The sequence below is a fragment of the Chiloscyllium plagiosum genome, unplaced genomic scaffold (genome assembly GCF_037043375.1).
Source record: "Chiloscyllium plagiosum isolate Xiang-an unplaced genomic scaffold, Cpla_swu_hap1 HiC_scaffold_2, whole genome shotgun sequence".
Classification (NCBI taxonomy): Eukaryota; Metazoa; Chordata; class Chondrichthyes; order Orectolobiformes; family Hemiscylliidae; genus Chiloscyllium; species Chiloscyllium plagiosum.
The window spans coordinates 151,306,295-151,415,616 of record NW_028270140.1 but is presented as its reverse complement, the minus strand read 5'-3'; the positions used below and the strand labels follow the sequence as shown (position 1 = coordinate 151,415,616).

The 109,322-nt window shown below is 48.0% G+C and overlaps 1 protein-coding gene across 2 annotated transcripts; it reads left to right on the top strand.

The window, feature by feature from the left end:
• The first annotated feature begins 34,547 nt into the window (after positions 1-34,547).
• hmgcs1 (3-hydroxy-3-methylglutaryl-CoA synthase 1 (soluble)) lies at positions 34,548-108,191 on the top strand. Of its 2 annotated transcripts, none has more exons than XM_087974778.1 (9): positions 34,548-34,723; positions 95,812-96,269; positions 97,048-97,173; positions 100,350-100,514; positions 102,410-102,578; positions 102,868-103,038; positions 103,150-103,382; positions 105,769-105,935; positions 107,482-108,191. In XM_087974778.1, exons 2-9 carry the CDS (start codon positions 95,822-95,824, stop codon positions 107,569-107,571), a joined length of 1,569 nt encoding a protein of 522 aa, XP_087830904.1. In that variant the 5' UTR covers positions 34,548-34,723; positions 95,812-95,821; the 3' UTR covers positions 107,572-108,191. The 2 variants fall into 2 exon arrangements, with proteins under 2 accessions (XP_087830904.1, XP_043560271.2); XM_043704336.2 differs by lacking the exon at positions 34,548-34,723 and adding an exon at positions 80,221-80,429.
• The last annotated feature ends 1,131 nt before the right edge of the window (positions 108,192-109,322 follow it).

The window sequence follows — 109,322 nt, the reverse complement described above, 5'->3', positions numbered from 1 at the left end:
TCCAGGTGCTCCAGTTTTCTCTCTCAGTTAAAAGTTGTGCAGGTTAGGTGAATGAGCCATGGGAAATGCAGGGTAGCAGGAATAGGATTGGGGAGGTGAGTTGTTCTTTGGAGGGTCAGTGTGGACTCAATGGGCCAAATGGCCTGCTTCCACACTGGAGGGATTCTATGAATTGACATACTGATCCATCCAGTGTCAAAAAGTGTGGTACTGGAAAAGCACATATCATTGCTGATGAAGAGCTTATGCTGGACCCTAAAAAATTAGATTACAGCTATACATAGTATAACCCTAAAAATAGTATAACCATGTGTCATAAAAACAAGAAGATAAACATCACAGTCTCTCTCCAACGGCTCTCAGCAGCAGACCAAAACAGGGGGTCTCCATGTGGTCTGACTGATGGTGACCACCAAGCACTGCCCTGGGCTGCTGGTCGCTGGTGTCCTCTCTCCGGAGGACTGGGCTGGGTGTCCAAGGCTGAGAGAAGGGAAGAAAACAGGGAGAAAAGAATGAATGGTCAGAGCAGATAAGCTCTGGCTGGTGCATCTTGCTCCACTGCCATCTTACCAGGTATTTTCATTATATGAGCATTAATTTTATTGATTATTACAGTATCTTTGTCACACCATTGATTCTTGATTTATACTTTGTCCTACAGTGTTGCAGTTGTCCTACAATTTACTCCCACAAATGCCTTGATATTTCTGATCTCCACACAAAGTGATTAAATACTTTGATTTTTCCAGTCTTATATCAATTTGACCCCACCTCCATTTCCTTTCTCCCTGCCCTTCCAAAATACCAAATACAGGGAGACAGTGTGGTCTGGAGATCAGAGTTGAGTGTGTGTTGCTGGAAAATCACAGCAGGTCAGGCAGCATCCAAGGAGCAGGAAAATTGACATTCCAGGCTGGACCCCTTCATCAGGAATATAGTTGACTATTCTTTTCCCAGACCTGATCACTTTACAATCACGCCTCTGTATTGGCTATCTGTTAATTCATCTATTTTGTTGATGTCGCACAGATTCAGGGCACGAGGAAAAAGAGTGGAAACAGTGTGAGAGTAAGAAAACTGGCACCAACATGAAAGGTCGGATGGCCTCTACCTGTACTACAACATTTCTAAAGCTTGTTTGATTATCGTTCTGTCTTTATTATTTTTCCTGACTGATTTTTCTAGGACTTTCTTAACTTTGTATGATCTGTCACTTTCTGTCAGACACTCGTCATTGTTAGCTGCATTGTTACGCTGCAGCAATGCAAGGTGGCTGAGCAGAGGCTGATTGCCAAGTTTGGTACCCATGCGGATGGCCTCAACCAGGACCTTGGGTTCATATCACACTGTAGGTGACCCCACTGAACTACACTTTCTCTCTCTCACACACACACTCCTACACACCCATACACTCACACAGACCCTGTCTCCTACACAAGCTATCTCATATGCTCACCCATACACCCCTCACACGCACACCCTCTCACAGACTTATACCCCTTTACACTCATGCACATACACACCCCCCCATGCACACACAAGTTTGTGAGATGAACTTGTACTTGCAGAATTACATTTTGTTTTGCTCAAAAACTGCATGAATCTGTGTAAAATTCTGTAAATCTTTTTTTTAGAAATAGAATCAGTCTGAACTTGGGAGACAGACAGACAGACTTTAACCTTACACATTCAGTGCATTATCTGAGCTGACATGGCACCTATTGTGAAAGTTCACTTGAAAATGTAACTTTAAAACAATTTCTGGGATTTACATATGAAAGAACTGAAACCAACATGGTCATTCTAAAAGATAAGAGACTTAACAGACAGTCCAGGTCTTTTTCAATATATAATTTCAGTTGCATCACACTAAACTTTTTTCTATAAATTCTTTGTCTTACGATCTTATATCCCACAACCACCTGATAAAGGAACAGTGCTCCGAAAGCTAGTGCTTCCAAATTAATCTGTTGGATTATAAAACCATAAAACATAGGAGTGGAAGTAAGGCCATTCGGCCCATCGAGTCCACTCCGCCATTCAATCATGGCTGATGGGTATTTCAACTCCACTTACCCACATTCTCCCCGTAGCCCTTAATTCCTTGTGACATCAAGAATTTATCAATCTCTGCCTTGAAGACATTTAGCGTCCCAGCATCCACTGCTCTCTGCGGCAATGAATTCCACAGGCCCACCACTCTCTGGCTGAAGAAATGTCTCCACATTTCTGTTCTGAACTTACCCCCTTTAATTCTAAGGCTCTGTCCACGGGTCCTAGTCTTCTCGCCTCACGGAAACAATTTCCTAGCATCCACCCTTTCCAAGCCGTGTATAATCTGGTGTTGTGTGATTTATAACTTTGTATATCCCAGTCCAACACCGGCACTTCCAAATCATGCCTATAACCCTGCATTCTGCATTCACATTCGACCTTCCACAGTGAATGACTTCACACTTTTCCAGGTTGAACTCCATCTGCCACTTATCAGCCCAGTTCTGCATCCTGTCAGTGTCGCACTGCAACTTACAACAGCCCTCCTCACTATCCACCACTCCACCAACCTTCATGTCATCAGCAAACTTACACTTCCTCATTCACGTCATTTATAAAAGTCACAAAGAACAGAGTTCCCAGAACCGATCCCTGCGGAACACTACTGGTCACCACGCTCCAGGCTGAATACTTTCCATTGAATACCACCCGCTGTCTCCTATGGGCCAGCCATGGGGAACCCTTTCAAATGACTTGGTAAAATCCATGGACACCATATCCACTGTTCTACCTTCACCAATGTGTTTTGTCAAAGAATTCAATAAGGTTTGTGACACATGACCTGCCCCCTCAAAGCCATGCTGGCTCTCTCTAATCAAGCTATTGTTTTCCAAGTAATCATAAATCCTGTCTCTCAAAATCGTCTCCAATAGTTTGTCCATCACAGCTATAAGACTAACTAATCTGTAATTCCCAGGATTATCCCTATTCTCTTTCTTGAACCATGGAATAACATTTGCCACCCTCCAATCATCTGGCACTACTCCAGTGGACAGTGAGGATACAAATATCATCGTCAAAGGCACAGCAATCTCTTCCATCACTTCCTGCAGTAACCTTGGGTATATCCCATCTGGCCCAGGGGACTTATCTATCCTTATGTTTTTCAAAATTTTCAGCACATTCTCCTTAACATCAACCTGTTCGAGTATATCAGTCTGTTTCAAGCTGTCTTTACAAATGTCAAGGTCCCTCTCAGTAGTGAATACTGACATAAAGTATTCATTCAGAACCTCCCCACCTTTTCCAATTCCAGGCACAAGTTCCTCCACTTTTCCTGATCAATCCTACCCTCACTCTGGCTATCCTCTTCATATCCATGGCATCAAAGCCACATTTGATGAGTGTGGTATCGAGGCAATGGGCCAAAGGGTGTTTTCTCTTGCTGTAAAAACTCTGATTCTTAAAGAGCTGTAATAATATTGGAGCTAATGGGAATCAGGGTAAAACTCTCCATTGCTTTTAGTGTAATTGGAACAGAGCAACATGATTGTGGTTGTTGGAGGTCAGCCGTCTCAGCTGCAGGACATCTTTGCAGGAGTTCCTCATGGGAGTGTCCTGGCCGAATCAGCTTTATCGATGACATCCCTACCACCGTAAGTTGAGAAGTGGAGATTTTCATTGATGATTGTCCAATATTCACTACCGTTCGTGACTCATCAGATACTGAAGCTATCCATGTTCAAATGCAGCAAGGCCTGGACAATTCTTGTCGCATAATTGCCAAACAATGACCATCTCCAATAAGAGAGAATCTAATCAGTGCCACCTGACATTGAGTGGCATTGCCATCATTGAATTTCCCCTACAATGCTACGGGTTACCATCGAACAGAAACTGACTACAAGAACAGGTCAGAAGTTAGGAATCCTGCAAAGAGTAACTGATCTGCTTACTCCCCAAAGTCTGTACACTGTCTTCAAGGCACAAGTCAGAAGTGTGATGAAATACTCTCCTTCCCAGGATATGTGCAGCTACAACAACACTTATAAAGCTTGACACCAGCCATGACAAAGCAGCCCACTTGATTGGCACAACATCCACAAACATTGATTCCTTTCACCACTGATACTCATTAGCAGCAGTATACTTAGGTACTTTCGGACCTAAGATGGTGCACTGAAGGGTGATTATAAACTTTCCACTGTGCTCATTTGAGTACATGCGATAGTAAAGCTGATTCAATTCAATTCACTTCCTGTGACTAAATAAAAAATAAACAACCTTTTGAATTCTAAATTTTAAAATAATGTTATTTTAAGATTCTTGGATTGGCATCATGAACAACTAGTTGTTACCTATTCTGAATTGTCCTTTGAAATGTGTGGCATGCAAGGCCATTTCTGCGGGCTGTTCAGAGTGAACCACACTGCTCTAGGCCTGAAGTCACATGTAACCAAGCCAGGAAGGGATGGTAGATTTCCCTCCCTAAAGGACACATGAAGATATCAGTTGGGAGAAAGAGGCCATTTGACCCACTGAGCCTCCTTTACCATTTAATAAGGTCATAACTAATCTGATTGCAACCTCAACTTCATGTTACAATATAACCCTGATAACCTTTCACCCCTCCACTATCATGTATCTATCCTCTTCAACCTCAAATATATTTAAAGACCCTGTTTCCACTCCTCTGAGGGAAGAGAATTTCAAAGACCCTTTGAGAGAAAAAATCTCTTCATCGTCTTGACCTTTTTAAATGTAAAAAGATGTTTTGACCAGCTCTACATAAAAAACAGAGAAAGTGAGAACTGCGGATGCTGGAGATCAGAGTGGAGAGTATGGTGCTGGAAAAGCGTAGCAGGTCAGGCAGCATCCGAGGAGCAGAAGAATCAATATTTCGGGCATAAGCCCTTTATCAGGAACATAAAACAAGGGTTTGGCCTCAACTGAAGTATTGAGGCCAATTCTGGACATCATATTATACTCTAGAAAGGAGAAAAGACTTTGTAAGGTTTAGGATTGAATAAACTGGTCCCATTTGTCTTTGAGAAGAGAATTAAGGTGAGAGGAGATTTAATTGAGGTGTTGCTAATCATGAGGAATCAGGACCGAGTAGATAAAGGAGAGACTATTCCCATTGATGGAAGGATTTGGAACCAAAGGACACAGATTTAAGATGATCGTCAAAAGAGTCAACAAAGACATGAACAAAAACTTTTCCATGCAGGCACGTGTTTCGGAACTGGAATCTGCTGCCTGAGTGGACAGTCAAGGCAGGTTTAATCAAGGCTTTCAAAAGGGAGTGGGATTATTATCCAAAAAGAATTGGGAGAAAAAAAAACTTCTTGTCACAATGAGTAGTTAGGGAATGGAATGCCCTGCCTCTTGTGGAAGCAAGTTCAATGAGACATTGGATTATTATTTGATGAGAAATAATGTGCAAGGTTAGGGGGATAAAGCAGATTGGCTCAAGGTAATGACATTTATTTGAAGAGCCAAATGGTCTCCCTCTCCACTGTAACAATTCTATGATTCTATGAAAATTTCAGCACAAAGGCTTGTGGTGGGGGCTATACATTTTTCAATCTGTTTATTATGCATTTATTGATGTATATTTATGGATGTATTACATGTAGCATTTTGAGGATATAATCTGCTCTTTAATTCAAGATCGCTAAATTTTAAACATCATGAATCCATTCATTTCTTTGCTTAAACGTATGTTTAAATTACTGGGTGTTTGCTGTACTTCTTTGGTATGAGTTAATCCACTGTAGCTGGCCAAAAGTACACCGTGTATATCACTGCAATTTTTCACAGGTGTGATGCAGGCACATTAAGTGAATTCATATTTTTCTAACGCGAATGCTATGATTGTTAATGTAAGTGTTTGGAGAATCTGGTTGCACCAGGGAATTCCATATTCCCATGCTGAATAATTCCACTGTCCTCTGCAAAGGATATCAAATCCCAGCTGGGGTCTGAGCTCCATGTTGTCTGCTAATCCATGCTCTTGCACAAATCCTGGTACTCATAATGGTACTTTGTGTGCTAGCCTGAGCATATGTCAATGTCTTATGGCAGAACCCAATCCTAATTACCTATAGTTATTGGATATTACCAATTTTAGGAAGCATATTATATGCCACTAATTTCTCCCTAAACCATCAGCACCCCACAAACGAGTTTAGACCCACTCTGTGGTGGAGATGATGATCTCTTTTATTCAGTGAAACTTAGAAAATAGAAGGATTAGGCCATTTGGCCCTCCAAGCCTGTTGTGGTGTTCAACATGATCATGGATGATCACCTAATACAGTTAATGTTTCACAACCAGAGTCTAGTCTCAAACTACTGGACTCAAAACGTTAAGTCTGTTTTCTCACAACAGATGCTGATTTTCTCCAGCAATTTCTGTTTTTGTGTCCAATGCAGTACCTGGTTTCCACTTTTACCCCATACCCTTTGAACCCTTTAGCCATAAGAAATATATCCGTCTCAGCAAGTGGCCATGACTTGAAACTCACAGCCCCCAAGGGGGATAGAATTGAGAACTATAAATAATTGTTTTCAAAACAAATGGATACATTCTTGAGGAAAATGAACCTACAGAGGGCCAGCCTTAATTTGAGGGACCAAATGGCTTCCTTCTGTACCATAATGACTCTGACAATAACAAACTATCAGGGGTGGTTCATAACTGCAGCCTTTAATAGTGTCAAGCTTAAATAACCTTTTGAAAAAAAAAGCATCCCTCTACCAGTGACCCAGCTCACTTCACACACACACAGGAACTGGAGGTGGAACTGTGAGATAATTGAGGTATGCATCATGCTGCTAATTCCTGACTCTACTTGGGAACCTTCATCAGAGAATATTCACCATTGATAGGTGTGAATCAGTTTCTGAAATCATCACACCAAAACTACTTTTTTTAAATTCACTTTTAATTTTAATTGTGGAACATAGGCAAGACTGGCTGGATCAGCATTTATTATCTGTTCCCTAGTTGCCCTTGAGAAGGTGGTGGTGAGCTGCCTTCTTAAACTGCTGCAGTTGATGGGCTGTGGGTAGACCCACAATACTATTAGGGAGGGATCCTCAGGCATTTGACCCAGTGACACTGAAGGAACGGTGAAATATTTCCAAATCAGGATGGTGAGTGATTTTGAGGGGAACCTGCAGGTGGTGTTGTTTCCATGTAACTGTTGCCTTTGACCTTCTAAATGGCAGGGGAGGTGAGGCCGAGTGGTGTTATCACTTGACTACTAATCTAGAACATTGTGGGGACTGGATTCAAATCCAGCCATGGTGGAATATGAAATTAATATAAAAGGAAAATTTGGGTTTAAAAGTCTATTGGGAATATGACACAAGTGCTGATTGTTGAGATCATTAATGTCCTTTAGGGATGGAAATTTGGTCTGCATGTGACTCTGGACTCCCTGCAATATGGTTGTTTTTTATATAAATATTTTTATTGAATAAAAAGATTTTAAGTTTTTTCCAAAATTACAAAACTAGTACAAAATAGTATGACCACTGTCCACATAATAGCAATAATAAAACAAAAAAAAAATGAACTACTAATCTACTCCACAAACTATCAAACACAAAAAGAATGAAAAAAGTCTATAAAAACTAAAGTTCAGTAAATAACCAATAAGAAAGAAGAAAAAATAAATAAACAGACAAAATAAAATTGTACCAAGTTATAACAAGATAGCTTAAGTCACATTCAATTAAATTACTACACTCAGTGCCCTCTTATCACAGCCCTCCAACACTGGGTGCAATAGTGAGTGGACGCATATTTATACGGGATTCTTCCTCCCAGGGGTCCCCGAACTGACAGGCACAGTCCTCACGGCTAGACAAAGTCCTTGGATAATATAGCCGATGCATCTACATCAATATAATTCAAAAAGGGCCACCATGTTCTATAGAACAATTCAGTTTTCTGGTGCACCATACTCGTAAGGAAGTCCAGGGGGATGTGTTCTATAACTATCCTATGCCAGCTCGAGAGTCCTGGGAGATTTTTCAATACCCACCTCAACGTTCTTCCTCGCACAGAAAGCAAGAATGGTAAATAGTTTCTTCCCATGTACATTCAGGGAGGGACGATTTGGAAAACCCATAAGGAGGGACATCAGATCCAACCCAATCTCAGTTCCCAAAACCTTTGCCAAAGCACTCGTTACATCATCCCAATACCTGCAGATCTTGTGGCATGTCCGTAAACAATAGGTAAGAGTACTAACCTCTATTTTACACTTGGGGCACATTGGGGAAGGTCCATCTTAAACTTCACAAGTCGTTTTGGTGCCAGGTGGGCCCTATGGGGTACTTTCAGTTGAATAGCCTGAGACCTATTACAAATAGAGATCTTCCTAACATTTTCCCAAATGTCCTCCCACATGTCTGAGGAGATTTCCACCCCTAATTCTTGAGTCCAAGTTTTATATAGTCGTTCCATGTCCTTCGACACGTTACTACCTGGTAAATGATAGAGAGCGCTAACCGAGGGGGTGCCCGCTGACCAGAGCACCCTCTTCTCCATGTCCGATTTATAAAGATTGACCATCAATGTGGTCTTTCTTTGTACGAAGTCTCTAACTTGGAAAGATTGAAAGAGATCCTTACTAGGTAGCCCGAACTTCTGACCCAGTTGTTTGAAGGACATCATGACCTCCCCATCGAATAGGTCTCCCAAACAGGAGATTTCTCTGGACTCCCAAAGCTTAAAGCCAGAGTCATAGAGAAACACAGAAACAGACCCTTCGGTCCAACCTGTCCATGCTGACCAGATATCCCAACCCAATCTAGTTCCACCTGCCAGCACCCAGCCATATCCCTCCAAACCCTTCCTATTCATATACCATCCAAATGCCGTTTAAATGTTGCAATTGTACCAGTCTCCATCACTTCTTCTGGCAGCTCATTCCATACAAGCATCACCCTCTGCGTGAAAAGGTTGCCCCTTAGGTCTCTTTTATATCTTTCCCCTCTCACCCTAAACCTATGCCCTTTAGTTCTGGACTCCCCCACCCCAGGGAAAAGACTTTGTCTATTTATCCTATCCATGCCCCTCATAATTTTGTAAACCTCTATAAGGTCACTTCTCAGCCTCCGACACTCCGGGGAAAACAGCCCCAGCCTGTTCAGCCTCTCCCTGTAGCTCAGATCCTCCAACCCTGGCAACATCCTTGTAAATCTTTTCTGAACCCTTTCAAGTTTCACAACATCTTTCTGATAGGAAGGAGACCAGAATTGCACGCAATATTCCAACAGAGGCTGGAATCCTAATATTCCAAACATAGGAGTGAAAGGGGAGGTTTTTTGTAAATTGCCCTCACCCTGCCACATCATCCTCCAAGCTTTGACTGCGTTTAAGACAATTGGACTTTTACACTGATCCGTAACAATTCTCATCTTGTCCATAAACATCAGGTTAATAAGGGGGCATTTTGCCTTGATATCCAACCAGATTGATCGCGGACCACGAGAGGCCTAATCAGCCACAAAGGATAACAAGGAACTCAGTTGATACTTCCCAAAGTCTGGAAAATCTAGACCATCGGGATCATTACATTGGGATCCGTCTGAATGGCTTCCGCCAATGACTCGATCACCAGTGTAAAAGGGGGCACCCTTGACAACAGCCTCTGCCAATGCTAAAACTATCTGATCTTATACCATTAGTGAGCACCGCTGCTTTCGGGCCACTATACAGCACTGCCACCCATTTGGTAAAAACCTCTCCAAGACCAAACCGTTCCATGGCATAAAAGAGTATGGCCATTCCACTCGATCACTCGCAGCTTTCTGTGTCTAGGGAATCTACCAAACCCAATATCACTCTTTGCTGACATACATGAACCATATTTAATACTCTTCTAATATTATTGGCAGACCTACGACCCTTAATTAAACCTGTCTGGTCCTCCTTTACAATAAACGGCAATACCCTCTCCAGCCTTAATGCCAGCATTTTCAACAGGATTTTGAAATCCACATTCCTTAACGATATAGGCCTGTACAAAGTGCAATCTTCTGGGGCTTTCCCTTTCTTAAGGATGAGACAGATATTTGCTTATCTCAAAGAGGATGGGAGGCTACCCTGACTGAATGAATAGTTGTACATATCCAAGAATGGATTAGTGGTGCTGGAAGAGCACAGCAGTTCAGGCAGCATCCAGGGAGCTTTGAGATCGACGTTTTGGGCAAAAGCCCTTCATCAGGAATAAAGGCAGTGAGCCTGAAGCGTGAAGAGATAAGCTAGAGGAGGGTGGGGGTGGGGAGAAAGTAGAATAGAGTACAATGGGTGAGTGGGGAAGGAGATGAAGGTGATAGGTCAGGGAGGAGAGGGTGGAGTGGATAGGTGGAAAAGGAGCTAGGCAGGTCGGACAAGTCCGGACAAGTCATGGGGACAGTGCTGAGCTGGAAGTTTGAAACTAAGATGAGGTGGGGGAAGGTGAAATGAGGAAGCTGTTGAGGTCCACATTGATGCCCTGGGGTTGAAGTGTTCCGAGGCAGAAGATGAGGCGTTCTTCCTCCAGTGTCTGGTGGTGAGGGAGCGGCGGTGAAGGAGGCCCAGGACCTCCATGTCCTTGGCAGAGTGGGAGGGGGAGTTGAAATGTTGGGCCACGGGGCGGTGTGGTTGATTGGTGCGGGTGTCCCGGAGATGTTCCCTAAAGCGCTCTGCTAGGAGGTGCCCAGTCTCCCCAATGTAGAGGAGACTGCATCGGGAGCAACGTATACAATAAATGATATTAGTGGATGTGCAAGTAAAACTTTGATGGATATGGAAGGCTCCTTTAGGGCCTTGGATAGAGGTGAGGGAGGAGGTGTGGGCGCAGGTTTTACAGTTCCTGCGGTGGCAGGGGAAAGTGCCAGGATGGGAGGGTGCGTTGTAGGGGGGCGTGGACCTGACCAGGTAGTCACAGAGGGAACGGTCTTTGCGGAAGGCGGAAAGGGGTGGGGAGGGAAATATATCCCTGGTGGTGGGGTCTGTTTGGAGGTGGTGGAAATGTCGGCGGATGATTTGGTTTATGCGAAACTTCGATTTCAAAGCTCCTTGGATGCTGCCTGAACTGCTGTGCTCTTCCAGCACCATTAATCCAGAATCTGGTTTCCAGCATCTGCAGTCATTGTTTTTACCATATCCAAGAATGGCCCGGCCAGTTCGACTGTAAAATCCTTATAGAACTCACTTTGAAATCCATCTGGCCCGGGCGCATTACCCCTCTGGAGCAGCCTCACCACCTCCTGCACTTCCTGAATTGTCAAGGGTGCACTCAAAAAGGACACCTGCTCTGAGGTTACACCCGAAAGGTCCATATTCTTAAAAAAGGACTCCATCTTCCTCATTCTATCCTCACAGCCCTCTGACTGATACAGCTCAAAATAGAACTTTCTAAATGCTGCATTAGTCTTTTTGGCATCACAAGTCAAAGTCCCAGCACTCTCTCTGATAGATGCTATAGATTGGGGAGCATTCTTCTTTCTGGCCAAATACATTAAATACCTACCCAGTTTATCACCGTACTCAAATAGTCTCTGTTTCATAAATAAGATTTCCGTCCTTGCTGTTTGGGTAAGTGCAGCATTCAAAGTAGTCCTGAGGGCTGTAATCCGCTGTAATTTAATTATGGATGGCCTGTCAAAATATGCTAACTCAGCTGCCTTCAAACGAGCCTCGAACAGACATCACTGTTCTCCCCTCTGTTGTTTCCGGGTCACAGAGTAAGAAATAATCAAACCCCACGCATAGGCCTTGGCAGTCTCCCACATCACCGATGGGTTGCTGGCCTTACCTGAATTGATATCCCAAAAAAGTTTAAACTCCTGCGAAAAGTATTCTACAAACTTACTATCTTTCAGGAGGAAAGGGTCCATACGCCAGTACTGGGAATCCATCTCACCAACTCCGACCTTAACCTCTATATACACTGCCGCATGGTCAGAAACAGCTATATTCCCAACTTTACAGGACAATACCAATTTCAAAAAGGTTGATGGGATAAACAACATGTCAGTTCTGGTGTGGCACTTATGTGGGTTAGAATAAAAGGTAAAATCTCTATCCTGGGGGTGAAGACATCTCCATACATCCACCAATCCCAACTCCCTGTTCAAGTCCACCAGTTGCCTAGATTGCAGAGACATACCCACAGGACCCCTAGGCATCCTGTCCACCTCAGGGTCAATAATGCGGTTGAAATCGCCCCCTATAATTGTATGCCACACCCCAAGGGCCATCAATCTGGAGAGCGCATCCATTACCAATTTAAAGGGATGTGCCGGGGGGCGGTATATATTCAGAATCCCATACTCCTCTCCATGTATTAAAGCTTTAAGTATTGTGAACCTCCCAGACTCATCCTTTATTTGGTCTAGCATTTGAAACGTGAGGTTCTTCCAGATAAGAATGGCCACTCTTCTACTTTTCAAGTTAAAAGATGAGAAAAACACCTGGCTGAATCCTCCCTGTTGCAGCTTCAAATGCTCCTTTTCAATCAAGTGTGTTTCCTGTAATAAGGCTACATCGACCTTCTCTTTTCTAAGACTTGACAATGTCTTTTTCCTTTTAATTGGTGAGTGACTCTCTTTAACATTCCAGGTGCACCATTTAAATGAATGACTAGCCATGATCATCCGAGACAGTCCGAGACCCGCCCAGAAGGAAGAACCCCACTCATAGCACACCAAGTAAAGGCCATATACAGTTCACATAGATTTAAAAACATAACTTTTAAAATACTAAATCAAAACGACTAACAACTACTTCTACACTTCTACAATAACAACACAAAACGTAAGTAAAAGGATTTGGAGATGCCGGTGTTGGACTGGGGTGTACAAAGTTAAAAATCACACAACACCAGGTTATAGTCCAACAGATTTAATTGGAAGCACACTAGCTTTCGGATGAAGGAGCGGCGCTCTGAAAGCTAGTGCTTCCAATTAAACCTATTGGACCATAACCTGGTGTTGTGTGATTTGTAACTAACTAAAAGGAGACTTTCCCCCTTGTCCATGGGGGTTGGGGGGGGGCACCCCTACCGCCTGATAATCCCACCATGACTCCTTCCAGCTGGAGCATACCCCGGCCAGATAACACAAAGTAAGAAAAACAGATACCAATATCTTATGACAAGAAAGTTAAAAGTGGGGACCCAACCCATCCCTTCCATACTGTAACCCTAGGCACTCTGGCAGAACAACAACATAACAAAAAATTATATAAAATTATAATCCTGACAAATATTGAAAGGAAAACCAATATCATCCCCCAGTAACCAGGTAAACCATGCAAATTACAGACAAAAACAAAAAGAAGAAAAAAAAGAGGGAAAGGGGCAGAATAAAATAATTGTCGATATAATTCAGGGCAATCAGTCTATTTTAAAGCATCCAAGAAGTCCTTTGCCTTTTCCGGTGAACCAAAGTTATCACAGACCCTCCGTGGCTGAAACACAGTATCATAGAACACAGAATATAGAAGAATACAGCGCAGTACAGGCCCTTCGGCCCTCGATGTTGCGCCGATCCAAGCCCACCTAACCTCACTAGCCCACTATCCTCCATATGCCTATCCAATGCCCGCTTAAATGCCCATAATGAGGGAGAGTCCACCACTGCTACTGGCAGGGCATTCCATGAACTCACGACTCGCTGAGTAAAGAACCTACCCCTAACATCTGTCCTATACCTACCCCCCCTTAATTTAAAGCTATGCCCCCTTGTAATAGCTGACTCCATATCGCTGGGTATCTCATAGAATACTGAATATTCAGGTCCCTCAGAGACTTCTTTACCTCATCAAAGGCCTTCCTCTTGCGAATCACGGCTGGGGAAAAGTCGTGAAAAAGCATAGTTCTTGATCCCTTGAACGCCATAGCTTGGAGATCCTTCCCCAGTGCTCTAGAGGCTTCCAGCATCATTTGTTTGTCTCTATAATGTTGGAGTCACACTAGGACCGGGCGGGAGCACTGGTCCAATCCAGGCCTGCGCACTGCGACCTGGTGGGCCCGCTCGACCCGGCCCACCTCAGCTTCCAGCCTTAGAAACTGTGGGAGCCATTCCTCCAAAAAGCTGACAAGCTGGCCATCTTCTGCCTGTTCGGGAAGCCCCAGCAACCGGATATTCTTTGAGGTCGTCGACCTGCTCTTCCTAGGCCCGCTCTCGGCATTCCAGAGCCTGGACCAGACTTGCTGAGGATTCAGCCGCAGTCTCAGAAGCCTGCGGCCCGTTGCTTCGCCCCTCCAACTCGCTGTCCAAGACTCTGAATCTCCAGGTCATGACTCTGCAACATGACCAATATCAATTCCCACCTGGCCCAGTTCTCCTCCACTGATGCATTGATCCTCTCTTGGAGTTTTATGAACTCCGAGACCAAGCTCTTCTCTGCAAGTAAGTCCCCCAGGAAGGCCACGGAGGCCGATGCCTTGGCCGCAATTGCATACGTTACTGCGGGGAGGGTGGCCCCTGCCTGCTGCAAACTCTGTGCTCCTTTTCCTTTAATCATGTTAAAATGCACCACACTGCTCAAAGTGCAAAGTAATTCTAGTAGCCAGGAAAAAAAAACAATCAGTTTAAGAGGTGAAGGGAGGGTAAGTGCCCCACTTTGTCTGGGTTCTGGGCAGAGCTCAGCAAACACAGACCTACTGGGTCGCCGCCATCTTGAATCCCCCATGGTTGTCTCTTAACCGCCTTCTGTGCAATCAGGGATGGGCAATACTGGCCTGACCAGTTATGCCCACAACTCATGAATGAAGTTCAAAAAGGTTTGTGGGTTGAAAGGTGCTGTTTTAGGAGCCTTGGTGGATTCCTGCAGTGCACCTTGCAAATGAACATTGTCCAGGTCTTGCACTTGGCAAGATCTTTAATAATTTTCATATACAATTCCAACAAGTATAGCATGTGCGTTTTACTTCATAAATATCTGCAGCTGTTCATAGTTTAGAAGGAAACTATTCTCCTCATTTAATTGTGGCAGCTCTTTGAAAAAGCAGTCCAATTCGTGCTACTCCCTAGTGCCCCTACTTCCGTTTCCCTTTCCTTTTCCAGGATTTATCCAATTTGTTTGGAAAGTTAGTTTTGAATTTACAACTCCTGCACTTCTAGGTGGCACGTTCATGACAGAAATGTTGAATTGATCGGACACCAAAAATCACGAGGGGATATCAATTGTTTATCACAAAGCGTGTTGTTTCTATCCTCTCATTCCCTCCTCTTCCTCCCCCAAGCACCTAACTGTGCCTATTTCCCGCTTTGTGAAATAACCAGCACCATCTAGTTCTTTTTCCCAAAAAATGAACCAGTTTGGTTATTCAGGGACTGGCCAATGGAAGCAAAAGCTGGGAACTTTCCCAGAGCAAATTGCAAAATTGTCTCACTGGCCAAGATCAATGAGGCGAGTGAAGGTGACAGTGATTTAGTTGCGATGTCACAGGACCAATGTGAGGAATGGTATATAACTTACATTGAAGGCGATTGGGTGTCGCTTATTTCTCTGGAAAGTTTCCTTTAAATAATACAAAACCGCAGCAGATCCAACATTGTCAGAAAGCAGGTGATTGTATTCCCCTAGGGAGTTCATGGAAATTTGCCTTCAGTCAAAGAACTTGTTGGCTTTACAACAAATAGGTAAACATGTTAGGCCATTAGCTTGATCTAGGAAAAAGTGAGGACCGCAGATGCTGGAGATCAGAGTCAAAGAGTGTGGTACTGGAAAAGCACAGCCGGTCAGGCAGCATCTGAGGAGCTGGAGAGTCGACGTTTCAAGTATAAACTTTTCATCAGGAATGAGGGGGTGGGCCAAGGAGGCTGAGAGATAAAGGGGGGGGTGGGGGGGGTGGTGGGGTAGGGATCTGGGGCTGGGGCTGGGGCATAGATACCTGGAAATGCGATAGGTAGATGAAGGTGGGAATGAAGGTTGGAGAGGAGGTTAGAGTGGATAGATGGGAAGGAAGATGGACAGGTAGGATAGTTCGAGAGGGCAGTGCCGACTTGGAAGGTCGGATCTGGGATAAGGTGGGGGAGGGGAAATGAGGAAATTGGTGAAATCCATTTTGATCCTGTGCAGTTGGAGGGCCCAAGGCGGAGGATGAAGTGTTCTTCCTCCAGGCATTGGGTGGCTAGAGTATGGCAGTGGAGAAGGCCCAGGACTTACATGTCCCTGGCAGAGTGGGAGGAGGAGTTAAAGTGTTTGGCCACAGGGTGGTGGGGTTGCCTAGCTTGATCTGAAGGACAAGACAGGAACAAGTTTAGTTTCTCTCCTAGAAGGTGTTTTTCAGGGCAGTTCAAGGAACCAGTTACCTCAGTAGAGAGGTTTCATTTTGAAGCTTCTAAGCCAGGAGAGTTTATTTGGCTTTTTTTGTTGTTTATTCACTGTAGGCATCACTGACTGGGTAGGCATTTATTGCATGTACCTAGTTGCCCTTGAGAAAGTGGTGGTGAGCTGCCTCCTTGAACCGCTGTAGTCCATGTACAAAGCCTGCAGGTTAATAGAAATGAGGAAAGTTTAAGCTCACAGAATGGTGAAAATGTCATGCCAACAGATGAGGAATGGACTCACTGAATTGTCTGTATCGTCCACAACAAATAAACTATGAGGCATCAGTAGGCACCTGAAGAGTTGAGATTGGGTATAATTTCTCTGGACTTGAGAGTCTATGGTAGATGGTGCTGGCCAAAAGATTGAGACATCATTTTGTAGTGTGCTTTAGATCTTTCATAAAGTCTTCTATATTTGGGCAGCTTGTTTTATTTTTTTAATTTCTTCTTTTGTGTTACAAACTTGAGTTTTGTTGTTGAAAGAAGATCTGCAGCTTTGTGTGAATGTTTCAGTGACTGACTATCACGTTAACTAACTTCAAAAGTTACATGTAAGATCTATCATGCTAGATTTCGTACTGGCGTCTGACTTGTCCAGTTGTACCATCAGCTAGGATCATAACACCAGTAACCTAGAGGCCCAGGCTAATGCTCTTGAGATGTAAGTTCAAACGCTACCACTGCAGCCTAAGGGGCAACTTTTTTCACGCAGAGAGCTGCCAGAGGCTGGTACAATGACAGCATTTAAAAGGCATCTGGATGGGTATATGAATAGCAAGGGTTTGGAGGGATATAGGCCAAGTGTTGGCAAATGGGACTAGATTCGGTTAGGATATCTGGTCGGCATGGACGAGTTGGACCAAAGGTTCTGTTTCCGTGCTGTACATCTCAATAACTATGACTCTCTGACCCTATTGTCAGAAATGATGAACAAGCAACTCAATTCAAGGCATGCTGTCCACATTCCATGATTTTTAAAAAAAATGTTCTTCTTAATGCTGTAATTGAACAAGCTTTGCTCTCTATAATTCCATTTTGTCTGTTGTGCTGCTGTTGCTCGGTGTTAGATTAAACCAGAAAAACATCAGTTTCTGAATGTTATGAGGTCCTGAGGGATCTAGACCTGAATTCAAACTAAAGCTTGGAGCAAGGAGCTTGCTTGTGAATATATAAAACCCATTTAAAGTGGGAATAACTACTCTGTTTTCCAAAAGAAAAATGAAGCATTTAGTGCTGGAGGACACTCTTAGCAGCTTTTGAACATTTGAATATAAACCATTTGAGCTGGAGTAAGCCATTTACAGCCTGTCCTACACTTTAGTAAAATTATGGTTGATCTTTTGTCAAACCCATCTTGCCAGCCTTTTCCCATAACTGAGGATAGGAGGGAAGAATGAACAGAGGACAATAATGTTCAATGCAGATGAAAAAAGTTGAAGAAGCTCAAATAGGTCGTAAATATCAGTGTGGACTGGTTAGGTTGAACCGTCGGTGGTTGGGGCCAAATGGCCTGTTAATGTGCCATCTATTTTATACAATTACCTTCAGATTCCTTTGTACGTGAATATCTGTTGATACTCAATTACTGAGCATCCATTGGCTGCTAAGTTATAGAATTTCAGAGGATCCAGAATTTTTTTGCATTTGTTTATTATTCATTTAGAGGATGTTGGCATCACTGTCTAGGCCAGCATTTATAGCCCATCCCTAACTGCCCAGGGGATAGTTAAGAGTCAACTGTTGGCCTGGAGTCACATGTAAACTAGAACAGTTTCCTTCCCTGAAGGATATTGATGAACCAGATGGGTTTTTCCAACAATCAACAATGGTGTTATTGTGATTATTAGACTCTTAAAGCAGGTTTCTCCTCATCTTAGTTCTAAATGATTATCCTGAGACTTTACTCCACATTTCTAGACATTTTAGGTGTGTGTGTGGTGTGTGCGTTTTTGTGTTTGGGGGGTTGCTGTTGTGGGGTGGAGAGGGTGAGCAGGTGGAAAGCCAGCATCATGCAGTTGAGCCCCTCACAAATGTTATACACTTCAATGAATTTTACTTTGTACACCAAAACCCCTTTTGCCAGCTTGGCATTGGGCTCGATGTCATAAAGGAGGAGAAAGTGAGAGCTGCAGATGCTGGAGATCAGAGCTGAAAATGTGTTGCTGGAAAAGCGCAGCAGGTCAGGCAGCAGCCAAGGAACAGGAGAATCGACGTTTCGGGCATAATTTCTGAAGAAGGGTTTATGCCCGAAACGTCGATTCTCCTGTTCCTTGGATGCTGCCTGACCTGCTGCGCTTTTCCAGCAACACATTTTCAGCTCGATGTCATAAAGGTGATCATCCTGATCCTTCAGAGGCAGAAGTTGACTCATTGTTTTGAAGAAGAGAGTTGTCTCATGTGGTGGTGAGTGAGTATTATTGTCTTTGTCTTACTGGACCTGCCAGTTCCAATTCCACCAGTGACCATTGAAATCATCAGAGTTGAGATTATCCATGGCAGGGGTAGACAGATTGTTGGGAATCTAAGTGATGTAAGGGATGTGGAGATAATGAAGGAAGGTGACATTGATTTAGATCATCAGCTGTCATTTTGTTGAACAGTGGAATAGTTTCAAAGGGACAAATAGCCAACTCCAGCTCATATCTCTTATGTTTTCATGCTGACTGTCTGCTGGTCTATTTCCTGGCTGCTGTGGGACAGCAGAATCTGGTGTAAAATTAAATAGTGAATTAGAGGACAACATTTTAATCCAGAAAATTAGTAACTGGCTAAGGATGGAATTAAAGGTCATTAAGAAAAGTACAGACCTAGGTAGAGTCATACAGCACAGAAACAGACCTCTGTGTCCAACCAGTCCATGATGGACATAATCCCAAACTAAACTAGTTCCACCTGCCTTCTCCTGGCCCACATCCCTTTAAACTTGACCTATTCACCTTATCTAAATGTTTTTTGAATGAGTTGTAATTGTGCCCATATCCACCATTCATTCCACATGTGAGCCACACTCTGTGTAAAACATCTGCCCCTCATGTCCTTTTCTTACCTTAAAGATGTGCCCCCTAGTTTTGAAATCCCCCATCCTTGGGAAACACTTACCATTACCTCTGTCTATGAACATATATACCTTGTAGTTGATGGAACCAATCATGTTTCAGCAGTGATCTTCAGCTTTTCTTAGGCTTGCCCATACAATTTATTAGCTGAAAATGTGTTGCTGGAAAAGCGCAGCAGGTCAGGCAGCATCCAGGGAACAGGAGAATCGACGTTTCGGGCATAAACCCTTCTTCCGGCTTATGCCCGAAACGTCGATTCTCCTGTTCCCTGAATGCTGCCTGACCTGCTGCGCTTTTCCAGCAACACATTTTCAGCTCTGATCTCCAGCATCTGCAGTCCTCACTTTCTCCTCATACAATTTATTAACACAGTACAACACAAAACATCAGTTGCAAAAACTGTTTGTGCATTTTAAGTTATTAAACATGATTAATTGGCAGTGTCCAGCACTTATTGTATCAAACACACTGTCAATCTCCTCCCAAAGTCTCATATCAGAGGGGTTCTGAATGAGTTAAGAATGAGCTGAGCAAGCCAGGGCAACTATGTGTCTGACTGAAATAAAACACTCTAGTTCTGGGGGATGGAGTGGGGAAGTGGAGGGTTTGGGGTGAGGTGGGTCAAAATTTGGCCTCCTGCCATTCTTCACAATCAGTGGAGATGAGCTCAAAGATTAAAGGTACGCAGCTATCATGTAGAACATAGAATACAGAACAATACAGCACAGAACAGGCCCTTCGGCCCTCGATGTTGCGCCAACCTGTGAACTAATCTAAGCCCATCCCCCAACACTATCCCATCATCATCCATGTGCCTATCCAACGATTAGTTAAATCTCCCTAATGTGGCTGAGTTAACTACATTGGCAGGCAGGGCATTTGAGTAAAGAATCTGCCTCTGACATCTGTCTTAAATCTATCACTCCTCAATTTGTAGCTATGCCCCCTTGTACAAGCTGACACCACCATCCTAGGAAAAAGACTTTCACTGTCTACCCTATCCAATCCTCTGATGATCTTCGATATCTCTATCAAATCCCCTCTTAGCCTTCTTCTTTCCAATGAGAACAGACCCAAGTCTCTCAGCCTTTCCTCACTTTGACCTCGTCTGCATTGATTGTGAAGAATAGCAGGAGGCCAAATTTTGACCCACCTCACCCCAAACCCTCCACTTCCCCACTCCATCCCCCAGAACTAGAGTGTTTTATTTCAGTCAGACACATAGTTGCCCTGGCTTGCTCAGCTCATTCTTAACTCATTCAGAACCCCTCTGATATGAGACTTTGGGAGGAGATTGACTGTGTGTTTGATACAATAAGTGCAGGTTCATAGCTCCTTGAAAGTGGATTCGCAGTTAGATAGGATAGTGAAGAAGGTGTTTGGTATATTTTCCTTTATTGGTCAGAGTATTGAGTACAGGACATTGGTTAGGCCACTGTTGGAAAATGCGTGCAATTCTGGTCTCCTTCCTATTGGAAAGATGTTGTGATACTTGAAAGGGTTCAGAAAGGATTTACAAGGATGTTGCCAGGGTTGGAGGATCTAAGCTACAGAGAGAGGTTGAATAGGCTAGGGCTGTTTTCCCTGGAGCATCGGAGGCTGAGGGGTGACCTTATAGAGGTTTACAAAATCATGAGGGGCATGGATAGGATAAACAGACAAAGTCTTTTCCCTGGTGTGGGGGAGTCCAAAACGAGAGGGCATAGGTTTAGGGTGAAAGGGAAAGATATAAAAGAGACCTAAGGAGCAACGTTTTCACGCAGAGGATGGTACGTATATGGAATGAGCCGCCAGAGGAAGTGGTGGAGGTTAGCACAATTGCAACATTTAAAAGGCATCTGGATGGGTATATGAATAGGAAGGGTTTGGAAGGATGTGGGCCAGGTGCTGGCAGGTGGGATTAGATTGGGTTGGAATATCTGGTTGGCATGTACGAGTTGGACCGAAGGTTATGTTTCTATGCTGTATGACCCTTTGACCTTCCCTCCAGACCAGGCAATAGCCTGGTAAATCTCTGCACCTTTTCCAATACTTCCACATCCTTCCTATAATGAGGCGACCAGAACTGTACACAATATTCCAAGTGAGGCCGCACTAGCGTTTTGTATAGTTGCAGCATGACATTATAGCTCCAGAACTCAATCCCTCTACCAATAAAACCTAACACACCGTATACCTTCTTAGCAGCACTATCAACCTGGATGGCAACTTTCAGGGATCTATGCACATGGACTCCAAGATCCCTCTGCACATCCACACTACCAAGAATCTTTCCCATTGATGCAGTATTCTGCCTTCCTGTTATTTTTCCAAAGTAAATCACCTAACATTTAGCTGCATTAAACTCCATTTGTCACCTGTCAGCCCAATTCTGTAGTTTATCCAAGTCCCCCTGCAACCTGTAACATTCTTCCACACTGTCCACTACTCCACCGACTTCAGTGTCATCTGCAAACTTACTAACTCATCCACCTATGCCTGTATCTAAGTCATTCATAAAAATGACAAACAGCAGTGGTCCCAAAACAGATCCTTGTGGCACACCACCAGTAACTGGACTCCGGGCTGAATATTTTCCATCAATCACCACTCACTGCCTTCTTTCAGAAAGCCAGTTTCTAATCCAAACTGCTAAATCACCCTCAATCCCATGCCTCTGCATTTTCTCAACAGCCTACCATGTGGAACCTTATCAAAGGCTTTACTGAAGTCCACATATACCACATCAACTGCCCTACCCTCATTCACATGCTTGGTCACCTTCTCAAAAAACTCAATGAGGCTGTGAGACATGATCTGCCCTTGACGAAACTATGTTGACTATCTGCAATCAAATTGTTGCTTGCTTGCTGGACGATTATAAATCCTATCTCTTATTATCCTTTCCAAAACTTTTCCTATAACAGACGTAAGGTCTCACTGGTCTATAATTACCTGGGTCATCTCTCCTGCCTTTCTTGATCAAGGGCACAACATTTGCAATCCTCCAGTCCTGTGGTACTGAACCTGTGGAAAATGACGACTCAAAGATCAAAACCAAAGGCTCCAACACCTCCTCCCTAGTTTCCCAGAGAATCCTCGGATAAATCCCATCGGCCCTGTCTACTTTCACTCCTTCTAGAATTGACAATACCTCTTCCTACTAACCTCAATCCTTTCTAGTCTAACATCTCATATCTCATTCTTCTCCTCTACAATACTCTCCTGTTCCTGAGTGAAAACCGATGAGAAATATTCATTTAGTACCTTTCCAATCTCCACAGGGTCCACACTCAACTTCCCATTTCTGTCTTTGACTGCCGTATTCCTGCCCTAGTCATCCTTTTATTCCTCATATACCTATAGACAGCTTTAGAGTTCTCCTTTATTCCATTTGCTAAAAACTGCTCATATCCTCTCTTTGCTCTTCTTAACTCTCTCTTTAAATCCTTCCTAGCTAATCTGTAACTCTCTATCACCTCATCTGAACCATTACGTCACATTGTCACATACCTTCTTCTTCCGCATAACAAGAGATGCAATTTCTGTAGTAAACCATGGTTCCCTTACCTTCTCACTTCCTCCCTGCCTGGGGAGGCTTCTCGAACATGTTGGATGCCCATGTTGTCGGAGTTCATTAAGACTAAGATGCAGGCAGTTGTGTTATACCTTGCCTTCACTGGTGAATCTGTCAGCAGATACTTGCCAAGACTGGCACCTTGTTCATCTCCCTCTCTCACTACCTGCTGCAGCACAATGACCATCTGAACTGTGGTTCTAGTCTCTGAGTCAGAGGATGTGTGTTTGAGCTGCACTCCAAAAACTTCATCATGTTCCCTGGGCCAAAACTCCATTTGTGCTCATGTACTGCTGGAAGTGTCGCCTTTTGGATAACAACCACCTGTCCAAGCAGATAGAACATATCTCAGGGCACATTGTCCCGAGTGTCCTGATCAATACTACATTTGTCAGCATCAGAGGCAGGTGACTTGGTAATTTATTACACAGTTGCATGTGGGATCTTACTGTGTACTTCTGCACTGACCTAGAGTCCTGAACTTTGATGTACTACAGTGTAGTGTGCTATGGGTTCTCAGGCACTCGGAGGTTGTGGTGAGGTTGCAGAAGGTCCTATCTAAAAGCACTGAGATAATTTTTTTTATCAAGAGTCACACATGCAGCTTGAGAGATGTCCTGTGGAATGCTGGAGTGTATAACCATATTGTCGGGTAGATGCCAGTGTTGTAACTGTATTGGAACAGCTTGGCAAGGGGAGTGGCAAGTTCTGGAGCATAAATCGTCAGTACTAATGTCGGAATGCTGTCTGGGCCGGTAGCTTTTGCAGTGTCCAGAGCCTCCAGCTTTTTCTTGATATCACATGCAGTGAATTGAATTGGCTGAAGACTGGTATCTGTAATACTGGGGACCACTGGAGAAGGATCATCCATTTAGCACTTCTAGCTGAAGATTGCTGGGCTCTTCCATCATTGAGGATGGGGATATTTGTGGAGCCTCTTCCTCCAGTGAGTTGCTTAATTGCCCACGATCATTTATGGCTGGATGTGGCAGGACTGCAGAGCTTAGATCTGATCTGTTGGTTGTGGAATTGCTTAGCTCTATCTATCAGTTGTTGCTTATGCTGTTCTTCTATGTTGCAGCTTCAATCCTGGCTTGTTTCTCATATTAAACGTGAGGTCATCCAGAATTCTGCTATCGGTCCCTTAACCTGATTCCCTGATTCCGCCTGTGCTTACTGGGTTCTGGGGAACTGCTTCAAATTAGAATGAGGAAGAATAGCATGTGGCATTGAGAGAAATGTTTATTTCTTTGCACCTTCAGTTTTTCATATGAATGCCTCAGCACGCAGACGTTCCTGAAGAGCACACATTTCGTTAGTGCTCGCCTTTTGTTACAGTCCCACTGGCACTTGCTCTTTCCCACTCGAATATTTTGCCTTTTCCTTTGTGAAATGTGACATTTACTGGTAAGAACAACACTTATTGCCCATTCCTAATTGTGCAGAAGGCATTAAAAGTCAAAACATTGCAGCGGGCCTGGAGTCACATATAGGCCAGACTAAGTCAGGATGGCAGATTTCTTTCCCTAAAGAGCATTAGAGAACCAGAAAGATTTTTACATCAATTTCATGGTCACCATCTTCATGAGTAATTTTCAATTCCAGATTTTTGACTTAAGTTGAAATTCCACCAGCTGCCTTGGTGAGATTTAAACCTAGGTCCCAGACCACTACTCTTAACCTTTGGGCTACTAGCCCAGTGATGTCACTACTGCACCATCACCTTCCCTGAGCCTGCTACTTCCCCTGATCTCTGCACCTCCCACCAGAAATTCATTATTGAATTGCCTTCTGCCTTCCTTTCAGGCAGCACATAATAACACGACTTTAAACATATCAGCTGTGGAGGAGCGGGGGGAGCTGTCTGTCTGGCAGAGTGGGTGAGAGGAAGGAAATCATGTGGTGAAGCCTCCGACCAGATGTGGAGATCCGTTCCTGAAAGAAAGAAGGTGGATAAAAGGGGAAATTCCAGCTTACTCATTTGTCAGTCTTTGCCAAGAAAGATGACCTCACATTTTCCTTGATTTGTGTTTTAAAAACATTGCTGGTGGAAGCTTCTGGAAAATGTGCTTTAGTTCTGTCTCCAAGAGGCTTGATTTCTGTTTGGCAATGGTTTGTTCTGGCTTTGTTTTCTGCCCTGATAAACTAACATCAAGTTGAATGTCGAATGTTGTTCAGGCTAACATGAAGTGGTCATGTTAATACAGCTCTGAGTTCCTGTAGTGTCCCTGCAATCGCTTACCAATATGAATTTGGTCATTGGTGAAATTTTTACCATCGTAGAAATTGACAGGTTCAAATAACCCAAACTAAAGTTGAATTTGACCAAGAAATGGTGAGAATGTGGAAGTTGTTATTGCAGTGACTAGTTTTTCTTTTATTGTTCAAAGGACTGGGGCATCGCTGGCTGGGCGAACATTTATTGCCTGTCCCTTGTTGCCCTTGAGAAGGTCGGGGTGAGCTGCCTTCTTGAACCACTGCAGTCCACATGCTGTAGGTAGACCCACAATTCCCTTAAGGAGGGAATTCAAAGATTTTGACCTTGTGACACTGAAGGAACGGAGATACATTTCCAAGTGTGGGAGGAAGTGGCATGGTGGTAATGTCGCTGGATTGGTAATTCTAGGAGAACAACATCTCATTTTCTGTCTTCAGGACTCAATATAGAGTTCAATAATTTTAGAATTTGAACACCTTCCATATCCTTTCTCCATCCCCACATCCAGGCCCTGTCAAGCACAGCCAACCCATTTACACCTGCTTATAGTTCCCATTTCTCCTTACCTGGCATATAATTGTCCATTGCTTTGCCTAATTGTCTTTCTCTCTCTGGGCTCCATCTCCACCTATCCTCTCATTCACATACCAATCCCTCTCCATACCCCCTGTCTACAGCAACTATACCACATTTTTCCAGCTACTACTAGGTTCTGATGAAGAGTCACTGGATTTGAAACATTGACTCTGCTTTCTCTGCACAGATGCTGCCAGACATACTGAGTTTCTCCAGCAATTTCTGTTTTTGTTGTAGTAATTCTGAGACTTTGGGATCAAATCCCCCACAGCAGCCGGTGTAACTTCAATTTGACAAACACATCTGGCATTGAGGACTCGTCTCTGTGATAGTTTCATGGCGCGTTGTTGTGAAAACACATCTGGCTCAACGATGTCCCTTTCAGGGAAGGAAATCTGTCATCCTTAGCTTGTCTGGCCTACGTGTGACACCGGTCCCACAGTCTGACTGCAGAAAAAGAATTTTTTTTAATTGTCAGGATGCAGGGTTCCCACGGTGGTGATGTTTCCATGTTGCCCTTATCCTTCTGGTTGGTGCCAGGAAAATCAAAGAAGAATGTGGGCATTGATCTGCAAGGATGTTGCCAGGGTTGGGGGATTTGAGCTATAGGGAGAAGTTGAATAGGCTGGTGTTGTTTTCCCTGGAGCATTGGAGGCTGAGAGGTGACCTTATAAAGGTTTATAAAATCATGAGGGGTATGGATAGGATAAACAGACAAAATCTTTTCCCTGGGGTGGGGGAGACCAAAACTAGAGGGCCTGGGTTTACAGTGAGAGGGGAAAGATACAAAAGAGACATAAGGGGCAACGTTTTCACTCAGAGGGTGGTGTGTGTATGGAATGAGCTGCCAGAGGAAGTGGTGGAGGCTGGTACAATTGCAACATTTAAAAGGCACCTGGGTGGGTATATGAATAGGAATAGTTTGGAGGGATATGGGCCGGGTGCTGGCAGGTGGGACTAGATTGGGTTGGGGTTGCTGGTCGGCATGGAGGAGTTGGACTGAAGGGTCTGTTTCCGTGCTGTACATCTCTCTGACTCTATGGTGCCATTAGATGGTGCTGTTGGGGGAGTTGGCAATTTGCTTCATTATGGATGAATTTAAAATGGGCGAGAGGGCTGGGGTGAGACAAGCAGCTGAGGAAGGAGAGAATAAAGAATATCTTTGAAAGGTTTCCATGAGGAAGGGAGTTCTGGATGGATATGAATACTTGCATGGTCTGGTTGAACAGAGTGGTCTCCTACTGTGTCATACACTCCGCATAAATGTTAAGCTTACTTTGCCCAATTATAATGAGCAGGACAAACAGTCATTGAGGTCTTGAACCTACTCCCCCCAGTTTCAGGCCAACCTGTATCCCAGATCCATTTACCCGACATTGCTCAAATCACATCATCTGTTTTCTCCAAGAATTTTCATCTATCAACTTAGGTGAGCACTTTGGGGACAGTGACCACAATTCGGTGACTTTTACTCTAGTGATGGAGAGGGATAAGTGTGCACTACAGGGCAAGAGTTATAGCTGGGGGCAGGGAAATTATGATGCGGTGAGGCATGACTTAGGATGTGTGGCTTGGAAAAGTAAGCTTCAAGGCAAGGGCGTAATTGATATGTGGAGCTTGTTCAAGGAGCAACTATTGAGTGTCCTTGATAAGTATGTACCCGTCAGGCAGGGAGGAAAGGGTTGTGTGAGGGAGCCGTGGTTTAATAAGGAATTGGAATCCCTTGTTAAATGGAAGAGGGCGGCCTATGTAAAGATGAGGCGTGAAGGTTCAATTGGGGCGATTGAGAGTTATAAGGTAGCCAGGAAGGACCTGAAGAGAGAGCTAAGAGCAGCAAGGAGGGGACATGAAAGGTCCTTAGTTGGTAGGATTAGGGAAACCCTAAGGCTTTCTATAGGTATGTCAGGAATAAAAGAATGACTAGGGTAGGAATAGGTCCAGTCAAGGATAGTAGTGGGAAGTTGCGTGTGGAGGCTGAAGAGATTGGGGAGACACTGCATGAATACTTTTCGTCAGTATTCAATCAGGAACAGGACATTGTTGTCAATGTGAATACTGAGTCACAATTAAGTAGAATGGATGGCTTTGAGGTATGTAGAGAAGAGGTGTTGGAAATTCTGGAAAGAGTGAAAATAGATAAGTCCCCTGGGCCTGATGGCATTTATCCTAGGATTCTCTGGGAAGCAAGGGAGGAGATTGCAGAGCCATTGGCCTTGATTTTTATGTCCTCGTTGTCTACAGGAATAGTGCCAGAAGATTGGAGGCTAGCAAATGTGGTTCCCTTGTTCAAGAAGGGGAGTAGGGATAACCCTAGTAACTATAGGCCGGTGAGTTTCACTTCTGTTTTGGGCAAAATCTTAGAGAGAATTGTAAGGGATAGGATTTATGAACATCTGGATAGGAATAATGTGATCAAGGATAGTCAGCATGGTTTTGTGAAGGGCAGGTCATGCCTCACAAACCTTATTGAATTCTTTGAGAAGGTGACTAAGGAGGTGGACGAGGGGAAAGCGGTAGATGTGGTGTATATGGATTTTAGTAAGGCGTTTGATAAGGTTCCCCATGGTAGACTACTGCAAAAAATACGGAGGTATGGCATTGAGGGTGAGTTGGAGGTTTGGATTAGGAGTTGACTGGCTGGAAGAAGACAGAGGGTAGTAGTTGATGGCAAAGTTTCATCTTGGAGTGCCGTCACTAGCGGTGTTCCGCAAGGATCTGTTTTGGGACCATTGCTGTTTGTCATTTTTATAAATGACCTGGAGGAGGGGTTAGAAGGTTGGGTGAGCAAGTTTGCGGATGATACGAAAGTCGGAGGAGTTGTAGACAGTGAGGAAGGATGTGGCAGGTTACAGCGGGATATAGATAAGCTGCAGAACTGGGCAGAAAGGTGGTAAATGGAGTTCAATGTAGCTAAGTGTGAGGTGATTCACTTTGGTAAGAGTAATAAAAAGATGGGGTACTGGGCTAATGGTCGGATACTTGGTAGTGTGGATGAGCAGAGAGATCTTGGTGTCCATGTACACAGATCTTTGAAAGTTGCCACCCAGGTAAATAGTGCGGTGAAGAAGGCATATGGCGTACTGGCTTTTATTGGTAGAGGAATTGAGTTCCGGAGTACTGAGGTCATGTTGCAGTTGTATAAGACTCTGGTGCGGCCGCATCTGGAGTATTGTGTGCAGTTTTGGTCGCCATACTATAGGAAGGATGTGGAGGCACTGGAACGGGTGCAGAGGAGGTTTACCAGGATGTTGCCTGGTATGGTAGAAAGATCGTATGAGGAAAGGCTGAGGCACTTGGGGTTGTTTTCATTGGAGAAAAGAAGGTTTAGGGGTGACTTGATAGAGGTGTACAAGATGATTAGGGGTTTAGATAGGGTCGACAGTGAGAATCTTTTTCCACGTGTGGAGTCAGCTATTACAAGGGGGCATAGCTTTAAATTAAGTGGGGGGGTAGGTATAGGACAGATGTTAGGGGTAGGTTCTTTACTCAGCGAGTCGTGAGTTCATGGAATGCCCTGCCAGTAGCAGTGGTGGACTCTCCCTCATTATGGGCATTTAAGCGGGCATTGGATAGGCATATGGAGGATAGTGGGCTAGTGCTGGTTAGGTGGGCTTGGATCGGCGCAACATCGAGGGCCGAAGGGCCTGTACTGCGCTGTATTCTTCTATGTTCTATGTAACTTCCTTAGGAAAGTTTAACAGTCTCCAACCTACTACTCCCCACCACCTCACTGTGTCCTCCAGCATTCATGACCATTATTGGGAGTAGAGGGTTCCAAATCTTCATGACTTTTTATATGAAGAAGTACATCTGGAAATTTAACATGTTTATATCCTGCAGTCATGAGGTTGAATCCCACCCAAAACTGATTGGGAGATTTGAATTCAATAAAAATTTATCATTAAAAAGCTATCCTAATGGTGACCATATAACCATTGTCAAAGCGTGTGGTGCTGGAAAAGCACAGCCAGTCAGGCAGCATCCAAGGAGCAGGAGAATCGAAATTTCAGGCATGAGGCCTCATTCCTGATGAAGAGCTTATGCCCAAAATATCAATTTTCCTGCTCCTCAGATGCTGCCTGACCAGCTGTGCACCACACTCTTTGACTCTGATCTCCAGCATCTGCAGTCCTGACTTTCTCCCACCATGTAACCATTGTCGATCATCGCAAAAACCCACCCGGTTCACTAATATCCTTGCAGGGCGGGAATTCACTGTCCTTTTACTGTCCTGGTGTGTCCTACATGTGACTGTAGACCCACAGCAATGTGGTTAGCTCTCAACTGCGGTCTGAAGTGTGTAATTCACCTCCTGAGTTCCTAAAGCCTGTCCAACATCCACAAGGCACAAGTTAGGAGTGCACCAATAACATAGAAGAAGCTCGACACCATCCAGGACGAAGCACCACATTCACAAACATTCATCGCCACTAATGTTCAGCAGTATGTACTCTTTACTCAGTGCACCACAGAAATCCATCAAAAGTCCTTTGATAGCACTGTCCAAACCCATGACCACTTCCATCTAGAAGGACAAGGGCAGCAGATATATGGGAACAGCACCTCCTGAAATTTCCCCTCCAAGCTGCTCATGCTTTTAACTTGGAAATTTATCACGGTCCCTTCAATGTGACATGGACAAAATCCTGGAATTCCCTCCCTAATGGCATTGTGGGTCAACCTACATCACATGGACTGCAGCGGTTTGAGGAGGCAGCTCATCACTACCTTCTCAAGGGCAACAAGGGATGGGCAATAAATGCTGGCTGAGTCAGTGATGCACATGTCCCACAAGTGAATAAAAAGTATTATGGCCTGGTGAGTAAATGACAATTCAAAATGGGCACCATTGCCTCGTCATTTTTGAGCATGTTTAAAATGATCCAGAAATGATTTCGCTGCAGAGGCAAATTCCAGAGATTGGACCATGCATGTTCGTGCAAACATTGCTGTAATAATTTTTGGCAAGGCGTACTAAACAAAAGAGCAATCACAAATGTCTATCCATTTTGACCTCTATACTCTGCAGTATCATGGCTCTCTGCCCATCTTGGAGCTGGTCTGGGACTTGGACTACACATTAAATACATGAAAAGAGAAGTTTAAAACCAAAATGTTATAAAAATAAATGGGTGAATGTTGTGCAACAGTCACTGGGAAAGTCCCAAGCACTTTCCTGGAAACTGCCTTCAAATCACAAGATCTTAATGTTATTCATCCATCCCTGTTTCCCTCATTTTCCAATACACATCCAATCCCTCTCTGAAAGTTATGATCGAATCTACTTCCAATGCCCTTTTGGGCAGTATGTTGCAGACCAAAGCAGATTATTGCACAAAAATATCATCATTCCCCTTCTGATTGTTTTTGCTGATTGTCTTAAAGGTGGTTACCACTACTTGTCCAAACAGGTTCTCTGCTTTGATCTTCCCACATCTCTCAGCATGGCTCCTTTTGTTCAGAGGCAGGAAAGTGTGTACATTTTGATTGAGAATCGTTAGTCCTGCCTGCCAGCTTGTTTATTAAGATATTTTCAAACTAACCTTCTCAGGAATGTTATGACACACCTCTGGAGCTGGTAGGATTTCAAACCAGGCCTCCTGGCTCAGAGATAGGGACACTATCTCGGTGCCATAAAAAACCTCTGATTATTTGCCAGCACTGCACATCTGCAAGTGTAGTGTTAGAATTGCAAACTGCCTCCCGACCTGTCACACTGTGACTACCATTACTCACTGAGCTGCTCTGCAGTGTTGCCATGTCCTTTCACTTTCACTTTATAAATCTATCCTCACATGATCCCTCTACCACCATCTCCCCATTGTTCTAGCCCTCTCTGTGACTTTGTTCATTATGATTTACCTACTCTCTAAGGAGCTTTGGTAAGTTGCTGCAGTGCCTCTTAGAGATAGTACACATTGCTGCTATCTGAGGACTTGTGAATGGTGCTGGACATTGTGCAATGATCAGCAAACATCTCCGCTTCTGACCTTATGATGGAGGGAAGGTCATTGATGAAGCAGTTGAAGGTGGTTGGGCCTAGGACACTACCCGAGGAAATCCCTGCAGCGAAGTTCTGGAGCTGAGATGACTGACTTCCAACAGCCACAAGCATATTCCCATGTGTCAGGTATGACTCCAAACACCAAAGACTTTGCCCCCTGATTCCCATTGATTCCAGTTTTGTTTGGATGTAGGTGTCACTGAGAAGCCATTGATTATCCAGCTGAAGCTTTTCTTCAGAATTGTTCAGCAGGAACCAGTCAATGGATTGTTTGGATGTAATCATTAATTGATGTGTGGGGATTTTGAATAATTCAGAAGGACATTCTTATCTGTTCGACAATGTCTAAACTGCAGAGAGAAGAAAACAGTCCAGTAAATGATCTATTGGTTTGGCAAAGAATGAACTTAAACTGAAAGGTTGTGGTCCCAACACTGACCCTTGCAGAACACCACTTGTCACCAGCTGCCATCCTGAGAAGGATGCATTTATTCCCACTCTCTGCTTTCTGCCAGACAGCTAAGCTTCTATTCATGCTAGCAGCTGGCCTCTAACACCATGGGCCCTGATCTTACTCAGTAGCCTCCTGTGCAGCACCTTGCCAAAGGCTTCTGGAAGTCCAAGTAATAACATCCCTTGGCTCTCCTTGGTCTAACCTGCATGTTATCTCGTCAAAGAATTCTAGCAGATTTGTCAGGCATGACCTCCCCTTGATGAAACCATGCTGAACTTTGCTCTATTTTACCATGCACTTCCAAGTATTCAGAAATCTCATCCTTCACAAAGGACTCCAATACTTACCAATGACAGAACAAGCAAATCAGCCTATAATTTCCCACCTTTTGCCTTACTCTCTTCTTAAACAGGGGATTATATTCACGATTTTCCAGTCCTCTGGGGCCCTCTCTGACTCTACTGATTCCTGGAAGATCTTCGTTACTGCCTCCATTATCTCTTCAGCTATCTCCTTCAAAGCTCTGGGGTGTAGTCCATCTGGTCCAGGTGATTTATCGACTTTCAGCCCTTTTAGTTTTTCTAGCAACTTCTCTTTGGTGATGGCTACTATACTCACCTCTGCCTCCGACTCTTGAATTTTTGGGACACTCATGTGTTCCACCATGAAGACTGACACAAAGCACTTGTTCACATTTTTCACCATAGGGTAGGGTGTATGAAATAACTCCATGAAGGCACGTATACCGCCATTAAGTCACCCTTTATTACACGTGCAATGTACATGACGCTAACCTAGCTAGCTCAGTGCCGGCTCCTAGAGTCAGTAGAAACCCTGTCACTCCTGTTTCTATCTGTCAGCCAGGATTCTCTGATAGAACCAGACTAACAGCCCCACTCAGGGAACTCATGTTCTATGAGATCCACCTGGCTGACCTCATTCGAATTGCTACAGGGTGGGTCGAGGTGACTTGCTGTTTGAAGAGTCAGTGTGGACTCAGTGGCCTGCTTCCACACTGTAGGGACTCTATGACAAATTAATTTATCTTGATTCATACTGAGTGCATTTAAGTACAACACACCCCAGTCCTGTATTGACTGCTTCCCTTCTCATAGTTGTCCCCTCATGTGCTTTACTTGAAATTAGTTTCTTGCCCCTTTCCATACTCTCTTTTATGGATTATTACTTTTTTGGTTCTATTTTCTAATTTCGCCCTTAACTGCTCATATTCCCTTGTCAAAGGCCTTCTGGACGTCCAAGTAATAACATCCCTTGGCTCTCCTTGGTCTAACCTGCTTGTTACCTCATCAAAGAATTCTAACAGATTTGTCAGGCATGACCTTACCTTGATGAAACCATGCTGAACTTTGCTCTATTTTACCATGCACTTCCAAGTATTCAGAAATGTCATCCTTCACAATGGGCTCCAATACTTACCAATCTCTATGACTCAATGACTCTATGACTGAGGCCAAGCAAATCGGCCTGTAATTTCCCATCTTTTGCCTTACTCCCTTCTTAGATGGGGGGTTATGTTAACAATTTTCCAGTCCTTTGGGTCCCTCTTTGACTATGGTGATTCCTGAAAGATCTTTGCTAATGTCTACTATCTGTTCAGCTATCTCCTTCAGAGTTCTGAGGTATAGTCCATCGAGTGATTTATCCATTTTCAGACCTTTCAGTTTTTCTAGCAACTTCTCCATGGTGATGGCATAATACTCACCTCTGCCTCGGACTCTTGCCTCTTTCCACCTATATGCTGGCAGTTTATTTTAACATTTTTTGCTAACTTTTGGTATTGTACACAATGTCTTCAATATATTTTTGCTAATTTGGGCTATTCTGCTGATTTTTGGTAATTTTTTTGCAATTTTGCTGTTTAATTTTGTAACTTCTTCCAGCTTTTTGATCTTTCTTGTTTATGGTTGCAGTTTGTTGGTAGTTATTTCCAGCTATTTTGGTGAGTTTTTATTGTAATTTATTTATTTATTGGCAATTTCTGTCATAATATTCACTGCAGCTTAATTTTGGTCAATTATGCTGTTTTTTTTAACCATTGTCTTTTTTTTAAACTGGTTCGGCTTTAGATTTTGTTGCATTTGGTAATTTTGTTCCTGAATTTGGTGCGTTTTCCTTACTTTTACTGATTTGTTGTTGATTTGGGGCTGATTTTGGTACTTTTGCGGATTTTTAGTGATTTTTCCTGGCTGCTTTTGATGATTTTTTGAAGGTTTTTTGCTGATTTTGCTAATTTTACAGATGCTGGTGATCCCTATTGCAGCGCGTGCGCAGTGCGGCTTCCTGCTGCTGTCCAAGATGGCGGCGCCCATCGCCCGCTGCCGGAGGTCGCGAGGGGAATAGAGACGCCTTTAGGTTATCATCGCCCTCAGCAATAACAACAAAAAACACAACCGCGAATCTTCAATACAGTCACCACCATCTTCATCTACCGAGAGCAGCGGCCTGAGGTTCCTCAGGAGAGGGGGAGGCTCCCGGGGAGAGGCGGCGGCCAGGCCAGGTAACCAGGGGCAACGCGGCCCCACACCCGGGGAGGGGGGGAGAGAGAAGGGGGAGTGAGGAGGGGGAGTGAGGAGGGAGAGGAGGGGGAGTGAGGAGGGGGAGTGAGGAGGGGGAGTGAGGAGGGGGAGTGAGGAGGGGGCACAGGTGGGAGGGAGAGAGAGAGAGAGAAGGGGGAGTGAGGAGGGGGCACGGGTGGGAGGGAGAAGGAGGAGTGAGGAGGGGGAGTAGGTGGGAGGGAGAGAGAGAGAGAGAAGGGGGAGTGAGGAGGGGGCACAGGAGGGAGGGAGAGAGAGAGAAGGGGGAGTGAGGAGGGAGAGGAGGGGGAGGGAGAGGAGGGGGAGTGAGGAGGGAGAGGAGGGGGAGGGAGAGGAGGGGGAGTGAGGAGGGAGAGGGAGAGGAGGGGGAGGGAGAGGAGGGGGAGTGAGGAGGGAGAGGAGGGGGAGGGAGAGGAGGGGGAGTGAGGAGGGAGAGGAGGGGGAGTGAGGAGGGAGAGGGAGAGGAGGGGGAGTGAGGAGGGGGCACAGGAGGGAGGGAGGGAGAGAGAGAGGAGGGGGAGTAGGTGGGAGGGAGGGAGAGAGAGAAGGGGGAGTGAGGAGGGGGAGTAGGTGGGAGGGAGGGAGAGAGAGAAGGGGGAGTGAGGAGGGGGAGTAGGTGGGAGGGAGGGAGAGAGAGAGAAGGGGGAGTGAGGAGGGGGAGTAGGTGGGAGGGAGGGAGAGAGAGAGAAGGGGGAGTGAGGAGGGGGAGTAGGTGGGAGGGAGGGAGAGAGAGAGAAGGGGGAGTGAGGAGGGGGAGTAGGTGGGAGGGAGGGAGAGAGAGAGAAGGGGGAGTGAGGAGGGGGCACAGGAGGGAGGGAGAGAGAGAGAAGGGGGAGTGAGGAGGGGGCACAGGAGGGAGGGAGAGAGAGAGAAGGGGGAGTGAGGAGGGGGCACAGGAGGGAGGGAGAGAGAGAGAAGGGGGAGTGAGGAGGGGGAGTAGGTGGGAGGGAGGGAGAGAGAGAGAAGGGGGAGTGAGGAGAGGGCACGGGAGGGAGGGAGAGAGAGAAGGAGGAGTGAGGAGGGGGCACAGGAGGGAGGGAGAGAGAGAGAAGGGGGAGTGAGGAGGGGGCACAGGAGGGAGGGAGAGAGAGAGAAGGGGGAGTGAGGAGGGGGAGTAGGTGGGAGGGAGGGAGAGAGAGAGAAGGGGGAGTGAGGAGGGGGCACAGGTGGGAGGGAGGGAGAGAGAGAGGAGGGGGAGTAGGTGGGAGGGAGGGAGAGAGAGAGAAGGGGGAGTGAGGAGGGGGAGTAGGTGGGAGGGAGGGAGAGAGAGAAGGGGGAGTGAGGAGGTGGAGTAGGTGGGAGGGAGGGGGAGTAGGTGGGAGGGAGGGAGAGAGAGAGAAGGGGGAGTGAGGAGGGGGAGTAGGTGGGAGGGAGGGAGAGAGAGAGAAGGGGGAGTGAGGAGGGGGAGTAGGTGGGAGGGAGGGAGAGAGAGAGAAGGGGGAGTGAGGAGGGGGCACAGGAGGGAGGGAGAGAGAGAGAAGGGGGAGTGAGGAGGGGGCACAGGAGGGAGGGAGAGAGAGAGAAGGGGGAGTGAGGAGGGGGAGTAGGTGGGAGGGAGGGAGAGAGAGAGAAGGGGGAGTGAGGAGAGGGCACGGGAGGGAGGGAGAGAGAGAAGGAGGAGTGAGGAGGGGGCACAGGAGGGAGGGAGAGAGAGAGAAGGGGGAGTGAGGAGGGGGCACAGGAGGGAGGGAGAGAGAGAGAAGGGGGAGTGAGGAGGGGGAGTAGGTGGGAGGGAGGGAGAGAGAGAGAAGGGGGAGTGAGAAGGGGGAGTGAGGAGGGGGCACAGGTGGGAGGGAGAGAGAGAGAAGGGGGAGTGAGGAGGGGGCACAGGTGGGAGGGAGAGAGAGAAGGGGGAGTGAGGAGGGGGCACAGGTGGGAGAGAGAGAAGGGGGAGTGAGGAGGGGGCACAGGAGGGAGAGAGAGAGAAGGGGGAGTGAGGAGGGGGCACAGGAGGGAGAGAGAGAGAGAAGGGGGAATGAGGAGGGGGCACAGGTGGGAGGGAGAGAGAAGGGGGAATGAGGAGGGGGCACAGGTGGGAGGGAGAGAGAAGGGGGAGTGAGGAGGGGGCACGGGAGGGAGAGGGAGAGAAGGGGGAGTGAGGAGGGGGCACAGGTGGGTGGGAGGGAGAGAGAAGGGGGAGTGAGGAAGGGGCACAGGTGGGAGGGAGAGAAGGGGGAGTGAGGAAGGGGCACAGGTGGGAGGGAGAGAAGGGGGAGTGAGGAAGGGGCACAGGTGGGAGGGAGAGAAGGGGGAGTGAGGAGGGGGCACAGGTGGGAGGGAGAGAAAGAAGGGGGAGTGAGGAGGGGGCACAGGAGGGAGAGAGAGAGAGAAGGGGGAGTGAGGAGGGGGCACAGGTGGGAGGGAGAGAGAGAAGGGGGAGTGAGGAGGGGGCACAGGTGGGAGGGAGAGAGAGAAGGGGGAGTGAGGAGGGGGCACAGGAGGGAGAGAGAGAGAAGGGGAAGTGAGGAGGGGGCACGGGTGGGAGGGAGGGAGAGAGAGAGGAGGGGGAGTAGGTGGGAGGGAGGGAGAGAGAGAGAAGGGGGAGTAGGTGGGAGGGAGGGAGAGAGAGAGAAGGGGGAGTGAGGAGGGGGAGTAGGTGGGAGGGAGAGAGAGAGAGAGAGAAGGGGGAGTGAGGAGGGGGAGTAGGTGGGAGGGAGGGAGAGAGAGAGAAGGGGGAGTGAGAAGGGGGAGTGAGGAGGGGGCACAGGTGGGAGGGAGAGAGAGAAGGGGGAGTGAGGAGGGGGCACAGGTGGGAGGGAGAGAGAGAAGGGGGAGTGAGGAGGGGGCACAGGTGGGAGAGAGAGAAGGGGGAGTGAGGAGGGGGCACAGGAGGGAGAGAGAGAGAAGGGGGAGTGAGGAGGGGGCACAGGAGGGAGAGAGAGAGAGAAGGGGGAATGAGGAGGGGGCACAGGTGGGAGGGAGAGAGAAGGGGGAATGAGGAGGGGGCACAGGTGGGAGGGAGAGAGAAGGGGGAGTGAGGAGGGGGCACGGGAGGGAGAGGGAGAGAAGGGGGAGTGAGGAGGGGGCACAGGTGGGTGGGAGGGAGAGAGAAGGGGGAGTGAGGAAGGGGCACAGGTGGGAGGGAGAGAAGGGGGAGTGAGGAAGGGGCACAGGTGGGAGGGAGAGAAGGGGGAGTGAGGAAGGGGCACAGGTGGGAGGGAGAGAAGGGGGAGTGAGGAGGGGGCACAGGTGGGAGGGAGAGAAAGAAGGGGGAGTGAGGAGGGGGCACAGGAGGGAGAGAGAGAGAGAAGGGGGAGTGAGGAGGGGGCACAGGTGGGAGGGAGAGAGAGAAGGGGGAGTGAGGAGGGGGCACAGGTGGGAGGGAGAGAGAGAAGGGGGAGTGAGGAGGGGGCACAGGAGGGAGAGAGAGAGAAGGGGGAGTGAGGAGGGGGCACGGGTGGGAGGGAGGGAGAGAGAGAGGAGGGGGAGTAGGTGGGAGGGAGGGAGAGAGAGAGAAGGGGGAGTAGGTGGGAGGGAGGGAGAGAGAGAGAAGGGGGAGTGAGGAGGGGGAGTAGGTGGGAGGGAGAGAGAGAGAGAGAGAAGGGGGAGTGAGGAGGGGGAGTAGGTGGGAGGGAGGGAGAGAGAGAGAAGGGGGAGTGAGGAGGGGGAGTAGGTGGGAGGGAGGGAGAGAGAGAGAAGGGGGAGTGAGGAGGGGGAGTAGGTGGGAGGGAGGGAGAGAGAGAGAAGGGGGAGTGAGGAGGGGGAGTAGGTGGGAGGGAGGGAGAGAGAGAGAAGGGGGAGTAGGTGGGAGGGAGGGAGAGAGAGAGAAGGGGGAGTGAGGAGGGGGCACAGGAGGGAGGGAGAGAGAGAGAAGGGGGAGTGAGGAGGGGGCACAGGAGGGAGGGAGAGAGAGAGAAGGGGGAGTGAGGAGGGGGAGTAGGTGGGAGGGAGGGAGAGAGAGAGAAGGGGGAGTGAGGAGAGGGCACGGGAGGGAGGGAGAGAGAGAAGGAGGAGTGAGGAGGGGGCACAGGAGGGAGGGAGAGAGAGAGAAGGGGGAGTGAGGAGGGGGCACAGGAGGGAGGGAGAGAGAGAGAAGGGGGAGTGAGGAGGGGGAGTAGGTGGGAGGGAGGGAGAGAGAGAGAAGGGGGAGTGAGGAGGGGGCACAGGTGGGAGGGAGAGAGAGAGAAGGGGGAGTGAGGAGGGGGCACAGGTGGGAGGGAGTGAGGAGGGGGCACAGGTGGGAGAGAGAGAAGGGGGAGTGAGGAGGGGGCACAGGAGGGAGAGAGAGAGAAGGGGGAGTGAGGAGGGGGCACAGGAGGGAGAGAGAGAGAGAAGGGGGAATGAGGAGGGGGCACAGGTGGGAGGGAGAGAGAAGGGGGAATGAGGAGGGGGCACAGGTGGGAGGGAGAGAGAAGGGGGAGTGAGGAGGGGGCACGGGAGGGAGAGGGAGAGAAGGGGGAGTGAGGAGGGGGCACAGGTGGGTGGGAGGGAGAGAGAAGGGGGAGTGAGGAAGGGGCACAGGTGGGAGGGAGAGAAGGGGGAGTGAGGAAGGGGCACAGGTGGGAGGGAGAGAAGGGGGAGTGAGGAAGGGGCACAGGTGGGAGGGAGAGAAGGGGGAGTGAGGAAGGGGCACAGGTGGGAGGGAGAGAAGGGGGAGTGAGGAGGGGGCACAGGTGGGAGGGAGAGAAAGAAGGGGGAGTGAGGAGGGGGCACAGGAGGGAGAGAGAGAGAGAAGGGGGAGTGAGGAGGGGGCACAGGAGGGAGAGAGAGAGAGAAGGGGGAGTGAGGAGGGGGCACAGGTGGGAGGGAGAGAGAGAAGGGGGAGTGAGGAGGGGGCACAGGTGGGAGGGAGAGAGAGAGAGAGAGAGAGAGAGAGAAGGGGGAGTGAGGAGGGGGCACAGGTGGGAGGGAGAGAGAGAGAAAGAGAGAGAAGGGGGAGTGAGGAGGGGGCACAGGTGGGAGGGAGAGAGAGAGAGAGAGAGAAGGGGGAGTGAGGAGGGGGCACAGGTGGGAGGGAGAGAGAGAAGGGGGAGTGAGGAGGGGGCACAGGTGGGAGGGAGAGAGAGAAGGGGGAGTGAGGAGGGGGCACAGGTGGGAGGGAGAGAGAGAAGGGGGAGTGAGGAGGGGGCACAGGTGGGAGGGAGAGAGAGAAGGGGGAGTGAGGAGGGGGCACAGGTGGGAGAGAGAGAAGGGGGAGTGAGGAAGGGGCACAGGTGGGAGGGAGAGAAGGGGGAGTGAGGAAGGGGCACAGGTGGGAGGGAGAGAAGGGGGAGTGAGGAAGGGGCACAGGTGGGAGGGAGAGAAGGGGGAGTGAGGAGGTGGCACAGGTGGGAGGGAGAGAAAGAAGGGGGAGTGAGGAGGGGGCACAGGAGGGAGAGAGAGAGAGAAGGGGGAGTGAGGAGGGGGCACAGGAGGGAGGGAGAGAGAGAGAAGGGGGAGTGAGGAGGGGGCACAGGAGGGAGGGAGAGAGAGAGAAGGGGGAGTGAGGAGGGGGAGTAGGTGGGAGGGAGGGAGAGAGAGAGAAGGGGGAGTGAGGAGAGGGCACGGGAGGGAGGGAGAGAGAGAAGGAGGAGTGAGGAGGGGGCACAGGAGGGAGGGAGAGAGAGAGAAGGGGGAGTGAGGAGGGGGCACAGGAGGGAGGGAGAGAGAGAGAAGGGGGAGTGAGGAGGGGGAGTAGGTGGGAGGGAGAGAGAGAGAAGGGGGAGTGAGGAGGGGGCACAGGTGGGAGGGAGAGAGAGAAGGGGGAGTGAGGAGGGGGCACAGGAGGGAGAGAGAGAGAAGGGGGAGTGAGGAGGGGGCACAGGAGGGAGAGAGAGAGAGAAGGGGGAATGAGGAGGGGGCACAGGTGGGAGGGAGAGAGAAGGGGGAATGAGGAGGGGGCACAGGTGGGAGGGAGAGAGAAGGGGGAGTGAGGAGGGGGCACGGGAGGGAGAGGGAGAGAAGGGGGAGTGAGGAGGGGGCACAGGTGGGTGGGAGGGAGAGAGAAGGGGGAGTGTGGAAGGGGCACAGGTGGGAGGGAGAGAAGGGGGAGTGAGGAAGGGGCACAGGTGGGAGGGAGAGAAGGGGGAGTGAGGAAGGGGCACAGGTGGGAGGGAGAGAAGGGGGAGTGAGGAAGGGGCACAGGTGGGAGGGAGAGAAGGGGGAGTGAGGAGGGGGCACAGGTGGGAGGGAGAGAAAGAAGGGGGAGTGAGGAGGGGGCACAGGAGGGAGAGAGAGAGAGAAGGGGGAGTGAGGAGGGGGCACAGGAGGGAGAGAGAGAGAGAAGGGGGAGTGAGGAGGGGGCACAGGTGGGAGGGAGAGAGAGAAGGGGGAGTGAGGAGGGGGCACAGGTGGGAGGGAGAGAGAGAGAGAGAGAGAGAGAAGGGGGAGTGAGGAGGGGGCACAGGTGGGAGGGAGAGAGAGAGAGAGAGAGAGAAGGGGGAGTGAGGAGGGGGCACAGGTGGGAGGGAGAGAGAGAGAGAGAGAGAAGGGGGAGTGAGGAGGGGGCACAGGTGGGAGGGAGAGAGAGAAGGGGGAGTGAGGAGGGGGCACAGGTGGGAGGGAGAGAGAGAAGGGGGAGTGAGGAGGGGGCACAGGTGGGAGGGAGAGAGAGAAGGGGGAGTGAGGAGGGGGCACAGGTGGGAGGGAGAGAGAGAAGGGGGAGTGAGGAGGGGGCACAGGTGGGAGAGAGAGAAGGGGGAGTGAGGAGGGGGCACAGGTGGGAGAGAGAGAAGGGGGAGTGAGGAGGGGGCACAGGAGGGAGAGAGAGAGAAGGGGGAATGAGGAGGGGGCACAGGTGGGAGGGAGAGAGAAGGGGGAGTGAGGAGGGGGCACAGAAGGGAGAGAGAGAGAGAAGGGGGAATGTGGAGGGGGCACAGGTGGGAGGGAGAGAGAAGGGGGAGTGAGGAGGGGGCACGGGAGGGAGAGAGAGAAAGAAGGGGGAGTGAGGAGGGGGCACGGGAGGGAGAGAGAGAAAGAAGGGAGAGTGAGGAGGTGGCATGGGAGGGAGAGAGAGAAGGGGGAGTGAGGAGGGGGCACAGGTGGGAATGAGAGAGAAGGGGGAATGAGGAGGGGGCACAGGTGGGAATGAGAGAGAAGGGGGAGTGAGGAGGGGGCACAGGTGGGAATGAGAGAGAAGGGGGAGTGAGGAGGGGGCACAGGAGGGAGAGAGAGAGAGAAGGGGGAGTGAGGAGGGGGCACAGAAGGGAGAGAGAGAGAGAGAAGGGGGAGTGAGGAGGGGGCACAGGAGGGAGAGAGAGAGAGAAGGGGGAGTGAGGAGGGGGCACAGGTGGGAGGGAGAGAGAGAGAGAGAGAAGGGGGAGTGAGGAGGGGGCACAGGTGGGAGAGAGAGAAGGGGGAGTGAGGAGGGGGCACAGGAGGGAGAGAGAGAGAGAGAAGGGGGAGTGAGGAGGGGGCACAGGTGGGAGGGAGAGAGAGAAGGGGGAGTGAGGAGGTGGCATGGGAGGGAGAGAGAGAGAGAAGGGGGAGTGAGGAGGGGGCACAGGTGGGAGGGAGAGAGAGAGAAGGGGGAGTGAGGAGGGGGCACAGGTGGGAGGGGGAGTGAGGAGGGGGCACAGGTGGGAGAGAGAGAAGGGGGAGTGAGGAGGGGGCACAGGAGGGAGAGAGAGAGAGAAGGGGGAATGAGGAGGGGGCACAGGTGGGAGGGAGAGAGAAGGGGGAGTGAGGAGGGGGCACAGGAGGGAGAGAGAGAGAGGGAAGGGGGAATGAGGAGGGGGCACAGGTGGGAGGGAGAGAGAAGGGGGAATGAGGAGGGGGCACAGGTGGGAGGGAGAGAGAATGGGGAGTGAGGAGGGGGCACGGGAGGGAGAGGGAGAGAAGGGGGAGTGAGGAGGGGGCACGGGAGGGAGAGGGAGAGAAGGGGGAGTGAGGAGGGGGCACAGGTGGGAGGGAGAGAGAGAAGGGGGAGTGAGGAGGGGGCACAGGAGGGAGAGAGAGAGAGAAGGGGGAGTGAGGAGGGGGCACAGGTGGGAGGGAGAGAGAGAAGGGGGAGTGAGGAGGTGGCATGGGAGGGAGAGAGAGAGAAGGGGGAGTGAGGAGGGGGCACAGGTGGGAGGGAGAGAGAGAGAGAGAGAAGGGGGAGTGAGGAGGGGGCACAGGTGGGAGGGAGAGAGAGAAGTGGGAGTGAGGAGGGGGCACAGGTGGGAGAGAGAGAAGGGGGAGTGAGGAGGGGGCACAGGAGGGAGAGAGAGAGAGAAGGGGGAATGAGGAGGGGGCACAGGTGGGAGGGAGAGAGAAGGGGGAGTGAGGAGGGGGCACAGAAGGGAGAGAGAGAGAGAAGGGGGAATGAGGAGGGGGCACAGGTGGGAGGGAGAGAGAAGGGGGAGTGAGGAGGGGGCACAGGAGGGAGAGAGAGAAAGAAGGGGGAGTGAGGAGGGGGCACGGGAGGGAGAGAGAGAAAGAAGGGGGAGTGAGGAGGTGGCATGGGAGGGAGAGAGAGAAGGGGGAGTGAGGAGGGGGCACGGGAGGGAGGGAGAGAGAGAGAGAAGGGGGAGTGAGGAACGGGCACAGGAGGGAGAGAGAGAGAAGGGGGAATGAGGAGGGGGCACAGGTGGGAATGAGAGAGAAGGGGGAATGAGGAGGGGGCACAGGTGGGAATGAGAGAGAAGGGGGAGTGAGGAGGGGGCACAGGTGGGAATGAGAGAGAAGGGGGAGTGAGGAGGTGGCACAGGAGGGAGAGAGAGAGAGAAGGGGGAGTGAGGAGGGGGCACAGAAGGGAGAGAGAGAGAGAAGGGGGAGTGAGGAGGGGGCACAGAAGGGAGAGAGAGAGAGAAGGGGGAGTGAGGAGGGGGCACAGGAGGGAGAGAGAGAGAGAAGGGGGAATGAGGAGGGGGCACAGGTGGGAGGGAGAGAGAAGGGGGAGTGAGGAGGGGGCACAGAAGGGAGAGGGAGAGGGAAGGGGGAATGAGGAGGGGGCACAGGTGGGAGGGAGAGAGAAGGGGGAGTGAGGAGGGGGCACAGGTGGGAGAGAGAGAGAGAAGGGGGAATGAGGAGGGGGCACAGGTGGGAGGGAGAGAGAAGGGGGAGTGAGGAGGGGGCACAGGAGGGAGAGAGAGAAAGAAGGGGGAGTGAGGAGGGGGCACGGGAGGGAGAGAGAGAAAGAAGGGGGAGTGAGGAGGTGGCATGGGAGGGAGAGAGAGAAGGGGGAGTGAGGAGGGGGCACGGGAGGGAGGGAGAGAGAGAGAGAAGGGGGAGTGAGGAACGGGCACAGGAGGGAGAGAGAGAGAAGGGGGAATGAGGAGGGGGCACAGGTGGGAATGAGAGAGAAGGGGGAATGAGGAGGGGGCACAGGTGGGAATGAGAGAGAAGGGGGAGTGAGGAGGGGGCACAGGTGGGAATGAGAGAGAAGGGGGAGTGAGGAGGTGGCACAGGAGGGAGAGAGAGAGAGAAGGGGGAGTGAGGAGGGGGCACAGAAGGGAGAGAGAGAGAGAAGGGGGAGTGAGGAGGGGGCACAGAAGGGAGAGAGAGAGAGAAGGGGGAGTGAGGAGGGGGCAGAGGAGGGAGAGAGAGAGAGAAGGGGGAATGAGGAGGGGGCACAGGTGGGAGGGAGAGAGAAGGGGGAGTGAGGAGGGGGCACAGAAGGGAGAGGGAGAGGGAAGGGGGAATGAGGAGGGGGCACAGGTGGGAGGGAGAGAGAAGGGGGAGTGAGGAGGGGGCACGGGAGGGAGAGAGAGAAAGAAGGGGGAGTGAGGAGGGGGCACGGGAGGGAGAGAGAGAAAGAAGGGGGAGTGTGGAGGTGGCATGGGAGGGAGAGAGAGAAGGGGGAGTGAGGAGGGGGCACGGGAGGGAGGGAGAGAGAGAGAGAGAAGGGGGAGTGAGGAACGGGCACAGGAGGGAGAGAGAGAGAAGGGGGAATGAGGAGGGGGCACAGGTGGGAATGAGAGAGAAGGGGGAATGAGGAGGGGGCACAGGTGGGAATGAGAGAGAAGGGGGAGTGAGGAGGGGGCACAGGTGGGAATGAGAGAGAAGGGGGAGTGAGGAGGGGGCACAGGAGGGAGAGAGAGAGAGAGAAGGGGGAGTGAGGAGGGGGCACAGAAGGGAGAGAGAGAGAGAGAAGGGGGAGTGAGGAGGGGGCACAGGAGGGAGAGAGAGAGAGAAGGGGGAGTGAGGAGGGGGCACAGGTGGGAGGGAGAGAGAGAGAGAGAAGGGGGAGTGAGGAGGGGGCACAGGTGGGAGAGAGAGAAGTGGGAATGAGGAGGGGGCACAGGAGGGAGAGAGAGAGAGAAGGGGGAGTGAGGAGGGGGCACAGGTGGGAGGGAGAGAGAGAAGGGGGAGTGAGGAGGTGGCATGGGAGGGAGAGAGAGAGAGAGAAGGGGGAGTGAGGAGGGGGCACAGGTGGGAGGGAGAGAGAGAGAGAGAAGGAGTGAGGAGGGGGCACAGGTGGGAGGGAGAGAGAAGGGGGAGTGAGGAGGGGGCACAGGTGGGAGGGAGAGAGAAGGGGGAGTGAGGAGGGGGCACAGGAGGGAGAGAGAGAGAGAAGGGGGAGTGAGGAGGGGGCACAGGAGGGAGAGAGAGAGAGAAGGGGAAATGAGGAGGGGGCACAGGTGGGAGGGAGAGAGAAGGGGAAATGAGGAGGGGGCACAGGTGGGAGGGAGAGAGAAGGGGGAATGAGGAGGGGGCACGGTGGGAGGGAGAGAGAAGGGGGAGTGAGGAGGGGGCACGGGAGGGAGAGGGAGAGAAAGGGGAGTGAAGAGGGGGTGCAGGTGGGTGGGAGGGAGAGAGAAGGGGGAGTGAGGAAGGGGCACAGGTGGGAGGGAGAGAAGGGGGCGTGAGGAGGGGGCACAGGTGGGAGGGAGAGAGAAGGGGGAGTGCGGAGGGGGCACAGGTGGGAGGGAGAGAGAGAGAGAGAGAGAAGGGGGAGTGTGGAGGGGGCGCAGGAGGGAGAGAGAGAGAGAAGGGGGAGTGAGGAGGGGGCACAGGTGGGAGGGAGAGAGAGAAGGGGGAGTGAGGAGGTGGCATGGGAGGGAGAGAGAGAGAAGGGGGAGTGAGGAGGGGGCACAGGTGGGAGGGAGAGCGAGAGAGAGAGAAGGGGGAGTGAGGAGGGGGCACAGGTGGGAGGGAGAGAGAGAAGGGGGAGTGAGGAGGGGGCACAGGTGGGAGGGAGAGAGAGAAGGGGGAGTGAGGAGGGGGCACAGGTGGGAGAGAGAGAAGGGGGAGTGAGGAGGGGGCACAGGTGGGAGAGAGAGAGAAGGGGGAATGAGGAGGGGGCAAAGGTGGGAGGGAGAGAGAAGGGGGAGTGAGGAGGGGGCACAGAAGGGAGAGAGAGAGAGAGAAGGGGGAATGAGGAGGGGGCACAGGTGGGAGGGAGAGAGAAGGGGGAGTGAGGAGGGGGCACAGGAGGGAGAGAGAGAAAGAAGGGGGAGTGAGGAGGTGGCATGGGAGGGAGAGAGAGAGAAGGGGGAGTGAGGAGGGGGCACGGGAGGGAGGGAGAGAGAGAGACAAGGGGGAGTGAGGAACGGGCACAGGAGGGAGAGAGAGAGAAGGGGGAATGAGGAGGGGGCACAGGTGGGAATGAGAGAGAAGGGGGAATGAGGAGGGGGCACAGGTGGGAATGAGAGAGAAGGGGGAGTGAGGAGGGGGCACAGGAGCGAGAGAGAGAGAAGGGGGAGTGAGGAGGGGACACAGGAGGGAGAGAGAGAGAGAAGGGGGAGTGAGGAGGGGGCACAGGAGTGAGAGAGAGAGAAGGGGGAGTGAGGAGGGGGCACAGGTGGGAGGGAGAGAGAGAGAGAGAAGGGGGAGTGAGGAGGGGGCACAGGTGGGAGAGAGAAGGGGGAGTGAGGACAGGGCACGGGAGGGAGCGAGAGAGAGAAGGAGGAGTGAGGACGGGGCACGGGAGGGAGGGAGAGAGGGAAAGGGGGAGTGAGGAGGGGTCACAGGAGGGAGGGAGAGAGAAGGGGGAGTGAGGAGGGGGCACAGGTGGGAGAGAGAGAGAGAAGGGGGAGTGAGGAGGGGGCACAGGTGGGAGGGAGAGAGAGAGAAGGGGGAGTGAGGAGGGGGCACAGGTGGGAGGGAGAGAGAGAGAGAGAGAGAAGGGGGAGTGAGGAGGGGGCACAGGTGGGAGGGAGAGAGAGAAGGGGGAGTGAGGAGGGGGCACAGGTGGGAGGGAGAGAGAGAAGGGGGAGTGAGGAGGGGGCACAGGTGGGAGGGAGAGAGAGAAGGGGGAGTGAGGAGGGGGCACAGGTGGGAGAGAGAGAAGGGGGAGTGAGGAGGGGGCACAGGTGGGAGAGAGAGAAGGGGGAGTGAGGAGGGGGCACAGGAGGGAGAGAGAGAGAAGGGGGAATGAGGAGGGGGCACAGGTGGGAGGGAGAGAGAAGGGGGAGTGAGGAGGGGGCACAGAAGGGAGAGAGAGAGAGAAGGGGGAATGTGGAGGGGGCACAGGTGGGAGGGAGAGAGAAGGGGGAGTGAGGAGGGGGCACGGGAGGGAGAGAGAGAAAGAAGGGGGAGTGAGGAGGGGGCACGGGAGGGAGAGAGAGAAAGAAGGGAGAGTGAGGAGGTGGCATGGGAGGGAGAGAGAGAAGGGGGAGTGAGGAGGGGGCACAGGTGGGAATGAGAGAGAAGGGGGAATGAGGAGGGGGCACAGGTGGGAATGAGAGAGAAGGGGGAGTGAGGAGGGGGCACAGGTGGGAATGAGAGAGAAGGGGGAGTGAGGAGGGGGCACAGGAGGGAGAGAGAGAGAGAAGGGGGAGTGAGGAGGGGGCACAGAAGGGAGAGAGAGAGAGAGAAGGGGGAGTGAGGAGGGGGCACAGGAGGGAGAGAGAGAGAGAAGGGGGAGTGAGGAGGGGGCACAGGTGGGAGGGAGAGAGAGAGAGAGAGAAGGGGGAGTGAGGAGGGGGCACAGGTGGGAGAGAGAGAAGGGGGAGTGAGGAGGGGGCACAGGAGGGAGAGAGAGAGAGAGAAGGGGGAGTGAGGAGGGGGCACAGGTGGGAGGGAGAGAGAGAAGGGGGAGTGAGGAGGTGGCATGGGAGGGAGAGAGAGAGAGAAGGGGGAGTGAGGAGGGGGCACAGGTGGGAGGGAGAGAGAGAGAAGGGGGAGTGAGGAGGGGGCACAGGTGGGAGGGGGAGTGAGGAGGGGGCACAGGTGGGAGAGAGAGAAGGGGGAGTGAGGAGGGGGCACAGGAGGGAGAGAGAGAGAGAAGGGGGAATGAGGAGGGGGCACAGGTGGGAGGGAGAGAGAAGGGGGAGTGAGGAGGGGGCACAGGAGGGAGAGAGAGAGAGGGAAGGGGGAATGAGGAGGGGGCACAGGTGGGAGGGAGAGAGAAGGGGGAATGAGGAGGGGGCACAGGTGGGAGGGAGAGAGAAGGGGGAGTGAGGAGGGGGCACGGGAGGGAGAGGGAGAGAAGGGGGAGTGAGGAGGGGGCACGGGAGGGAGAGGGAGAGAAGGGGGAGTGAGGAGGGGGCACAGGTGGGAGGGAGAGAGAGAAGGGGGAGTGAGGAGGGGGCACAGGAGGGAGAGAGAGAGAGAAGGGGGAGTGAGGAGGGGGCACAGGTGGGAGGGAGAGAGAGAAGGGGGAGTGAGGAGGTGGCATGGGAGGGAGAGAGAGAGAAGGGGGAGTGAGGAGGGGGCACAGGTGGGAGGGAGAGAGAGAGAGAGAGAAGGGGGAGTGAGGAGGGGGCACAGGTGGGAGGGAGAGAGAGAAGTGGGAGTGAGGAGGGGGCACAGGTGGGAGAGAGAGAAGGGGGAGTGAGGAGGGGGCACAGGAGGGAGAGAGAGAGAGAAGGGGGAATGAGGAGGGGGCACAGGTGGGAGGGAGAGAGAAGGGGGAGTGAGGAGGGGGCACAGAAGGGAGAGAGAGAGAGAAGGGGGAATGAGGAGGGGGCACAGGTGGGAGGGAGAGAGAAGGGGGAGTGAGGAGGGGGCACAGGAGGGAGAGAGAGAAAGAAGGGGGAGTGAGGAGGGGGCACGGGAGGGAGAGAGAGAAAGAAGGGGGAGTGAGGAGGTGGCATGGGAGGGAGAGAGAGAAGGGGGAGTGAGGAGGGGGCACGGGAGGGAGGGAGAGAGAGAGAGAAGGGGGAGTGAGGAACGGGCACAGGAGGGAGAGAGAGAGAAGGGGGAATGAGGAGGGGGCACAGGTGGGAATGAGAGAGAAGGGGGAATGAGGAGGGGGCACAGGTGGGAATGAGAGAGAAGGGGGAGTGAGGAGGGGGCACAGGTGGGAATGAGAGAGAAGGGGGAGTGAGGAGGTGGCACAGGAGGGAGAGAGAGAGAGAAGGGGGAGTGAGGAGGGGGCACAGAAGGGAGAGAGAGAGAGAAGGGGGAGTGAGGAGGGGGCACAGAAGGGAGAGAGAGAGAGAAGGGGGAGTGAGGAGGGGGCACAGGAGGGAGAGAGAGAGAGAAGGGGGAATGAGGAGGGGGCACAGGTGGGAGGGAGAGAGAAGGGGGAGTGAGGAGGGGGCACAGAAGGGAGAGGGAGAGGGAAGGGGGAATGAGGAGGGGGCACAGGTGGGAGGGAGAGAGAAGGGGGAGTGAGGAGGGGGCACAGGTGGGAGAGAGAGAGAGAAGGGGGAATGAGGAGGGGGCACAGGTGGGAGGGAGAGAGAAGGGGGAGTGAGGAGGGGGCACAGGAGGGAGAGAGAGAAAGAAGGGGGAGTGAGGAGGGGGCACGGGAGGGAGAGAGAGAAAGAAGGGGGAGTGAGGAGGTGGCATGGGAGGGAGAGAGAGAAGGGGGAGTGAGGAGGGGGCACGGGAGGGAGGGAGAGAGAGAGAGAAGGGGGAGTGAGGAACGGGCACAGGAGGGAGAGAGAGAGAAGGGGGAATGAGGAGGGGGCACAGGTGGGAATGAGAGAGAAGGGGGAATGAGGAGGGGGCACAGGTGGGAATGAGAGAGAAGGGGGAGTGAGGAGGGGGCACAGGTGGGAATGAGAGAGAAGGGGGAGTGAGGAGGTGGCACAGGAGGGAGAGAGAGAGAGAAGGGGGAGTGAGGAGGGGGCACAGAAGGGAGAGAGAGAGAGAAGGGGGAGTGAGGAGGGGGCACAGAAGGGAGAGAGAGAGAGAAGGGGGAGTGAGGAGGGGGCAGAGGAGGGAGAGAGAGAGAGAAGGGGGAATGAGGAGGGGGCACAGGTGGGAGGGAGAGAGAAGGGGGAGTGAGGAGGGGGCACAGAAGGGAGAGGGAGAGGGAAGGGGGAATGAGGAGGGGGCACAGGTGGGAGGGAGAGAGAAGGGGGAGTGAGGAGGGGGCACGGGAGGGAGAGAGAGAAAGAAGGGGGAGTGAGGAGGGGGCACGGGAGGGAGAGAGAGAAAGAAGGGGGAGTGTGGAGGTGGCATGGGAGGGAGAGAGAGAAGGGGGAGTGAGGAGGGGGCACGGGAGGGAGGGAGAGAGAGAGAGAAGGGGGAGTGAGGAACGGGCACAGGAGGGAGAGAGAGAGAAGGGGGAATGAGGAGGGGGCACAGGTGGGAATGAGAGAGAAGGGGGAATGAGGAGGGGGCACAGGTGGGAATGAGAGAGAAGGGGGAGTGAGGAGGGGGCACAGGTGGGAATGAGAGAGAAGGGGGAGTGAGGAGGGGGCACAGGAGGGAGAGAGAGAGAGAAGGGGGAGTGAGGAGGGGGCACAGAAGGGAGAGAGAGAGAGAGAGAAGGGGGAGTGAGGAGGGGGCACAGGAGGGAGAGAGAGAGAGAAGGGGGAGTGAGGAGGGGGCACAGGTGGGAGGGAGAGAGAGAGAGAGAGAAGGGGGAGTGAGGAGGGGGCACAGGTGGGAGAGAGAGAAGTGGGAATGAGGAGGGGGCACAGGAGGGAGAGAGAGAGAGAAGGGGGAGTGAGGAGGGGGCACAGGTGGGAGGGAGAGAGAGAAGGGGGAGTGAGGAGGTGGCATGGGAGGGAGAGAGAGAGAGAGAAGGGGGAGTGAGGAGGGGGCACAGGTGGGAGGGAGAGAGAGAGAGAGAAGGAGTGAGGAGGGGGCACAGGTGGGAGGGAGAGAGAAGGGGGAGTGAGGAGGGGGCACAGGTGGGAGGGAGAGAGAAGGGGGAGTGAGGAGGGGGCACAGGAGGGAGAGAGAGAGAGAAGGGGGAGTGAGGAGGGGGCACAGGAGGGAGAGAGAGAGAGAAGGGGAAATGAGGAGGGGGCACAGGTGGGAGGGAGAGAGAAGGGGAAATGAGGAGGGGGCACAGGTGGGAGGGAGAGAGAAGGGGGAATGAGGAGGGGGCACGGTGGGAGGGAGAGAGAAGGGGGAGTGAGGAGGGGGCACGGGAGGGAGAGGGAGAGAAAGGGGAGTGAAGAGGGGGTGCAGGTGGGTGGGAGGGAGAGAGAAGGGGGAGTGAGGAAGGGGCACAGGTGGGAGGGAGAGAAGGGGGCGTGAGGAGGGGGCACAGGTGGGAGGGAGAGAGAAGGGGGAGTGCGGAGGGGGCACAGGTGGGAGGGAGAGAGAGAGAGAGAGAGAAGGGGGAGTGTGGAGGGGGCGCAGGAGGGAGAGAGAGAGAGAAGGGGGAGTGAGGAGGGGGCACAGGTGGGAGGGAGAGAGAGAAGGGGGAGTGAGGAGGTGGCATGGGAGGGAGAGAGAGAGAAGGAGTGAGGAGGGGGCACAGGTGGGAGGGAGAGCGAGAGAGAGAGAAGGGGGAGTGAGGAGGGGGCACAGGTGGGAGGGAGAGAGAGAAGGGGGAGTGAGGAGGGGGCACAGGTGGGAGGGAGAGAGAGAAGGGGGAGTGAGGAGGGGGCACAGGTGGGAGAGAGAGAAGGGGGAGTGAGGAGGGGGCACAGGTGGGAGAGAGAGAGAAGGGGGAATGAGGAGGGGGCAAAGGTGGGAGGGAGAGAGAAGGGGGAGTGAGGAGGGGGCACAGAAGGGAGAGAGAGAGAGAGAAGGGGGAATGAGGAGGGGGCACAGGTGGGAGGGAGAGAGAAGGGGGAGTGAGGAGGGGGCACAGGAGGGAGAGAGAGAAAGAAGGGGGAGTGAGGAGGTGGCATGGGAGGGAGAGAGAGAGAAGGGGGAGTGAGGAGGGGGCACGGGAGGGAGGGAGAGAGAGAGACAAGGGGGAGTGAGGAACGGGCACAGGAGGGAGAGAGAGAGAAGGGGGAATGAGGAGGGGGCACAGGTGGGAATGAGAGAGAAGGGGGAATGAGGAGGGGGCACAGGTGGGAATGAGAGAGAAGGGGGAGTGAGGAGGGGGCACAGGAGCGAGAGAGAGAGAAGGGGGAGTGAGGAGGGGACACAGGAGGGAGAGAGAGAGAGAAGGGGGAGTGAGGAGGGGGCACAGGAGTGAGAGAGAGAGAAGGGGGAGTGAGGAGGGGGCACAGGTGGGAGGGAGAGAGAGAGAGAGAAGGGGGAGTGAGGAGGGGGCACAGGTGGGAGAGAGAAGGGGGAGTGAGGACAGGGCACGGGAGGGAGCGAGAGAGAGAAGGAGGAGTGAGGACGGGGCACGGGAGGGAGGGAGAGAGGGAAAGGGGGAGTGAGGAGGGGTCACAGGAGGGAGGGAGAGAGAAGGGGGAGTGAGGAGGGGGCACAGGTGGGAGAGAGAGAGAGAAGGGGGAGTGAGGAGGGGGCACAGGTGGGAGGGAGAGAGAGAGAAGGGGGAGTGAGGAGGGGGCACAGGTGGGAGGGAGAGAGAGAGAAGGGGGAGTGAGGAGGGGGCACAGGTGGGAGGGAGAGAGAGAGAAGGGGGAGTGAGGAGGGGGCACGGGAGGGGGAGAGAGAGAGGAGGAGGAGTGAGGAGGGGGCACAGGAGGGGGAGAGAGAAGGAGGAGTGAGGAGGGGGCACAGGAGGGAGGGAGAGAGAAGAGGGAGTGAGGAGGGAGCACGGGAGGGAGGGAGGGAGAGAAGGAGGAGTGAGGAGGGGGCACAGGAGGGGGAGAGAGAGGAGGAGGAGTGAGGAGGGGGCACAGGAGGGGGAGAGAGAGGAGGAGGAGTGAGGAGGGGGCACAGGAGGGGGAGAGAGAGAGGAGGAGGAGTGAGGAGGGTCGCAGGAGGGGGAGAGAGAGAGGAGTGGGCACAGGAGGGGGAGAGAGAAGGAGGAGTGAGGAGGGGGCACAGGAGGGAGGGAGTGAGAAGTGGGAGTGAGGAGGGGGCACGGGAGAGAGAGAGAGAGAAAGAAGGGGGAGTGAGGAGGTGGCATGTGAGGGAGAGAGAGAAGGGGGAGTGAGGAGTGGGCACGGGAGGGAGAGAGAGAGAGAGAAGGGGGAGTGAGGAGGGGGCACGGGAGGGAGGGAGGGAGAGAGAGAAGGGGGAGTGAGGAGCGGGCACAGGAGGGAGGGAGAAGGAAGGGGGAGTGAGGAGGGGGCACAGGAGGGGGAGAGAGAAGGAGGAGTGAGGAGGGACCACAGGAGGGAGGGAGAGAGAAGGGGGAGTGAGGAGCGGGCACGGGAGGGAGGGAGAGAAGGAGGAGTGAGGAGGGGGCACAGGAGGGGGAGAGAGAGAGAAGAAGGAGTGAGGAGGGGGCACAGGAGGGAAGGAGGGAGAGAAGGAGGAATGAGGAGGGGGCACAGGAGGGGGAGAGAGAGGAGGAGGAGTGAGGAGGGGGCACAGGAGGGGGAGAGAGAGGAGGAGGAGTGAGGAGGGGGCACAGGAGGGGGAGAGAGAGGAGGAGGAGGAGTGAGGAGGGGGCACAGGAGGGGGAGAGAGAGGAGGAGGAGTGAGGAGGGGGCACAGGGTGGGGAGAGAGAGGAGGAGGAGTGAGGAGGGGGCACAGGGTGGGGAGAGGGAGGAGGAGTGAGGAGGGGGCACAGGGTGGGGAGAGAGAGGAGGAGTGAGGAGGGGGCATAGGAGGGGGAGAGAGAGAAGGGGACACAGGAGGGGGAGGGAGAGAGAGAAGGGGGAGTGTGGAGGGGGCACTGGAGGGAGAGAGAGAGAGAGAAGGGGGAGTGAGGAGAGGGCACATCAGGGAGAGAGGTGGGGGGAGGGAGAGAGAGAAGGGGGAGTGAGGAGAGGGCACGGGAGGGAGAGCAGGAGTTGGGGAGAGAGCGAAGGGGGAGTGAGGAGAGGGCACAGGTGGGAGAGAGAGAGAGAGGAGAAGGAGTCAGGAGGGGGCACAGGAGGGGGAGAGAGAGAGAAGAAGGAGTGAGAAAGGGGCACAGGAGGGGGAGAGAGAGAGAAGGGGGAGTGAGGAGGGGGCACAGGAGGGGGAGAGAGAAGGGGGAGTGAGGGGAGGGAGAGCAGGAGTGGGGGAGAGAGCGAAGGGTGAGTGAGGAGAGGGCACAGGTGGGAGAGAGAGAGAAGGGGGAGTGAGGAGGGGGCACAGGTGGGAGAGAGAGAAGGGGGGAGTGAGGAGGGGGCACGGGAGGGAGGGAGAGAGAAGAAGGAGTGAGGATGGGCACAGGAGGGTGGGAGAGAGCGAAGGGGGAGTGAGGAGAGGGCACGGGGGGGAGAGAGAGAAGGGGGAGTGAGGAGGGGGCATGGGAGGGAGAGAGAATGAGAGAGAGAAAGAAGGGGGAGTGAGGAGGGGGCACGGGAGGGAGGGAGAGAGAGAAGGAGGAGTGAGGAGAGAGCACAGGAGGGAGGGAGAGAGAGAAGGGGGAGTGATGAGGGGGCACAGGAGGGAGGGAGAGAGAGAAGGTGGAGTGAGGAGGGGGCACAGGAGGGAGGGAGAGAGAGAAGGGGGAGTGAGGAGGGGGCACAGGAGAGAGGGTGAGAGAGAAGGGAGCAGTGAGGAGGGGGCACAGGAGGGGGAGAGAGAGAGAAGGGGGAGTGAGGAGGGGGCACAGGAGGGAGGGAGAGACAGAAGGAGTATAGGAGGCACGGGAGGGAGAGGGAGAGAGAGAAGGGGGAGTGAGGAGGGGGCACAGGAGGGAGAGAGAGAGAGAGAAGGAGGAGGTGAGGAGACGGCACAGGAGGGAGGGAGAGAGAGAAGGGGGAGTGAGGAGGGGCACAGGAGGGAGGGAGAGAGAGAAGGGGGAGTGAGGAGGGGCACAGGAGGGAGGGGGAGAGAGAGAAGGGGGAGTGAGGAGGGGCACAGGAGGGAGGGAGAGAGAGAAGGGGGAGTGAGGAGGGGCACAGGAGGGAGGGAGAGAGAGAAGGGGGAGTGAGGAGGGGCACAGGATGGAGGGAGAGAGAGAAGGGGGAGTGAGGAGGGGGCACAGGAGGGAGAGAAAGAAGGGGGAGTGAGGAGAGGGCACAGGTGGGGGGGAGAGAGAGAGAAGGGCGAGTGAGGAGGGGGCATGGGAGAGAGAGAGAGAAGGGGGAGTGAGGAGGGGGCATGGGAGAGAGAGAGAGAGAAGGGGGAGTGAGGAGGGGGCATGGGAGAGAGAAGGGGCAGTGAGGAGGGGGCATGGGAGAGAAAGAGAGAGAAGGGGTAGTGAGGAGGGGGCGCAGGAGGGAGGGAGAGAGAGAAGGGGGAGTGAGGAGGGGGCGCAGGAGGGAGGGAGAGAGAGAAGGGGGAGTGAGGGGTGAGTGAGGAGAGGGCACAGGAGGAAGGGAGACAGAGAAGGAGGAGGGGGCACGGGAGGGGTAGAGAGAGAGGGGCGTGGAGAGAAGGGAGGGTGAAGAGAGGGCACGGGAGGGAGAGAGAGAAGGGGGAGTGAGGAGAGTGCACAGGAGGGAGGGAGAGAGGAGGACGGGGAGAGAAAGAGAAAGGGGAGTGAGGAGGGGGCACAGGAGGGAGGGAGGGAGAGAGAAGGGGGAGAGTGGGGAAGGGCACGGGAGGGAGAGAGAGAAGGAGTAGTGAGGAGAGGGCACAGGAGGGAGAGAGAGGATGGGGAGTGAGGAGAGGGCACGGGAGGGAGAGAGAGAAGGGGGAGTGAGGAGAGCGCACGGGAGGGAGCGGGAGAGAAGGGTGGGTGAGGTGAGGGAGAGAGGGGGGAGTGAGGAGAGGGCACGGGAGGGAGAGGAGGAGGGAGAGAGAGAGAAGGGGAATGAGCAGAGGGCACGGGCGGGAGGGAGAGAAAGGAGGGGGAGTGAGGAGAGGGCACGGGAGGGAGGGAGAGAGGAAGAGGAGTGAGAAGAGGTGGTGGAGGAGAGAGAGAGAAATGGGGAGGGAATGGGATGGAGAGAATGGGGAGGGAGACCGAATGGAAGGGGAGAGAGAAATGTGGGGTAGAGTGCAGGGAAGGGTGGAGAGAAGGGGGAGGGACAGGCAGAGAAGTGGGAGAGAGAGAGTGAAGGGGGTAATGAGAAGTGGTTGGAGGAGAGAGAGAGAGAGAGAGAGACAAGAGAGAGAAGGGGGTAATGAGAAGAGGGGACGGGGAGACAGTGACAGAGAACAGGGAAGGGAGGGAGACAGAAAGGAAGGGGAGAGAGAAATGTGGGGTAGAGAGAAGGGAAGGAGGGAGAAGGGAGAGTGAATGGGAGGGATTGATGGGAAGAGAAGGGGAGAGGGAAAGGAAAGAGAAATGGGTGGGAAGAGTGGTGAGAGAAGGGGATGAGGGAGGGAGGGAAGAGGAGGGAGAGAAGGAGGTGAAGCCGTGGAGAGCGAAGGATAGGGAGGGTGAGAGGAGAGGGAAAGGAGGCAGAAATGGGAGGGGGGAAGAGGATGGTGAGAGGAGGGGGAGCGGGACAGGAGGAATGAAGGAGGGCGAAAGGAAGAGAGAATAGAGAGATGATGGGGGAGACCGGGTCAGGGTGGAGAGAGAGAGAGAGACTGGGGACAAGGAAATGGAAAGGATAAAGAATCCTATGGAGAGTAACTCAACTACCTGACTTACCAAAACTGTTGCACTGGGGTGGTGGCAGTATAGTTGGTAATATCACTGGGCTAGTAATCCAGGACCACAGATGAATGTTCTGGGAACATGGGTTTGAATCCCACCATAGCAGGAGGAATGGTTTCAATTCCATTAAAGATCTTAAAAGACAGCTAACCTGACGATGACCACTTAGCCACGATTGATTATTGTAAAGATCCAAAAGAGAAAATGCTGGAAAATCTCAGCAGGTCTGGCAGCATCTGTAAGGAGAGAAAAGAGCTGACGTTTCGAGTCTAACTGACCCTTTGTCAAAGTGCTTTGACCAGCTTTGACAAAGGGTCAGTTAGACTCGAAACGTCAGCTCTTTTCTCTCCTTACAGATGCTGCCAGACCTGCTGAGATTTTCCAGCATTTTCTCTTTTGGTTTCAGATTCCAGCATCTGCAGTAATTTGCTTTTATATATTGTAAAGATCCATCTGCTTCACGAATGTACTTTAGGAAAGCAAACTTGCTATTCAGTCTGACTCCAGATATACAACAATATGATTGACCCTTAACAGCTCTCTGGGCTCCTCAGGATGGGTAATAAATGCTGACTTAGCAGGAAAATCAACACCCCATGAACAAATTTAACAAAAAAAAGAGCATAATGGCATACTGCATGTTTGCCTGCATTTGGGTTAAAAAATGGGAAGGCGACCTATTATCTTAATAAGGGGAGACATCTGGGTGCTCCAGTGCAGAGGGATCTGGGTGTACTCATTCAAGAGTCACAGAAAACTAGCATGCATAGACAGCAAATAATGAAGAAAGTGAATGGAATGTTACCCTTTATAGCTAAAGGAATAAAATCTAAAAGTAAGTAAGTATTATTGCAACTATACTAGCATTATCCGAGGAGCAGAAGAATTGACGTTCCAAGCATAAGCCCTTCATCAGGAAGCCCTTCATTCCTGATGAAGGGCTTATGCTCGAAACATCGATTCTTCTGCTCCTCGATCTGCAGTCTTCACTTTCTCCCAGAGACGAGGGGTTTGTCACATGAAGAGAGATTGGACAGTTTAGGCCGATACTGTCTGGAATTTAGAAGAATATGGGAAGATCAGATTGAGGTATTGAAGATGATTAAAAGATGTGTTTAAAATAGATGTGGAGCAGATGCTTCCTTTTGTGGGGAATTCTAGGGCGAGTGGTCATAGTCGTACGATAAGGATGAGCCAATGTAAAACAGAGTTGAAGAGAAAGTACTTCCAATTCGCTACCACTAGGTGCAGTGGATGCTGGGACAGTGAGTACATTTATGGAGGAGTTACACGGATTTTTAATTGGTAATGGGTTGAAGGGATATGGAGAGTAAGCAGGAATGTGGGTGAGGAACACATCAGCCATGATCGAATGGTGGGGCAAACTCAATGGGCCAAATGGCGAAGCAGACTTGATGGGCCAAATGGCCTAATTCTGGTCCTGCATCTCATGAAATTATGAAGATCAACAGCAAGGCTCTGATCAACCCTCTGTTAACTTTCCTGAAAACTCCACGTTAGCTAGATGTGATTTTACCTCGCAACATAACTGCTAGCTTGTTGATTGACCTATTTTTTTGTCCCAAGTGTCTCTTCATTTTGTCCCAAATTATTGTTACTGCTAGTTTCCCACCATCAGAATTAAAGTAACTGTAGTTACTGGGTATATCTTATCACTTTTTGCAATATATATAATTTTCAAATCTGCAGAAACACCCCACATGCTTCGGGATGACTAAAAAAATTAATGCCTGATACTTCCCCAATTTCCACTAATTTCTGCATTTCATCTGGTCCTGTTAAATACAGGTACATATCTAATGTTTCCTCCTTATCAATTTTGAATCTTCTGTGTGCCTGAATTGCCTTTTGTTTTTCCGTGGCCTGCGCAACATCTTTTTATTTGGTAAAGACAAATGTAAGGTGTTAGTTTAATAACTCAGCCATGCCTCCTGACTCCATATGTCAATCCCTTTTGCTTTGGTCCCTAATTAGCTCCACAGCTCCTTTAGCCACTCTTATCATTTACCTGCCTAAGGAAAACTTGAGATTCTCTTTGTGGTTGTTGCTAGTCTCTTTTCATACTCCCTCATTGCTTCTCCTATTTGCTTATTAGTTTCCTTTTTGAACTTTTAGATTCAGACTGCAATTGCATTTTTTATCTGACATCTAAGTGAGCTTTTCCTCTTTTAGATTCTGTTGTCAGGGCTTATGCCTGAAATGTCGATTCTCCTGCTTCTCAGATGCTGCCTGACCAGCTGCGCTTTTCCAGCACTGCACTCTCCAACTCTGACCTCCAGCATCTTCAGTGCTCACTTTCTCCCACTAGTTCTTTTTGCCCTACCTTTCCCTGTGAAGGGAATGTTCCTTAACCTGTTGTCATTGAAGAAACTTGGAAATTAATTTATACACCACAGGGATCCAGAAATGGTGATATGATAATGACGAGTTCTTTGTGACCTTGCTTGAAAGATGGCAAGGGCACTAGGGAAAACTCTCTGCTTTTCTTTGCAAAAATGCCAAGAGATTTTTTACATCCATTCAAGGGGGGGGCAGAAGAGATCTTGGTTTAACATCCCGCCTGAAAGATGCAGTATTGCACTCATCATTACAGGAACACAACAATTACTGAGCCAGATTTTGGGTTTTTTTATTTGATACAATGTTTAATTAGAGTCATAAATCCAGTCAAACTCAGCACCTCTGGCAGCATCTGTGGAAAGGAGAGTCAATGTTTCAGACTGTTGGCACACAGTTTGACACAAAAGTCACTGGATAGTGACTGGACAGTGTGGCACTGATACCAGAAAAGACTTGCAACCTTCTAACCTGCGTGGTCTATCACTACACCATATGTTGAGGATAACTCAGGAAATATTATTAATGGAGATGCTAGAATCCATAAAGAGGGTATAAAAACTAGCATAAACACTTATCCTGAATGCTTGCAGCGTTTAAAATAAGGGAGATGAGTTAATGGCACAGATCATCGCGAATGAGTATGATTTAGTAGCCATCACGGAGATAAGATTGCAGGATGGTCACGACTGGGGGTTAAATATCCAAGGATATCAGACTATTTGGAAGGACAGACAGGAATGTAAGGGATGTGGTGTAGCTGTGATATTTAAGGATGACATCAGGGTGGTGGTGAGAGCTGGTACACATTCTATGGAGAATAAGATTGAATCCATTTGGGTGGAAATTAGAGATGTTATGAAGAAAAGGTCACTGATCGACAGAATCTATAGGCCACCAAATAATACTATCACACTGGGGCAGTCAACAAGCAAATAAATAAGCAATGCCTTTAAAAATGGTATGGCAATTATCATGGGGGATTTTAATCTACAGGTCGATTAGTCGAATCAGGTTGGTCAGGGTAGCCTTGAGGAGGAGTTCATTGAATGTATCTGCATTAGTTTTCTTGAACAGTATGTAACGGAACCGACAAGGAAGCAAGCTATCCGAGATTGGGTTCTGTGTCATGGGACAGGAATAATTAGTGATCTCATAGTTAGGGTACCTTTTGGAAGGAACGATCACAGTATTAGTGAGTTTTGGGAAGATTTGTAGCACAGGTTGGTTTCTGGATGTAGGTTTGCTTTCAGATGTTTCGTCACTGTACTAGATAACATCATCAGTGAGCCTCTGGATGAAGCACTGGTGGCATGGCCCATTTTCTATTTGTGTGTTTAGATTTCCTTGGGTCGGGATGTCATTTCCTGTGGTGACATTATTTCCTGTTCTTTTTCTCAGCGGGTGGTAAATGGGATCTAAATCTATGTGTTTGTTGATAGAGCTCCAGTTGGAATGCCATGCTTCTAGGAATTCTCATGCATGTCTCTTTTAGCTCCTCCGAGGATGGGTGTGTTGTCCCAGTCGAAGTGTCCTTCCTCATCTATATGTACGGATACTGGTGAGAGTGGGTCATGTCTCTTTGTGGCGAGTTGATGTTCATGTATCCTGGAGGCTACTTTTCTGCCTGTTTGTCCAATGTAGTGTTTGTTACAGTTCTTGCAAGGTATTATGTAATTTACATTAGTTTTGCTTGTTGTCTGTATAGGGTCTTTCAAGTTCATTAGCTGCTGTTTTAGTGCCTTGGTGGATATGTGGGCTACCGTAATACCAAGAGGTCTGAGCTGTCTGGCAGTCATTTCTGTGATGTCTTTGATGTAAGGGAGAGTGGCTAGGGTTTCTGGACGTATTTTGTCTGCTTGTTTGGGTTTGTTGCTGAGAAACCGGCAGACTGTGTTCATTGGGTACCTGTTCTTTTTCCAATACACTGTATAAATGATTTTCGTCTGCTTTGCGTAATCCCTCTGCTGCAGTGTGCAGTGGCTCATTGAAATAATGTTCATTTGTAGGTGTTGGGATGATTGCTTCTGTAGTTCAGTATTTGGTCAGTATGTGTTTCCTGTAGACGCTGGTTTGAAGTTCCCCATTGGCTGTTCACTCTACTGTGACATCTAGGAATGGCAGTTTATTGTTGTTTTCCTCTTTAGTGAATTTTATGTCAGTAAGGGTATTATTAATGGTCTTGAAGGTTTCTTTTAATTTGTTTTGTTTAGTGATGACAAAGGTGTCATCAAGGTAGTGAACCCAAAGTTTGGGTCCGCTACGTGGATGACAAAGCGGCCACAACCACCTGATGAAGGAGCAGCGCTCCGAAAGCTAGTGCTTCCAATTAAACCTGTTGGACTATAACCTGGTGTTGTGTGATTTGTAACTTTGTACACCACAGTTCAACATCAGCATCTCCAAATCTTGCCCAATGAAATAACTGAGGCTTCCTCGTTGAATGTTTTTTTCAAACTAAGTTTTTTGAATAGTAAAGGAACTGAGGGTTACGGTGAGAGGGTGGGTAAGTGGAGCTGAGGCCATGAATAGATCAGCCATGATCTTATTGAAAGGCGGAGCAGGCCTGAGGGGCCAGATGGCCTACTCCTGCTCCTAGTTCTTAAGGTCTTATGTTTAGTGTGTAATGATTCCAGGTCCACTGGTGTGCAATGGAAAAACTGTAAAGTGCTGCTTTTTATCACTTGTTATGTATGCTATGATATTTAGACATGTGATAATAGATTCTGATTTAGTTTCAGTATGTGGCTAATTCACAGAGAGCTGTGGGCTAATATAGCTGAACATCTGACTTACTGAATTAGGTGAAAGTTGATCATCTTGTTTAGATAGGAAGTGGGGATTGTCGCTGAGTCAGGCCAGTTTGCTGCCATATTTATTAAATCTCTATTCTGTTTGCACTTTTCCTATTGCTGCTAGTATAGATGGCATGTTTATTCGTCTGTACCTTTGTTTGAAGTCCTGGAATGTTGGACTATGGAACATATACAACAGGAATTACGATCCCAATAAAATTCTTATCCTTCAACTCACTGTTGATAGTGATGACTGAATAGATTCATTCAGCTGTTGCCACACTGAACCAGCCTTCTATTTGGATCACTTGAATTTCTTTTTGTGGCAGGTCATGCCATTGGCTATCCAATCCTTCCTCTGCGCTTCTGAATTTTCCTGTTCTCTGTACGTGTGTGCAGGGTCACAAAATGTATTCCAGCAGTTCGCATTGTTGAAGCATGTCTATAACCATCACAGCTTTCTTGCAGTGGTGAACACATTCATCGGCTCATCACTATTCAGTGTTAGCTCTGAGTCACTTTTGCCTCTTGAGTCACAACAGTGAGAGTTCAAATTCTAAACAATGCTGAGACTCCAGTGCTGTCCTTAGAGTTTTGTATCGTCAGAAATGTTGTCTTATCACATGAGGAATTAATCTGTGGCTTGATCTGTTTTCTTAATGTCACTAAATAGATTACCTGATCATTATCATGTTTGTGTGTAAATTGGCTTCTGTGTTGCCCACATTATAGTAGTGAAATGTGGTGCAGTGATAGTGTCCCCATCTCTGGGTTATGAGGCCCAAGGTCAGATCCAATCTGTGCATCGTAACACTTCTGAACAGTTGATAGAATACACTTCGCAAACACTTTGTTAGTTGCAAATTACTTTGGAATATTCTGAGCTTGTAAAAGGTGCTACAGAAATGCACATGGTCATTCGGTATTTGTGAATCACAAATTATATTGACCTGGTGTGTTCTTTGAAAAGTATTGTGTGTGTGTGTGTGTGTGTGTGTTTTGCTCTTTATTTCTCATCTTTTACAGTGCTGACCTAAACATCCAGTAAACAGAGGATGTGATTTTTGAAATGTGAAAGGCAATTTGAGGGTTTGTTGGTCAGAGAACTGAGGAAGGTAGTTCGCTCGGAGAGAAGATAGAAATAGTGTGTGTGGAGGCTGCATGAATGAAAATGCTGGTGTGATCTCTCTCTGCTGTTTGGGCTGTGGAAAGCATGTGAAGATATAGTGGAGAATGAAGACAAGGAACATGGGGAAGGAGTGGAGAAGAGTTGTGGTCCTTTTCATTCTTCAAAAGAGCAGATGAAAGTTTCTCCCATTTCACGAATGTATGAGAAACCAGTCATTTTGTGAAAAGCTGGATAATGCTGAAAATCATATACTGGAGGCAGTTCTGCAAGGCTTCTCTGGCCGCACCTTCCAAACCCACAATCTGTGCCATGTAGAAGGACAAGGGCAGTAGATACATGGGAAGACCACCTCCTGCAACTTCCAAAACAAAAACCCTTTTGCCTCTGTGCGATCTGTATCCCTCTATTCCCTAGGAGACAGTGAAGTCTGCAGATGCTGGAGATCTCTCTATTCGCGGCCTATTCACATATCTGTCAAGATGCCTTTAAAACATTGCTATTAAATCTGCCTCCACCACCACCTCCGGCACCACATTCCTGGCACTTAGAGTCATGGAGATATCCAGCATGGAAACAGATCCTTCAGTCTAATTCAACCATTCCAACCAGATGTCCTATGTAAATGTAAATCTAATTCCATTTGTCAGCAGTTAGCCCATATTGCTTTTAAACCTTACCTATTCATATACCCATCTAGATGCCTTTTAAATGTTGTAATTGTACCAGCCTCATTTAATACAGGCACCCTCTGTGTGATAAGGTTCCTTTTATATCTTTCCCCTTTCATCTTAAACCTCTGCCCACTAGATTTGGACTCCCCCCACCCCCACCCTGGAGAAAAGACCTTGCTTATTTACTCTATCCATGCACCTCATGATTTTATAAACCTCTATAAGGTCACCCCCCAGCCTCCGATGCTCCAGGGAAAACTGCCCCAGCCCATTCAGCCTCTCCCTATAACTCAAATTTTCCAACCCTGGCAACATCCTTGTAAGTCTTTTCTGAACACTTTCAAGTTTCCCAACATCCTTCCTACAGGAGGGAGACTGGAATTGCATGCAATACTCCAAAGGTGGCTGAACTAATATCCTGTACAGCTGAAACATGACCTCCCAATTCCAATACTCAGTGCACTTACCAAAAAGCAAGGCATACCAAATGCCGCCTTGACTATCCTACCTACCTACAACTCCACTTTCAAGGAGCTAGGAACCTGCACTCCAAGGCCTTTTTGTTCAGCAACATTTCCCTGGGCCTTACCATTAAGTGTATAAGTCCCCCCTGGTTAGCCTTTCCGAAACGCACCACCTCACATTTAAATTCCATCTATCAATCCTTGGTCCATTGGCGCATCTGATCGAGATCCCATTGTACTCTGAGGTAACCTTCTTCGCTGTCCACCACATCTCCAATTTTAGTGTGATCTAAAGCGGTCAACCAGTCTGTGCTTGATTCATAGAGTAGGCCTCATTGGGTGAAGTGCATGCAGTACACCAGATTGGAGGAGGTGTGACTTCACCTCTTGTATGAGTCTGCCATGAGGAACTTTGTCAAAGGCCTTGCTAAAGTCTTTACAGGTAACATCTACTGCCCTGCCCTCATCAATTATCTTTGTCACTTTCTCCAAGAACTCAATTGAGTTTGTGAGATACAACCTTCCCCGCACAACACCATGCTGCCTATTGCTAATAAGTTCATATTTCTTTCAAGTATGAGTAAATCCTATGCTTAGGAATCTTCTCCAGTAATTTCCCTACCACTGATGCAAGGCTCACAGGCCTGTAATTTCCCAAATTATCCCTGTTGCCGTTCTTAAACAAAGGAACAATTCTCCAGTCCACTGTATCCCCTTTAGTCACAGGAGCGGTCTCAAAGATTTTGTACAAGGCCCCAGCCATTTCCTCACCCACCTCCCTCAGCATTTTGAGTTTGATTTACTGTTGTCACGTACTGAGATACAGTGAAAAGTGTTGTTTTGCATGTACTATGCAGGTAGACCGTACCATACAAAGCACATCAGGGTAACAGAATACAGTGTTACAGCTGCAGAGAGAGATATCAACAAACATTTGAGGGGTTCATTCAAAAGTCTAGTAACAGTAGTGAAGAAGCTTTCTTGAATTTATTCGTATGTGTATTCAAACTTGTATATTGTCTGCCTGACAGAAGAGGGTGGAAAAGAGTATTACTGGAATGGGTAATCTTTGATGTTGGTTACTTTCCTGAGGCATGAGAAGTGTAGGTGGAACCAATGGATGGAAGGCTGGTTTGCATGATGGACTGGGCTGTGTTCATGACTCTGTAATTTCTTGCAGTCTTGGGAAGAGCAGCTGCTGGAATAGATGTGATCAGGTCCTGGGGACTTGTCTACCTTCATGCTTTTCAAAACACCCAACACATTTTTTACGTTGACTTTTCAACTACAAGAGGATGGAGGTTTAAGGTGAGAGAGGGAAAGTTTAAGGGAGAAGTGCGGGGAAAACGTTTTCACACAGAGGGTGGTTGGTGCCTGGAACACACTGGGAGAAGGTGAGGACTGCAGATATTGGAGATCAGAGTCGAGAGTGTGGTTCTGGAGAAGTCAGGCAGCATCTGAGGAGTAGGAGAATCGACGTTTCAGGCATCGGCCCTTGATAAAACCAAAGAAGACACCTCGTGAAGGGTGTATGCCTGAAACGTCGATTCTCCTGCTCGGATGCTGCCTGACCTGCTGTGCTTTTCCATCACCACAATCTCGGCCTGGAACACACTGCTAGTGAAGTTGGTGGAAGCAGGTACGTTAGCAGCATTTAAGGTGTATCTCAATAGACACTTGAACAGGAGTCAAACAGAGATAGAAACCATGCATGGACAATAAGTAGTGGGTCTAAATATGTATTAGAATCAGCGCAGGCTTGGGCTGAAGAATCCGTTCCTGTGCCATATTGTTTTGTATGTGCCTTAGAATATCAACATACCCCTCCTGGGACTCACCTGAGACTGACATTCCTGATGAAGGGCTTATGCCCGAAACGTTGACTCTCCTCCTCCTCGGATGCTGCCTAATCTGTTGTGCTTTACCAGTGCCACATTTTCGATACTAAACCTTACGTATGCTTCCTTTTTCTTTTTGATTCAGATCTCAATTTCTTTTGTCATCCAAGGTTCCTGAATTTTGCCATCCTTATCTTTCATTATCAAGGAAATGCTAGTCCTGCACTCTCATCAACTGACCTTTGAAAAATTCCGACATGTCAGATATGAATTTTCCCTCAAACAGCCATCCCAATCTACATTCCCCAGTTCCTACCTAATATTGTGATAGTTAGCCTTCTCCCAGTTTAATACTTTCACCCGAAGGCTACTTTTGACCTTATCCATAAGTAACTTAACACATGCAGAATTATTGTCACTGTTTGCAAAATGCTCCGCTACTGAAGCTTTGATCACCTGGCCGGGCTCATTCCCAATGTCAATAAGGCCCCTTCCGTCATTGGATTATTTACGCTTGTTTCAAACACCATCCTGGACACACCTAACAAATTCCCGACTCCATCTAAGGCCCTGACATTAAATGTGTCACAGTCAGGATAACTGATGTTAAAATCACCCATCAAAAGAACGCTATTGCTTTTAAATTTTCCCGTAATCTGTCCACATATCTGTTCTTCCATCGCTGTCTGGCTGTTGGGTGGCCTGTAGTATAATTCAATTAAAGTGATTGCACCCTTCCTATTCCTGAGTGCTATCCGTTTGACCTAGCTGGATGCGCCCTCCAAGGTGGCCTCCCTCAGTACAGCTGTGATATTCTCCCTTATAAGTAATGCAACTCCCTCACCTGTTTTACATCTATCTCTATCTCACCTGAAACATCTAAATCGCAGAGCATTAAGCTGCCAGTCTCGTCCCTCTCACAATCAAGGTCTGAAACAAAAAAGAGAAATTACTGGTGAAACTCAGCAGGTCTGGCAGCATCTGTGGGAAGAAAGCAGAGTTAATGTCTCAAGTCCAGTGATGTTTCATCAGGGTCATTCTGATAAAGAGTCTATAAGACCATTAGATAAAGAAGCAGAAATAGGCCATTCAGCCCATTAAGACTTGCTCCACCATTCAATCATGGCTGATATGTTTCTTAACCCCATTCTCCTACCTTCTCCCTGTTACCCTTGATCCCCTTACCAATCAAAAACCAGTCTATCTCTGTGTTAATTACCTTCATAGCGTCATAGAGTCCTACAGCATGGAGGCAGGCCCTTCAGCCCAAACTGGTCTGTGCAGACCAAAATCTCCATCTATGCTAACCCCATTTCCTTGCAATTGGCCCATATCCTTCTAATGCTTTCCTATCCTTGTATTTGTCCAAATGCCTTTTAAATATTGTTAAAGTACCAACCTCAACCACTTCTGTTGGCAGCTTTTTCCATGTACGTACCACCCTCTGTGTAAAACAGTAGCCCCTCAGGTTCCCTTTTATTCTTTCCCATCTATCCTTAAATTGGTGCCCTCTCGCCCTTGGTTCCCCAACCCTGGGAAAAAGACTGAGGGCATTCACCCTATCCATGCCTCTCATGTTCTTATACACCTCTTATAAAATCCCCCTCCATCTCCCATGCTCTGAAGAAAAATGTCCTAGTTTGTCCAAACTCTCTCTACAACTCAGACCCTTGAGTCCTGGCAAGGTCCTTGTAAATTTCTTTTGTGCTCTTTCCAGTTTAATACAATTCTTCCTATAGCATGGTGACCCAGACTGAACACAGTACTCCAAGTGCAGCCTCACCAATGTACTGTACAACTGCAACATAACTTCCCAACTTCTACTCTTAGTGCCACTGTGTAGTGCACTGTGCCAAACATCGTCTTCATTGCCCTGTCTACCTGTGACTCCATTTTCAGAGAACCATGAATCTGAACTCCAAGATCCCTCTGTTCCACTGCGCTCCTTAAGGCCCGACCATTCACCATGAAACTTCTGCCTTGATTTAACTTTCCCAAATGTAAGACATTGCACATCTATATTAAGCTCCATTTACTACTTCTCAGCCCACTTCCCCAGCTGACCAAGGTCCTGTTGCAATTTCTGATAACCTTCCTCATTATCCATGATACCTGTTTAGTGTCATCTGCAAACTTACTGTTCATGCCTTGTACATTCTCATCCAAATCATTGGCATCAATAACAGACAGCAATGTGTCTAGCACCGACCCCGAGGTATGCCGCTAGTCACAGGCCTCCAGTCTGACAAGTATCTTTCCACTTTGCTTCCTACCATCAAGCCAATTGTGTATCCAATTTGCCCACTGAATTCCATGCAATCTAACCTTCCAGAGCAGCCAACTGGATGAAATCTTGTCAAAGGCCTTATTGAAATCCATACGGACTATGTCTACGGCCCTTCCCTTGTCAACTTTCCTGGTCAGTTCATGGAAGAACTCTATCAAATTTGTGAGACATGATCTCCCATGCACAAAGCCATGCTGACTACTCCAAATCCAACCCTGTCTTTCCAAATGCATGTACTGTCTTATTCCTGAGAATCTTCTCAAGTAACTTACCTATCACATATTTTAGGTTTACCGGTCTATAGGTCCCAGGTTTTCCTTTGCAGCCCTTCTTGAATAACGGGACAACATTCGCTACCCTCCAGTATTCCAGGACCTCACCCATGGCTAATGATGCAAAAATATCAGCCAGGGTCCCGCATTTTCTTTCTCAAGCCTCTTGGATATATCTGGTTTGGACCAGGAGATTTATCCACCTTCTTACATTTTAATACAGCCTCCTCTACTGCAATATTGGACTGTCATCAAGATATCATCGCTAACGTCCTCAAGTTCCCAAGTCGTCTTGTCTTTCACCACAGTAAAAACAGAGGAGAAATATTCATCAAGGACCTCCCCCATCTCCTGTGGTTCTACACATATTTGTCCACTTTGGTCCTTGAGGGGTCCTATTCTCTCTGGAGTTACTTTTTTCTTAAGTATCAAAGAAAAAAATATCATTAGCCTAATTTTCTCAGGCAAGGCTATCTCGTGCCCCCTTTTTGCCATCCTGATTTCCTTCTTCAGTAAACTCCTGTGTCCCCCATCCACCTCCAGAGAGTCCCTTTGTCCCAGCTGCATGTACCTGATCCTTATTTCTGGTCCAAGCCTCAATATCTCTTGTCATCCAGGGTTTCCTATTCCTGCCAACCTTGCCCTTCACCCTCTTAGGAACATTTAGACCTTGAACTCTAGATATCTCACATTTAAAGGCCTCCCACTTTTTCAGAGATCCCTTTGCCTGCAAACAAACTACTCCAATCAATCTCTGCAAGCTCCTGTCTAATTCCATCAAAATTCACCTTGCCCCAGTTTAGAACTTGAACCTGTGGACCAGTTTTGTCCCTCTCCGTAACTATTTTAATAAAACTATGTTTACTGGTCCCAAAGTGCTCCCTCACTGTCACCAAGTCACCTGTCCTTCTGTGTTTCCTACTCAGTGACTTGGCCTCCACAGCCTTCAGTGGCAATGAGTTCCACATATTCACCATCCCTCTGTCTGAAAAAGGTCCTCCTCATATCAATTTTACAGGGTCTGAGGCTGTGCCCTCGGGTCCTAGTCTCTCCTACCAGTGGAAACATCTTCTCCACGTCCATTCTATCCAGGCCCCTCAGTATCTGTAAGTTTCAATCAACTCCCCCCTCATCCTTCTAAACTCCACATGTGGACCTGTAGTCCTCAACCGCTCCTCTGAGACAAGCTCTTCATCCTGGGATCATTCTTGTAAACCTCCTCTGGACTGCCTCCAACATCAGATACAAGGCCCAAAACTGCTCACAATATTCCAAATGTGGTCTGACCTGTACCTTATACAGCCTCAGCAAGTACTGCTCTGCTTTTGTATTCTAATTATCTTGAAATGCATGCTAACATTGCATTTGCCTTCCTAACTGCCAAGAGAACCTTCATGTTAGCCTTCAGAAAATCCTGAACTATGACTCCTAAATCCCTTTGAGCTTCAGATTTCCAAAGCCTTCCACATTTAGAAAATAATCTGCACCTCCACTCTTGTTTCATGTTCAAAAAGTAGTGAGTGCTTCTGACAGTTTTGGGCTGTTCAGTGAATACAGGTTGATTTTATTCCATTTGCACCTCAATAAGGTGTGAATATCTTACTGATGTGAGCCTGGATGAAGCTGCTCATAATCAGGGGAGACATTTGTTAGGTTAAGATTTTCTGCTTTTCATTGAGGGAACGCTGGTTTTCTGCCCACGTCATATCACCAGTGAATCATTTTGACACCAGCGTGGCAGTTTCGAGCAGTAAGGATTTTGTTTTGCAGTAGTGCTCCTGTTGTGTAAGCTGCTCTGAGATTTACCTATGGTGTTTTAATTGAGGCTTCAGTGTTGAGCTATTCAGTCTATGTGTAGTGTATCACTGGCATTTTTAAATATGTCGCAGAACATGGGCAAACTGCTTGACATTTCTTCTGGGGATAGTATCTCTGATGATGAGCTGCTTTTAAACTGAACCAAGGATCAGTCATGTGGAAAGTCTTTTCTGGAAATTGGAACAGCTGATTATACTATTGTCATGCAGTATTGTTCAGCAACTGTCTAGCCAGCCCTTTCACCTACATTTCACCATGCTGTCAGCTTTGAGGTCATAGTCAAAGTAAATAGTTTTGTGCAGCCTGTTCTGTTGTTGTGAACTTTGTAACGTTTATCTGTTGATAAGCTGAGTAAAGTTCTGGGGCATCCATGGTCAAGTTGAGGTAAGGGTATTGAGGGCAATGTAACTGTTTGTTAACCCATTCCAACCTGTGAATTCTATGCATGTCAAAGTGAGGAATGTTATTGCCAGGGAATGGGACAGTTTTTTCTTTCAGACAACCAATGTCCACATAAAGCAACAGACCAGACACACAGTCCAGTTCCGTCACCTGGGAAACGATGCAAAATGCCTCAGCCCTAATCTCAGAAGATTCTTAAAGGGATGAATAGAGTAGTTAGGATCACTTTGCTCTTGTGGCAGAGTCGAAGACAATGGTGATGTCAGAAAGTACGTGCACCAAGTCAAATGGAAATCTGGAATGCTGTCTCTGCTCCCAGAGCTTTCAATGCTGTGGAGCAGTTGAAGCTTTCAAGACTGAGATTGAAAGGTTTTTGTTGTTTGAGAGTGTGAAGGGATATGGAGTTAAATTCAGGTTGGTCATGATCTAATTATCATGGTGGGACAGGTCAGAGAGTGAAGAGCTCATTCTAGTCATATGCCTTTTCCCACTTTGCCAGATGAATACTTTCATTTTTCACACTAATTCATGTGTGTTATCTCTAAAATGGATTATCACTTGTATATTAATACTGTCGGTATCTGGGAGGGTCCTTAGCTGCTGGGGGGGACATTGCATGGATGAACCTCTCAGCCTAGTGGAATTGAGGGGACACTCAGTCTCATCAGGCAGCTTACCATTGTTCCTGGTTCTTCAAGATGTGGACAGTACGTATTGAACTCATTGGATTCTCCCCCTCAATCATCATGTCACACTCCACAGAAATGGGCTATTTGGCCCCTTATGTTTTTTTGGAAAGAGCTATCCAACTAGTCCCACACTCATTCTGTTCTCTCCCTATAGCCCTGCAGAGTTTCTTCCTTAAAGTATTTAGTCAATTTTCTTGAAAATTGTGATTGAGTCTGCTTCCACCTGCCCTTTCAGGCAGCACGTTCTAGATCACAAAACGTTACTGTGTAAAAATAAACATTTCTTCTAACCTGTTTTTTTGCCAATAATCTTAATTTGGTCATCTCTTCTTTTACTACATGTCCTTCCTCGGGTTTGGTTTCTTCACCTGTGAGCTGAAAACGCTTGCCAGAAATGTTACTCGAGAAGTGATAAGGTGCAGAAGCATCTGTTACCCAAGGCCAGCAGTCAAGCTTATTAAAACATCAGTACTGCTGACTGGACAATAATACACTAACTGAGGATCACATCTGGAACTGTAAACTTTATGGCCCCATTGTGTACTCATACCCATTAAACTAGTGAGGACTGAGAGTGAAGATTCTTAAAGGAACTTTAGCATGTTAGAGGTGTAGTGGACAACGAACAAAATTACCTCAGATTACAATAGGATCTTGATCAGATGGGCCAATGGGCTGAGAAGTGGCAGATGGAGTTTCATTTAGATAAATGTGAGGTGCTGCATTTTGGGAAAGCAGATCTTAGCAGGACTAATACACTTAATGGTAAGGTCCTAGGGAGTGTTGCTGAACAAAGAGACCTTGGAGTGCAGGTTCATAGCTCCTTGAAAGTGGAGTCGCAGGTAGATAGGATAGTGAAGAAGGCGTTTGGTATGCTTTCCTTTATTGGGCAGAGTATTGAGTACAGGAGTTGGGAGGTCATGTTGCAGCCGTACAGGACATTGGTTAGGCCACTTTTGGAATATTACACGCAGTTCTGGTCTCCTTCCTATCAGAAAGATGTTTTGAAACTTGAAAGGGTTCAGAAAAGATTTACGAGGATGTTCTTAGGGTTGGAGGATTTGAGCTATGGGGAGAGGCTGAATGGGCTGGGGCTGTTTTCCCTGGAGCGTCAGAGGCTGAGGGCTGACCTTAGAGGTTTATAAAATCATGAGGGGCTTGGATGGGATAAATAGGGAATGTCTTTTCCCTGGGGTGGGGGAGTCCAGAACTTGAGTGCGTAGGTTTAGGGTGAGAGGGGAAAGATATAAAAGAGACCTAAGGGGCAACGTTTTCACGCAGAGGGTGGTACGTGTAAGGAATGAGAGGATGTGGTGGAGGCTGGTACAATTGCAACATTTAAGAGGCATTTGGTTGGGTATGTGAATAGGAAGAGTTTGGAGGGATCTGGGCCGGATGCTGGCAGGTGGGACTAGATTGGGTTGGGGTATCTGGTCGGCATGGACAGGTTGGACGAAAGGGTCTGGTTCTGTGCTGTACATCTCTATGACTCTGTGTTTGATCTGAAATGTGAGTTGCAGGTTTGCTTTATCAAACTGGGGCTTTAATCTGTTCAAAACGGATTCAGAAATTATATTGAGGATAAAGAATTTAGGAGTAACAAGCAGAGTTGAGTACAATTTTTTTACTAGGAGAAAGTGAGGTCTGCAGATGCTGGCGATCGGAGTCGAGAGTATGTACTGGAAAAGCACAGCAGGTCAGGCAGCATCCGAGGAGCAGGAGAATCATTCCTGATGAAGGGCTCTGGCCCAAAACGTCGATTCTCCTGCTCCTTGGATGTTGCCTGACCTGCTGTGCTTTTCCAACAACACACTCGCAGCTGCAACTTTTCATTGTCGATCTTGATGATGTGAACGAGGGATGATCTATTTGTGTGCATTGGTGAATTGGTCATGAGAAGGCCTGAGTTTAATGGTGTCATTAATAGTCTAGAGAGGATTGTTAGAGCATGTATTGCCCCTCTTGAAATAGAAGTGAAAACAGAATTTATCATCATTTCTGCCAGGGAAGTATAAATATTTGAAATAGGAAAGTTTAAAAGGTGGCAGGAAATGAGAAAAGAGTTTGCTCTTTTACAGGGTTTGTACAGGTGTGATGAATTGAACCGAGGCACAGTGAAAAGCTTTGTCTTGCTAGCAATACAGGCAGATCACAGAGTTAAGTAGCATAGATAAGTAAATAATAGGTAAACAGCGGCAAAAACAAAAACACAGGTACAGACGAATGTTAGGAGTTTGTGAGTCCATTCAGTATTCTAACAACAGTAGGGTAGAAACTGTTGCTAAACCGGCTGGTGCGTGTTCAGGTTTCTGTACCTTCTCCCCGATGGTAGAGGTTGTAGAAAAACATTGCCAGGGTGTGATGGATCTTTAAGAATGCTGACAGCCTTTCCTTGACAGTGGGCCTGGTAGATGGATTCTTTGGACGGGAGGTTGGCCCTTGTGATTGTCCGGGCCAAGTTCACCGCTCTCTGTAACCGTCTCCGATCTTGAATGGTACAGTTGCCATACCAGGTAGTGATACACCCAGACAGAATGCTGTTCTATAAAATTCCTATGATTCTAATTCAGTTGTGGGTGAAGTTACCAGAAGCAGATATTGGCACAAAAACTTACTTTATTGGCAGTAAAGTTGAGACTTTGTACACAACACAGGCTGGCCAAGGTCAGTTGTTCATTTTCATTGGATATGTATTGCATACCCCAACTGTCTGCTTATTGAGTTTGAGTTTGGAACTGGCCTGCCTTGTCCATTGTTCAATCAAGTGAAGTACCATCCTGTTTTTCCCTTGAGTGCATTCTTACAAAGAAACAGCATGCCTCTGATCTGTGGTAACTTGCCAGATTTTTGATTTTGCAAGTTCTACCTGTGTTGGATAAGACCTTTGCAAATCCCATCAGTGCATAGTGGGTTAAGGATCTGACAAGCTCGATTTTGCAGTCTCACTGGACAGAGCATTGCACAGTAGAGTATAATAACTTCTTTATTCTTGTCACATTTAGCCGAGGGCCTGACTGTTTTTTGTTCCCAGTCAGTAAGGCAACATACCACCTCTTGGATATCTGGAGCATGGAAAGTAAGGCAGACGTTACTGAAATGTGACATTGTCTCAGGAATTCACTGTAAACAGGTTCTGGAATTTGCATTTTAATCACCTTCAAAGAGCTGTCTCCATTTCCTACCTTAGCAAGGATCTACAAATGCAAATGGCTTTTGACACATTCCCCTTCTCCCTTACAGAATTCCAGACCCAAATGAGTCAGGCAAACATCTTCGTTTTGTTCACAGCCACCATTTTATATTAGCACAGCACTGACATCGACTTCATTAATAGGGAAAAGCAAGAGAAACTGGGTGTGGACAACAAAGGAAGTTACCTCAGAGTACAACAGGATCTTGATCAGATGGTCCAATAGGGTGAGGAGTGGCAGATGGAGTTTAATTTAGATAAATGCAAGGTGCTGCATTTTCGAAAAGCAAATCAGAACAGGACTGATACACTCTTAATGGTAAGGTCTTGGAGAATGTTGCTACACAAAGAGACCTTGGAGTGCAGGTTCATAGTTCCTTGAAAGTAGAGTTGCAGGTAGATAGGATTGTAAAGAAGGTGTTTGGTACGCTTTCCTTTATTGGTTAGAGCATTGAGTATAGGAATTGGGAGGTCATGTTGCAGCTGTACAGGACATTGGTGGCCACTTTTGGAATTTCGTGTGCAGTTCTGATATCCTTCCGATCAAAAGGATGTTCTGAAACCTGTCAATCTTTTCTGAACTCTTTCAAGGATGTTGCCAGGGTTGGAGGATTTGAGCTATAGGGAGAGGCTGAATCGGCTGGAACTGTTTTCTTTGAAATGTCAGCAGCTGAGGGGTGACCTTATAGAGATTTTTAAAATCATGCAGGGGAAGAATAGGGTAAGTAGACAAGGTCTTTTCCATGGAGTGGGGAAGTCCAAAACTAGAGGGCACAGGTTTAGGGTGAGAGGGGAAAGATATAAAAGGGATCTTAAGGGCAATGTTTTCACGCAGAGGGTAGTTCATGTATGGAATGAGCTGCCAGAGGAGGCTAGTATAATTACAATGTATAGTGCATTTGAATTCTTGCAGGTTAGCAGAGCAAATTAAGTCTTTAATATCTCACATGGACGAGTTGAATCGAAGGGTCTGTTTCCATCCTGTACTTCTCTACAACTCTATCTCCAGGTCATTGAGCAATCACCTGCTGCCCCTTGAAAAATGTGCAAGTCATGACTTGAGTTCTCATGTTGGAGTTTCCCCCACAATGCTGCAACAACTTGTCTCTATACTGTACCTTTAACATAGTCAAATGACCCAAGGTGCTTCACAGGAGCAGTGATTATCACAGAATTGTGCCTGCCCACTTCTATTACGAGGTGCCAATCTGCTGCCTTTTCCTGTAATGTCTGTCCCAGAGGGCAGTGGAGGCCCACTCTCTGGATTCATTTAAGAAGGACTTGGATGGAGCTCTCAAAGATAGTGGAATCAAGAGTTATGGAGATAAGGCAGGAACAGGATACTGATTAGGAATGATCAGCCATGATTATATTGAATGACGGTGCAGGCTCGAAGGGTTGAATGGCCTACTCCTGCACCTATTGTCTATTGTCTATTTCTATCCAAATAACCATCCAGTGCCCTCTTGAATGCCTCTGATGAGCCTTATTTCGACATGCTCAAGGCAGTATATACCCTACCTTCTTTGTGAAAATGTTTTTTTCTCACATCACCATTGCTTTATTTATGCAGCACTTTTAAAATCTTCCTACCTTCCTGAACTTGTTCCTTTTCTGAGTGAGAACAGCTTCTCCCTCTCTACACAGTCCAGCCCACTCATGATTTTGAAAACCTCTATCAAATCTCTGCTTGGGGGCTCCTTCTCTGCAGGGAGAACGGTCCCAACTGCATCAATCTATTCTCATCACTAAAGTTTCTCATCTCTGGAAGCATTCAAGTAATAATTGCTTCTGCTCTCTCTGCAATGCATTTGCATCTCTCCTGTAATGTGGTGCTCACACTGTACGCATTACTCCAGTTGAGGTGAGTGGTGTGATTATATAAGTTCAACATTATTTGTTGCTGTTTTACTCTATATCCCTCTCAAGAAAGCTGAAACACTGAATGCTTTATTAACTGATTTCTCCCATGTCCTTGTCACAATCAATGATTTGTGCACACATTTACAACAGGTCCCTCTGCTCATGTTTCTGCTTTAGTATTGTACTTCTGACTGAGGTGCATCACCTCACACTTCTCTGCATTGAACCTCATCTGCCACTTATCTGCCCACTCATCCAACTTGCTAATATCCTTTTGAAGTTCCACACTATCCTCTTCATGGCTTACAATTCTTCTACGTTTGTGCGATCAGCAGCCTTGAACATTGTACCCTGCACACCAAGAACCAGATCAATAATATATATCTGAAAAAGCAAGTGTCCCAATGGTGACCCCTGGGGAGAACTCCATTACAGACCCTCCTCCGACCTGAAAAATATCCACTGACCATTCCTCTCTGTTTCCTATCACTCACTTGGCCAATTTGTATCTGCGCTGCCACTGTGCCCTTTTATACCACAACCTATTCCTTTTCTCAAAAAAAATTGTTCTGGAAATCTATCTATGCCACATTACCCTCATTGACCCTTTCTGTTACCTCTTGGAAAAAATTCCAGAAAGTTAGTTAAACATGATTTCCTCTTTAGAAATTCATGCTAAGTCATCCTGATCAACCCATCTCTTTCCACGTGAATACTATTTCTATTCATGATCATTATTTTCAGAAGTTTTCCCATCAATGAAGTTAAACTAAATGCTCAGTCATTGCTGGGATTATCCTTAAAATCTATCTTGATCAAGGCTGTAATGTTTTGGAATTCTCCAATCTTCTGGTACCCTTCCTAAGTCCAGAGAAGGTGAAAGATTATGGTCAGTGCTTCCACAATTTTTACCATTGCTTCCTTCAAAATCTTTGGATGCATCTTATCTGGTCCCAGTATCTTGTCTATTTTAAGTGGCAACAATCTGTACAAGACTTCTTCCTTATTAATTGTGAACACTTCTAGTGACTGAGCTCCCCAATTTATCAGGTAAAAACAATGTCTGCAGATGCTGGAAACCAGATTCTGGATTAGTGGTGCTGGAAAAGCACAGCAGTTCAGGCAGCATCCGAGGAGCAGTAAAAGCGACGTTTCGGGCAAAAGCCCTTCATCAGGAATGTTTTTTATCATTGGTCCTCTTTGCTTCTTTTACTTGCTTTTTCACTTCTTTCCAAACCTTAGGTATTTCTATTGATTTTCAATTGTATTTTCTGCATTACAACTGTCATTTACATACTTATTCTTTCTGCTGTTAATTTCTACTGCCATTGTCACTCAGGAAATTTGAATTTGTTTGCCTTACTGTTTGCATTTAGAGGGGAATTACCTCAAATGTACCTGAACCATTTGCTCTTTGAAGGTGGCACATTATTCAGCTACTGCTTTTATTCCAATCAATTTTATTCAGCTTTGTTCTCGCCCCTTTAAGTCAGCTTTCTGCCAATTGATTTTCCTTGCTCTTTGATTGTTACATGTCTCCTAAATGTTACCCGACCGACACTTGATTCACTTGGTCCATCTGATTTCCAAAGACCGGTTCCAACAGTTCATCCTTCCTTGTTGGATTGGATGCATACCTCTGTAGGATATTCTCGAACACAATCTAGGAACATTTGCCCCCTTGTGCTACCAGTATCCCAGCCGATTTTTGGGTAATTGAAGTTCAAAATTTTCATTCCCTTCTGATGTTAGCATTTCTCTGTAATTTCCCTGCCAATTTGTTAATCTACGTCCTTTTCATTAGTAGGCGGTCTGTAGACTACACCAAGCAGTGTAATTACACCCTTTTTACTCCATAGCTCTAACTAAATTGACTCTGTCTTTGAACACTGAGACTTCCTCTTTCTCCAGCACCCTCTTACCCAATACAGCTGCCCAACCTCCTTTCATCCCATTGCTATCTTTCATGAATAATTTATGCCCAACAATATTTAACACCCAATCTTGTCCTTCCTTGAGCCAAGTCTCTTACCGCTACAACATCATAATTACACATGATAATCTGCATCTGTAACTATGCTCTATCCATTTGCATGCGTTAACTCTGTTTTGGACTTTCTTTCTTTTTACCCTACTCCATTTTCACCGATTAACTTACTGTTCTCTCTGCTAATGCCAGTTATATCCTTATGTATTGTCCTCTGTTATTCTTTCTTTGGCTCCACACTCCTGTCAATTTAGTTTAAAGCCCTCCCAATGGCATGAACAAAGGAACACATCTGTTCAGGTGCAGCGTATCTGGTACCATCTTCCCCAGAATCAGGCTGTGTCCCAGCAATCTGAAGCCCTCCCTGCTGCAGCACCTTTCCAAGCATGCCTTGTCCTCCTATTTCCTCCAATCTTCAATGGAGGAGGACATATTAGGACAAATGACCAAGAGCTAGGTCACATGTGAACTACAAGAAGTTTCTTAAAGGAGGAGGCAGAGGGAGCAAGGTTCTGGAAAGGAATTTGACTATCAGTGGTGGGAAAAGGGAACATACAAGATGCCAAAATTGGAGGAGTGCAGAGTTACCACAAACAGAACAATTTACCACAGCTTGCAGAAATGTCTGGAAGGAACACAGTACCTTTTTTGCATCCTGCATACATCCTAAAAATGCCCCACATGCAATTACCTATTATGGAACCATTGCCACCTCTTTTGTTGGCACAAATGCAGCCAAACTGTACACCATTAAGGCCATCAAACAGCGATTCAGATGAAAAATCTGGTAATGTGCTTAGTTTTATTATTTGAGGGATAAATGTTGGCCAAGATATTGGGGAGAACTCCAGTGCTGTTCTTCAGATGAGGCTGAGGAAACTTGCAAGCTCCTGAAAGGAGTTTAACTCCATATCTGATCAACAATGGAGAGGTCAGTCTGGAATATGTGTTTGAGTGTTTTGAAATGGTACTTGTTGCTGTTGATTTCGGTGTGTGGATCAGACTCTTATTTTGTTTGATTATGTATTTTGGAATGCATTCTGTTGTATCAAAAGGTGCCATAAAAATGCAGAATGTGGAATAATTGCAGTGGGATTAAATTTGCATTTCAATTAGGGATCTAAACTTGTGGAGTGTGTTCCTCCGAGAAGGAAAAAAATGAAAGGTAATTAGTTGAAGTATTCAAACTAATGATGGGTCTGGACAGAGTAAATAGAGAGAAACTATCCCAATTGATAGAAGGATCGAGGAGGAGAGCGGACAGATTGCAGGTAATGGGCAGAATGGGAGAAATGGTTTCACACAGCGGATGTGTAGGATTTGTAATGCAATGGTGTGTTGAAGGTAATTTCTGAAAGGGAAGAATACAGGATTACAGGAAGATCACCTGGGTAAGCAAATTGCTCCTTCTGAGAGCCAGACTACACTTGACAGGCCAAATGGCCTCTTGTAATATAAGCATCTGGGATTCTGAGAGACCATTCCTCACCTGAATATTTTTAACAACAATTTGCATTAAAGCAGTGTAAATTATTGGTTAATTGACTCGAAAAACTACAATTTAGAAAAGGAATAGGGCCAAGCAGATAGAATAAAGGTGTTTGTAATGGCTGCAGGGTGAAAATCAGGGGGTCACAGCCATAGGATGAGTTGCAAGGTTTAAGATGACAACCTGTTGTTTTGTGGTTGTGGGCCAGTGGAATAACTGAGCAGAGTTTGGCCAAATGGTGGTGGAGAGAGTGAGCACATAGGACCAGCTTCATACAGAGGGCAAACACCAAAAAATGGATTCAAACGATGCACATCCCTCACCTATTGGGCCATCCACCTCCTGAGTGTCAACATGAATCTCTACACTTGTTCCATCTCCCTGAGCAAGTCAGCTGGACCTAAGATTAGTGTCTCATCTGAAAGGCAGCAACTTTACCTTGAGAATGATTGTCTGCCCATTTCCTCTGTTTCTTTCTCAAGTGAAGCAAGATTTTTAGTTTGAGTTTTTGTTGACGATGTTCTGAAAGTAGGGGAAAGGTTAGCTTGCTTCTAATCAGTAAGCTCAGTGCCAAACCAACGGGTAAATGATTAATGAGTTTGCTGGGACTGCATAGTTGAATGGTCTGTGCTGATCTTTGATACAGAGCATGACGTATACAGTACTGGGTGGGAGAGAAGGTGTGTTCTGAGTGCTCTATAAGTGCTGCACATATGATGCTGGATGCTCAGTGTCTCAGTGGATGCCATTAGTCTCCTTCACGCTCTCAACATGTTTCGAACGTTTACCAGACTCAGCCGACTTGTGTATGCAGATAGTGTGTGTGCTGGACAAAACCTCAGCTCCCAGAGCCAGCGGGTTATTTTCACAACTTGCCGACAAGCAACTGTCAAGGTTAAGCCCCCAGTGACAAGGAGGTAGGTCTTACAGAGTTGGTGAGGATGATTTCCACATACGAGTGTTCTAGTTCTGTCTGAGTGGGTCGTGCTTGTCCCTGAAATCATACCACAGGCCACTGAACCTGCTACGTCTCTGCTGGCCAGCTGTAGGAATGCCTCTGCCACTCCCATTCTTTGCCTTTCCCTGTTGGCCCTGTAAATTTTGTGTCTTATGGAATCCAAAATTGCCCCTGCCTTCACCACTTTCAAGCAGTGAATCCTAACCACTTGCTGTGGAAAAGGAAATCATCCTTTTGCCAATCACTTTAAACCTGTGTGCCCCCTGAAGTCAATTCTGTTTTTAAATCCTTTCATGAATATGAGCATTTCTAGCAAGCTCAGTGACTTGCTGATTTCTAATTGTCCTGGAGAATATGATGATGAATTTCCTTGAACCACTGCAGTCCATTTGTAATAAGAACGCCCACAGTGCTTGTGACACTGAAGGAATAGGAATGTGTTTCCAAGTCAGCAGAATGAGAATTAGGTTTATTGTCATGTGTACTCAAGTATAGAAATTCAGGAGTACAGTGAAAAGTTTACAACGTCGCCCCACATGTGCCCATCTTAGGTACAAAGCACTGAGATGACAGTCTTGGTGGTGGTGTTCCCATGTGTTTGCTGCTCCAGTTCTTTTTGGTTGTATAGAATTAGAAGGTGCTGTCAGTGGAGTTTTGGTGAGTCACTGCAGTGCAGATGGTACACACAGCCGCCACTATGCATCTGTGGTAGAAGGAGTGAATGTTGAAGGTGCCAATCACGCAGGCTGCTTAGTTCTTGCTTGTCACGCTTCTGGAGTGTTATTGTAGCAACAAGTGGGGAATATTCCATCACATGTCTAACTTGTGCCACAAGATGGTGGGCAAGCTTTGGGCAGTCAGGGAGGAGAGTTACTCGCTGCAGGGTGTCTATCCTGGTCCTGTTAGCCGCAGTATTTGTACAGCTGGTCCATTTCAGCTTCTGGTCACTGGTAACCTCCAGATTGTTGATAGTGGGGGATTAGTTGAAGGATTTGCTGGGAAGGTAGTTAGATGGGAGAAACCATCTTTCAGGTGGAACAATAAGCTGAGTCCTTGTCCCCTCAAGAGGACAAAAGATCCCACAGTACCATTATAAAAGCAAAAAGATGAGGTCGCAACCCCCCCATTGCCATCCTAGCTAATGTTTTTCTCAGCAGCATTTGGACACATGATCGGATCACCATCGGTAGTTGTGCATCCTACCCTATACCAGTAACAATAATTACAAAAAAATGTCATTTGCTGCTTAGCTTTTTGAATCATCTCAATATCATAAAAGGCACTATATAAATGCAAGTGTTTTTCTTGTATGACAAGTGTCCACAGCTGCAGCCAATGATGGTTTGGCTTCTCAAAAGATTGAAGGGTGTGCTGTAAAAGCAAACTCCTGTTGATGCTGGAAATCTGACATAAAACTGAGAATACTGGAGAACCTCCGGTCTGGCAGGAACTGTGAGGAGAGAAACAGTTAATGTTTTGAGTCCAGCCTGACACTTCTTCAGAAGTACGTGGTTTGGATGGGATGAAGTCTCCGTTCCTCTGAAATGCCCCAGCTCACTTCTGTTAAAAAAAACAATCTTGTGATTAGCCACACTGCTTTAACCTTGCAACTCTGTAGCCTCCACCCCTTGTGCCCCCTCAACTCTCCCTGCTCCTTAGAGAACCCCTCCAACCTCGCTTCTCCTCCACTGCAGCCCCTCATCTCCCCAAACCTCTTGGAGTTCCCTTCTTCCTACTCCTCTCCCCACGCCTGACTTTATGCTCATGCTCACCCTTCCTCCCTGATCTCTCTTGGCTCTCCCCCCCCCCACTTTGCCCTCTTCACTACCCTCTCCCCCACTCCTTTCTCCTCCTTCCTACACACCACCTCCCCATCCTCTTCCTTCTTGCTTGTTTTCATTAGTTTTGGTGCCCATTCTGTTCCCTTCAGTAGCACATTGGAACTCTTCTTGTGTAGCAGGGTTCCACACAAGTGGGTGCGAGATTGCACTCCAGCCTTTAGAGCATTTGGGAGGCATGCCCGGTTTTGATTTGCTTGCATGTTCCTTTATGATGTTGTTTTGAAATTCCAGTATTCCACAATGGCTAGACTTGGTCACCTAGCAACTAACTTTTGTCCGTCAGCTTCCTGGCGTGTTGGCAGAAAGTTTCATTCAGTGTTCAGTCGGCCTCTCTTGTTTATGCCAGGAATAGAAATACAGCTTGGCTGTGCTCAAATTGCCTTCCAGTGCAAAACTCCCAGCTGGCACATCATCAACACCAATGCTGCACTGAAACCATTGTGTCCTACTAAAGGCTTGCATTTTGCAGTGCTTGTCACTTCCTCAGAGCCCCAAAGTGCCATGCTGTTATTTTTGATGTCTGGTTACTGCTGTAATGTAGGGAATGTTAATAAACTGGGAGAGTTTTGAGTCCAAGGGTGGTGGTTGTAGGGGAGCTGGGATGGGGTATGCATGGTGAAGATGTGGGATCTGTGAGCGAGCAACTCTGCTAGCATGATGGTTGTGGTGAAGGCTGAATCCATTGCATCAGGGGCTGGGTGTTGGACGCTGTTGATGTAATAGCAAAAGGTCAGTTACAGCCACACAGTTAGTCCCAGCATCTCCTGATGAAGGGCTTTTGCCCGAAACGTCGATTTCGAAGCTCCTTGGATGCTGCCTGAATTGCTGTGCTCTTCCAGCACCACTAATCCAGAATCCAGCACTTCTTCAACTGAGATGTCACACTGGTCTTCATCCAGCTCTGGCATTATGATGCCCTGGGAAGGACCAGACATGGCCTTTATAACATGGGCGCACTTTGCCTTTTGCTGCTGTAAGTGTGGAGTCACCATTCCTTGAACAGTTCCCTTCCCAGTGTGTCAGGGCTCATTTGAGCTGAAATCAGACAGATTTTGCTCAAAAAGACACAGCAACTTCTTTTAACAATCTGAAAGGGAATGGGTGGGGCCCTGATGGGCCAGATCTGGGGTTTTCCTGTCATTTGTTTTTCTTTTCAGACACTAACTGAACTGGTGTTGCAATAAAAGGAACAGTGTGTGATTTATACACTGCCTCCTAACGTCAAAACTAATCCTGTGGTTCTTCGTAGGAGCACAGTCATATGAAAACAAACATCAAGCCAAGGAAATATTGAAGTGGTATGTGGGGATGAAGATTTGTTTTGTTCTTTCATGAGATCTGGACAGTACTGGCACGGTCACCATTTATTGTGCTGAGTGGCTTGTTTGGCCATTTTAGAGGGCTGTTAAGTGCATCCGCATTGGTATGCGCCTGGAGTCTCCCATATGCTAGACCTGATAAAGATGGGCGATTTCCTTCCTTCAAGGAACATAGAATATTACCGCGCTCTTGATGTTGCGCCGAGCTATGGAACCAATCCGAAGTCCCTCTAATCTACACTATTCCATTCTCGTCTATATGTCTATCCAATGACCACTTAAATGCCCGTAAAGTTGGTGAGTCTACTACTATTGCAGGCAGTGCATTCCACACCCCTGCTACTCTGCGTAAAGAAACTTACTCTGACTTCTGTCCTATATCTGTCAACCCCTCAATTTAAAGTTATGTCCGCTCATGCTAGCCATCACAATCTGAGGGAAAAGGCTGTCACTGTCCAACCCAAGTAATCCTTTAATTATTGTATATGTCTCAATTAAGTCACCTCTCAACCTTCTTCTCTCTAACGAAAACAGCCCCAAGTCCCTCAGGCTTTCCTCATAAGGCTCTCCCTCCATACCAGGCAACATCCTAGAAAATCTCCTCTGAGCCCTTTCCAAAGCTTCCACATCTTTCCTACAATGCGGTGACTAGAACTGTACGCAATACTCCAAATGTGATTCCACCAGAGTTCTGTACAGCTGCAGCATGATCTCATGGTTCCGAAACTCAATCCGTCTACCAATAAAAGCTAATACACCGTATGCCTTCTTAACAACCTATCAACCTGGGTGGCAACTTTCAGGGATCAGTGCACATGGACACAGAGATCTCTCTGCTCATCTACACTACCAAGAATTTTACCTTAAACCCAGTACTCTTTATTCCTGTTGCTCCTTCCAAAGTGAATCACCTCACACCTTTCCACATTAAATTCCATTTGCCACCTCTCAGCCCAGTTCTGCAGCTTATATATGTCTCTCTGTAACTTACAACATCCTTCATCACTATCCACAACTCTACCTCAGTGTCATCTGCAAATTTACTAACTCATCCTTCTATGCCCTAATCCAACAGTGGACCCACAACACATCTTTGGGGTATCCCACTTGTAAATGAACTTCAGGATGAACATTTTCCATCAACCATCACCCTCAATCCCATGCCTACCTGGGGAACCTTATCAAACATTTTACTGAAACTGATATACACCAAGTCAACTGCTTTACTGTCATCCACCTTTTTGGTCACCTTCTCAAAGAACTAAATAAGGCTTGTGAGACACAACCTACCCTTCACAAAATTGTGTTGACTATCCCTAATCAACTTATTCCTTTCTAGATGATTATAAATCCTATTTCCTACAATCCTTTCCAAAACTTTGCCCACAACCAAAATAAGGCTCACTGGTCTGTAATTACTAGGGTTGGCTCTACTCCCCTTCTTGAACAAGGGAACAACATTTGCTATCCTCCAGTCTTCTGGCATTATTCTTGTAGACAATGACAAGCAAGTTTTTATAATAATTAATAATAGTTGACAGTCACTGTTGCTGAGACTAGCTTTTGATTCCAGATTTATTAATTTTTTAAAATGTAAATTCCATCAGCTGACATACTGGAAATTGAACCTGAACGTTAATCTGGCCTCTGGATTACTAGTCCAGTAATATTACCACTGCGCCACAATCTTCTCCAATATATTCATCTGTATAAGCTTCCAGATAAAATATTAAAGTTGATAGATTCAGTGGCATAACGTTTGGCCCAAGTGGAAGTGGCAATATATAGGGAGGGGATTGACGTTTATTTTCTGAATAGCTGAAGGAGGGAATGGTAGTGCTGAGCTGAAGGATGCCAAGTATTTACAGTTTGTTTCAGATTTCTCAGCTTTGTGATCTGTGAGGCTTTAAAGGGGAGGTGATGAGAAATGGAGGTGTATGAGCAGAGCCTGGCAGCTACCATAAAAGGGGGTCCGACAGTCTGCTATAGGCTTATAAACAGTAAAATGAAGCATGGGGTTAATTAGGCACCAAAGGAAGAATTTAGGAATGGTGACAGAGGGTATTGCTGAAATATTAAACTGGTAGAATAAAACAAAGATTTGAAAGAAAAAATCAGAAATTACTGGAGAAATTCAGTAGGTCTGGCAGCACCTGTGGGAAGAAAGCAGAGTTAACGTTTTGATTCTTCATTAGAACGGTTTAACCATAGAGTCATAGAGATGTACAGCATCGAAACAGACCCTTAGGTCCAACCTGTCCATGCCGACCAGATATCCCAACCCAATCTAGTTCCACCTGCCAGCACCCGGCCCAGATCCCTCCAAACCCTTCCTATTCATATACCCATCCAAATGCCTCTTAAATGTTGCAATTGTACCAGCCTCCACCACATCCTCTGGCAGCTCATTCCATACATATACCACCCTCTGCGTGAAAAAGTTGCCCCTTAGGTCTCTTTTATATCTTTCCCCTCTCACCCTAAACCTATGCCCTCTAGTTCTGGACTCCCTGACCCCAGGGAAAAGACTTTGTCTATTTATCCTATCCATGTCCCTCATAATTTTGTAAACTTCTATTAGGTCACCCCTCAGCCTCTGACGCTCCAGGGAAAACAGACACAGCCTGTTTGGCCTCTCCCTGTAGCTCAGATCCTCCAACCCTGGCAACATCCTTGCAAATCTTTTCTGAACCTTTTCAAGTTTCACAACATCTTTCTGATAGGAAGGAGACCAGAATTGCACGCAATATTCCAACATTGGCTTAACCAATGTCCTGTACAGCCGCACCATGACTTCCCAACTCCTGTACTCAATACTCTGACCAATAAAGGAAAGATACCAAATACAGCCTTCACTATCCTATCTACCTGCGACTCCACTTTCAAGGAGCTATTAACCTGCACTCCAAGGTCTCTTTGTTCAGCAACACTCCCTAGGACCTTACCATTTAGTATATAAGTTCTGCTAAAATTTGCTTTCGCAAAATGCAGCGCCTCGCATTTATCTAAATTAAACTCCATCTGCCACTTCTCAGCCCATTGGTCCAGATCCTGTTGTCATCTGAGGTAACCCTCTTCGCTGTCCACTACACCTCCAATTTTGGTATCATCTGCAAACTTACTAATTGTACCTCTTATGCTCACATCCAAATCATTTATGTAAATGACAAAAAGTATCGGGCCCAGCACTGATCCTTGTGGCACTCCACTAGTCACAGGCCTCCAGTCTGAAAAACAACCCTCCACCATCACCCTCTGTCTTCTACCTTTGAGCCAGTTCTGTATCAAAATGGCTAGTTCTCCCTGTATTCCATGAGATCTAATCTTGCTCACCAGTCTCCCATGGGGAACCTTGTTGATCGCCTTACTGAAGTCCATATAGATCACATCTACTGCCCTGCCCTCAATCTTCTTTGTTACTTCTTCAAAAAACTCAATCAAGTTTGTGAGACATTATTTCCCACGCACAAAGCCATGTTGACTATCACAAATCAGTCCTTGCCTTTCCAAATACATGTACATCCTGTCCCTCAGGATTCACTCCAACAACTTGCGCACCACCGAGGTCAGGCTCACCGGTCTATAGTTCCCTAGCTTGTCTTTACCACCCTTCTTAAACAGTGGCACCACGTTTGCCAACCTCCAATCTTCAGGCACCTCACCTGTGACTATCGATGATACAAATATCTCAGCAAGAGGCCCAGCAATCACTTCTTTAGCTTCCCACAGAGTTCTCGGGTACACCTGATCAGGTCCTGGGGATTTATCCACTTTTAGACGTTTCAAGACATCCAGCTCTTCCTCCTCTGTAATCTGGACATTTTGCAAGATGTCACCATCTATTTCCCTACAGTCTATATCTTCCATATCCTTTACCACAGTAAATACTGATGCAAAATATTCATTTAGTACCTCCCCCATTTTCTGTGGCTCCACACAAAGGCCGCCTTGCTGATCTTTGAGGGGCCCTATTCTCTCCCTAGTTACCCTTTTGTCCTGAATATATTTGTAAAAACCCTTTGGATTCTCCTTAATTCTATTTGCCAAAGCTATCTCATGTCCCCGTTTTGCCCTCCTGATTTCCCTCTCAAGTATACTCCTACTTCCTTTATACTCTTCTAAGGATTCACTTGATCTACCCTGTCTATACCTGACATATGCTTCCTTCTTTTTCTTAACCAAACCCTCAATTTCTTTAGTCACCCAGCATTCCCTATACCTACCAGCCTTCCCTTTCTCCCTGACAGGAATATACTTTCTCTGGATTCTTATCTAATTTCTGAAGGCTTCCCATTTTCCAGCCGTCCCTTTACCTGCGAACATCTGCCTCCAATTAGCTTTCGAAAGTTCTTGCCTAATACCATCAAAATTGGCCTTCCTCCAATTTAGAACTTCAGCTTTTAGATCTGGTCTATCCTTTTCCATCACTATTTTAAAACGAATAAATTATCGCTGGCTCCAAAGTACTCCCCCACTGACACCTCAGTCACCTGCCCTGCATTATTTCCCAAGAGTAGGTCAGGTTTTGCACCTTCTCTAGACGGTACATTCACATACTGAATCAGAAAATTGTCTTGTACACACTTAAGAAATTCCTCTCCATCTAAACCTTTAACACTATGGCAGTCCCAATCGATGCTTGGAAAGTTAAAATCCCCTACCATAACTATCATGTTATTCTTACAGATAGCTGAGATCTCCTTACAAGTTTGTTTCTCAATTTCCCTCTGACTATTGGGGCGTCTATAATACAATCCCAATAAAGTGATCATCCCTTTCTTATTTCTCAGTTCCATCCAAATAACTTCCCTGGATGTATTTCCGGGAATATCTTCCCTCAGCACAGCTGTAATGCTATCCCTTATCAAAAATGCCACTCCCCCTCCTCTCTTGCCTCCCTTTCTATCCTTCCTGTAGCATTTGTATCCTGGAACATTAAGCTGCCAGTCAGGCCCATCCCTGAGCCATGTTTCCGTAATTGCTATGATATCCCAGTCCCATGTTCCTAACCATGCCCTGAGTTCATCTGCCTTCCCTGTTAGGCCCCTTGCATTGAAATGAATGCAGTTTAATTTATTAGTCTTCCCTTGTCCCTGCCTGCCCTGACTGTTTCACTCACTTCTGTTCTCAGCTGTACCAGTCTCAGATCGATCTCTTTCCTCACTATCTCCCTGGGTCCCACCCCCCCACCTTACTAGTTTAAATCCTCCCAAGCAGTTCTAGCAAATTTCCCTGCCAGTATATTAGTCCCCTTCCAATTTAGGTGCAATCCGTCCTTCTTGTCCAAGTCACTTCTACCCCAAAAGAGATTCCAATGATCCAAAAATGTGAATCCTTCTCCCATACACCAGCTCCTCAGCCATGCATTCATCTGCTCTATCCTCCTATTCCTGCCCTCACTAGCTCGTAGCACTGGGAGTAATCCAGAGATTGCTACCCTTGAGGACCTCCTTTTTAAATTTCTGCCTAACTCTCTGTAATCTCCCTTCAGAGTCTCAACCTTTTCCCTGCCTATATCGTTGGTTCCAATGTGGACAATGACCTCTTGCTGGCCCCTCTCCCCCGTGAGAACATTCTATCTTTAAAAGTATTGATCAGGTCAGTGCTGTGAATATGGTTAGATTTAGATTAGATTACAGTGTGGAAACAGGCCCTTCGGCCCAACAAGTCCACACCGACCCGCCGAAGCGAAACCCACCCCTACCCCTACATTTACCCCTTACCTAACACTACAGACAATTTAGTATGGCCAATTCACCTGACGCTGCACATCTTTGTGATGGTGGGAGGAAACCGGGGCACCCGGAGGAAACCCATGCAGACACGGGGAGAACGTGCAAACTCCACACAGTCAGTCGCCTGAGACGGGAATTGAACCCGGGTCTCTGGCGCTGTGAGGCAGCAGTGCTAACCACTGTGCCACCGTGCCGCCCACCAATGAACGTAGAAACTAGGAGGAGGAATAAGCTGCTTAGATCCTTTAATAACATCATAGCTGCTCTGATTACTTCACATTCCTGCCTACGTCTGATTACCTTTCAGCCTTTCGTTGCCAAGAATCTTCAACTCTGTTAAAAATACTCCAAGACTCTGCTTCCACTAATTTTTAAGGAATATAATTCCAAAGACTTCTAGTCACCTGAGAGAAAAAATATTGTTTCATTTCTGTTTTAAATGAGTGATCCCTTTTTAATTGGTGACCCTAGGTTCTCCCAAATGAGGAACACCTTTTCCACAGCCTAAGGATCTTTTATGTTTCAATCAACATGTTTCAATCTGACTCTTCCAAACTCCAGTGGATCCAAGCCTAGCTTGTCCAACCTTTCCTTGTAAGACAACCTGCCCATTGGCCGTATTGGTCTCGTAAACCTTCTCTGAACTGCTTCCAATACATTTACACCTTCCTTAAATAAGGTGGCTAGTGGTGTACAATGTGTACAGAATGTGGTCTTACCAATTGCCTGTATAAGTGAAGCATAATTTCCTTAATTTAGTATTTGGTTCATTTTGACAAACAATAACTTTCTATTAACAATCCTAATTACTTTTTGTAAATGCATACTTGCCTTTTGCAATTCATCTGCTTTGAGATCTAGATCCTTCTACATCTCCGAGCTCTGCAGTCCGTTCCTATTAGGATAAAATTATGCTTTTTCACACTTCCCCAAAAGGGTAACCTCTCATTTTCCCCACATTTTCTCCATTTGGCAGACCTTTGCCCACTTAGTTAATCTATGTATATGGTTGTAGTTGTTGGAGGTCAGTCATCTCAGCTCCAGGGCATCTTTGCAAGAGTTCCTCAGGGTAGTGTCTTTGGCCCAACCAATTCAACTGTTTCATCAAAGACCTTCCCTCTGATGACAGTACAACGTTCAGCACCATTTATAAATCCTCAGATATTGAAGTAGTCTGTGTTCAAATGCAGCAAGACCTGGATAATATCCAGGCTTCAGCTGACAAGTGGCAAGTAGCATTGACGCCACATAAATGCCAGGCAATGACCATCTCTAATAACAGACGATCTAACCACTTCCCCTTGGCATTCAATGGTTTAGCATCACTAAATCCCCCACTATCAATATCCACTGACTAGAAACTTAACTGGACTTGCCATGTAAACATAATGGCTACAAGAGCAGGTCAGAGGCTAGGAATACTGCGGTGCATAACTCACCACCTGACTCCAAAACCTGTCCATGTTTATAAGGCATAAGTCAAGAATGTGATGGAATATTCCCCACTTGCTCGGTTGAATACAGCTCCAACAGCACTCGAGAAGCTTGATACCATCCAGGACAAAGCAATCCACTTGATTGGCACCATGACTTTAAACATCCACTACCCCCCCCTACCGAGGCTCAGTAGCAGCAGCGTGTACTATCTACAAGATGCACTGCAGAAATTCGCCAAAGTTCATGACACTGCATCTTCAGAACTCACAACCATTACCATTTGTTCTTTGTTATTGTGTGGTGTCGCAATTTGGATGTCTGCAAAACGTGTGAGCAACTAGAAAAACAATTCTGCTTTGTAAATGGATTTTCCTCCCAATCCCCAAATGCTGAATGGGAGAGAGAGGTTGGGTTTGGAGAGTATCAAATAGATCCAAGCTTTTTTACAGGGCCATTATTCTCCCAGAACTCTGACACTTATAGGTATTACTCTGCTGCTTCCTTGTCTCTGACCTTTTCTTAGTTCTCTCTCTCCCCTTCTCTCACTCGCAATCCCCCCCTTCCCTCTGCATGACCTCTTCATTCCATTTTCTCAGCCCCCCCCCACCTTCCTATAAGACCATAACACACAGGAACAGGAGTAGGCAGTTCAGTCCCTCGTGCTTGCTCCACCATGCAATAGGATCGTGGATGATCTGATATTCCTCACACACATTTTCCTGCCTTTTCCCCATAACACCTGATTCTTTCCTGATCAAGAATCCATCTATCTTGGATTTAAATACACGAGGACTCTGCCTTCACACTTCTCTGTGGCAAGGAGTTCCAAAGACACTCAAACCTCAGAAGAAATTCTTCCTCATCTTAGTCTTAAATTGATGCCCCTTTATGATTAGATTCCATACAGTGTGGAAGTTGGCCCTTCAGCCCAACAAGTCCACACTGACCTTTCGAAGAGCAACCCACCCAGAACCATTTCCCTCTGACTAATGCACCTAACACTATGGGCAATTTAGCATGGCCAATTCATCTAACCTGTGCATCTTTGGATTGTGGGAAGAAACTGGAGCACCCGGAGGAAACCCACTCAGACACGGGGAGAATGTGCAAACTCCACACAGACAGTTGCCCGAGGTGGGAATTGAACCCGAGTCCCTGGCGCTGTGAGGCAGCAGTGCTAACCACTGTGCCACCATGAGACTGTTTCATGAGGGGAAATGTCCTCTCAGCATTTATCCTGAAAAACTCCATAAGAATCTGATACGGTGCAGAGAGATCACAATCCATTCTTCTAAATTCTAATGAGTGGGTTCCCAGCGTGTTAAACCTTTGCTCATAAGACAGTCCCTTCACACCAGGATAATCCTGGTGAATCTTCCCTGAACAAACTACAATGAAATATTTCTTTAAATAAGGGGCCAAAGCTGCCCACAATATTCCAGATGTGGCCTCACCAGCATCTTGTATAGTTGCAGTAAAATGTTCCTACTCCTATACTCCAACCTCTTCTAATATCCTGCTTGCCTTTCTGATGATCTATTGCACATGCTAGCTTTCTCCCTTGTACGCTCCATTTATCCTGTCCTAGCCTACCCTCTTTATTGTTCCTGCTCCCCCATCATTCACTCCATTCTTATTCCCCTTCCCCCACCATCCACCACTTTCTTGCACCTCCCCACCCCGGTCAACTTCCTCCCTCCCACTCCCCATCCTCTCCCTGCCCCCGGTCCTCTTCCTCCATCTCCGCCCACCCTTGTCCTCTCCCTCTCTCCTTCGCTCCCATCACCCGTCCTCTCCCTCTCTCCTCCCCCATCCCCTCCCTCTCCTCTTGCCCCCCATCCTATCCCCCTCTCCACTAACCTCATCCTCTCTCTCCCCACCTTCACTCTCTCTCTCCCCACCTTCACTCTCTCTCTCCCCACCCTCACCCTCTCTCCCACTCCCATCCTATCCCTCTCTCCACCAACCTCATCCTCTCTCTCCCCACCCTCACCCTCTCTCCCACTCCCATCCTATCCCTCTCTCCACCAACCTCATCCTCTCTCTCCCCACCCTCACCCTCTCTCCCACTCCCATCCTATCCCTCTCTCCACCAACCTCATCTTCTCTCTCCCCACCCTCACCCTCTCTCTCACTCCCATCCTATCCCTCTCTCCACCAACCTCATCCTCTCTCTCCCCACCCTCACCCTCTCTCCCACTCCCATCCTCTCCCTCTCTCCCCTCACACCCCCGTCCTCTCCCTCCCTCTCTCCCCACCCCCGTCCTCTCCCTCTCTCCCCGCACCCCTGTCTTCTCCATCTCCACACCCCACTCTACCTTTCTCTCCCCACCTCGCCCCTTCTCTCCTCACACTTGCCCCCTCTCCGCCCCTCCCCACCCTGTCCCATCTCTCCCCACCCCTGCCCCCCTTTTCCCCCTCTCCCCACCCCGTCCTGTCTCTCCCCAACCCGTTCCCCCCCTCTCTCTCACCCCATCTTCTCTTCACCCCCCCGTCCACTCTTTCTTCCTCCTTTATTCCCTTTCTGCCCTCCTCTCTCTCTCCACAATATCATCTCCCTCTCTGCCCCATCCTCTCATTTTCCTCTCTCCTTTTTCCCTTTCTTACTCTCCTTTCTTCCTCTCTCTCAAACTTCTTTCATCTTTCTCTCTTGTTTCTCTTTTTCCTCTTTGTCTCTTTCACTCTTTCTTTGTGTGTGTCTCCCTCCTTTTTCTCTTTCTCTCTCTTACTTCTTTCACCTTCTCTTTCATCTCTTTCTCTGAGCCCCTCCTCTCCTCTCTTTCCCTGTTCCCTCCCCCCTCCAGTGTGGAGTTGCAGAGAGAGCCAACAGTCTCCTTCCAATAATGAGCTGTCACTGCTGCTGCTGCTGCATCATATCAGGAGCACGGGCTGATTGGCTGAAGCTCAGTCAGAACACTGTTCTGATCAGCTGGCGAGGGTGGAGCTGAAGTGTGTAGCTCTGTGCCTCGGTGGTTGCTGCTTTGCGCATTGATGTGAGTGGAGTGCAGCACACTACTGGCACCAGGCAGGTAGAGTACAGGCATATCTGTAAGAGGCAGCACTCGGGGCACTGTGTGCTGAAGTATTCTTGTTTCTGCATTGCTATATGATGCAGGAAGACATCTCTGGTAAACTGTGAGCAGACGAGTGACTACATAGGGGTTTGTTTAACATTTGAAGCTGGTTTGAATCATTCTGTTCAAAATTGTTGGGAGAATTGTTATCAGGTTGTTGCCATGAGACCGCCATTCTTTACCAGTGTGTGTGTGTGAAAGGAATTGTTTGCACCAATATCTGCAGTGTATCTCAGAGGAGAAATTGAAGTTGGGATTGGCAAGTGCGTGAAAGGGAATTAAGTTTTAAATGGGGTAGTGATTGTGATGCATTGATAAGCAGGATCTGGAATCTGGTCACACAGGGTCTTTGTATATATGTGCAGGTATACTGTCCACATGCTGTATTGTCAGCAGCATTTGGGATCTCGTTATCTCTGTGGACCTGGCGTGCTCTTACAAGAGGGTGTGATTCTGGTTTGGGTTTCTCTTTTTTTATAGCGTCTGGATTTTAGTTTGTGTATCTGTCTCGGTCAGGTTTTGTAACTGTTTTCCCCGATAGCTCCCTCACCTTGTGGTGAATTCTGTGTTTAATCACATCTTCCTGCCACTTTCTGAAGATGCTGATGTTCAACGTGCCAACTCATGCCTAGGTCTTTGGTGCATGGCAATGGATCAGTGCGGTCCCAAGTTGGTGAGCACTGGACAGGGGTTATGTCTGTTTTAACTGGGCCTGGATGGACTATGTACACTCCGACAAACTGAGCCACACATGATGCTGGGAGTAAGATACGACAGAGATAAAAATGTTCTTGGCTGCGTTTAGCTGATCCACTGCGGTCAGTGCATGAGCTTTAACGACCAGTTGCTAGGTTTGAACTGTGCTGAATTACCTGAAGGATGTTGGAGATCAGAAAATCTGCCCATTCCCTATCCAAGCTTTAAGGAGAAGAGAAATCTCCTGGGAGTACTCACGGTCCAACAAGACCTCTGTGCGGAAAGAATATAGTTCAAGATAATGCTTGGCTGTGATGCCCCTAGTGGTCAAATTGCGATGCAACAGCCACACAGGCAAGGGCGATGGCCCTTCCTCTGCTGAAGGCTGAGGAACCTGTGTTCACAACCGTATTTCGTCCTTTTCTCCAATGTAGAAGGACATTCAGAATTACATGACCAAGGATGCTTTGAGACTTATTCCCCATCATTAAGCAGTTGCTTCTGGAGCCGAGTGAACAATGTATTAAATGAATCAATTTCCTGTGATTCATGTACAGTCTTGCTTGAATCTGACAGTTTTGTAATTGTGCAGATAATTAGATATACTCCCAAAAGAACTAACTCTCACAGGGGGACACTTCCAAAAGGTCCTGCCTTTCACTGGGGGATAAGTTCCTGGAGGTGCTGATTCTCACTGGGGGAACAGTTCCTGGAGGCACTGTCACTGGGGGGGGAGGATATTCCCTAGAGGCGCTGACTGTCACCTGGGGTGGGGGGTGAGGGAGGACATTCCCTGGAGGCGCTGACTGTCAACTGGGGGGGGGGGGGGACATTCCCTGGAGGCGCTAACTCTCAATTGGGATGGGGTTGGGGGAGAGGACAGTCCCTGGAGGCGCTGACTGTCACTGGGGGGGGACAGTTCCCGGAGGCGCTGACTGTCACTGGGAGGGGACAGTTCCCAGAGGCGCTGACTGTCACTGGGGGGGGGGGGGGGGGACAGTTCCCAGAGGCGCTGACTGTCACTGGGGGGGGGGGACAGTTCCTGGAGGCGCTGACTGTCACTGGGGGGGACAGTTCCTGGAGGCGCTGACTGTCACTGAACTTGCACATTCCCGGAAGTAGAAGCCCAGTGTATGTAATTTCTGATTAGATTTTAATTCTTGGGATCTGGTGATTTTTGTGCCAGGTGATTAGACTAAGTGCTGCATTGATTTTTCACTCCTGTCTGCTTCTCCACAGTCTTTCCACAATGCCCGGATCACTTCCTGCCAACGCTGAGGCCAGCTGGCCCAAGGATGTGGGAATCATTGCCATGGAGATCTACTTCCCATCTCAGTTTGTGGAGCAGACAGAACTGGAGAAGTTCGATGGGGTGGACGCAGGCAAGTACACGGTGGGCCTGGGCCAGTCCAGAATGGGCTTCTGTTCTGACCGTGAGGACATCAACTCCCTGTGCCTGACCGCTGTTCACCGGCTGCTGGAGAGGAACAACCTCCCTTGCGAGAGCATCGGGCGACTGGAGGTGGGCACAGAGACTATCATCGATAAGTCCAAGTCAGTGAAGACCGTTCTGATGCAGCTGTTTGAGGAGTCTGGGAACACGGACATCGAAGGCATTGACACCACTAATGCCTGCTATGGTGGAACCGCTGCACTCTTCAACTCTGTCAACTGGGTGGAGTCCAGTTCCTGGGATGGTGAGTCTGTGCTGTCCAGAGACCTGTTTCTCCCCATCCCACCCAGACTAGGAACTTTCTCATCTCTATCTAGTTTTGATGAACACTGCAGGGAAAGGCCGTGTATTTACAAAGCGCCTTTCACATCCTCAGGACATGGCAAAGCATTGCAGCCAATTAAATATTTTTCAGGATAAGTCATTGTTGTAATGTGTCTCACATTAGAGGTGGCATATCCTCATAGCTAATATAGACGTGGTGATCTCTAATCATATTGACACTGTACCTCTCACAGGTAATGTATGTATCACTGTGTGTGTCAGCTATGAGGCATAGATGGTGTCTGCAGATAGCTCTTTGTATTTTATTGGGAGGACTTGTCTAGCTGGCTGATTTCTGAGCTGTGTTAAAGACCTGCGGGTGAGTGTGGCTTTGGGAAGGTGTCGTCTGTCGCTGTGATGATGGAATTTCAATAGACAGGTTTCTGCCTCTGTGCAGTCCTCATCTCCTAAACGTTCCTATTCTGTCTGCTTCCACCACCCCTCTGGCACTTACCACCTGACATGTCAAAAAATACTTGCCTCTCACATCTCCTTTGATGTTAGTCTCTTTTAAACCTATGGTCCCTATTAATTGACATTTTTGCGCTGGGAAAAAGTCTCCGACTGTCCATTCTATCCATTCCTCCCATAATTTTATAAACTTTTATCAGGTTGCTCCTTCATGCTCTGATATTCAAGTGGAAATAAACCAAGTTTGTGTAATTTTGACCGTGTTTTGTGTTGTCTTTGGCTTACAGGGCGCTACGCACTAGTTGTTGCTGGTGATATTGCCGTCTATGCCACAGGGAGTGCCCGTCCCACCGGTGGTGCCGGCGCCATTGCCATGTTGGTCGGTCCAAATGCTCCGCTGGGATTTGAGCGAGGTACGTAGACATGGACAGCCCCGTGAGTGTTGTGAAACAGGATCTAATACATCCCACCGAGGCTGTCAGCACCATTCATATTCAGACTAGTTGCTATTAGAAGGACAGACTTGCATTTGTGTGGTGCTGTTTATAACCTCTGAAGGCCACAAAGCAGTTTTGAAACACACTCACCCCGATAATGTTGGAATCAGAGTGGGTAGACTGGGCACACCAAAGTCCCGAAACAGCAGTGGCAAGATGTCACTGACATCCCTTGGTCGCTCCCCCACTCAGTTGCTCGCTTTCGGTTAACTCACTCATTCTAAATTCACTCAGACACTGTCTCAATCTCCCACTTGCTCTCCTCCTGGCTGGTTTAGCCCCCCCCCCCCACTTCCTCTCTCACTCACACTTGTCCCTGCCATACACTCCCACCATCATACTCACTCCTGTAGATGCCTTACCTCAGTATACTCAACAGCCCCATTCCCTCTAAAACCAGTAGAAAGAAGCATTCCTACTCTTACCCATAGCTCAGCACCTCGGAACATAGGAATATGAGTTGGCTATTCAGCCCATCTACATTCAGTTAGATCACAGTCCATTTGCCCCTACCCTGATTTCATGTCCCTGGATAGTCTTTCCCAGCAAATTTCATCAGTCTCTGTTTTGTCATTGCCAGGAAGAGAGATTCCCAACCTCCCCACCTGCCATTTTGGAACGTGCAGGTGAGGAGCTGTGCTTCTGATCAATCTTCAAAAGAACGAAGAACAATACAGCACTGAAACAGGCCTTTTGGCCCACCCAAGACTGTACTGACATGTGATGCCTTTCTAAACTAAAGACACTCTGCCTCTGTGCAGTTCTCATCTCTTAAACATTCCTATTCTGTCTGCCTCCACCACCACCTCTGGCAACGCATTCTCGGCATTTGCCACCTTATGTGTAAAAAAAAAAACTTGCCCCTCACATCTCCTTTAATATTAGTCTCTTTTAAACCCATGTTCCCTATTAACTGAAGTTTCTACCCTGAGAAAAGTCTCCAGCTGTCCATTCTATCCATGCCTCCCATAATTTTATAAACTTCTATCAGGGTTCCTCTCTTATCCTCTGATATTCAGTTGAAAATAAACTAAGTTTGTCCAATCTCTCCTCATAGCTAATTCCCTCCAAAAACAAGCAATGTCCTGGTTAGCTGCTTCTGTAATCTCGCCAAAGCCTCCACATCCTTCTGGTTCAATATTCCAAATGTAACCTAATTAAAGTTCTACCCTGCTGTGACATGACTTGCCCAATTTTTGTACTCTTCGCCTCTACCAACGAAGGCAAGCATTCGATCTGCCTTATTGACTACCTTGTCCACATATGTTGCTGCTTAAACAGAGGACCTGGAAGCCTAGATCCTTTTGTGTGTTGATGCTACTAAGTGTGCTGCCATTTACTGTATAGTGCCCTTCTCCATGAGATCTCCCAAAGGCATCACCCTTCATTTGTCAGATTAAACTCCATATGCCATTTCTCCGCCCAAGTCTCTAGCCTGTCTATATCCTGCTGTATCTTCTGGCATTCTTCCTCACTACCTGTAACTCTGCCAATCTTTGTCATCCACAAACTTAAGTACATACATTAGACGCCTTCACTTTCCTCCATATTATTTATTTATCCTATAAACAGAGTTCTGAGCACTGATCCCTGTGGAACACCACTCATCACAGACCTCCAATCAGAAAACATGCTTCCACCCCCTCCTCAATCATCATTGTCACTTACTCAAAAAACTCAATCAAGTTTGTGAGACACCACTTTCCCTTTAATTGTGCCAGCTGCAATGGCCTCTGAAGGACTGTGTATGGCAGCAGCTTCCAGAAGTGGAAGCCAATTCCTCAAACACCAATTGATGTGTGGGTGGCACCTCAGTTTAGAGGGAGCATTGCATCAGGTGATGTGTTTTTTTTATTCTTTATGCTTTCTGGGATGTGGGGGTCACTAGCAAGGCCAGCATTTTTGTTGTCCATCCCTAATTTCCCTTGACCAGCTCATGTGGCCATTTGAGCAATCAGCCCACGGTCCACCACACTGCTGTGGGTCTGGAGTCACGTGTAAGCCAGACAGTAAGGACAGGCAGACTTCCTTCCTTGAAGGAAATTAGTGAACCAGGTGGGTTTTCTCCAACAGTTGTCAGTGGTTACATGGTCACTAGTAGAGTAGATTTACCTTTCAGACTCCCTTGTTTTTAGTTGAATTTAGATTTCACCATCTAACGTGTTGGGATTCGAGCCCACATCCCCCGATTTTAGTCTGGGCTTTGGAAAATGAGTTGCTGTTTGCACCTTTGCACAAAGTCAAGGGATCTGGGCTCATGCTTGGCATTCCCATTCCGATCCTTATCCCAAGCTCCCAGCCTTGTGCTTTTGGTTTGGTGGAAAGCAGAATTCAATCCTTGGTCTGGGAGGAGCTGGCGTTGTGAGTAACCTCTCGTGTAGTTGTCAGGATCAGGATCATGCAGCACTCAACAAACTGCCAGTCTGGAGCACTCCGTATTGGTGAAGAGATCTCGTAATAAATCCAGTTAGAGATGAAATTAAAAACCAGCAACAAAGTCTTTCACTTTTCCCAAGAGATGTCTTGTATGATCAAATGAAGCACTGAATCTTCCCTGCCTTTTGAGGCCAGAGTTAGTTGTTAGAGCTGCAATTCTTATTTTGCAGTCCTGTTTCTCTGTCAGCAGGTGGCGATGTTCCATTGCATCCCTTCAAACAACTGACTGTTTCATTTGTTTACTTTGCATTAATTCACATATAATTAATTTTTGATTGAATTTTTCTTTTGCTCTTTATATTCTTCTTTTATTGGGATATTTAGCTTCCACCTGAGAGGGTATCCAGGACTTTGGGTTAATGTCCCAGCTAAAAGGTGCCCCCTCTATCCGTGCTGCACTGGAGCGTTACCCTGGATTATGAGCTTACATCTTTGGATTGGGGCTGGCAGCCTTGAGTTTTACTCCGATGAGAGTGTGACCCATTGGGCTGTGACTGAGGCTGGTTTTTACAACTCAACGTTAGTCACTGTCAGCATATCTTGCAGTTGGATGTGAATGTATAACATTTCCTGCCCAAAGGCTGCAGGAAGGTTTGCTGTCTTTAATGTCTTGGGGTTGTGCATGTAACGGCTGATTGTTTGTCACTAATTTATAGGACTCCGGGGAACACACATGCAGCACGCATACGATTTCTACAAGCCGGACATGGTGTCAGAGTACCCAGTGGTGGATGGGAAGCTTTCGATACAGTGCTACCTCAGCGCATTAGATCACTGCTACAAAGTTTACTGCAACAAGTATCAGGCACAGAAACAAAAAGGTAGGCTGGTGTGTTGCGAATTGGCAAGACCCTAATAGAAATGACTTCCATTTGCTTTACTGTTTTGCATATGCCCTCTTTAACAAGTGTGGCAGCCCCTTCCTGTTTTATCCCATTGGCACCTTACACTTTATTTCTTCACAAAGCTGTTCCCCAGATTATCAAAACCAATAACTGTTGACAATATTGTTAGTGTCTTTACTTGTTAAATGTCATCAAAATCCAGAATTTATCCACCTAAAACTGACAGTGGGTTATCAGACTTGGAAAGTTAATCATTTAGCATTTCAAGTTCTCTCATTTATTTTTAAGACAGGTACCACATAGGCATAAGTACAGAATAAAATCCCTTCTACTCTTTTAAAGTGAAAGTAAAACTCCATCAACATTGTCCTACCAAAAACCTCCAGGACATGGACAGCATAGGGTTAGATACAGAGTAAAACTCTGCACTGTCCTCATCAAACACTCCCAGGATGGGTACAGCATGGAGTTAGGTAAAGATTCAAACTCCCTCTACTCTTTTAAACAAAGTAAACTAAAAGTAAATTTCCCTCTACTCTTTGAAACTGAAGTTCTTTTTACACTGTCCCCATCAAACACTCCCAGGGCAAGGAAAGGGCATGATTAGATACAGGGTAACTAACAATGGTGTACTCATGTTAGCCATTGTCCTAATTTTCCACATGATCTGGGTCGCAGACATCCATAGAAAATGCTTTGCCCTGTTTAAGTTTCCAAGCTAAAAGTGCTGGGCTATTGAGAATGTATAGCTTCTGTTCGTGTGTATACTATGTCTCAAACCATCTTTAAAGGAGTACTCTGCACATTGTGCATCAATTCTTTGATGAAGACTATCTACAGAGATTCAAAGCACAGGACTTTGAATGGGTTTTATGTAATGCTGCAATGAAGTATTGTGCATTCTTGTACTTTTGAAAATATTTTCAGTGTCTAATTTTCATCAGTTCTGGGAGCCATAACAGCATTAAGTTATACCTATTGGAAAGGCTGGACTAGCTCTTCAGGGGTATAGGTGTTATGTCATAACTTCATGGTTGGTGTGTTAGACAGAGTCCAGGAATATGCTCTTCTGGTCAGAGTCTTATTCTAACATCACAAATCTCCAACAATACTGATTATTGTACTTCCCCCACATAGTCATAGAATTTTATGCATGCATAGTCAAATGCTCACTCACTAATCCCTTGTTAAGTATCCTAGCCAGAAGCCACTAGATGTTAAGAACCTGAAGTAGTTCAGATTGACATGAAGAAGATCACAGAGTAATTTCTTCCCCTTTAGTAAACCTACTTTTTCCCCTGGGGGCAGTGGAGGCTGAGTCCTGAATATATTCAGGGCTTAGTTAATAGACTTTTGATTGACAAGGGAGTGGACAAGACAGTAGAGTGGAGGTCACGTCATTTTTTAAATTATTTGTTCATAACATGTTTCTATTGCTGGCTGGCATTTATTAAATGGCCCCAAATGCCCTTTTCTTCATTCACTTGTGGAACATGGGTGTCACTGGCTGGACCAACATTTATTGCCCATCTCTAGTTGTGCTAGAACTGAACACAGTGCTTCAGGTAGAAACTAATTAAATTCATCTAAGAGCATAACATCCTTAGATTTGTAATATAGCTCTCTTTTTATAAAGGTTGAAATTGCATTAAGTTTTGTCATTAGCTTTAATGCCTTTAGTTAAATGTGAGAGAATCCCAGCTATACATATAGGTCAGATTAACTTGTCCAGCTGCTTCTTACCTGTGTGCTATTTACCATGGAGTGTGTCTTGATTGTACACCCATTTGAGAGCACTTGTCGCTGACAGTGGGGTTACATGAATTTAATCTCTGTCATGCAGCAGTAATCTGGTGAATATTGTGTTTCAGAGGGCAGCGATGCTCGCTTTACTCTCCAGGATTTTGACTACATGGTATTCCACACCCCTTACTGCAAGCTGGTCCAGAAATCTGTGGCCCGGCTGCTTCTCAACGATTTCTTACATGACTCCAACCCCAACACAGAGAGTGGTATCTTCAGCGGCCTGGAGGCCTTCAGGTGAGCGGATTTTGTGACTCGTCATGGGGCCTGCTTCCCAGACAATAAAAGCCAAATACTGAGGATGCTGGGGTTCTGATTTAAAACCAGGAAATGCTGGAGAAACTCAGGCAGGTTTTGCTGCTTCTGTGAAGATGGGGAAAAGAGTGTTGACGAAGAGGAGATGTATTGAACTTGAAACATTAATTCCTATTCCGCTCTCTCGACAGATGCTACCACTCACGCTGTCAGTGGTGGGGTCTGGGGGTTTGCATTACCGGGATTAACATGTTCCCTGATTTGTTCACAGAGATATGAAACTTGAGGACACTTACTTCGATCGGGATGTGGAGAAAGCTTTCCTGAAGGCAAGCAGCGATATTTTTAAGCAGAAGACGCATCCATCACTGATGCTTTCCAACCAGAATGGGAACATGTACACGCCCTCTGTCTACGGCTGCCTGTCCGCCGTGTTAAGCCAGTAAGTCCCTCTCGTGGCCTTTCTCCCACCTCCCTGTGCTGCTGGTCCCTCATCCCCTCCATGCCACGTGCCTTTGCTTTCAGCAATAACAGTGGATTTCTCAACCCACAGGCGCTCTGCCCAGCAGTTGGCCGGCCAGAGGATTGGCCTGTTCTCCTACGGCTCGGGATTTGCTGCTACCCTGTACTCGCTCCGCATCACCCAGGACGCGACACCCGGATCTGCGCTGGACAAGCTGGTGTCCAGTTTGTCAGACCTGCAGGCCAGGCTGGACTCGCGCAAGAAGGTGTCACCGGAAGTATTCGCCACTAGCATGAAGCTGAGGGAGGAAACCCATCATTTGGGTAAGGTCATTGGTGGGAGGAATATTTGCTGCTTTTGGTGGAGATAGAAATAAACGTGCAACTTGGAGCAATCCGAATGTGTCAGTAACAGTCTGAGAGGGGGGTTCAAAGAATGCTGTTGAGATATTTCTACTCTACTAGACAAAGCAGAGAGTTGGCTATATTAGGCTTGGTGTTGTGTAATATGACAGGTTTAATTAACAACCTTAGGTGAAAGGCATCCCTAGGTAGCAGCAATCACAAGGCGATTGAGTTTTACTTCTGGTTTGAAAGGGAGAAGAGTAGCTCTAAGACTAATGTTTACACTTAAATAAGGGCAACAATGTGGGCACAAAAGCTGAGTTAGCTGGAGTGAAATGGAATGCTAGGCTGGAGGTTTGATCAATAGAGATGCAGAGGCTGACATTTAAGGGGATATAAAGAAAGTAGCGAGTTTTGAGAAGATTTATAGCTCAGGTTGAGGTTTTGGATGTAGGTTTGCTCGCTGAGCTGGAAGGTTCATTCCCAGACGTTTCGTTACCCTACTAGGTAATATCTTTAGTGGGCGAACAATGCTGAAAATTCCTGCTTTCTATTTATATCTTTTGGTCGGTAATGTCATTTCCTGTGGTGATGTCATTTCCTGTGGTGAAGTCACTTCCTGTTCCTTTTCTCAGGAGGTGGTAGATGGGGTCTAACTCGATGTGTCTGTTGATAGAATTCCAGTTGGAATGCCAAGCTTCTAGGAAAGCATGGCATTCCAACCGGAACTCTGTCAAGAGTTCATCACAGGGAATAACATCACCAACCCAAAGAAACCCAAACATATAAATAGCAGGAATTTTCAGTATTGCTTCGCCTGAGGCCCACTGAAGATGTTACCTAGTAGGGTAACGAAACATCTGGGAATGAACCTTCCAGCTCTGTGTGCAAACCTACATCTAAAATGTAAAGCAAGTTTCTCAAGTGAGGGCTCGCACCACGGTTAATTAAATAATCGGGGAGAGAGGATGGGACTATAAGATGAGTAGCAAGTCAGATGATTGGTTAAAATACAAAGATGACAGAGGAAGATTGAAAGGTTAAGCAAGAGTTTGAGAGGAAACTTGCTGGAAATGTGAAAACCGATAGCAAGAATGGGGAGTTATGGGGAAATTTATGGGAGCAAGGAGTCCGAGGGTTTTTGGGAACATTGAATTCAAAACACAAAGGCGATCAACCATGATGGTCCTGAGTGATGGAGCAGGCCTGAAAGAGGCAAACGGCCTGCCCCTGCTCCTAATTTGCACGTGATTAGATTAGATTCCCTACAGTGTGTAAACTGGCCCTTCAGCCCAACAAGTCCACACCAACCCTCTGAAGAGTAACTCAGCCAGACCCATTGCCCTGTGACTAATGCACCTAACACTATGGGCAATTTAGCATGGCCAATTCACCTGACCCACACATCTATGGACTGTGGATAGAAACCCACGCAGACGCGAGGAGAATGTGCAAACTTCACACAGACAGTCACCTGAGGCTGGAATCAAACCTGGGACCGTGGTGCTGTGAGGCAGCAGTGCTAACCACTGAGCCACCGTGCTGCCATCTATCCAGGGAGTGTGAGAATATGGAGTTAAAAATCACATAACACCAGGTTATAGTCCAACAGGTTTAATTGGAAGCACTAGCTTTCGGAGCACTGCTCCTCCTACAACTACCTGATGTCCACCCCAGTCCAACACTGGCACCTCCACATCAGGAGAATATGGAGTTTACAATCGCAGGGAGTAGTTGAGGTGACTGTATAAATGTATTTAAGGGGAAACAATATCAACACATGAACCAGAAAGGAAATTAGGAAAACATTGGGGTTAGGTGAACAGGGGCATAAACCTCAAAATCAGAGTGATTACTCCTGGGGGATACCAGCTGTTCACGACAGGCCCTGTGTCAGTAAGCACTGTCGATGCCACCGGGCTGTGGGTAACCTCGGCCACCACTCCTTCACTGCACTTGTACCACTGTTGCTTCGCCTGACTCTCTCCAGCTGCAGTCTGGCCTGGCCTGGCCTGGCCCAGCCCAGCCCAGTGAGGGTCTCTTCCCAGAGCCACGAGGCCAAGCTCAGCAGTGTTCCAGTTACAGCGATGCATGGATAAAGCATGGTTCTGGATTTTACATTTCCGTCCAGTCTGAATGTCTAAAGTCTTGACTTTGCACAAGATTATTGATTGTGTCACTTCGATCCGGTTTTGAAGCCCTCCAGAATAGGCGTGTTTCACTGCATGTACTGAGAGTTTGTGGAGTTCGTTCTTTCCTATTAGTGTTGCTTCGAGTCTCAGCTTTCTTTATCCTTTGTTACACCGTCACAGTGGGTCTCCTCTCCCACTCTCATTTAATTTGTCTTGGTTTGTTTTCCCCACAGCAAACCACCAGCCACAGAGTGCAGTAGAGGACCTGTTCCCTGGCACATGGTATCTCACCCGAGTGGATGACAAACATCGTCGTGACTATGCTCGGAGGCCAGTCCTGGAGAACAGCAGCTTTGAGGCTGGGTCAGGTGTTCTCCAGAGCAAAACCACCGCAGCTGAGGTATGTGGGACCCTAAATACCATTATCAGTAAATCCCGGTATTCCTCAGAGATTTTAAATGATGATTGAAGGGAACTGACATTTGTTGAAGCATTTCATTTCATTTGAAACATGTATAATGTCTAGTGAAGGGGAGTGTAAGTTAGACAGAACCGAGACATTGAAGAAAGGGAGCTCATTTGAATGTTCCATTTCAGATGTGAACTTGGGTCATGTGGTATTTGAATTTCAGCGTCAGGGTGTTGCCAGTGTGTGTGGCCTGTGTTTCCAAAGACCGATGGGGATCCTATCTAACTATTTAGCCTTTTAGCTGTTCATGACAAGCAAGGTGTAGACTATAACCAAGTAATCCATGCTGACAAAATCCCTGACACACTGTTTGACACTAAATGTGAATCTGCAATTGGACAGCATTTACTGGATAATCCTGAGACATGTGAAGAATTCCACTGACCACCAACTTGGCATTATCACTTGGCTTGCAGGATGGCAAGCTTGTGTGTTCTAGAAGCTACATGCATTAATTTCTTTTTAGATAGAAAGCACTTACACACATTTTATCTGATTCAACTGGATAAAATGCTTGACATTCGCTGGTTCATTTGTCTGGGCAGTTGCCCTGAACAATCGGGGCCTCCTTGCCTGACTTTAAAATGTAAACACAGCCTGCAGTTTACTGTTATCATCATTAATTAATGCATTCTCCACGACAACACTTCTATCAATCAGTGCGCTGTCCTCAGGCAATGTAAATGTTGGTCTTCTCCTTGAATTTGTTTTCTTGCTTGGATGAATACAAGATGCAAAACTTTCTCAATCTCCACATTACCAAACATTGTCAGTTCAAAATAATCATTTGGTATCGGCCAGTTGTTCTCTGAGGAACAGGGAAGTAGGCAGAGAGTAAGGTGAAGTGGTCGGAAATGAGAAGGGAAGTTGTGAGCAGAATCTTCGGTGAGAAAAGAGGAAGCCAGGGTTTTAGATAAAAAGCTGGGCAATATGAATAGATTAGAAAATAATCCAGTGTGTTCCTGGAGAGAGACTAGATTGAGAGATCGTTTTGGGCGCTGGGTCATGGGACTGACACGATTATAGGATCTGGTGAGGTTGGGGGATCTCGACATTTGGGGCTGTAGGATCTGAATGGTTGGTGGAATTGTGGGATCTGATGGGATTATGGAATCCCAGGAACTGGTGGGTTGGTGGGGTTATGGGATCCGACAACAGGTCTGATGGGATTACAGGATCTAGTGGGGTGATGGGATCGGGTGGGCTGGTGCATTTGAGGCAGTAATGGGATGACGTTGGGTTGCGGGACATTGTGTTAAGGGAGATGGTGCAGGGCTGCTGTGTGAAGGTGGGTTGACTGTTTCAAGGATGGAGGTTCTTGATTGGTAAGGGGATTGAAGTTACAAGGAGAAGGCAGGAGAATGGGGTTGAGAAGCATATCAGTCATGATTGCATGTTGGAGCAGATTTGATGGGCCAAATGGCCTAACTGCTTCTATATCTTATGGATGTGCTGAAGATGCCCATGTTATTCACAGTGTGCGCCAAGCCCTGCCAAGAAAATGCCCAGGATTCCAGGAACAGCTGCACAAGCTGGTACTGCCAACCTCAGCAACGGAGAGCACTGAGCTGACGTCGAGAATGTGGGGGAGAAAAGAGGACGAGAGAGAAAATGAACAATCTCCCCCAGCCCCAGCAAGTCTGATCCATGTGGGTGGGATTCCTGACTTCTACAGGAACGCTGGATAAGTATCTGAAAATGAATTCTTGGGTCTTCTGCAAGAAGGTGTCCCAGACCAGCCACCTGATGTACAGTCAGTCTGCAGCACACACCTTTTTTTTTTCAAACTTTGTTTGCATTCGAACATTGTAATTATTTTAAAATTCTGTTTACTGTGCGTGGAACGGGTGGGTGAGCTTTGAATGCTTGTACGTTGCATTTGATCTGTGCGCTCCCGTGCGCTCCCTTTACTGCTTTGTAATTTAGCTGTTTGCTTCCTTTCTGTTTAATGTGATATTTATGTCTGTGCAGTGAGTTGGTGCCCAAGCCGATGAAGTACAGACAAACCTCAGTTGTTCATTGATGCATCATCTTCTCACCACTCCCAGTAGCTGTTTCTGATCGTGTTGAAATTTAATTTTATCCAGTGAAAAAGAAAATCCTGAACCTGCACATGTTCTGAAGTGAGTTATAAAATGTAGGATCTGTTGTAAAGTTCTTTTTAAATTAAAAAAAAATACAAACTCACGATACGGGTATCTTTGGGTTCAATTTTCATTTTGAAAGTCGTATAAATGTCAACCTGTTTGGATGTGTTATGAAACGTCTCCGTGACAAATGGGACTTGAACCTGGATAATGAACACTGCCACCACTTCATAGGAGCCTCCAGCTCACTTCAAAAGTATTTTCTAAATCAATTATGTTTCAAATTTCTTTATGGTATGTGGGCATTACTGGCTGGGCCAGCATTTATCATCCATTTAATTGCCCAGAGGGCAATTCAGAGTCAACCATTGAGAGTCTGGAGTCACACCGACCAGACTATGTAAAGTCAAGCTTCCTTCCCAGCAAAGGCAGCCGGAGCTGTGGTGAATAATGTTTCTCTGATTGGAATGAAAAATATTGTGGGTTCCTCTTTGAGGTCTGTAATACAACCATCACCTCAAAATGACGCAAGTACTTGGAGCACAATTTGAAATTGCGGGTGATTAAAAAACCTGGCAACAAAAATGTGACTCTGACAACAGCCAACTTCCGAAAGACATAGAGAAACCTAGCAGGTGAAGTATAATAGGGATGTGTGAGATATACTGCAGTTTGCGAGAGATGACAAGGAGAGACAGTCTAATCTAGTGGTAATATTTCAAACTGGTATCAGAGCAGAGTAACCCAACCAATTCACAAACCTCGAGGTCACAGGTCTTGTTACTATAATGGTTAGGGGATATAGAGTACGAGAGAAGGAGGGTGTGCTGTATTTGTGTGAAGCACTAGTTCATCCTCAGCTGGAATATTGTGTCTAGGTTCAGGCCCTGTACCTTAGGAAGACTGAGAAGACATTGAGGAGAGTGCAGAAAGGATTTACAAGAATGGTTTCAGCATTAAGAAATTTCATTTTATGAAAATGGATTGGAGATTTTGGGACTGTTTCCCTTGATGAAGGCTGAGTAGATTTGATCAAGATGTTCAAAACCATGAAGGATCTTTGGGACAAGGATTGCGAGCAAGTGGGATCAGATTTAAGGTATTTGGAAAAAGAAGCAATGGAGCATGAGGCTGAATATTTTCATGTAGCAAGTGTTTAGGGTTTGGAGTGCATTGGCTGACAGTGTAGCGGAGGCTGGTTCAATCAATGCCTTCAAGTGGGAATAGGATC

Excerpts from the sequence above, each read along its gene's own strand:
- hmgcs1 (XM_043704336.2), top strand. The coding sequence starts at position 80,236 with ATGCTCAGTGTCTCAGTGGATGCCATTAGTCTCCTTCACGCTCTCAAC. Across the intron at positions 97,174-100,349 it reads TCCGCTGGGATTTGAGCGAG|GACTCCGGGGAACACACATG; the intron begins GTACGTAGACAT and ends ACTAATTTATAG. Across the intron at positions 100,515-102,409 it reads TCAGGCACAGAAACAAAAAG|AGGGCAGCGATGCTCGCTTT; the intron begins GTAGGCTGGTGT and ends ATTGTGTTTCAG.